Source organism: Phascolarctos cinereus, unplaced genomic scaffold (assembly GCF_003287225.1).
Source record: "Phascolarctos cinereus isolate Bilbo 61053 unplaced genomic scaffold, phaCin_HiC Scaffold_5;HRSCAF=322, whole genome shotgun sequence".
Lineage (NCBI taxonomy): Eukaryota > Metazoa > Chordata > Mammalia > Diprotodontia > Phascolarctidae > Phascolarctos > Phascolarctos cinereus.
In genome coordinates this window covers 358,868,956-358,990,851 of record NW_027555958.1, presented here as the reverse complement: position 1 = coordinate 358,990,851, position 121,896 = coordinate 358,868,956, and the positions used below count along the sequence as shown (strand labels likewise).

General features: G+C 39.6%; 2 protein-coding genes across 5 annotated transcripts; both read left to right on the top strand.

The window, feature by feature from the left end:
- Positions 1-2,966: 2,966 nt before the first annotated feature.
- On the top strand, positions 2,967-44,579 carry MTARC2 (mitochondrial amidoxime reducing component 2). 3 transcript variants are annotated; one of them, XM_020982229.2, is made up of 8 exons: positions 2,976-3,512; positions 24,313-24,486; positions 25,467-25,629; positions 26,314-26,454; positions 37,502-37,563; positions 37,648-37,719; positions 38,628-38,780; positions 43,049-44,579. In XM_020982229.2, the coding sequence occupies exons 1-7, from the start codon at positions 3,214-3,216 to the stop codon at positions 38,752-38,754; spliced, it is 1,038 nt and encodes a 345-aa protein (XP_020837888.1). In that variant the 5' UTR covers positions 2,976-3,213; the 3' UTR covers positions 38,755-38,780; positions 43,049-44,579. The 3 variants fall into 3 exon arrangements, 2 of the variants coding, with proteins under 2 accessions (XP_020837888.1, XP_020837887.1); XM_020982228.2 differs by having other exon boundaries at positions 2,977-3,512; positions 38,628-38,785; XR_013487300.1 differs by lacking the exons at positions 38,628-38,780; positions 43,049-44,579 and adding an exon at positions 29,986-30,138 and having other exon boundaries at positions 2,967-3,512; positions 37,648-37,663.
- A 13,150-nt stretch (positions 44,580-57,729) lies between these two features.
- On the top strand, positions 57,730-100,602 carry MTARC1 (mitochondrial amidoxime-reducing component 1). Of its 2 annotated transcripts, none has more exons than XM_078156302.1 (7): positions 57,730-58,243; positions 62,739-62,912; positions 70,036-70,198; positions 71,727-71,867; positions 85,670-85,731; positions 85,868-85,939; positions 93,973-94,066. In XM_078156302.1, exons 1-7 carry the CDS (start codon positions 57,927-57,929, stop codon positions 94,013-94,015), a joined length of 972 nt encoding a protein of 323 aa, XP_078012428.1. In that variant the 5' UTR covers positions 57,730-57,926; the 3' UTR covers positions 94,016-94,066. The 2 variants fall into 2 exon arrangements, with proteins under 2 accessions (XP_078012428.1, XP_020837885.1); XM_020982226.2 differs by lacking the exon at positions 93,973-94,066 and adding an exon at positions 97,864-100,602 and having other exon boundaries at positions 57,741-58,243.
- The last annotated feature ends 21,294 nt before the right edge of the window (positions 100,603-121,896 follow it).

The following is a 121,896-nucleotide window of genomic DNA, read 5'->3' as shown; positions in this document are numbered from 1 at the left end:
GTAGGGTCAGAAATTAGATTGCAAGGGGTTTGAAAAATGAGTGGAAAAAATTTATAAAGATAAATTTATTGTACATTTAAAAGGAATAGCAAGTTGTACATAACAGATTTGCAGTTTCATGTGCAATCACCTTTTTATTATTCTACTATGTTATAAGAATGCTTATTTTATTTTATAAATTAAAAATAAATAAAAATTTTAAAATGAATGGGAGAGCAATTATAGATAATGTATTTAGACTATATTTTTCTGTGTGTTTTTGAAGGAGAGATAAAAGATAACAGTTTGAGATAATGGCTGGATAAAAAAAGTTTTCTTTTTCTTCTTTAAGAGATAAAGGAGATGTGGACTGGTTTGTAGATAACCAGTAGATAAGAAGGTATTGAAGATAAAAAAGAGAGGAGGAATAGTAGAAGAACCAAACTGCCAGAAAAGATGAGAAGGGACAGGTTCAAGGTCACAGGTTGGCCTTGGAAAGGGTAAGGGAGCCTTTTTCCCAAAGACTAGAGAAAATGATATAGAAAGGCACTAAGTTCATGGGATCATAGATTTAGAACTGTAAGGGACCTTGAAGCCAGGGTCTAACTCTCTCATTTTACATTTGAGGAAACTGAGGCTCAGAGAGGAAAGAATAGACATTTATTAGGCCAGTACTATGTGCCAGGTGCTGTGCTTTTTTATAAATACTTTCTCACTTAATCCTCACAACAACCCTGTGAGGTAGTCTTATTATGATTTTCATTTTACAGTTGAGGAAGCTGAGGCAAATATGAGTAAAATGACTTGCCCAAAGTCACACAGCTATTAACTAGCTGAGGCTGGATTTGAACTTAGGTCTTCCTGACTCCAGGTGCAGCATTGCATCCTCTGAGCAACTAGCTGCCTGAGTGCCTAAATGCAGATGAACACCTACCTAATGGGATTTCAAAATAAATGATAGTTACTTATGCATAGATTTACAAATAAAGTGTGATGATTGTGTGGCTATTAAGCATGTGCTTGTCTGTTTTAGAGTCAAAAGAACTGGAATTTACTTAATGTGTATATTAATCTGGGATTGCATATTAGTCACCGTAGTTCTATATTGGTATCCAAAGAGTATAATAGTCAAAGTTCAATAAGAGTAATCATAATTTATCTAAGACTTTAATGTTTATAAAACATGTTCTTTTGTAAATTCAACGAATATCCTTACTAATTAGAGCACTAGATATGGGGTGTCCCCAAAATCTTAGTGCATTTCAAAGTTTAAGATTAAGCTTGAAAATGAATTTAACTTTTGGGACAACTTGTATAAGTCCTTTTCTTGCTCTTAGGTTCTTTGCAATCAGGCTAATAGTTTAAAGACACATAAGACAGTTTAATCTGACCTTTTATAGAAAATGCTTTCCTTTAAAAGAATTCATCTCTCTTATCTCTTTCTGTCTGTCTCTCTCTGTCTCTGTTTCCTTCTGTCTCTATCTCCCCCCAAGCCTGAAGTAGGAAATGAAGGGAATAATTCTTAGGAGGTGTATAACACAGCTTTTGCTAAATCCTGTTCTGGTTTTCTCTCACACTTTCATATTACCAAGAAGTATTGGGGGCAAAGTCCATTCTGTGTATTCCTGTTGATTAGAACACGGGCGTTTTGCCGTTAGGAGGGAGGGAGAGAAAACAGGCAATACCAGGTCTGGAAAGTTGGCTGCTTCCCATTCCAGTGTGCAATTTTCAGGCCGAATCTGAAAATTGGTTAGCCCCCAGAGACGCCATTTTAAAAAGAGAGAGAGAGAGAGAGAGAGAGAGAGAGAGAGAGAGAGAGAGAGAGAGAGAGAGAGAGAGAGAGAGAGAGAGAGAGAGAGAGAGAGAGAGAGAGATGAGAAAAAGGTGAATCTTGGTCACCTTAGTCAATATATCCTGGAAAATGGTTCCATAAAGTTCCCGTCTTTTTTGGGGGGCGTGAGGGGCCCTCTCAACACCCTCATCATTTATGTCCCTCATGTAATGTTAGAGCAGGAAGGCGTTTTTAGAGGTCATGAAGTCCATTTCCTCACTTAAAATCGAAGATACAGCTTCCTGAGAGTGGAAATGGCTTGCCCAATGTCCTACGGCTAGTATGGTAAAATCAGGGGCAGAAACCATTTCTCTTCAACCTCGGTCCGTTTTCCCTCCACTCTTCCACAGTGAAAAAGGAATAGGACTACAGATAGCAGTCAGAAGGCTTGGGTTCGAATTCATATATGACTACTTACTGTTCTGAGACCTTGAACAAATCACTTCATTCCCCAGGATTTCAGTTTCCTGAACTGTAAAAATGAGGATATTGGAATAGATGAGCTCTAAAATCTTATAATTCTCAATCTTTTAGTGATTCTAATGAATCTGAATGGAAGAGAATGAGACTGACTTTTCTGGGCAAAGAAGAATTGCGAAAGGGATTAGGGATGGGAATGGGGAGAAAGATGGGAGTGAAGACAGGAATGGAGGTGGGCGTGGGCATGGGGACTAGGACGGGGACAGATGCAATGTCGGGGGGTCATTAAGACGTACAGGGGAATGGAAAACCTCTTCGACCTCCAGGGTGGGCAAGGGGAACGGTGGTGTGTGTGTGTTTCTATTCCCAGGGAAATAGTTAGAAAAAGCACTTGACTGGGGGTTGGGGTTAGTTTGGCAGAACTTTTGCAGTTTGGATTAGAAATTTAGTACTTTTTTTTGTACTTAGAAGTCCTTTAATATCTGGGGTAATAAACTGGAACTTACTGGGCACATTTATCTCAGACTGCAAAGTAGTCAGCCTATTCCAAAATTGGCATCCAAAGAGTACAAAAGTTCAAGTTCAAGTAATGATTTATGTATCTGAGATGTTACGAAACACTTTCCATTGTAAGTTCAGTAAATATCCTTACTAATTACTAAACACTAAATACTTGGATGCCCTCCAGCACTTTTATTTCTCTTTTCATCAAAGTCTAGCTTAAGTTTGGAAAGGGATGTGTGGGGTTGTGTGTGGGGTGTGTATCTGTGTGTCACACACAGACACACCCCCACACCCCTCACTCTACTTCTACTCCCCGCCCCTCCTGAGGACGGGTGCGGAAGAGTCCCGGGGTGAAGCTCTAGCCCCTCCTCTTCCAACCTGCTGCAAGTCGGTGTCCAGTGGCTTTCTCTGATCCGTCTGTGCCGATCACCTGCAAACAGTGTCCGCTACGCACTGCCTTTGGTGGTCTAGCAGCTGCAATGGGCTCCGCGGCCTCCTCGGCTCTGATGGGCCTCGGCCTTGCGCTCCCACCCTCGGCGCCCTTCAGGGCTTCCTGGCTGTGGGCGGCCGCGCTGGGACTGGCGGCCGCCGCGGCGCTGGGAGCCGCCTCCTGGAGCACTTCAGGCCGGCGATGGCGATGGCGATGGCGGCGGCGGCTGCAGCAGGTGGGCACTGTGGCGCAGATCTGGATCTACCCTATCAAGTCCTGCAAGGGGGTGCCTGTGAACGAGGCTGAATGCACCGAGTTGGGGCTGCGCAGCGGCAACCTGAGAGACAGGTACCATCTGGCCCCTGACACTGCCCCAGTCCCGGAATTGGCAGGCAGCGTGAGGGGCCGTGGAGTACAAAGGTAGAGAGAGTTGGGGTGCGAGTACGAGGGGAAACCAGGGGCTCCTCTTACCCGGAAGAGAAAGATGGGGAAAGGCAAATAAGTAGCTTTGGTGATTTGGTACTGTGTTCTTGAGCTCTGTCGGGTTCTTCTAGGTCTTGGATTCTCGAAGCACACCTGTCAGCAGAAAAAACATCAGTGCCCATCTAGGTGCACTCTGGGGTACAGCTTCTGTCAGCCAGCAACACTCCAAGAGAGCATTATCACCATGTAATACAACTTTAGAGCTCTTAAACTTTGACCTAGTTTCCTTTCAGAAAATAGTTAATGCCTTTGGTAAAAATATGGAATGATTTCATTGTAGGACACTGGGAACTGATAGTTAAAAGACTGATCAAGATTTTCAGGGACTTCAGACCAAACTGTTATCCTCATATGGGATAGACTGCAGCTGTGGTTTTATTGATATTCTGAGTTCCCAGATGAGGGAGAACTCCCATCTATTAATGCAGATGAGACACCTGCTTTTACAACTTACAATCCTAAAGAGTCTCCTAAGAACACTGAGTGCCTTGCTCAAGGTCTCACTGTCTCACAAAGTCTCATTGGCAAATATGAGACTTGAACCCAGGTCTTCTTGGCTTCCGAAACTATCTCTTTATTGACTACATGCCAATGACTCATATTTTCATAATATTATTTTGTAACATGTAGCCTAAAGTGGAAACAGTGGATGTGTGTGTATTAAGGGTCATTGTATATACTCCCACATAGAGAAATAAAATCAGTACAGTGGTGAAACCTAGTGCAGTCTTTGGCACATAGTAGGTGTTTCTTGGTTGATGAGGAAAGGAGGCACTTAAGAGGTAAAGTGACTTGGCCAAGGTCACAAAACCAACTAGTGGCAGAGCTGGTATACTCTGAGGCGTAATTCCACCATGGGGCATTGATATATCCAGGATGATTTAACCGTAGTCCTGTATGAGATTGCAGGGTATCAGCAAATTGATCTCTCAAGGATGCTTCTCTCCCTGTGGTTATGTGATTTATTTATCTACTCTTCACTATCTAAACTGTTCATTCACTTCTCTGCTGGATGCTTCAAGGTAGATAGATATATCACACTCATATGGGTGCCCAGTCATTGGCTGAAGAGCCAATGATTAAGCTATGAAAGGTGGGCCTCTCAAGAATATACTTAATCCTCAGAGAGAGGCTATTAGTTCCAGCTGGGTCACTTTCAGTAAAACAACCACCTAAATAAGACAAAACAAGAAAACAGGAAATAACAACCAGTAGCATGGCAGGAATTTTTTCTTTCTTTTTTTAAATAAGTTTTTATTGATGTCTTTTGTTTCTTACATCATCATAGTTATCTCAAGTATCTCTCCTCTTCTTCCTCTTCCAGAGCCATCTCATATAACATATAGTATTTTTTAGAGAGGAAAAAAATAAACACAACTGATGGATATGTTGAAAAAGTCTGAAATAATGTGTGCAATATATAACATGTGTACACTTCCCACTTCCATGAACGGAGGAGTGAGTTAGGAGTGTCCTCTCATATCTCTTCATTTAAATCATGCTTAGTTTTTATAATTTTGTTAAAGTCACTTTTGATTTTTTGCTGTGTCAGTCTTTCCATTTACATTGCTGTAGTTACTGTATATATTGTTTTCTTGGCTCTTCTCACTTCACTTTGCATTAGTGCATGTAGATTTTTCTGTGTGTCTCTGTATTCATCACGCCACTTTTTACAACATAGTTATATTTCTTTACATTCATGTACCACACTTTATTTATCCATTCCCCAATTGATGGGCATCTATTTTGTCTTCAATTCTTTATTATCACAAAAAAGTGCTGCTGTAAGTATTTTGGTGTCTATAGGGACTTTCTTCCGATTAATGTCTTCCTTGGGATATAAACCTGGTAATGGAGTCTCTGGTCCAAAAAGTATAGACATCACTTTATTTACGTAGTTCCAAATTGCTTTCTACAATGGTTGTACTGTCCCACAGCTCCACCAACAATGTATTAGTGTGCCTATCCTTTCACAATCTCTCCAACATTGACTATTGCCATTTTTGGGTTATTTTTATTTTTTGCCTGTTTGCAGAGTGTGAGATGAAACCTCAGGGTTGTTTTGGTTCTTAATTTCTTTTATTATTAGTGATTTGGTGCATTATTTCATGTGGTTGTGAATATTTTGCAATTCTTTTGAGAACTGTTTGTTCATATCCTTTGACAAATATCTATTGGAAATGGCTATTAGTCTTATGCACATTTAGTAATTGTTTACATATCTTGGATACCAGACCCTTTTGGGAGAAATCTGATGCAAAGATTTTTTTCCCACTCAACTATTTCATTTCTTATCCTAGATCTGTATCCAACAACCCATTCCTTGTAACTAATAATAATATTAATAATGACAATAAGTGTAGTAGTAGTAGTAGTAGCAGCAGCAGCCCAATAATAGTGGTGGTGGTGATGGTAGTAGTAGTAGTAGTATAGTAGTAGTAGTAGTAGTAGTAGTAGTAGTAGTAGTAATAGTAGTTATAATAATGTGATGATTAAAAAGTTCAAAGGACATAGTTTCTGGTGATTTTAATCATTTTATTAATAAGGCCAGCAGGTTATTAATAAAAGAATGGTCATTTGGCAATGTCTCTTAGACCAAAGACCCCTAATGGCAGAGGGGTCACAGTTTATATGCCCTTTGAAGAGGAGGTATTTCTGAGGGGTGCCAACTCAACTTTGATTGGTTGATCAAATGGGAAGTTGGGCTATGTGACTTAGGTCACTCAAATCTTGGGCAAAGAGACATCAATTTCCATATCACTTGTCTTGATAATAACAAGAATTTACATTTTCCCAGGGCCTGTCTGAACAAACACAATGAGCAGGAATACACCCATTAGCCTACACTTAAAATTTCTTTTCCTAGATATGAAAACAGTTTTCAGATGAAGTAACTAAAGCTATCTATAGCTTTATATCTGTCTATCTATCTATCTATCTATCTATCTATCTATCTATCTATCTATCTATCTATCTACATGAAAAAAATGCTCGATTGGAGAAATGCAAATTAAAAGAATTCTGAGGTGCTACCTCGTACCTATCAGATTGCTTAATAGGACAGAAAAGGAAAATGACAAGTGGTGCAGGGGATATGGGAAAAAATGAGACATAAATACACTGTTGGTAGAGTTGTGAATGATTCAACCTTTCTGTAAAGCAATTTGGAACTATGCCCAAAGGGCATACCCTTTGACCTAGCAATACCACTACTAGGTCTGCATTCCAAAAGAAATTAAAAAAAAAAGGGAAAGGACTTATATGTACAAAAATATCTCTAGCAGCTCTTTTCTGGTGGCAAAGCATTGGAAATTGAGGGGATGCCCATCAATTAGGGAATGGCTGATCAAATTGTGATATGTTATTATGATGGAATACTATTGTGCTATAAGAAATGATGAGCAAGATGCTCTCAGAAAAACTTGGAAAGACTTATATAAGGTGATGCAAAGTGAAAGGTACTGTGTACAGAGTAACAGCAATATTGCAAGATGATCAGCTGTGAGTGATTTAGCTTTTCTCAGCAATACAATGATCCAAGACAACTCTGAAGGACTTATGATGAAAAATACTATTCATCCCAGAGAAAAAACCAATGGTGTCTTAATTATAGATTGAAGCATACTTTTTTTAAACTTTATTTTTGAGGGTTTTTTTGTCTATGTTTTCTTTCACAACATAAATATCATGGAAATGTTTTGCAAGACTGTATATGCATCATCAGAATTTCAGATGTGACTATACTGTCACATTAGTTAGGGAATATCTTTAAAGTGAGCCTTAAGTAGTTTGCATGTATTCCTACGCATGTTCTAGTTCCTGATTAAATAACATCATGAGTAAAATCAAATTTCCATTACGATCATAAGTTAGTACTCTAATAGATTTGCATCTCTGTTTCTCAACCTTGTTTATCCTTTTCTAACTTAATCTGAAAGAATGAGATACTTAGGAATTGAATCTTATACATATGCATCAATATAAAATCATTACTTGCAACAAATTAACTTGCAAATGGAATTTAGTAGGCCTTCTAAAAATCACACAAAAGATTTTGCAAAACATTTCTTCATAAAATATTTTCCTTTCTTAAAAACAGCTTGCAATTTATCCTGTTACTATAACAATCTAAATTAATTACAAGGAGTTTTTACAAGGTCCTTTCTTTGCATAATTACCAAGTTTCCTTTCACAAAAATACTTTTACAGATACTTGATTTAGACAATAACTCCTGGGGGCAGTTAGGTGGACCTAAGTTCAAATCTGGCCTCAGACACGTAACACTTACTAGCTGTGTGACCCTGGCAAGTCACTTAACCCCATTGCCTAGCAAAAACAAAACAAAACAAAACAAAAACAATAACTCCAAATAGTTTAGCTAACAATCTTAAATTTCATATGTGAGAAGCAAATAATTTTAGCTGAAACTTCCTTTTATATATAGACAAAACTTGGAAGTTTATGATTTCTTAAATTACAGAACTTCAGAATGTTACAACACATGGTCAGATAGAATGACCTAACAGCTTTTTAACCCATTCATTTTTCTCTTTTTCTCTGACAGTGTAATTCTTAATCTAACAACATCTAGATTATAAGAGAAATTGCTTTTCTAAAACATAGGTGATAACATTGTTAACCAAATCACACAATTTAGAATTGTAACAATATCCTACACATTATAATATATTTAAAAAACTTGAAACAACCCATTATCAATTTAGGTAAATATATTTCTAAATCACCTTGCACAGAGAATCTTCATCTCATCATTAATATGTTGAAACTACAACCTGAAATCACCTTATGTATTTAATTTTTTCTTTTTAGGCATTTGGGGTTAAGTGACTTGCCCAGAGTCACACAGCTAGTAAGTGTTAAATATTTGGTCTGAGGTCAAATTTGAACTCAGGCTCTTAACTTCAGGGCAGGTGTTCTATCTACTGCGCCACCCAGCTGCCCCTATATATTTTCATAATAGCCAAGATTGCAAATGAAAAATCTGCTTTCATGGTAAATATCAGTATTATTATTACTTGTGTATAGCCAAATACATTTCATGAAATGTTAACAGATTTCAAAAAGATTTTATTACATCCTTTTTTTAAAGGCCCAAGTCATATGCAACAAAATCCAGATAAAAAGTTGACATACAGCAATAACACAAATAATAAACTTCAGATGACATCAATTGCATTTTCAGATGATCACATATAGAAATTATTGATCTCATTACTTTTGGTATTTTAAAACTACTTCAAAGTTATCATATATATAGAACAATTGCATTAAATTAGAGAGATAATTAATTGAACAGTACAGGAAATATTTCCAAATTTTATGTAATAATTGCAAATCACAATAATCAATATCTTTACCATAGCCAATATTTATGTAAGGTTAAATTTAATAAGGCCTTCCTACAGGTTTATCCTGAAAGGTGGGTGGACATAATTCCTCTATAACTTTATCGGTTTTCAAATCAAGCTACAAAATTTCCATTTTCAGTCCTTTTACTTAAAAGAAAATCAAACGTCCTCACACCTTCTCAATATGCTTAAACCATTGAAGCTGGCACAAAGGCACCCAGAACAACTAACTAAAAATGGTGGAGGGTGCTTAGAGAACATGGGATTGCTGCAGATTACCCCACCCCCATCTATTCCCAAAACATTTTTTCTACCCATCATATTTTTGCTCAAACATTTAGTTCTCTTTCCTAACCTTTCAAAGCCATTACTCAGACTACCTCCACTTTCCTTTACATTCCAAACTAAAAAATATATCTCCTCACCCCACTTTCAGTCCTGCTTCTCTTCAACCTATTAGAATCTGGAGGGAGTTAGCTCCTAACAATTTACAGATCAAGAGAACCATATTTTCCCTACACCTTTCACAAACAGCTTTTATAACGTTAATGCTTATAAGACAGAAACCCTTTTTTTTCTTCCAGTTTTAAACACATTGCCGTGATATCAGATATATTATCAGGAGGGGGCGAAGACAGCCTTCTAGATTTAATTTAAACATAAAGTACAAACTCGAGCTTTGGGATCTGATTAAACCTGAATTCAAACTTTTAGCTTTTCCCTTTCTCAGCCCTTGTTACCTTGGGCTGTATACTCTAGATCCTTATCAGTAAAGGCTGCCTTATTCTCTGATCTCACCTTTCACTAACTTCTGGGAGAGTCTCCCTGCTTTTTTATTTCATTACTCATTATCTAACTTTATTCTGGTATCCCAAGTAGGTAGTGTTGGGACCCCCCCCCCCAAAAGAGTCTTAATCTCCCACCAAAAGCCTAAGTGGGAGTTCTTTCCCAATGTTTTCTCTCTAATCACAGACCTCAGAAGTTCCTTAGAAGTTGCTTTCACCACAAACTTGAAACATTTTACAAATACACACAGAGACAGAAACAGCTTGACAAAACAAAGCGCACATGAATCTAAGTTTCTTGTTGGCTTTTTAGGCTTAGTTTGTTTTAAGACAAACCAATTTAGCCTTCAGTGGATTCAGATTCCAATACAATTTATCAGTCAAAATTCAGAGTTATCACATGCTAATTTATTCTGACTGATTTCTAGCCAATTACAGAGGATATGTTTCAGAGGAGACCTTTTTTTTTTTTTTGAGATCCAGGACCCCAGAATGATTTGGAGAAAAAAGAAAACAGACTGCAACCAAAAATGGGCGGTCCAATAGATAAAGAGCAGGGATTTTGAGGATAAGTCTTATCCACCCTTCAGGGCTGGGACTTTAGGAAAAAAGGCCTATGGGTGCTGAGTCCCAGTACTGTTGGAGTGAAAAAATCTAAGTCTAAATCTGCATCATGGCATCATTAATGTGAACCCCAATTTATTTATTCTAAGAAAGAGACAAACGAAATTACGGTGCATGTATCTACAGTTTAATTTCTCTGAAACTGGCTTGATGTGCCTTGCATGGGAGTTTAGTCCAAAACTGGGCCTCCTTAAGGAGCCCAGTTCAGAACTGGCTTGGTTTGGGATTTTGGGGTACAGCCCTGTGTGCCCTTCCAAGAGTAGGTGTTCCCAAGGGGTGCCAATCAACCGTGATTGGCCAACACACTAGTGTGTGCTACAGTTACCCAAAAATAACACTCGGAGATTTTCTAGGTATAAAGTGAAAGATTTATTATGTTCTCGCGAGAAGCGGGTGTTTGCTTTGTCCGGCAGTCCCGAGTAAAACGAGGTGAGACACAAAGGTCAGAATAAAGGTTATATAGTCCTAACGCAGAGACACCCACCCACCACTGGCTGTAAATTCCCATTGGACACGAATTTCAGCTTTACAATCTAAAACGCAAAAATCTACCCCAGAAACAAGGAATCTCATTATAATACTACCAATTCTAGCTATTTTATCCTTATTTAGCATTAGCCATTACCTAATACTAATGTAACAGTACAGATCATGTGTTTTTCTAGGAACTTGAAATTTGGGCCTATTCAGGCTAGCGTAACCAACCTTGAGTTTTTAACAGTCTGCAAAACTGTTACGTTCAGTCCATCTGAGAGATCTCACACTGTTTACATTGTCTCACTCACTAGGGTCATACCAAAATGAGGTCTTGAGTACATACCTTAGATCACTCAGTCCAGAGGGGCCTATATCCTGCCATCAAAGGAAATACCACCCCTGGTCTTAGGAATCTGTCCCCACCTAAATCTGAGTAGGATAAAATCAATTCAGGCCTAGACTGGAGTTTGACCAGGATAAGAAGATTCAATGCAATCTCATTATCAGAGATGTCCTTCTGAACAATTTTGGATAGAAGACTGGCAGAATGGAACTCTGAGTCTCCAAGACACAGATTACCAAGAGAAATTATTTTTCACAATCCTTAGATGAAGCAAGCTTGAAAATTATAAGCCCATTTTGTGCAAAGATTCCCATTTACTCAGTAGGAATTCCACAACACAGAAAACTCTTACCCAGGGTTGATAAGAATTTATGAGTAGATAGGTCTAAGAATCCTTGTAGGTTTAACAAAGGAGATTTTACAAGATTTTTTCTTTGTACAATTACCAATTTTCCTTTTAAAATGCCTATGCAAATACTTGATTGAAACAATAACTCCAAATAGCTTAGTTAACAATCTCATAATTTTCATTAGTAATAGCCAAATAGTAAGATTTTTGGTGAAATTTTCTCTTAATATAGGGAAAACTCAAGTTTATAATTTCATAAACTACAATACATTAGAATATTACAATACATGGTCAGCAGGGCTGATAGAATGACCTAACAGCTTCCTAATCCATTCATTCTTTTTTTTTTTAAACAGTGTTCTGAAATAATTCACTTGGACAGTCTCCAAGTTAGAGAAAGGCACTTATTGGGGTAACATAGTCATCGGGCCTGCTCCCATGGGAGGCAGAACAATTAGACAGGTTGGGTGTCTGGTCTAAATACAGTTTGATAGGCAGAAAGAGAATGGTAGGAGGGACAAGAATGCCTCTGGAATGCCTGAAATAGGTGGCACAGTGAATGAAGCTCCAGCCTTGGAGTCAGGAGGACCTGAGTTCAAATCCAACCTAGGCACATGACACTTACTAGCTGTGTGACCCTGGGCAAGTCACTTAACCCCAATTGCCTCACCCAGAAAAAAAAATAACATGGAATGCCTGGAATATCAGGTAGTGTGGAGGTATCTTTGTTATACAGATAAGCAAGGAGAATAGGAAAGGGAGAAGGGCTGTTCTGAAATGTCACATAGTTGGGGGTACTTTGTAAAAGCACATAGGTAAGTCCAGGGTGGGGGGCTTCAATGCATAGATCACTTTGGTCACATCTTGCATCTTATCTCCTATCTCACATCCTGCTTGCTCCATCTGCCTCCACTCCTTTCTACCTCATCAATCTCATCAACTTTGGCACTGTGTGTTGATAACATCTAAAAAACCATATAAAGTTATCAAGTATGAAGCAATTATGTCCAATTAAAGAGAAATAAAAACAGCATTCAGATAGTTTTTGCCCTCTATTCTAAGCACTTTGCAATCATGTGATTCTCACAACATCCCTGGGAGGTGGGTTCTATTTATTATTCCCTTACAGAACAGTAAACTGAGGTAAATAGAACTTTCTTGGGGCCATACAGCTAATAAATTTCTTAATGCCAACAAACAAATAACTTTTCATGGTAGGTTGTAAATTACCATAATAATACTGAGAAGGAGAGAACTCTCAGACCCCATTCTTATTTCCTTCAGGATGGATTTTGGCTTAAATCAGATCAAATCTGGATTTATAATCACTAATGGTAACATTTTAATTTCTAAGGCCTAATTTCTAAATCTAAATACTCCTAGCACTTTAAAAGAAAAATGATTATTATCCATAAATTCATATACCCCCCTTTTTTAGACATGTGGTGACAATTTCCAGCTCTGAATAACCTTTTCCTCTGCTTCCTGAAGGAAGAAGCCTCTCCCTTTGAGATTTATTAGATAAATAGTTGCCCAGATAAGGAGCATTCCAGCTCCACATTCTCATCCTCCAGGGAATTTCAAGCTGCATATACTAGGAAATACATATAAAGGGTTTTGTGTGTGTGTGTGTGTGTGTGTGTGTGTGGCAATTGGGGTGAAGTGACTTGCCCAAGGTCACACAGCTAGTGAGTGTTATGTGTCTGAGGCTGGATTTGAACTCATGTCCTCCTGACTCCAGGGCCAGTGCTCTGTCCACTTCATCACCTAGCTGCCCCCAGGAATACATATAAAATTTTACAAACAGTTTAAATTCACACCTGTTGTTATCAGGTTAGCTTAAAATGCTCAAAGTTGTACTGCTGCTTTTCACCTAGGCAGAGAAACCTAGGGAATTTGACTTAATGTTGGCAGGGCATGGCCAGTTTCTCCAGACAGAAATCTTCAAGAGCTTCAGATTTACTTAAAGAGTTGAATTAAATAATAATTAAATACTTGAATAGCACAAGGAAAAATTTAAGATTTCAAATGATAATCACAAATCACAATAATCAATATCTTTATTATAATAAGGTCTTCCTACAGATTTATCCTGAAAGGTGAGTGGATGTGATTAACCAGATGTCCTAACCTTACTCTTAGATTATAGCTGGTTATAGACTGATTTCTAAAAATCTTTTCCTTTGCAACTTCTAGTTCTTAACTGAAGTCAAATCACTGCACTTTAACCACTTAAGGTTGGGATTAGATCCTGAAATCGTAAAATAATGAAGCCCCAACTCAGTTGCTAGTCTGCTACTGATTATTATTATTATTATTATTATTATTGTTATTGTTTTTTTAGGCAGTTAGGCTTAAGTGACCTGCCCAGGGTCACACAGCTAGTAAGTGTCAAATGTTCGGTCTGAGGCTGGATTTGAACTCAGGTACTCCTGACTTCAGGGCCGGTGCTCTATCCACTGCGCCGCCTAGCTGCCCCACTGATTATTATTTTTTTTTACATCAGTCTTCTAATAACTTAAATCCATAACCCAAAAGAATTAAAGAAGAATTCACATTTCTAACAATCTTTCTAATACAGTAAGTTATCAAATTAATGTTAGGCACTATCTTTAAACACATTACAAATCATATAACTGGGGTAACTTAGCTTAAAACCACACAGCTAACAAGTTTCTTGATATAGTATAATAATAATACAAAATAATAAATTTCACTTAAAATAAGACCAGAATAAATTCAGTTACACCTGGATCTATTTTCCAAATGATATCATACAGAACCTCAATTTATAATTTTAGTTATTTAGTATTATATTTTACACAAGGGCTATTTATTCTGATGGCGTATGGGCCCAAGCTGAGACCTTTGCCCCTTGCCCCAAAAAGAATTTGTCTAGGGGCCCCAGAAAACCCTTAAACTCTTTCTGGTCTCAAACTGTTACCTGAGGCTATATTCCACCCAATGGTTTTTCTTCCTATCTTCCTTTGAAAGCCCTAGTCCCACCTTTGATCTTATCCAGACCCCATTCAGACCTCTTCCTTCCAGTTCCTTTCATTATCTATTCAATCTCCCAGACATTCCAATCTGGAATTCTCCCTAAACTCCTCCCCCAGTCACCTAGATCCCAGTCCCTCCTCTAGTCACCCAAAATGACTTGAGTGTATATAAGATACACCCTGGCCCCCGTTTAAACTCTGAGACTTCCTCATGCCTGCTCGTTGTTATGGGTGTCACTAATGTTCAAATTCCTTAAGAGTCTGGCCTGTATGATTTATCTCTAACAAACTTTTTCTCTGGCTGAAAGAAGATTTGGGTCGAATTCTTTCAGGCAGAGTCTGTGTGTGTTGTGATTTTTGAGTTCCAGCACTCCTAAACCTCCAGATCTCATCAATTCCAAGCATTTCACATTATGAGATTCATTCTTTTCAAGCTAGTCCACTGCCAAAGATTTTAAAAGTGGTAGTATGTAACAGATTTTAATTATCACTTTTCAGTACCTTGTTTATCTAATTTCTCCTAACTTTATATGATTGCCTGTATTGACTTTCAAATCAAGTTACAAAATTTTTCCTTAATTAATCTTCCAAGCACATCTCAGACTCCATCTTATTCTACTGGTTTCTAATATTTCCTTTGTCTTGTCTTCCCACTCCCCATCCCCAACCCTAGCCTCCAACTCTGGCCACAATCAGAAAGGGAGAGGAGAGGGACTTTCCTTTTTCTTTTTCTCCTTATCCTTCCAATTTTTTACAAAGCATTCTAAGTTTTGTTCACAGAGGCTGGTGGGTGGGGCTGGTTGTTCTCCCTTCAGCTACTTCACAGGTTTTCTAAATCTCTCTTCCCTTGAAACAATGAGGGCAAAATGTGTTTGAAAGCCCTCTCACCAGCACAGGTTTTAAATCTACAAATCAAGTTTAAAATGTTCATTTGAGTACAGTAGCCAAGATCCTATATCTTATCTGGCCAAAATAGATATTTTTTTTTTCTGTAGCTTTTCCAGTCTCTATCAAGCCTCATCTCTCAGTTTAGGATTTTTCCAGGCTCCCTCTAAGTATTCTCATTCAAATGCTTTCACAGTCATTACTCCCCTGCCACATTTGTCCGGCTTTTCCTTTTGTCTTCCTTTCTTCAGAATATATTTCTAGTGCTTTTGGGGCTCACCAGCAATTGGTTTCATAAGCTGAATATCCATAGTACCCTGAATTTCCCAGGTGGCCCTTTACTGTGTATACAGGTTTTCTCTCCCTCATCCCCATATAGCTTCAGGGGATCTTTTTCAAGTAGATCTACCTGATGATTGTCTCCCTGTGAGAGTGAAAGTTAGAAGAAAGCTGTAGCAGGAACACTAAAAACAACATATAGACACATATGCTTACTCAGATAAAATTTGCTTACTGGTAAAAGGGAGAGTCAGATTATAGCCAGAGTCCTAACAGAGAACTCTCCTTGTGGAGAAACTGCATGTGGACTCAACTAAGGAGAGTTCCCTTAAGGATCTAGGGTTAAAGGCCCTAATCCCCTCATGGTTGCCATAACTGTGATGATTAAAAAGTTCAAGAGACATAGTTTCTGGCAATTTTAATCATTTTATTAATAAGGCCAACAGGCTATTAATAAAAGAATGGTCATTTGGCCATGTCTCTTAGACCAAAGACCCCTAATGGCAGAGAGGTCACAGTTTATATGCCCTTTGAAGAGGAGGTATTCTTGAGGGGTGCCTACTCAACTATGATTGATTAACCAAATGGGAGGTGGGCTGTGTTGGGCTATGTGACTTAGGTTACTCAAATCTTGGGCAAAGAGACATCAATTTCCATATCATCTGTCTTGATAATAAGGAGAATTTACATTTTCCCAGGGCCTGTCTGAGCAAACACAATGAGCAGGAATACACCCATTAGCCTACACTTAAAATTTCTTTTACTGTTTTATTAGATCTTGGTCTGGCTAAATCTTTAAGAGAGATTTCCCATACTGGTTGATTTCTGGATGAGGAAGTAGAAAAGGGGAAAAACTTGGTCCCAACACAATAATTAATTATGAAATATGAGAGAAATATTCATTTCTCAAAGGAGAAGGAGAAGGAAGAGGAGGAGGAGAAGAAGAAGGAAGAGGAGGAGAAGAAGAAGAAAAGAAGAGGAAGAAGAAGAAGATGATGATGATGATAATCAGGAAGTTCAGCAAAACTAAGCAACACATTAGCCAAATCTGCAATGTTCTAATTGGATGTGGACTGTTGGACTGGTCTCGAGTGGCTGTTGAGGCTTGATGCAATGAGGACACCATACTCAGTGTCTGCAGAGCCTGGCACAACACTTGGCACATAATAAGTGCTTAATAAATGCTGGTTGATTCATTGATCACAGTATATATACATATGTATGTGTGTGTGTGTGTGTGTGTGTGTGTGTGTGTGTGTATAAAACTACATTTTCTCTCCACCAGACAAGTGCCCACTGTTTTCATCAAACAACAAGCATAGCAGAATCACCATTCTCCACGTTTCTCAGTCTATTATATTACTATGATGCCATAGTCTGGTATGAAAAGTGATCTGAAAAGTCTGCCTGGAGCTCTCTCATACTTCCATCAAGGATGCCCTTCCTGTATGCCATTTCATAAGTATCTCGTAGAGATGAGAATGGTGGCATATGAGTTGGTAGTTATTGATGTCTTCTTAATTGCTTTATAAATAAACTACATTTTCTGTTTTTTCAAATCTTTATATTTTCATCTTTGAAATTCTTAAAATTGGTCTCTCAATAATTTCAAAATTGTATTGTTTCCAACACTGATTTGTCCTGTGTATATTTAGTTAGATCCAGATGCTTTTCCTGGCTTCCTCTTAAGTTCATTTTCCACTTCCTCACATAGCATATTGAGTGGTAAGGTTCTTAAAGAAGAGACAGCTTGATATAGTGAAAGAAGCATTGACCTTGAAGTCAGGAGAGACATTGTGAATTCTGCCTTTAACCCTTGCTAGTGGTGTGACTACATGCAAATATTTTAATCTCTGAGACTTTTTCCTTATTTATAAAATGAAGATAATGATATCTTTAAAATTTAGCTCACAAGACTATTTTGAGGATCAAATACAATAATAAAGTGCTTCATAAGCCCTTCATAAAGGGCAATATATAAGCCTCAGGTACTTTTTTTTTTCTTGCTTTGACAATTGGGGTTGAATGACTTACCCGGGGATACGAAGCTAGGAAGTACCTGGTGGCTGAATCTGGATTTGAACTCAGGTCCTCCTGACTCCAAAGCTGGAGCTCTATGCACTGTACCACCTAGCTGCCCCAAGCTTAGCTACTTTTAACATCTCCTTGAGAACAGGTTGCTACAAAAATCCTGCCAAATCTATTGTCCCCTCAGTTTCATCTGTAGATACTCTCTTATCTACCATTTTACAAGAAATTTCAAATCCTCCTTGAACCATGCCAAGGAATTTTGAACTGAATGAATATTGTAAGTTTATACCCCAAAATTAAAAATGACTGATAGTTCTCTTTATTTGTCCCCAAATTACTTCAAGTTTCACAGAAGATATCTTTCTTTTAGTATTTCAGAATTTGGTGAATATGTCCACATTTGTCCTATCAAAAACTTTTCAGATAATGAAAAGAAAGTTAGATTTGGATGTAGGAGACTTGGGTTTGAATTCTGGCTCCACCAATTACTTACAGTGTAACCATCAAGTCACTTAACCTATGTGAGCCTCAGATTACTTGTCTGTAAGTGAGATTACTTATACTGCCTACATCACAGGATGATGGTGATGAAAATACTTTCTAAACCCTAGAGCCAATATAAACGTGAGTTGTTATTATTGTGAATTTTGATAATGTCTTCAGAGTTTACCTTTTTTGACTGAGGAGTTGATATCTTTTTAGTTTATCCAATATCCCAACTTCCTCCCATCCCATAATTATTTGCCTTTTTCTGAATATTATATAGCTGTATTATATCTTTATTGTGGTGTGGGAAACAGAACTATCACACATAGTGTTCTGGGTACAAGGGCATCATAATTTTAAATAAAGCTAGAATAATATTTTAAATGTGAAACAATTTTTTTAAACATTTGAAACAAATGTGTTGTAAACTGATACAGATTATGACTACATTCTAGTTTCTGGTAACACGGACCTGAATAACCCCACACCATTATTTTCAAATGTAGAAGGATGGCAATAACTACTAATTTATTGGACAATAGTACTTTGTAGTGAGTGATAAAGTTTATTACTTGAGCAGAGGTGATAAACATCATTACCCATTTATTTCCTTAGGATGTGGTTGGGGCATTACAGAAATCACATCTTTTACCTTTCATCTTTATCCTTGAATGGGATTATGAAGGCAATACAAGCACATCTCTCTCTCTCTCTCTCTCTCTCTCTCTCTCTCTCTCTCTCCTCTCTCCCTCTCTCTCCTTGATCAATCTATCTATCGCTACGTATAGCTTTGTTTGCTGCTTTTTCAGCTGTAATTACAAGCATGTAACCTTTCAGCTAATCTGAGAGTTAATGACATTATGCCTATAGAGACAAAAGGGCTCTTAAGAAATTATTTTCTCCATTCCTTTTTGACCTCATATTTAAACCATTTAAGACATTTCAAGACATTCGAGACATTTCGCTGTGGAAAGAAACTTCACAGGCACTCTTGGAAAATCATTTTAGAAGGGATCATGCTTCTCTTTTCATCTCATATTTGGAAGTCTTCAGATGATAAAAAGAATATAATAAAACACATTTGTTATGAAATTGTTATATATAGAGTACTGTGCTAGGCACTAGAGAGACATAGAAAGTTTGAAAGACACTCTCTTGGGGGAAAGGAATGCACATTTATATGGCATCTACTATGTGTCAGGCAGTGTGCTAAGAGCTTTTTACAAATATTATCTCATTTGGTCCCCACAACAACCCTATGAAGTAGATATTGTTATTATCTCCAATTTGTAAGTGAGGAAACTGAGGCTGGCCCAGGGTCAAACAGTTGGTAAGTGTTTAAAGCCAGATCTAAGCTCAGGTCTTTGAACTCTAGGCCTGGTGCTCTATCCACTGTGCTACCTAGCCTAGCCTCTTGGCCTCATGTGATTTATAGTATAGTATAAGGATCACACCAACATGAATATAGTATGTGATATTATAAGATGAGTGTTTTATTGAGTTACAAAACAAGGGGCTATATCAAGTATGAGGAGAACAGTCATCATGGATGGGGAAATCTGAGAAAACTTCACAAAGGAAGTGGCATTTAATTTGGGTATTAAGGATGAGAAGAGGAGAAGAGGACATTCAGTCTAGAAGTAGTATGGCATAGTTGAAAGAACACCGGACTCATAGTCAGGTAGGATCCATTTTTTTTTTAAGTTCACATGGTTTCTCTGTTTTTAAGGTCCAAATAAATGTTATGCAAACAGGAACTCAAAGAAAAACACATTCAAATAGCATTTTTTATCATTAGTATCTCCAAGTAAATGTGTATTATCAGGTAGCATTACCAATAAATCCTCAGGAAACCCATCCATAAGAGTTTATGCTTTGTCTAGGCCAAAATTCCTTTGGAGTAGAGATTCCCACTTCATCTAAAGTTGACCTAAGTTCCTGAATGATAAATAGGCAGATTTCCTTAAGAGGCCCTGCTTTGTCATTTATAACCATTAGAATGTAAAGTATGCCAGCAAAATCATCTAACTGTCCATGCCCTCAAAGCAGCATCGATGATTTTAAGTTCTGGAACCAATCATAGCCAACTAGTATGTTCATCCTTTTCATAATTCCCAGGCATCAAGATCTGGTTCGTAGTTCTTAATTCACAGAGTTGTTTTAAGGAGCAAATGAGATGGTATTATGTGAAATGCTGTATAAAAGTCAGTTCTTACTATTGACAGCCTGAGCAAATGCATGGAAGGAGCCAGGTGGTACAATGGATAGAACATTGGACATGGAGTCAGAAATATGTGAATTCAAATCTGGCATTAATCACTTACTAGCTATGTAACCCTGGGCAAATCACTTAACCTCTGTCTGCCTCATTTTCCTCAATTGTAGAATGAGTATCATAATAGAACCTACATCCCAGGATTGTTGTGAAAGTAAAGTGAAATGATATTTATAAAATGCTTTGCAAACCTTAATGTGCTATAAATGCTAGTTATCACCATCATCATTATTGTTATTATTATAGTTGTTGTTAAGGAGACCAAAGACCACAGTGCGTGTTTGTGGGGAAGATAGCTTTCTGGTTTCACTCAAGAATAGTGTGTGGAAAGCAATAATAGATGATAATATTGGAAAGACATACTATTCTTGAGTGAAATCAGAAAGCTATCTTTCCTACAAGTGAGCACTGTGGTCTTTTGTCTCCCTCATTATGATAATTATAATAACAATAATGATGATGGTGATAACCAGCATTTATATGGAAATGAAGATACTGGTTGGCTATGACCTGGTTCTAGAAGTTAAAATCATTGATGCTGCTTTGAGGGCATGCGGGCAGTTAGATGATTTTGCTGGCATAGTACACATTCTAGGGGTTGTAAATGACAAAGATAGACCTTTTAAGGAAATCTACCCATGTTTAGGGGAAAGAGACATATTGAGTTTGAGGTGATCATGGGATATCCAAGTGGAGAAAATGTCATGTAATCAGTTAGTCAGTAGATAAACATTTATTAATTACCTACTATATGCCAGGCACTGTCCTAAGCACTGGAGTTTAAAACAGCGAATAGTTCTTACCCCTGAGGAGCTCACAATCTAATGGGGGTGGGGGAGATGATATGCAAACTCTGTACAGGATAAATAGAAAATAATCAACAAAGGAAAAGCACTAGAATTAATTGGTAAAAACTTCCTGCAGAAGAAGCTGGGACCTGAAGGAAGCCAGGGAAGCCAGGAGGTGGAGATAACAAGGGAGGACATTCCAGGAATGCAGGACAGCCAGTGAAAACACCTAGAATTAGGACCCAGAATATCTTGTTGAGAAAAGCGAGCCGGGGTAAGTGTCATTGGATCAAAGAGTATGTGAGGGTGGTGTAAAGTGCAAGAATACAGGGCCGCTAGGTGGTTCAGTGGATAGAGCACTGGCCCTGGAGTCAGGAGGACCTGAGTTCAAATCCAGCCTCAGACACATAATACTTACTAGCTGTGTGACTCTGGGAAAGTCACTTAACCCCAATTTCCTCACAAAAAAAGAGTCCTAACATGTCTTTTAGAGGGGCAGCTAGGTGGCTCAGTGGATAGTGCTCCATCTTTGGAGTCAGGAGGACCTGAGTTCAAATCTAGCCTCAGACACAAAGACCCTGGGCAAATCACTTAACCCCATTGCCCAGCAAAACAACAACAAAAAGAAGACTGGAAAGGGGTGTGTGTGTGTGTGTGTGTGTGTGTGTGTGTGTGTGTGTGTGTGTGTGTATACCTAGGTTATGAAAGACTTTGAATATCAGAGTATTTAATCTTGGAGGTGATGGGGAGCCACTGGAGTTTATTGAGTAGGGGGCAGTGTGACATGGTTGGGTGTGTGCTTTGGGAAAATCACTATGGAGGCTGAGTGGAGAATGCAGAGGAGTGGGGAGAAACCTGTGGCATGCAGACTAACCAGCAGGCTATTGCATTAATCCAGCTATGAGGAGATAAGCGCCTGCACGTAGGTAGTGATGGCCACCAGAGGAGATGGAAGAGTGAGCTTGGAGTTCAAGAGAGATCAAGGCGGTAGATTGAAGGGGAGGAATCATCTACAAAGAAGTGGTAGATGAAGCTCTGAACATGAAAGGTACTGCCAAGGGAAAGAGTGGTGAGAAGAAAGAAAAGGCTGTCAAAGACAAAGGTTTGGCAAGCACCTACATGCTAGAGAATGAGCATCTTCTGAAGACTCATCTGATGATTGTTTTTGTTTTTAAACAATTTATTAATTTTTAGTTTTCAACATTCACTTCCATCAGATTTTAAGTTTTAAAATTTCTCCTCCTCCCTCTCCTACCCCCTCCCCAAGATGGCATGCAATCTGATATAGGCTGTACTTATACATTCATATTAAGCATATTTTTCCCATTAGTCACGATGTAAAGAAGAATCAGAACCAATGGGAGGAACCATGAGAAAGAAGAATCAAAACAAACAACAAAAGAAAATGGGAGTATGATGGTTACTTTGTAACACACACACACACACACACACACACACACACACACACAGAGTCCCCTGTTCAACTGCCCATTTACACCATATTCTGTGCAGTGCATGAGTAGAGCTCTCTACCAACCTTGTGCTAGTAAAGCTTTACTTCTTAAGCAAGGTCTAGGTAGTGAGGGATTTCAGGATACTGAATAAGCACATGAATGATTCATGATGAGGAGTCAAGTACATTTAGCAGAACAGAATTTGAATCACAGATTTAAGGGACCTTAGAGGCTGTCTAGTCCAAGGTCATACAAGTAGTAAGGGATGGAGTCAACATTTGAATTCAGGTACTATGACTCCAGATCCAGTGTGCTTCTCACTCCATCACAGTTCCACCTCAGAGACTGTTTTGTGGACCCTTGGATACAGAAGCCTGGGATCCTTACCTAAGAGATTCATTTTATGTGGCAGTAATCCTATGTAATCCCGAATGTTCCCATCTCATTCCAGGTCAAAGGATTCTAGCAGAATCCTTTCCCCACTCTTATTTAGAGTTTAATGTATGTAGTTGGGAGTTGGGGGATGGGGTCAGGGAGAAGAAGGTGGAGGGGGTGGAGCTTCTGATGAATGAGGTCCCTCAAGCTCACTAAATAAACTACCTTATGGAGGAGGCAGAGAGCTGTCCTGGAGAGGGAGCCAGTTAGACCTGGGTTCAAGTACCCAGATGACACCTACTGGCTGTGTGAAACTGTGGAAGTCACTTCTCAATGCTGCAGGCAGCTCTTCAACACTATGTAACAGAAAAGTTTCTGATCTATTGTTAGAGGGAATTTTCTTACCTGAGAGTTTTTTATACCTCTAAAATAACAGATCCTTTCCCTCTGTAGACTGTATCATATTTCATGAGGTACAATCTCCAGTCTAAGTCGTTTTTTTTCCTCCCTCTTGGCATCTGAAAAATTGATGATTTTCCTGGACTGTATCTAGTGGGAACACATCTCTCATAACTGATAATAATAGCTAGCAATTTTATCGCTATTTAGCCAGCACCTTAAGATTCATGAAGCATTTTATACACGTTTTCTCATTTGTGATCCTCACAACAATCTTGTGAGCTAAGTGCTATTATTATTATCCCTATTTTACAGATGAGGAATCTGAGGCCAAGAGTAGTTAAATGATTTCAGGGACACAAAACTAGTAAGTGGCTGAGGCAGGATTTGAGCTCAGATCTATTCCTAGCTCAAACTCCAATACTCTGTCCACCTCCCAATGTCATAGAATCATAGATTTAAGGCTGGAAAAGACCTTAGAGCTCATCATTTTACAGATGAGAGATTAAGTGGCTTTCTCAGAGTCCCATAACTATGTCAGAAGTGGGATTCATACCCAGGTTTTCTTGGCTCCAGGTCCAGATCCAAGAGGTCTCCAGGGAACGCAGCCAATCTCTAGAAACCATTGTTGGGCCTCATGGCATTTCACTGCTGTTGACACTTCCAGTATTTTCACAGTGAAAGAAGAGGATATCAGAGAACCAGTAAGGATGGAATAGCAACTTTTCCCTTCTCTTTCTCTGTAGGTTTTGGCTAGTGATTAAGGAAGATGGTCACATGGTCACTGCAAGGCAGGAGCCTCGCCTGGTGCTGATCAGCATAACGTGGGACAATGACCAAATGACCCTCAGTGCTCCAGATATGAACGATCTGGTTGTACCTAGAACGCTATCCTCTGCCAATGCTATTCGGGACTGCAGGTGCTCTGCCACAGTGAAGTGGGGGGTGGGGTTGGGAGGAGAAAGGTTCCACTCTTCACTTTTTGGGATATGAACTCATTTTCCTTTTCCAGAGTTTCTCAAAGCTTTACTTCAGTGGTAGGATTTGTCCAAACCAAAAAAGAAGGCATATACATTGAAATTAATAAAGGATTTAAAAGAACACAAGCGTATATGCATCTGGAAAAAAAGGGGGAAAATAAAGAATAAGTAGAGAGGTATAGAGCTTTGAATTCTAGGCTTCAGGATATATCCTGGGAAAATTGTCTGACTATCCAGTGCTTTCCATTGTGAGTCAGAATAATAATTGGAAAGAATGTTGACTCTGGAGTCTGTTCAAAGAAATATCGGAAACAGAAGCAGGATAGAATAAGGGGCTTTTGGAAATATCCCTTCAGGCATAAGAAGCTTTCAGAGCCTAGATGCAAGCAGTTTTTTCTTCCTGCCCTGGTTAGGACTGAGATCATCCTAGGACTGAGATCATCCTAGCTCTGAGCCTGGCACAGGAGTGAGAGCAAGGGAACTCTATCCCACCCTTACAACAAGATGTGTGAGTTGAAGAATAAAAAATTGTCAAATGTAATTCCAAGATTTTTGTTCTGAGTAGTGGGTGCTGGCATCAGAGGAGATGATTCTGACCAGAGAGGCTGAGTAAATATCTCATGATACCAAGCCACCATATATAATGACTCTGAAGCTCCTGAGTTCAGTTACAAATTGCAAAGGGCACAGGGTACACTGCAAGGGTTGGGTGGACTTCTGGGATAGTCAAGTCCTGACAAAAGTTTTGGTCAGGCTGTTCATAGCAGAAGGGAAGTTGGATGGTATTTTTGGATGGAAAGTTTCATTTTTTTTATGTTGACAGTTCCTCTAAGCATTGGCCCCTTTTTTATATTGACAATCCCCCTAAGCACTGACCCTCTAACCACTAATCCCCATTTTCTCTTGTAACCCTCCCCCAGGATATTTGGCGCTGACATTCAGGGTAGAGACTGCGGAGATGAAGTAGCACAGTGGATCACCAGCTTCTTAAAAACAGAAACATTTCGACTGGTTCAGTTTGAGACCCACATGGCACCAAGAAAGTCAAAAGAAATTTTCCATCCGTCTGTTCAGAATTATGAGGTGAGATGAGGGTGTGGTTTTCCCTTGCCCCTGCCTCTTCTAACAGCTTTTTTGAGGGGAGATGGTAGAGAAAGAGGTCAACTTTTCTTTTCTCCTGTGTCCATTACTTGACTTAATTAGGTCCATGAAAGATGACCACTGAATCCAGGCAAAGTAGAGCTAGAGGGTTTCAGACACAAAATTATTTAGTGGTGAAGGGGCTGAAACGTGTTTCTACCCTACATTTTGTTTTCTTGCTCATTTTTTCTCATGCTTACCCCCCCTTTTCCGTGTCCCTACTTTATCCACAGAGAAGTTGCTTCTGCCCTGTAGCCCAGATAGAGCTCCAAGACACTGTTTCCTCTAACATTTTGAAGTTCGAGCAGAGGAGATGGTCATGGCTCATAAATGCATGACTGTGCTATATGAACAACAAACTGGAGAATGGGCGTATAGAAATAGTTCAGTGTTGGGATCCAAAAAATTTTCAGCAAAATTCATCTGACAAAGTAGTGACCACATTTTCCCTCTTGATCACCTACTTCTCTGCAATGAGCTGTTTCTGCTTCTCAGTGTGTTTTCCTTGCCAAATAAGCCCCTAGAGATTTCTCTCAGAGGGACTCCCCAAGTGTTGTGGGTGCAGCTGAAGTAAAAGACCACCCTAGGGCTTCCCCTGATGGTCATTGTGATATATTCCTATGGCAGGTGGCTTACCCTGACTGCTCTCCCATCATGATGATCTCAGAAGCTTCCCTGTCAGATCTTAATACCAGGCTTGAGAAGAAACTGAAAATGGAACAATTTAGGCCAAATATCATGGTGACTGGTTGCAGTGCTTTTGAGGAGGTAAGCTGTAAACTTGACTTATTTTTTTGAGAGGCAATTGAGTTTAAGTGACTTGCCCAGGGTCACACTAGCTTGTCTTGTCTGAGATTGGATTTGAACTCAGGTCCTCCTGATGCCAGGGCCAGTGCTTTCTCCACTGCACCACCTAGCTGCCCCGAAATTTTTTTTTTTTGTGGTGAGGCAATGAGGGTTAAGTGCCTTGCCTAGGGTCACACAGATAGTAAGTGTCAAGTGTCTGAGGCCAGATTTTTAAAAAAATTTTATTTTTGTGAATTAATTTATTTTGATTTATAAACAGTCACTCCCAAAAGCTTTTGAATTTTAAATTTTTTCCCCCTCTTCCCCACCTCCCTCCCCAAGACAGTGCACAATCTGATAGAGGCTCTACATATACATTCCTATTAAACATATTTTCACATTAGTCATATTGTAAGGAAAAATTAGAACCAATAGGAGGAACCACCAGAAAGAGGAAACAAAACACAAGAGAAGCAAAAAAATAGCAAATAGTATGCATTGATCTGCATTCAAACTCCATAATTGTTTCTTTGGATGTGAATAGCATTTTCCATCATGAGGCCTTTGGAGATGTCTGAGATCCTTGTATTGCTGAGAAGGGTTAAGTCTGTCAATATTAGTTATCACACAACATGGCTGGTACTGTGTACAATGTTCTCCTGGTTCTGCTCACTTTACTCAGACCATACAAGTCTTTTCAGATTTTTCTGAAGTCTGCCTGTTCATCATTTCTTATAGCACAATAGTTTTCCATTACATTCATATACCACAACTTGTTCAGTCATTCCCCAATTGTTGGGCATCCTCTCAATTTCCAATTCTTTGCCACCACAAAAAGAGCTGCTATAAATATTTTTGTATATGTGGGTCCTTTTCTCATTTGTATGATTCCTTTGGGATATAGCCCTAGAAGTGCTATTGCTGGGTCAAAGGGTATGCACATTTTTACAGCCCTGTGGGCATAGTTCCAAATTGCTCTCCAAAATGGAAAAATGGTTGGATCATTTCACAACTCCACCAACAATGCATTAGTGTTCCAATTTTCCCACATCTTCTCCAACATTTATCATTTTCCTGTTTTGTCATGTTGGCCAATCTGATAGGTGTGATGTGGTACCTCAGAGCTGTTTTGATTTGCATTTCTCTAATCAATAGTGATTTAGAGAATTTTTTCATATGACTGTAGATGTCTTTAATTGAGGACAAATTTAAACTCAGGTCCTCCTGACTCCAGGGCCAGTGCTTTATCCACTGTGCCACCTAGTTACCCTACTGCGAACTTCATTTGTAACATCTCTCTTAGAGTTGTCTCACAACAGATTGTTTTTTAGAGTTAAATATTAAACCAGTATAAAAATATTAAGTGCCATCCTTTGTGTTAAGCAGTATAAAGAACCTAAAAAGAAAGACTCTCTTAGTTGAGTTAATGATCTTGATTTAGGTGTGCCTGGAAGAGTTACCTCCGAGGGTAGACATTTTTAATATCCTTATACACATACGCTGCCCCACTTCTCTTTGTCTTTCTGTCTCTGTCTCTGTGTGTGTCTCTCTCTCTCACACACACACAATCACACAATCATACACATGTTTCTCTCTTTGCTGGAACAAAATGCTTCCTCATATGTTTTGTAGATGTCCTTATGGATTAGCCTTTTCAAAGGGCCAAATGTAATGTATTGATAATAATGAGTGCAAAACCAGGGCTTTCCAGCATATAGTAATGTTTCTTGCTGTTGCCCATGTTCAGACCTAAATCACCTTGTCATTTGCTCTTTCGTTGTATAGCACTCAGGGTCCCTTTCATATGAGGCTCCCCTACCCCCAGAGCCTGGATCCTTCAGTTTTAAGGTACCTCATAGGTCATAATTCACTTGAAATCAGATCCTGCAAGCACTCACTGATATGTTCTTGTTCTTCTTGTTGTTTTAACTAGAACAGCTAGACAGAATTTAAAGCAAAATATATTTAATTAGACAAACTAGCAAAATAAATAACAAGAAAGATTTCATATCCTCCTCCTACCACATAGGGGTATACTCTCCCACGGGTACTACACCAGCAGTAGGAGAGGGGGCATGTTCAGGGAACATGTACAGAGGGCCATACAAGTAACGAATACACGTGAGCAGAAATATGTATGTCCAGTGGCAATGCTTACCCTGGCCCTGTGGGACTCTATAGATGCCCTCTGGTGATGTCATTATGCTGCTCTCTGCTAGGCATTTCCACTAAGTTGCTCTCCTGACTGGATGTCTCTGATGGGCTCCCTCCTGTCATTAGCTGGGCTTCATTTGGCTCTTTTGCTGAGCTGCTGTGGCAGGTGCTAGGACCCAGCTCCAAAGAGCTCATATTCCTGCCAGCTATAAAAAGACTTTAGAAATTTAAGTCTGTCCATTTGAATTGACTTCTCTGCTGTCTTTAGTTCAGAGTCTCTCAGCGTAATTCTTTTTTGAGTTATGGTCAGAAAATTCCATCCCCTGCTCCTAGCAAATCATTCCTAGCTGTGCTGGGAAGAGAAAAGAGAAAAGGTTGGTGACCTTCATCCAATTCCCTTCCTCTTGCCCTCTGAGGAACAAAATCCCTGCCCTACAGTTGTTTTCATGAACATTTATTTTGTCTGCTCAGGTAGAATCTGAGAGACAATATGCAGCAGTAGATAGAGAGCCACCCTTCAAGCCAGGGAGACCTCAGTTCAAGTCTTTCTTCTGACACATTGTAGCTGTGGTAACCCTGCACAAGTCATTTAACTTTAACTTCTTAGCAACTCTCCAAGCCTATAAATTGTAGAGAAGACACTATGTTGCATTGGTGGAGGGAGTTTCCTCACCTGAGAGTTAGTTTCCTGTATCAGTAAAAGTCACAGGTTCGGTCCCTAATCTCTAACAAGCTCCTAGACAGCAGGGGCTGTGCTTTCTTCTTTCTTTTATGTTGTTCCATCTTACACAGTTGAAAAACACTCAATAATGTTGGTTGAACATTAAATGAAATAAATGCTCAATGTGCATTAATCCACTCAACAGTCATTTATCCCTGGGCTAGGCACTGGAGCAGTTAGAAAGTTTAAATACGGTCCCTGACTTCACATAGCTTTCCATTTGGTGGTGGGCTGAGCTACAAACATGGGTGACTGCAGTATATGGTACTTTTGTTCCCATTCTTATGGTTTTGCGCAGTCCCTGGAATGCACTCCCTCCTTACCTCTGCCTCTTAGACTTTTTCAGGACTCATCCCAAGTGCCGCCTCCTCTCCTAAAAAGGCTTTTGCTATGACATAGGTTGATATTGCTTTCTCCCATCTCAAATGACTTTGAACTTATTTGCTCTGTCTGTTTACTTGTTAGATGTAAGTTCCTTGAGTGCTGGGACTATTTTCATTCACGGCACGGTGCCTTACAAATTTGTTGTTGCTCAGTTGTTTTTCAAGGCATTTCTGACTCTTCCGGACCCCATTCAGGGTTTTCTTGACAAAGATACTGGAGTGGTTTGCCATTTCTTTCTCCAACTCATTTTACAGATGAGGAGACTGAGGCAAACAAGGTGAAGTGACTTGCCCAAGGTCACACAGCTAAGGAAGAGTCTGGGGCCAGATTTGAACTCAGGAAGAGGAGAATTCCTGATTGGAGGCCCAGCACTCTATCTGCTTTGTGGCCTAGCAGCCTTACACATAGTAAGTACTTAAATCAATTCTTTGAATTGAATTGAACTGTTGAAAGTCTGTAAACCTGAGATCTAGTCTAGGTTTTGTCACTAAATCATTATATGACCTTGGTTAGTCATTTGTTGTTTGGATCTCAGTTATCTCTGTAAAATGAGGTGGTTGGACCTTGTGATCTTCCCTTCCAGTTCTATTTTTGTCAGGATGGCTAAAGACCTCTTCCCATAGGAACCCTTTACTCATCAGCCCATTGTGTTTTGAAAACTTCTCTCTTTGGGAATGAAATGTTCCTGTGTTTATCTCAGCCAAAAGGCAAATTGTTCTGACATTCCTTTTAGGTTAAAAGCCTTACTTAAATGTTTGCTTAAGGGAGTGATTCTTAACGGTGATTGTGCCCCAGACTCCCTCTGGCACTCTGGTGAAACCTATTGTCCTCTTCTCAGAATACTCTTTTTTAAATGCATAAAAAGAAAACTCATAGGATTAGAAAGGAAACCAGTTATATTGAAATAAAAGTGTGATTTTTTTTCTCCTCTAAATTCATGGATCCCCTGAAATCTAACCAAAGATCCCAGGTTAAGAACTCATGGTACTTTTGGCCCAACCTGAGGGGCTGGGGTTGGGCAGGCAGCCAAGTTCTCCCTGGCTTCCGGGTTTCTTGCACTGTGTCTCTGCCTCCAACTCCACCACTGCTCCCTCTGTAACCATGACAAAACAGGCCATCTCCCTCACTGAGGACTTCCTGGCTGGTGGCATTTTATTGCTATCTCTGAGACCTCCCTGGCCCCCACTGAGATAGATGACTACATCAGGGAAAGCACACAAGTAAACAAATTACTACTAATAAGCAGTATAAAGGCACAATAGACTTTATAGTTTGAATTCCAAAGGAACAAAGTGTTTGTGGAGGAAATCTGGAGAGCCTGTAAATTTCTGACCTACTCCACCATCTTCCCAGAATGCATCTCCGCTGGCAGGGTAACTTAACAAATGTCATAAGATATTTCATCCCGCCTGGGCCCTTAACTTTGCCTTTAAGGATAAGCAATAAGCAGGTGTTTTGGGGATGCTGTGCCCACAATTTTGCAAGTATTTTGCTGGTAATCTGACCTCTGGCGCTGTGCAGATAGAGCCACTTTTCTCTGGTTTGTCTCCCTCTTGGATTTTGCAAGAACCCCCCTTGGCTGCTGCTGATACTGGGAAATTTGGCACTGAAGGAGAATGCAAAGGCCTGGGAAACATTCTGAAAATCACTGTCTGATGGAATTTGTGGCTTATGGCAAGTTTTCAATGCCTCAGAGCAAGGTTTATTATCTATAGAGCAGCCTCCTTGTGAATCTATGATACAGTAAAAGACATGCTTCCAGATGCTAAGATCATTCAGACTGTGATAAATTGGATGGTTGCACAATCAGTGACTGCGGTAGCGGTGGTGTTCTCCTTTCCCTTTGATATGGTAAGGTGCCGACTGGGCACCTGATGTCATGGGACAATTGTCATATCCCAATACTGGGACAATTGATTGCTGGAGGAAGATTGGTAAAACTTTCTTCAAAAGTACCTCATCCACTCTCTCTCTCCACGTGTATCGAAGGAGCAGACAGCCATCTCGAGAGATTGTAATAAAGGAGTACTGCAGGTAGCCAAAGGACCATCAGCACTCACTGCCCATCCTTTTCTGCCCACGAGAGGTCTGTACTGGCCACCACGTGACTGAAGTCTAGTCAAATCCTTTGTTAAACCCTTTAATCTTCATACCAGGGAGAAAGACAATGCCATCACCCACTCAGCATGAGTTCACATAGTAGGAGCCAAAACAGCTGTGCAAGGAGTTGGAGAAAATATGAATGCTTTTAAACCTAAAAATAAAAAAAAAATTAAAAAAGTACCTCATCCAGTGTTCTCAGAGGCACCAGTGATTGTGTTCTTGTCCTGTACAATGAATTGAAGAAAGTAATCTAAGTATATCCTAACCCCAAATGGTTTCATGAAGAGTTGGACATGACTGAAACAACTCAACAACAAATTTATCTTTAAAAAAACATGTCTCTTATTTGCATTTAAGCACTTAGAGAACTATTTTGCACAGCTAAATATTTGGTAGTTATGATCTGCGTTGGGTGTTCTGGTATAAAACAATAAGCACACAAAATACTCTAACAAAAGAACTCATGGTTTAGGAAACCCAGAACATTTTCATATTCCTGGCTAGAAGTAGTTACATATTCTAGTGACTTGACAAACAAGGGAAAAAGCTGTAGACTTAACCCAAACTTAAGCAGCACTTTTAGGGATCTTGGATGGGTGATAATTGTTTGTTTGTTTATTTGTTTTTTAATTATAGGTGAGTTTTACTTGTATAAATGTTCCAATTTGAACCTTAGTTACGCTTCTTTCCATAGTAGGGTAAGTTTAAAGAAAGCATTGATGCCTTTTAAATTATGAAACATTTTGTTCTTTCATATTGTAAGTGACTTTTATCTTCGTATAGAAATGTGTATGCATTTAAATGGGAAAAAAAATCCTATCCTAGTTTGATACTGCTAATGTCGTGCATTTATCCTCCCAAGTTAGGAGGCCCAGTAGTTAAGGCTTTAAGGGTAGTATTAACTTGGTCACCTGGTCCCATTGCTCAGTGATAACACTTCCCATGCCTGGTGATCCTGTTAACTATTAATGGAAAATGCTAATGCATGGCAATATTTAAGAGGCCAACTAAATAAAAACAGCAGAGTTCGGCGATGTAGGTAATTTAGCATAGGAATGACAATTCAGACTACTGGTTTTCCATGGACGATGCTCAATTTTAATTCTTCCTAGACTGTTGTGTTCAATGGTTCACAGCATATTGGGATACCAGGAAGAAAAAGAGAAATGTAAACAAATGAAAAAAGATAAATTGGTCAGGTAGGAGTAAAGAGGAATGACTATTCACATTACAAAAGGATTCCTATTATAAAAAGCTTGCTTTAAATAAATAGGTACCCCCAGGGTTTACTTAGATATCATTAAAACTTACTGTGGTTGGTTTGGCTAGAGGCATAGAAAGAAAGAGGGGTAAGGAGATTTACAAATGCAGGGTGAGGGTCCACTCCCCACCTCCATTTCTTTTTCTTTTTAAAAAAATTTAAATTTTCTTTCTTTTTCTTTCTTTTAATTTTTTCCCCCTACCTCCTATTTCTGAAGCAGCTTGTTGCCACTTAGATAGAATGCTGGAGCCAGAGTCAAGAAGACTTCAGTTTAAATCCTACCTCAGGCTCTTCCTAGCTGTGTGACCCTGGGCAAGTCACTTAATTTCTCCCGACCTCAGTTTCTTCATTCATAAAATGGGGATAATAATAATATCTACCTCCCATGGTTCTTGTAAGAGGGGGAAATGAGATAATATCTGCAAAATGCTTTACAAATCTGAAAACACTGTATAAATACTACCTATTATTATCATTCGCAAATAGAGATAAAGCATTCTTGGGAAAAACAGGTTTCAAACGGAGTGGTTTTGTCCATGAATGCATGCGTTCACTCTGCAAACTGAGGTTTACTGATATAGGCTGATTACTGAGATGACAGAGTTGGACAATGTGGTACAGTGGAAAGAATGCTAGACTAAGTCTGGCCTCAGGCTACTTTTCTGGACTAACCTCATTCTGCAGATGAAATGAACTCAGACTCTCACTTCTTCATCCTGTGTGCACCCTCTCTTTGGAGGGGGTGGAGGGACACTAGAGAACTCCCTCCTGATTCTTCACCATTTAAGGAGGGCACCTAGAGAATTCACTCATTGTTTCCCACCTCACTACTTTCCTGGACTTAAACATCTCCAGACACTCATTACTCTGCAAGATGAAATGAACTCTGAAACTCTCCCTTGCTCAGATCATGTCCTGCTTGGACTGCGGCACTCTATGCCCTGGGTTACTTTCCTCTGCCTCTTCCTCCTCCTGCCAGATTTTCTCTCTTCTTTTGATATTAGACTCTGAGCTCCTTGAGGGTAGAGACTGTCTTTAATTTTTATTTTGTGTACCCAAAAGAGCTCAGCATAGTGCTTGGCACATAGTATATGCTTAATATACGTTCTTTTATTCATTCATCCTCCTTTCCCTTTTCCTTCTTTCTCTTTCTTCCCATGCAGCTCTTCTGCCAGTTTGTTTGTTTTTAAGTAAAGTTCCATTGTCTCTGATAAACTGGTGAGTGGAGGGGTATTCCTCCATCTTCTTGACCTCCCCTTCTAGGAGAGAGATCAGCTTTCATTTTGTGCAGAGAATGACTAGTCATAGAGTGGACCTGTGCCTTCATAGATATAAGGAACTCCTGGATGAGGAAGTTCCCACTACCAATGCAGGTTGACACCACTGGCGATTCATAGACTTAAAGAATTACCTAGACCAGACCTGCACAACTTGGCAGTAGGTAGGGGCCCAAATTAAAATAAGCTAAACTTCTTGGGGCCACAGATAGGTTTTTAGCAGTTCACTTTCCAAGTAAAGGTATAATTAATGATTAAACTATTTTGCAAATAAACCATATTTTTAAAAAGTGAAATTTCAATTAATATCAGTTAATTATACTTATTACTTAAGATTTTTATTTATCATGAAATTGCTTCTTTCACACTAGAGACGGGTTGGTGATGGTTGGTTGCCATGGGTCATGTGACAAAGAGGAAAGAGTGCTCAGTGGCACCCCAAGTTACATGATGAGTACAGTATTGACTAGTAAAAGGCAGGGTAAAGCCGGACATGAACAAAACGCTTGTTACATCTTTACTTTCTTTTACATCCTCTACATTTTTTCGTGGGCTGTCTGAAATCCTTTGGTGGCTTGCAAATGGCTCTTGGGCTATATGTTATGTAGGCCTGACCTAGAGCATGGAGAGGACTAGCCCAAGGTCTCATGACTGGTAAGTTTTAGAGGCAAAATTTGAACCCAAGTCTTCTTGGCTTGTTGTTTGTTCTTCATTCTGGAAGAAGACTAATGATATCAAGAGGGTGATGTCTTGACTTGCAAGTGAATTGGATTTAAGTGAGGCAGGGCAATGCAAGGTCATCAGTTAGGCTCATCTGGAGTCATCTGAGCACAGTAGCAAGACGAACGTCAGAACAACTGGAGCCGGCCACAGATGCAGGAGCCCCCACAAGTCTACTTTCTTTAACGCTTTCACAGTTTGTTGGGAGTTTTTTTGCATCATTTCAATAGAATATAATTTTTTTTTAAAAAGACACATCTTAAATTTAATAATTTATTGTAAATTTGTGGGGTTTTTTCCGCATTGAAATTTTGATGATGCAACATTGCGTCATGCAACTATATAGCAACGTATTGTAAACATCATTACACGCACATATTCCTGATGATGCATGCTAGACTTCCCAATAATGCATGCATGACACGCTCGCCTGACAACACTTGCTTGTTAAGGCAGACTTGGCTGCTGATAGGTTATAACTTGTATTTTGTGTGTTTATTTGGAAAATAATGTAATCACTAGACTTTAACTCTGTTATACAACAGATGAAACATGAACAAACTGTTTTTCAACTGTTCTTCTTTCCCTATGCTTCCACTACCGTCTTATTTTTATTCAATGTTCCCTACTACCAGAGGCTACTACCACCCCCCTGGATCGTTCCAGCACCCCCCAGAGAGCAGTGTCACCCACTCTGGGAATCTCTGCATTATATAAGTGTTAAGGAGTAGTTTAAAAAAGCTATAAAGGGCATTTACCCCCCTCTATCTTTCACCCAGAAAAACCTGGAGCCAATTCACCCTTTCCTAAACATACACCCTTATTTCAATGAATTTATTTGCAAATGTTAAATAATGCTTCTATTGAGGAGGAACCTACAAGCCTGGCATCTGAGGCTAGAAAGAAAGCTGTCTTGAAATTTAGGCGATTTTCTGGCCTGCCATATGTTGCAAGGGCCAAATAGCATATGCAGAAAAGATTACTTATCACTGAATCATGGCTGTGAGAAACTTTTCATTGAAATTTTAGACTCTGAGGCTTTGAATTCACCACCAGAATCTTGAATTAACATAGATTTGTGGTTTCCAATTGAATTGTTGAGATCTTCATTACTTGTCAGAGAGGCATTGGATATGACCTAAGTGTTCCAACTTTTAGAAAGGTAGCCATAGGTATATTTGTAAGTGACTGCATTGCCCTCCTGTGGTGAAATGCATACTGCCTGTTTCAGCAAATTGATGTCTTGAGCTATCCTAACATGTGGCCTACATCCACTACCATAATGAAGCAAATACTATTACATCTGCTCCTGGGTGTTTGCCCAAATCGTCTTATTATCCTATTTTACAGTATTGACTTGCTTGAAATAAGTGGGACATCAGAAAATTATTTGGAAATATTTGTTTTTCAGCTGGTCCCCAACTTCAAAGTGGATTTTGGTTGCAAAACTTTGTTTATAAGTCAGTTTCTTTCCTACAAAGTTAATTTCCCTCTAGAAGCAGTGCTATAAGTGATGGCTAAGTTTCCAGACCTAATAATAGAAGCCTATGTGATTCAAAATGTTCCTACAATCATTGTGGAGATGCAGATTTATGTTTGACATAAGGAACATGTCAAACATAAATCTGTATGTTTATACACATTATAATTGGAGGCAGGTTTCCCTTCACTGGGAGTCTTCAGGTATGTCTTAGAAGGGATTCGTGTTCAGGTAAGGGTTTGATTGGATGACCTTATAGAGTCTATTGTTATTTAATCATAATCCTGAGACTTGAGCACCTCTAAAACTTCCCTTTAAAAATGTGCATCTTAGAACCCTGAACCTAATCCAAGGGCTTGAAATTCTGATCTCCTGAGAGGGGAGGGCCTTCAAGGTAGAAAAACAGTGTTCCACAGAATACTGTGGAAAGAGTCAGTGACTGGTCTAATCCCTGGGCACGGTTAATAGAAGGCTATAGCAGCCTTGGGCAGCTAGATGGCACAGTGGATAGAATGCCTGGGCCTGGAGTCAGGAAGACCCAAGTTCACATCTGGCTTCAGATATTTTCTGTGTAACTCTGAGAGAGTCACTTAACTCTGTTTGCCTCAGTTTTCTCATTTGTAAAATGAGCTGGAGAAGGAAATGGCAAACTGCTCCATTATTGTTATCAAGAAAACCCCCAAAGGGGTAATGAAGAATTAGACATGACTGAAATAACTGCACGAGAAAAATTTGGTTTCTGTGCATAGCTTGGTTAGACTATACTGCCTCCAAAAACTTCTCAGGATCATGGTCTTTATAAATGGCTTATTTTTTTTAAGGGAAGGAGGGGAGTTCTCTATATCCAGCTGTAGTTGCTGCCAACTAATAAAGAACTGATTGCAAAGCCTAATGAGGCCTTTATTGAAAAGAAAACTTATCTCTCTTAGGATACCTGGGATGAAATCCTAATTGGAAGTGTGGAAATGAACAAGATTTTGGCTTGCCCCAGGTAAGAGTTCTAACCCCAAATCAGTACTTAAAGGCAATTGGTTATTGTGCACATTTGCCTAACTCTTTCTTGGCTCTGTTGCAGATGTGTCCTGACGACAGTGGACCCAGACACTGGGATCATTAGCAGGAAAGAGCCCCTGGAAACGTTGAAGAGGTAAATCATGGCGGGAAACTGGGGGGTTGGGGGAAGGATACTTTTGATAGTCATGTATTATCATGCTGTCATTGTATTATCATGGCAGAACTAGGTTTAAACATATAGGTAGTTAGGGATTGGACTGAAAGGTCTAGAGCCCTTCAGATCTTAGAGTTTTAGATGCAATGAAGTTAGTTTTTCTACCTTGAAGGCCCAGATGTAAGTGCTGCTTCAGATCACACCCCAAGTTCCTGTAAATACCATTTCTGTTTTCATGGTTGACTGCTCTGTTCTAGAAATCCAGTGATTGATTCATTGTTAAGCTTATGAATTTGTCAGAATTCTAAGGGAATCTGGGCAGGTGGGTAGTGCAGTGGATAGAGTGTTGGGCTTGGAGTCAGGAAGACCTGAGTACAAATCCAGTCTTAGATACTTAGATACTTTGTGTTATCTAGGGCAAGTCACTTAACCCTGTTTGCCTGAGTTGCACATCTGGAGAAGGAAATGGCAAACCACTCCCATATCTTTGCCAAGAAACCCCAAATGGGGTCACAAAGAATTGTACATAACAACTGAACAACTAAGGGAATCTAGAGTAATTCCTCTTTTCATCTCTATTCCATTCAAAGTATTATGAAATTGATTTATGTAGGTAGACAGCATATTTGAACAAATAAATTAAAAACTTTTTTTTTATGGCCTCCAGGGAGGCCTCTCAACATAGATGCAGATGCAGTGCTGGTAAGTTCATATATAATAACAGGATACTCTTGGAAATGCCAGAAATAAGTCTTTCCTGCACTTTCATTCCTATCAACTTTCCAGGAGAGGTTCTAGAAGTTGTTTGCATGACTCCCTGGGCCAGCATATTTGCTTTATATTATGTTTTTTTCATTTGCATGATGATGTTTCTTTGTCCCCTTCAGCTACCGCCTCTGTGATCCAGCAGAGAAGCATATATACAAGTCAGCCCCACTCTTTGGGATGTATTTTTCAGTGGAAAAAATTGGAAGCCTAAAAGTCGGTGACCCTGTGTATCTGATGACTCAGTGATGGAAGTCCTGGGGGGTGACGAGTTGGTATGGTAAATGCAAAGCTTCCTTCCTGCACAAAATTATGATGAAATAAAAATCAAATTGACTTATGTTGGAAGATTTTCCATTTTCCTTTCCTTGGATCTCTGGAGAGTGTAGTCTCCTTGATATGATATTGGAACTTGCAGACATTTCTTTGCCCTCTTCATTCTGACAACTGTAATCTCTATTTTAGTCTCAGCTTTTCCCATTGCAACTTTCCATTAGATTATAAAAAGTTTATGTTGGGTTCCCCAGTGGAATGATGTCCATTGGTTAATATTTCTACTTCATTTCAGATGACCTTCATAATGCAGGTCATGTCTTCTCAAGAGTTATCTATTTATATTTTCTATGTCTGATAGAAAAGTCAAGGAAAGGGACTAGAATCCAAAAGCAACTGTGTGAAGTTGTTAAACCAAATTTAAATTTCATCAAAATTTTAAAAAATGCAATTTAAAGTTCGAGCATTTTCTCCCAAGGGCAGAGAACGATGCCTTTGAGTGATGGTGCAAAGAGCCCTGGATTGGAAGTTAGAGGCCTTCAGTTTAAATTCTGATTTGACTGATTCAGTCAAAGAGCCACACTTGAGGACCTAGAAGCCACAGATTCCCTACCCCTTGCCTAGGCTATGATGACATCATATGTTGCGAAAGAGACCTGTCTGAACACTCTTAGCTGAGACATTTCATCTCCTCTCAGGCAAGGAGTCTTACCCTCAAGGTTGAACAGGATCTCTTTGGGTCCTTAAAAAACATTTCCTTTCAGATAGGCTGCATTAAAATCATTCTAGGAAGAGGACTGCCTCTTATTTCATCAAATTCAGCAGGGAAGATGTTCCTCACTTTCTTCCCTCAGGATTTTGAACAGTAACTTACATTTCTTGCCAGTGTGGCATTATACTGCTACCTCTATTATTCTTATTGATATTCAATTTGATATTACTGATATCTAATTGATATTATTTATCTGGGACATCCATTTCTTAATTTATGATCCTAAGAACTAGGTGTTTGGAAGAACACCTTGTATGCTGGGTGCAAAGCATCCCACATCCAGGTGACTAAAACAGCTGACACTGGACAACTTGTGATGAATGAGTAATTCCTGCATGTCAAGACCATGGGTATGAAAGTAATGGATAATTAATCGTTCCGTGATGGCTTGATTGTCATACATTCTTTTAATCTCTGTCATCTTGTCTAGGTCTGTATATTCCTCTGCCCTTTTACAAATTCATTGATTTATTATTCACCAAATAATTGTTTGAGGGAATATTATTTGCCAGGCACCGTCACAAGGTATATGAGAGAAAAAAAACAGTGGACGAGACATTATTTTTGTCCCCGAGGAGCTTACAATAGAAAAGAAGACAAAATTGCCACAATACAACACATAAGTAGAATATGAAGGATATAGAAGGGTTAATAGCATTTGGGCTGTATCTTGAAGGATGGACAGAATTGCTGTAAAGAAAGATTGGGAAGGGGGTGTATGTTTTATAGAATGAGAGGCTGCTATGAACAGAGGTGTAGAAGCTAGAAATGATAGGGGGTGTTCAGGGAATGCGTATCTAGAACATAGAGTTCTTAGAGGGAACTAGTGGAAAATTGGCAGACAAGGGTAGTTTGGGCCAGGTTATAAGAGATCTTTGACTGCCCAACTAAGAACATGGAGTTTATTCAATGCACATAAAGGAACGGTTTGTTTTTGAGAAGAGTAGCTTGATTGATGGGTGTGATACGGTCTGACCACTTGCGTGGAAGAACTGGAGTAGGGAAGGAGGTGGAGGGTTTGTAGGAGAAATTAAAAGTAGGGGTCAGGTAGCGATTGTGGTGCTGAGGGAAACATAGAATCTCAGAATTGGAAGGGACTTCAGGTATTATCTAGTCTGACCTAGGGGCAGCTGGGTGGTTCTGTGGATAGAGTGCTGGGCCTGAAGTTGGGAAGACTCATCTTCCTGAGTTCAAATCTGGCCTCAAACACGTAGAAACTGTGTGATCCTGGGCGAGTCACTTAATCCTGTTTGCCTCAGTTTTCTCATCTGTAAAATGAGCTGGAGAAGGAAATGAATGCAAGCCAGTCCAGTATCTTTGGCAAGAAAATCTCAAATGGGGGTCACAAATAGTCAGACATGATTGAAAAAAACAACTGAACAACAGTCTGATCATAATTGATTTCAAGCAATTTAAAGTTTGAGAATTTTTCCTCGGGGCAGAAAATTGTGCCTTTGAATGGCAGTGAGATGGATTTGGAGTTAGAGGCTTAGGTCCCTTGAGGGGAGTGAAGAAGATTTAAACATGGCATAACAGAGTCAGTAAGTATGAGGAACAAATCTGGAACTATAATAGTGTTACTGGGTTGTTTTTTTTTTTGAGGGGCATTATGGTATATATAATGGAAAGAATGCTAGATCCAAGTTAAGACAGACTTGGCTTTGAGTTCCAACTCAAGCACTTAACTAAGTGACCATGTGAACCTCAGTTTCCTTAGCTGTAAAAGTTAATATAATGTAAAATTAAGTGCTTCCCTTAATCACAAGTTTGTTGGGAAGATCAAATGAGGCAATATATATAAAGAGCTTTATAAACTTTACAGACTCTATTTTCCATTCGTTCTAGTAGCTTTTTGAATTGTCCTTCATAATTTGTCTTGACTATTGTCCTATCTATACTAAATTAGTGTAAAGAGATGAATATAGAATTATTAATACAGGATTATTATTATTGTCTTGCTGAAATTAGATATTTATTAATAAATTAGAATTTATTATGCACTCTGTCAGATAGAGGCACATAGTAAATGGTTGTTAAACAAAATTGAATTAGGCCAGGAAAACACAGCTCTATTATTCTGTTCAGTAGTTATTTGGTCACAAGAAGAAAAAAGATGAATTAGAATTGCCTAGAGTTAGGAAGCCTGCCCAAACTCTTACAGATTATTAATGGAAGAGCAGGATCTGAGATTTTAAACACCTTGGGTCTCTTTTGCTGCTCAGTTATTGAGAAATATTATTGACCAAATACCGGCTGTCTGTTGGATGCTTCAGGGAACATGGAGAAAGATACTTGGCCACAAGGAAATCTGGATGGAACTTAGTTTAAACTGAAAAAATGTTACTCCTAATACAGATCTCACCTTATATTATTTTGTGATATTTCCATCGTACTCAGCAAAGGGCTTGACACACAGCAGGCATCCAATCGATGCTTTCTCGCATTTTGTGATTAAATGGACAACATCTAGAATTCAGAGGCCATTTTTTTTTCCTTTCAGTTGGAACACACGCAATTCAATCTCGGCTCCTCACTATCAACCCACACATGCAATCCTTGAAAAATCTTCTTTCTGGGGCAGCTAGGTGGCACAGTGGGTAGAGCACCGGCCCTGAAGTCAGGAGGACCTGAGTTCAAATCCGGCCTCAGACCAAACACTTGACACTTACTAGCTGTGTGACCCTGGCAAAGTCACTTAACCCCAATTGCCTAAAAGCAAATAAATAAATAAAAGAAAGAAAGAAAAATCTTCTTTCTACCTCTAAGTCATCTCTAACTCCTCTTCTCTCCTTTCATGTAGACATCACCCTACTTCAGGCCAACATCACCTCTTTACTGGGCAACTGCAGTAATTGCCTCTTCATTGGTCTTCCTACCCAAAGTCTCTCTTTGGTCCAACCTGTTCTCCACAAGGCATCAAAGTGATTTTCCCAAAGCACAAGCCTGACCATGTCATTCTCATACCTAACAAATTACGGTGGCTTCCCATTGCCTTTGGTAGCGAGTATAAACTCCTCTGTTTGGCATTTAAAGGTCTTTACAACTTGGCCCTATTTTACTTTTCCAGTCTTATTACACATTACTCCCTTTCCCAAACTCCAAGGTATAGCCAAACTGGTCTTGCTGACACTCCTTTTCTTAACTTTATGCATTCATTTTAGCTATTTCCCATGTTTGGAATGCCCATCTTCCTCCTTTGTGATTCTTGCAATACCTTTGTGACGAGCAATTCAGAACCTCTCTGGGCCTCAGTTTTCTCATCTGTAAAATGGGTTAGATTAGATGATCTCTGAAGTGATTTCCAGCTCTAGATCTATGATCCTATGAGTTAATTACACATATGATATCACAAGTAGGGAACTGCCTTACCCTTGCCCTCAAATTAAAAAAAAATTCTCATCTATTGAAGTGACATGAGGTGGGGGATGTGACCCTGGGATATTATGTCAGAGCAACCTAGAAAGTAAAATAACTGCAGTCTTTTTTTAATTCATTCAGGTTACAATACTGAAAAGCGACTGACCAGGATCTCACAGCGACATCTCTACAGACCCCATAACATAAAACGTTTTCATAGATTTGTCTTGGAAAAATTCTATAATATTTCTGACTCCCTACTGACACTTATGTTCTGTATGTTAATGTGACAAAAGGAAAAATCTGGGGTGGGATGGCTGGGGAGAGGCTGGTCTAGGAGAAGAATGGATAATAATAATAAGCTAAACTTTCTGTGGTAGTAAAGAAATGGAAACAAAGTAGATTCCCATTTATTGGGGAATAGCTAAACAAATTTTGGTACATGAATGTAATGGAATGTTAATGTGCTGTAAGAAATGATGAAGTGATGGAGACAGAGAAGCATGGAAAGATCTATATGAACTGATGCAGAGTGAAATAAACAGAAGAAAGAAAAAAAACAACACTCACAATGACTACAGTGATGCAAATGAAATTAAACAGAATTAATGTAATCAAATTAAACAGAAAGAATAAGCACAACATAATCAAAAGTGAAAAGTTGAAAATTTACAAAGAACAAACATGGCCCAAAGAACAGAAATGAGAAGACACGCCCACCTCACTCCTTTGCAGACGTGGGGATGTCCACAGGAATGGTGTGTTTCTCATGTGTTCAGACTTTTTTGATATGTTGATCAGTTTTGCTAATTTTTTCTTCTTCCTTTTTTTTTTCCTTTAAAAATATAATTTGTAATATGGAATGGCTCTCTTGGATGAGAAAAGAGGAGGAACACTGGAAGAAATTCTGGTAATTCTAGGGGGCAGCTAGGTGGCACAGTGGATAGAGTATTGGCCCTGGAGTCAGGAGGACCTGAGTTCAGATCCGGCCTCAGACACATAACGCGTACTAGCTATGTGACCCTGGGCAAATTACTTAACTCCGTTGCCTAACAAAACAAAAATTCTGGTGATGTAAAAAATTGAAGACATCAATAAAATTCGTTTTTTCAAAAATAGACTAATTAAAAATGGCATCTCTTAAAAGTAACAGAAAGAACTGAGGAAAAATTAGCAAGCCTGCTAAAGTGTAATGTTTCTGACATTCCCTATTTGAGGATAAATCGGAGTACTCAGACACTTGCTTCTTTCACATCTTCCTACTGTCTTTTTACCACTAGTAGACTCTATTTCACGAATCACTTGTTATCTTTATTTTCCTGCCATTAGGAAATAGGACTGTACTTGATATGTGAGTTTTTAATATGGAGAGACATTATTTTGGAACTTTTCTGGGACAGGAATATTTCTAACAAGAATGGAGGGCAGGAGAATAGAATTTCGATTGGAATGGAGTTATAAGGCTGGGATTGGCCTAAGGGGAGTGTATGAATGCTTTTAGAGATATTGAAAATTAGCTTAAACTAATGGACATTTCCTATTTTAGCAACATGATTAAGAATGAAATCTCCCTGAATCAGTGTGCCAATGAGATAATTTACTTCTGCTTTTATGATATTTTTATTGTAATCAATATAAATTTAAATTAAACATTCTGAAATTTTGAGGCTTATGGGCTTTTGTTCCTGGCTGTATTTGAATTTTCACCATTTATTTTTCTCCAGTCTTTATGGTTTAAGAACACAGTAACTTTCATAGAAATGGCTACCTCACTTTATTATTTTTACTTTGTGTTTCCATGTCACATTAGTGAATTAAGGAATTGAGAGTGGTAATAGGAGCTTATTCGTTTTGCCCGCTATACAAAAGCAAATGTCTTCTAAATTGGTGATTTTGTGGTAAATCAGAAAAATGAAAAACAACCCATGTGCCAAACTTACTTATATGAAACTAAATTACTAGAAGGATATTTGGGGGACAGAAGGGGGGGTCTCCAGGAAAAGGTATGGGAACATAACACTTCCAATGGGGGCTGTGTTCCACCAGGTCCTGGGGGTGGATGAGGAACGTCTCTTGTCTTTGGGTTACAGTTGATCCTTCTGGTATAGGCGCTGAATGCTGGGATGAAGGTCTGTGAAGAAAGCAGTAACTCAAGGATGGAGGCTTCTGCCATTAACTTATGTTCAGGAGAAACTTTATTTCCCCTAGTTGGGTATGATGGCTCTTCTCAGTTTTTTCTGTTCAGAAACTATAAACTCAAAGGTCAACAGACAGTGACTGGGCAGAAGCAGAAAAATACTTGATTCTCATCTTTCTCACAGCCTCAGAGTGTTGTCTTGGGATTGCCCTTAGCTGCACGTCCCTAGAGCTAAAGGAATCAGCCCTCTGCACAGAGTTTTCTATAGCCAGCTAAAGCTCCTTGGGATTTTGGACAAAGGCCTTAATTTTCAAATATGCCAGAAGATGGCAAAAGAGGCCTGGGGCAATCCATGCCTGGAAATTGGAACTGCAAGGATTGGATAGAATTTACACATGGCTTTGGAGTCAGGATGTGAGTTCAAATCCAGTCTCAGACCCAGGACATTTACTAGCTGTGTGACCCTGGGCAAGTCACTTAACCCTGATTGCCTCACCAAAAAAGCAAAAAAAAAAAAGGCACAAAATATTTATTAGGAAAAAAAAAAGAATTCACACATGGCTTCAGCTGCGTAGCTTCATCCCAAGTTGGTGGGATAGCAGCCACACCTAGAAGATATCCCCATAGGTAGAGCATGTACATACACACAGCTTTATATCAAGTGTGGTGTCCCAGGCCCTGGTCATGCCCTTTCTGCAGTAGGTGTTATTTATGACTCAGACTTCTCATGACCTCCTGTCTCCCCTCCGTACTCCAGTGCCTAATGTTTGGAGCCTGAACACACACAACAACATTGTTACCTCCACTATCATGGACTGTGGAGGTTGGGGGCACCTACCAACTGGTAATACCCCAGTCCTGTGGCTATCAAATCTGTCCTTCTTTCTCCTCTGAGTCCTGTGATTCAGAGTTCCCATTTCTTGAGATGAAAACCCCCTTCCCCATTACCTCTCTCTAATCCTGTAGACTCAACTCTACCCTTTCCCAGTCCTTTTCCTTTTGCTTTCTTTCCATTTTCCCTCCCTGGAACTCCTAACACTGACAAACTTCCTTTCATTCTAGATTTTCTTTAACGTTCTGTATTTTTGTATTTGTAGAAACTTCCTTCCTTCCAGAAGATACTGCATTCTTAGCTTCCAAAATATATTCCAGAATGCGTGCCAAAATACACTAGACCAGAAGGAGGCAGCATCCTCCTTGTTCTCTACTGTCATTTACAGGACTTTCTCATACCACAGTCATAAAACCTCCCCCTTTTCTTTTTGAGGGTCACTCTGTTGGCCTCCTTCATTGAGTTTAGATTCTTTTTTCAATGATCTAGAGGTCTCCAGGTTACTTACTTTCCATTTGCAAGGAGGCTAGTACTGGTAAATGTCTTCCTCTCAGCCCCAACCCTTGCCCTGATAAAGTATGCGTACTTACATGCCACAGTAACAGCCACGTTGTTTGATGACTAAGTGATAGACTTAGCCCTTCTCAGCAATGCAAGGATCTAAGACATCTCCAAAGGTCTCACGATGGAAAATGCTATCCACCTCCAAAGGAAGAACTATGGAGTTTGAATGCAGATCAAAGCATACTATTTGCTATTTTTTTTTCTTCTGTTGTGTTTTGTTTCCTCTTTCTGGTGGTTCCTCCTATTGGTTCTAATGCTTCCTTATAGCATCACTAATGTGAAAATACACTTAATCGGAATGTATATGTATAGCCTCTATCAGATTGCATGCTGTCTTGGGGAGGGAGGGGGCCTCACTTCCTTTCTCTTTAGTCTTAACCTTACAGAAAGCCAATTATACTTGTACACTGTTCTCCAACCTTGACCCTCCTACCCCTTTTCTTCCCACTGTTCAAACCTTGACAGTCTTCAAATGAGGACCATCTTCACCATCTCCCATTTCCCATGATACTGAATATCTTTAAAGGAAATTAGACTGCGGTGCCAACTGCATCACTACAAATTCAAGCTCCCCCCCCCCCATTAGGTCCTCATTACCATCTGACAAAATTTTAATTCTTCCTCATTGACACTCTAGATTTGTTGCAAACCTCTTCTCACCTGGAGATTTCCTGCTCACCCAGGCCTTTCCTTCCTTTCTCTTTCTTCAGCTCCTTTCAGATGGATGTTGCAGGATGTTTATCTGCCTGGGGCCCCTTGGAGCATTACTTCCCTCAGTTTTGCTGAGGCACTGGGAGAGCTGGTTGCTGTAGAATTTCGAGGCACCTGGTAGTTTTCCAAGCCGGTTTCCACTGGTTCCCCCACCCTCAGTGAGGCACTTGGGGGTCCAAGTGTTGGTGTTTGCCTGCTCCACCACCTGGGTTTCAGGATCTCCTCCAGTTATGCTAAGGTGGGACTTTCCACTAGCTTGCTGGGACCCCTCCCGTTCAGTACTGCTCCCCTTCCCCCAGGGCAAGAGGGGCCTTTCCCATTAATCCTATCCTGGGCTACTGGACTGCTGCACCCTATTGTTCTTCTGATTCAGCTATTCCTGGGTTTTTCCTGGGGTGATATTTTCTGGGCTTTCAGAGGTTAAAAAGGGAGGGTAAGAGCGATTTACTTCTTATTCCACCATCTTGACTCCCGCTAACCTCTTCTCTCCTTAAGTTCCCAATGCCACACCAAACCCTTCTCTCATCAGATATCTCCAACTTACTTTTTAAAAAAATTAATTTATTTTGATTTATCAACAATCACTTCCATATGCTTTTGAGTTTAAAATTTTTCTCCCCCTCCCTCCCCACCATCCTCCCCAAGACGGTGCACAATCTGATATAGCCTATACATATACATTCCTATTAAACATATTTTCACATTAGTGATGTCCAACTTAACATAATGACAAAATTGGGGACATCTGTTTTAAGGTCCCTCGTGTCCTGTACTCCAGACCTCACAGTCCTCTACACCCTCCCCCAACCTGTACTGCTTTATTCCCATCAATGAGGAAGGACTGATCTTTCTTCTTGTCAAAGGCGCCACTGTCAACATTCCTCCTCTCTCATGTTCAATTTCATCTTAGCTCCTGGAGCCCTGCCCACTTCCTATAAACATATTCAGATATGCCTCATCTTTTAAAAAATCCTCACTTGATTTTACTGTCCTCTCAATCATCCTATCCCCTCCTATCCCCTCCTATCATCATATATCTCTTCTCCATTTTACTACCATATTCTAGGGGAAAAAATAATCTAAATTCATTTCTTTTATTTCCTCACTACTCATTCATTCTCAGCTCTCACAATCTGGCTTCTGATCCCACCACTTGACTGATACTGTTCTCCCTCAGGTTACCAATGATCTTTTAGGTAATGAAACAGCCTTCTTTCCATCTTCGTTCTTTGTACCCTCTAGCTTCTGACACTGTTAGCCACCTGCTTCTTTCTGGATGCTTGGCCTCTCTGCTATTCCCCTCTCCTGATTCTCCTGCCCCATGTCTGAGTGTTCTTTTTCAGTTCCCCATGTTGGGTTATCAGTTATCTCCTGTCTCTTCATATGACTGTTCTCTAGAGCTCTGTCTTCAGTTTTCCTATATTTTCTTTCTACATTTCCTCCCTTTATGATCTCACTTACTCCAAGTTGTTGTTGTTCACTTGTTTCAGTTATATCCAACTTTTTGTAACTCCATTTGAGGTGTATTTGGCAAAGATGTTGGAGTGGTTTGCAATTTCATTCTCTCACTCATTTTAGAGATGAGGAAACTGAGGCAAACAGGGTGAAGTGACTTGCCCAGGGTTACACAGCTAGCAAGTGTCTGAGGCCAGATTTGAACTTAGGAAGAAGTCAATACTGTCATTTCCAAGACTTTCTCATAACACAATCATAAAACCTCCCCAACTTGATATTCTATCTCCTATCTCCATGTATTCACACAAGTTGCCCCATATCTGAAATGCATTCCTCTCAATATACCTGAAATGTAGTCTTCTCTAGTTCTTTTTATTGGAGGTTCAGCTTAAGTACTACCTCCTCCATGAAGTCTTCCCTGATTGAGCTAATGTTCTGTCTTTCCTAGTATACTTATTTTAATAAATGTTGTATTCTTTCCCTAGCCTCTGATAAAGCCAAATTTGTGGGAAGAAATGGATAAGAGTCCAACAGAATGGGCAGATATGGATCTAGTTTTAATCTGTGCGACTGGAGAGAACATTCACATCTATGAGATCATAGAGGCAGTTAAGTATTCTCCTCCGGGTATCTAACACAGTACCTTTCACAAAGTAGGCAGTTAATAACAAATGTTTTGTGAATTTGCCCAAGGTCAATATGAAGAGAATTCCATTCTATAGTCATTCTTTTTATCTCCTTTGATATTTTACTCAAACTCTACTGTTTTATTCCAGCCAAGGAGGAAGGATTGGTCTTTCTCCTTGTTAAAGTCTCCTTTGGGAAGTTGCTCCATCAATGCACCTTTATGGTATAGTGCAAAGTTTGTAGTCAGGGGACCTATGGTTCAATCATAGCCTTGTCATTTGCTACTTCTGTCATCTTGGGTAAGCCACTTAACTCCTATAGGCTTCTTTTTCTTAATTCATAGAAAGAGGGGGTTGGGCTGGATGATCTGAAGTCCCTTCCAATTCTAAATCTATGATCAAATGAAACCCTGGATCTTGAGTTCTCCCCAAATCTAAGTTCCCTGTGGGGCAGGGCCATCTGTGTCCTGGGCAACCTTTAGAAGTGATTAAATCTGAAAACCAGATTTTCAGTATCCTATGGGAAATCGAAGAATTTGGTTAGAACAAAACAGATGATGACCCTTGAATTTTCAAATTAAAAAGCTGAGGTGGGAGGAAGAGGAGGAGTAGAAACATAACAATTAGTGATATGTATGTGTATGAGTGTAAAGAAACTTTTAGTTCAGAATCATGTACACTGCTGTGCCAAGACATGAGACATTATGATATAATGGAAACGCAGCTGGATTAAGAGTCAGAGGACCTGTGCTCATTCCTAGTTCTCCTACTTCCTATCTGCATGACCTTTCGCAAGTCACAACTTCTCTAGGCCTCATTTTCTTCATCTGTAAAATGAGAGGATTAGACCAGAAGACCACAGAAATTCCTTTCTAGTTTTAAATCTATGATTTCATTTCCAGACTCATATCTACAACTATTAATCAATGTTTCTTCCTCTAGGGCTAGACTTGTCCCAGTTTACTCTTCCCTCTTATCTGCTGGTGGAAAACATTACATCATTAACTCCTTTTCTCATCCTTCCTGTTCCCTCCCCTTCCCCTTTGTATACTTCTATAGGTTTTTCCTAGAGGTTAAGGGAGAAGGTGGTGTGAAGTGGGCAGAGAGGGTGGAGAGAGTAGAACTGGGAGACAAAAGAGGTGATAATTTTAATCCTAAAAGTTCATGGATGAGAATAGAGAATGAGGAAAATTATAGGAATGTTTCAGTTATTATTCAGTAAATATTAAGGTGCTCCACCGGTGCCCTTTCTCTAGGTGCTGGGAAGTCAAACACTAAACTAAGTGTGGTGTCTATGAGAAACAGCTAAATATTCCTCTTGCTTCAGGCAAGCATTGCATTTGTACACAGTAGTGGGAACAGATTCTTTCTAGATCTTAATCAGATGCAGGCATCACAACCAGCCTAATCAGTGCTGGGCTGGGTACCAAATACCATGGTTAAAAAAGAACCAGCCCTTACCTTCTCTCTATTCTAGCCAAAATGGAACCCAATGTTGCCTAAGCTCTGCATTTCATCCCTTAACATCATGACCTTGCCTAGGCTGCCTGTTATGGAAAGCATGCCTTCCTCCCCACCCTTTTTAGAAGCCCTGTCTTCCTCAAAGACTCAGTTCATGGACTACCTCCTAATGGAAGCCTTTCCTAATGCCTCTACGTGTTAGTATTCTCTCTCATCTCAAATGATCATGTATATACTTATCTATTTACATGTTGGGGTATAGGAGTGTTCGGGGAAGACTAGTACCTCTGGTGTGAGGGCTGCTGAGCCCTTTTGAGGGCTGCTTGCCTCTTTTGGTGTCCACCTGATTCATCCAATTCTCACCTGCGGCTCCAAGAAGCTATAGTATACGCAATAGCAAGATCTGGGTAACTGTTTTGGCAGATGGGTTAAACCAGGTTGAGGATGACTGAGGGGATCTCAAACCTGTTGGTGAGCTAGAGTGGTGTCTACTTCAAGCATGGGAGGACTTCTCATGGCAGAATGGGCAAATGAGAACAATTTCTTCCAGTGGCCATGAAGGAGGCTGAAGCAGGTGTTGTGGAGCCCTTTCAGTTTGGTCAGACATGGAAAACATCAAGGTCATTCACTGTATCCTAGGCCATCACCAGCTGTCTTGACTTTTGCCTTGCCACTGGACTGTGATGACTCTGAAAGAGAGTCAGGTGGAAGACTCTGTGCAATTCTGCTTCACTTAAATCCAATTTATGCACGAGTCAAAAGACATCACCCGTACCATTTTACCCCAACATAGTGATGTCATTTTGGTCCTCTTCAAGAACAAAGGACAACCCACCAACCAATCAACCAACAGGTTGTATCCCTCTAATAACATGTAAACTCCACAAGGGGCTGTTTTTACTGTTTTGAATTTTGTCTTTGCGTTCTCAGTTCTGCATACAGTGACTTGAACACAGTAAGGATTGGATAAGGAACATTTGGGATCATAGTGTCAGGGGTGGAGTTTGGGGAGGAAATAAAACACTCATGTGAAAGAGTCTGGAGAGTCTTTCTAGAAAGGCATGATAACGTGCAATAAATGCACTTTGCTCCCTGTATTGGAGCATGCACAGACATTCTGTAACTGGTTCCAGTGCCAACCATAAGATGAAGAGGTTGACTGTTGATTGGTTGCGCAACCAGAACTGGGGTGCCCTCAGAAAAAGGTACTAGTTAACCAGCCAATTTTCTTGCCTCTTGATCTTTGCAGACTGGCTGACACAAGTGCTTGGCATATAAGGAGCTTAATAAATATTTATTGATTGGAGAAGAAGGATGAGATACTGAGGGTATAGAGGTCAGGAGAGGCCATAAACTCTTACCCAAGCTGGCATAAAGCCTGGTGGATTCTGCTGCAAATGCCATTTGATGGAGAGATCTTTGATACCTCTCCTGACCTTTCAAAGTTCACATGGTCATCACTTAGTCCAGAGGTGGGGAACCTGCAGCCTCACGGCCACATGCGGCTCTTTAGGGCCTCAAGTGCAGCCCTTTGACTGAATCCAAACTTCCCAGAACAAGTCCCTTTAATTAATAAACTTGTAAAACTTGGACTTAGTTAAAAGGTTGCACCCAAGGACCTAGAAGGCCACAGACGGCCTTGAGGCTGCAGGTTCCCTGCCCCTGAAGTCAATTCCAAATCCAGATACTCATTCAACTAAGATCAGAAAATAAGCCCTCCAAAACCAATGGTATTTCAAGGGCTCTTGCAGGGGGTAGCACTTGAGTTAATCCTCGAAAAGAGATAGGACTTAGTGGTTATCTACAATTCTCTCTGATGATCTAATACTGATGCTCAAGTCTCATCTGCCATGAAAGCTTACCTGACAATTTCAGTCTACAATGATCCCTTTCCTTCCTGAACTTTAGACTGTGAGTTCCTTGAGGGTGGGGACTGTTTTTGCCTTTCTTTGTATCCCAAGCACTTAGCAGATACTAAATAAATGCTAATTGACTTGATTGGACACTTTATGTGCTCTGAAATATTTATCGAATAATTAACAAATCTTCACCTCTATAAGGTTCAGGGAGGGTACAGCCATATAGTTCGGGTTCTAAGAATGGGAGCAGAAATGAAAGGGGATAGGGAGGAAAAAGGACAAGGGCAGGTTACTAACAATAGCAAAGAGGGGAGGAGCCAGGACTGTGGAGCGATGAGGAGCAGTGCAGGAAGGAGCTTCCACCTCCAAATTCCTCCAACAGATCTAGAAAAAGCACCAGACACACTCCTGTTGGGAAATTCAAGAAAGAGTCGTAGCGAATCATTTTTACAGGCAGGGTTGGCACAAGGAGATAGAGAAATCCATGGACACTGGGGACTAGGCATAGTGTGGAGCGCTTGGAGCAGAGCATACAGGAGCCCGGAGAGAGGCTGTAAACTGAGGCAAGAAGTGGTTCCAGACCCATACTGGGGCACCCCCCAGGCCCTTACCTGGACAGAGACAGATGTGAACTGGCACCTTTGTTGCCTATTACCTAGTGCTAGGTCACAGAACCAGGGTGGACCGATGGGGATCGGGGTGGAAATGGACCTTTGCCTCTTCCATCTTCCCCAAAGGTCGCAGGCCCTAGGTGGTATATAGAGAAGAGCAAGTTGAGGAGCCAGCAGCTGAAATCTGGTGCAGATACCAGAAGCGGGTAGGGTATCTGTCCTAGCCTCCAGCCCAATCTGACAACTCTAGAAGAATAACCAGGGCAGGAATCCCAAACCAAAGGGGAGACTGCAGTTCTGTAACTCTAAACTAGTAGAGATTCTCCATTAGATGACAGTGGCATAGTGACATCTAGAAGCAGTCTACTGCTGCTCAGATTCAAACTTAGGTTAGGAACTTGTAGAGTTTAGGCCAGGAAGCTAGTAGTCAGATTTGGCTCTGGATCAGATCACTTTGGGAGCACTGAAAAGTTTGTAGTTCCAGGGCCTAAACTGACCCTCAGATCCTGGAACAACACACATTCAATACACCAAGGAAGCAGCAGTAGGATCTTCCCTATTGAAGTATAAGACCTGACCCTAAGAGTCCAAAGCTGGAAAGTAGGCTGAAAGAATGAGCAAATAGAAAGAATCCCACCATAAAAAGCTACAAGGACACACAAAATACAAACCTAGAAGAGAATGACTCCAAAATATCTACAAGAAAAGCCTCAAAGGAAAACACAGGCTGGGCACACATTCAATGAGAATTCTCCAAAGAGATGAAGCAAGAGTTTTTTTCCTTTTTTTTTCCCTTCCTTTTTGGCAAAGCAATTGGAGTCAAATGACTTGCCCAGGGTCACACAGCTAATAGGTGTCAAGTGTCTGAGGCCAGATTTGAACTCAAGTCCTCCTGATTCCAAGGGCAGAGCTCTATCCACTGTGCCATCTACCTGCTCGAAGAGTTTTTAAAAAGAGTTAAATTGCTGGATCAAAGAAATAAAACATATACTTTTAAAAAGTTAATTTTTTTTGTCAATGAATTGAGACTGCTAAAGGAAAAAAATCAGAAAGAAAATGAAAGCTGTGGAAGAAAGAACTGGAAAAGGAATTAGCAGCTTGCCAAAAAGAAGTACAAAACCTGGACTGAGCAATAAACTCTGAAAAATAGAAAGAATCAAATAGCAGATGACTCCATGAGAGAAGAAATATTAAAACAAAGTCAAATGTCTGGAAAAAAAGAACATTCAAGCTGTCTCATTGCAAAAACAACTGATCTGGAATACAGATTGTGGAGAAAAAATTTAAGAATAATCAGACTACCTGAATGCTATAACTAAAATAAGAAGCTAGACATCATATTTCAAAAGATCTTAAAAGAAAACTGCCCAGATCTCTTAGAAACAGAGAGCAATGTAGAAATAGAAGGAATCCACTGGTTACTTCCTGAAAGAATCACCAAATGAAAACTCCTAGGAAGTATGGCCAAAATTCAGAGCTTCCAGGTCAAAGAAAAAAATGCTTCAAGCAGCCAGCAAAGAAGAATTGAAGTACTGAGGAGCCACAGTCAGGATTATGCATGATTCAGCAACTACTATTGTAAAGAAGAGGAGAGCTTGGAATACCATAGTACAGAAGACAAATATGTGTCTATGTATGTATGTATGCATATATATGCGTGCGCGTGCACACACACACACACACACACATATACATATATATGTAAAATCTTACAGCCATGAGTTACTTACCTAGCAAAATTGAATATAATCCTATAGGAGAGAAAAGGGATCTTTAAAGAAATAGAAGACTTCCAAGCATTTTTGATGAAAAGACCAGAACTTTATAGAAATTCTGAAGTTCAAATACAGCAGTTAAAAGAAAAATAAAAGTGTAAACACAAATGAACAATGATAAAGGACTAAACAAGGATAAACTGCTAGCATTCTAGATACATATATTCCCTTTGAGCCCTACATCATCAGGAGTCATAATTAGACAGAATTAGGCTGACATGATGACAGAAGATCTGGAACTAATTCTCATCTGTCTTGATTTTAAAAGAGGAATGGAAAGAGAGAGAAAGAGGAATATACTAGAGGAAGAAGGGGAAAAATTAGGAGGAAATTATCTCAAATAATCAGGATACACAAATAGACATCCTACAAGCAAGGATAAGGAGGTGGGGGGAGCTGATAACACTTGAACTTCATTCTGAATTGGTTAGGAAGGGAGAAAAATACATTTAATTCAGCAAGGAAATAGGAGAGAAAAGGAGAAAAAAAAAGGGGGATTAGAGGGAAGATAAATAAGGGAGTAGTTAAGCGGTTAACTGGATAGAGTGCTGGGCCTGAAGGCAGGAAGACTTGAATTCAAATCTGGCCTCAGAAACTTACTAGTTTTGTGACCCTGGGCAAGTTACTTAACCCTGTTTGCCTCAGTTTCCTCATCTGTAAAATGAGTTGGAGAAGGAAATGGCAAACCACTTCAGTTTTTTTGCCAAGAAAACCCCAAATGGGGTCAGGAAGAGTCAGACATGACTGAATAATAATAATAATAAATAAGGGAGGGATTAGAATTAAATAAAACAAACTTTAAGGATACACACACAAATATTTATAGTTCTTTTTGAAATAGCAAAGTTTGAGAATTTGAAAGGGTACTGGCTAAATATATTATGGTGGCATATATATCTATATATCTATATATCTATCTAGATCTACATATATATCTATATAGATATATATGTAGATCTAGATAGATATATAGATATATAGATATATATATGGTTCTTGAAGAGGACCAATGGCATCAGGAGGATGATGTCTTGACTTGTAAGTGTAAGGATTTAAGCGAGGCAGAGCTGTGCAAAGTCATCAGCCTCACTCTCTCCTCCAGAGTCATTCAGGTCCAGTGGCAAGACATAGGTCAGGAAGACTAGAGATGGCCTGGGGTGCGGTGGGCGACCTTGGCCTTTTTAAGCTAAGGTCTTCCCAGGTCTCTGTTTGTCTGAGACAATACCTATTCGGTAGTTAAAGGCTAGGTAAGAACTGAGGCAAAAGATGGTCTAGTTTACCTTCACATAAGAATCAGTCTGAGAGGGGAAGACCCTCAGAGTTTCTGGCCAGAACAGAAATAATTGCTACTTACACTCCAACATTCTGTACTATACTCATGGAAGCAGAGCAGAAAAGCATTTCTCTGTGTGTACGTGTGTGTGTGTGTATATGTGTGTGTGTGTGTGTGTGTGTGTGTGTGTTTGAACTATTGGTTCCACCTCTGCCTCTGTGACTTCCTTCTTTTTTGATAGCCTCTTCTTCTAGTCCTGCATTTCCCTTTGAATTAAACTCAGTAGCGTTAACCTGAAGCTATGAAGATACTGCAAAATTCAGGATCTACAAGGCTACCCAGAGCTGAGTACATTTCTTACATGGAAGTGTCTGATGCTTGGTTTTAAAATTCCAATTCTTGCTGGGCCTTCCCTAAACTCTCATATTTGCAAGCAATAAATATGAATTTGCCAGTAGAAACAAAGTCATTGGGACTTGAAATTCATAATGAAATGATCAACCATTGATTCCACAATACAGAACATAAATATGCTACTCAGCTCTTTTTTTTTTTGGGTGAGGCATGGGGGTTAAGTGGTTAAGTGACTTGCCCAAGGTCACACAGCTAGTAAGTGTTAAGTGTCCGAGTCTGGATTTGAACTCAGGTCCTCCTGACTCCAAAGCTGGAGCTGTATTCACTGTGCCACCTACCTGCCCCCGCTACCCACCTCTTGATGGAGAGCAGTAAATTTTTTGGAAACAGCCAACGTGGGAATTTGTTTTGCTTGACAAATGTATACTTGTTACAGGGTTTTTGCTTTTATTTTTTATTTTCTAGTGGAGATAGGTGGAAGGGCAAGAGGGGTTAGAGACAGGATGGCAAAAAGAAAATGGAAAGAAGAGATGAGATTTAAGTAGACCCTGTTCAAACAAAGGGAACAGAAGGAAGGCCAGAACATCTTTGGAAGCTTCAGACTATCCTTACACACTTAAAGAGACAAGCTGACTATACAATGTCCATAAGAAGTTTACAAAGAACTGCAGATCTGTAATGTATGATGTACACCAGAGGTGTCAAACATCTGGCCACACTTTCGGAAAGCTGTTCCAACAGGATTAAAACGTAATTGGGAAAAACTTAACAAAATAAATAATTATAATAAAACATAGATAACATTATGTTTTTGAAACTAAGCCAATATATAGCCTGCAATATATAGCTTGTGTACAGGTCGGTGGCCTCCTGTTTCTATTTGAGTTTGCCATCATTGGTGTACATGATAGAGATTTACAGTTTTATATACAGTACTTTTTCTCCCCTAAGTATATATAAATGACCATTCTCTTTGGTGTTAAGAATAGAATAAATTTTCATTTTTAAAAAGAAACTTAAAGTCAAGATGAGACATGGATGGGGAAGGGAAGGATAGATCAGGGCCGATGGGGGCCTTCACACCCTCTCTTCCCCCTCCCTGGAGAATGCCAGATATTTCTGACCCGGGGGGCAGAGTTCTGGCTGCCCAGGGCGGAAGCGCAAAGGGTGCAGGGCTCTCCCCTCCCACTCGGGGCGTCGGGCCAGGGCCCGCGCCTCCCACCGAGGCCCTGGCCGGTGGCCGAGCCTAGGGCTCCAGCTCCTGCGTGCCCCGTCGGTGCGGGGCCCCACGAGCTGCACGCGCTCTCCTCTGCTCCACGGCCGTTCGACAGCGCACATTCTTAGCCTTTCCCTCCGCAGTCATGGGCGCCGCAGCTTCGTCTGCCCTCACCGGGCTCAGCCTCCTCCAGCTCCGCCTCCGTCTTGCGCTCCCAGCCTCGGCGCAGTCCAGGGCCGCCTGGCTGTGGGCGGCCGCGCTGGGACTGGCCGCCGCGGCGGCTCTGGGGGCCGCCGCCTGGAGCACGAGGGACCGGCGGCGGCGGAGACGACAGCGGCGGCTGCAGCAGGTGGGCACAGTGGCACAGCTCTGGATCTACCCCATCAAGTCCTGCAAGGGGGTGCCTGTGAACGAGGCTGAATGCACCGAGTTGGGGCTGCGCAGCGGCAACCTGAGAGACAGGTACCGTCCCGCTCTGGGCACAACTCCAGTCCCTGGGATAGGGAGTGGGCGGGGGTGGACAGGCTCCTACATTAATGTACAAAATGCAAATATACATTTTGACCTAGTCTTCAGTTGCTGGCTGTTTTCACAGTCTCCCAATATGAGGAATTGTGGCTCACAATTACTGCCAAGTCCCCACAGCCCTTCGTGTGTCCGAATGATGGAAAATTCATATATTAAATGTTCATTGAACAGTTGGAAATGGAAAAATCATCTCAGAGCACCCTATAGGTATTGTGACACATCGGTTAGAGGACCAGCCAGACTTGGAGTCCAGAAGACCTGGGTTCAAGTTATGTCTTTCACACTCACTAGGGAGAGGGGTGACTTGGGCAAGTCCCTTAATTGCCCCTCATTGACCTAAGCAACTTTCAAAAGATCTCTTTCAGTTGTGTTGGGGATCTGCATTGTTCTATATTACTCTATGTGAGGGTGCCCCTTACATAGGGAGTTTCATGTAATGATGAATAATAAAACCAGACGAAGGCAAAAATGAACATTCAGAGACTTTGTGAAAGCAGGCCACTCTCCCTCCTCATACCCCCAGCATCCCCAGCTCAATGAAACCAATCAATCAATCTGTTGTTCAGTTATGTTGGACCCTCTATGACTCTATTTGGGATTTTCTTCCCAAACTGGAATGGTTTGCCATTTCCTTCTCCAATGCATTTTACAGATGAGGAACGGAGGCAAACAGGGCTAAAGTGACTTGCCCAGAGTCGCACACCTAATTGTCTGAGGCCAGATTTGAACTGAGGGCCTCCAGAACCACTACTCTATCCACTACACCACCTAGCTGGCCTAATCAATCAGTCAATAACCTTTTATTTAGTGTCACAGTAGACAGAGTATTGGACTTAACATTGGGAAGTGAGAATGTTATCTCAGATACTTTACTTGCTGTGTAACCTTGGCCAAGTCATTAATCTCTTTGGGCCTCATTTTCTTCATCTGTAACATAAAGAGGCTAGATTTGGCTCCCAAGGGCTCTTCCATCTGTTGTAGATGCCAGGGATGAAAAGTAATTAAAAAAAAATCAAAGTAATTCCTGACCTTGAGGAGCTTAGATTCTATTGGGGAAAGACAACTTTGATGCCACCTTCCAGGGGTCCTATTTAAGATGCTGCTGGACAGCTGCCTGCACTTTAAATCCAATTACCCTTGAAGGGAAAATGGAGTTGAGGACTGGAAAGGGCCCATTTTGGTCAATTAAGTCCATAATTAACTTCTGGGCTCCTGCATTTCATGAAACTTGGGGTAATGACAGGTTCACAGATCCAGCTTCTCTTAACCATTATTTTCAATTTCCCCTCACATTTTTGGAAGAAATAGGAAAATGGAGAGATTAGGTCTGCTCCCTTCTTCCTTCCCCTGCCCCACCCCTTCCATTCCTTTGACCAATGGAGGAATGAGAGACCGGAAAGGTGAGCAGCAAGGGGAGGAAGGACAGATCTGTTCTGGAAAATGAGATTGCAGAATTTGAATAATGATTGATTCCAGGAGGTTGGCATGATGCAAAGGAAGCAAAAGTCAGAGGACTTGGTTTCCAATCTTGATACTATAATTTTACTGCTTCTGTGATCTCCGGCAATTTAGTTCACTCCTCTCTGGGTTGCAGTTTCCTCATCTGAAAAATTAGGGGATTGGATTAAGCAATACTTAGGTTCCTTCCGGGATCCTTTGATTATATTTGCTTGTCTTGGCTATCTATCGATAAGAACCAAAACATTCAAATGACACTAGTAAATATTTTATTGGGAGAGGGAGGGTTAGGATGGAGAGAATTAGGGACAGGATTATATCCTTTGACCCTTCTGGGAATGATATGACCTGTCTTTTAGGGTTTTGAACATATTAGCCGTGTTTCTGTCACATGAGTATGATGGAAATGGTAGTGCTGCACCAATAGCTCTCTAAACAATGGATGGGGGTATTTACATCCAAATTACTTCCATATATCCTTATCAGGAAAGTGTCCCTACAAATTCCAAACGTGCAATTTGTATCTTCAGTGAAAGTGCCCTCACTCACTTTCTGCTCTCTGCTCTCCTTTCTCCAAAGCTAGGAGTCCTTGGCCTCCAATGCCCCTCAAGAATAGTTGTTGTTCAGTCTTTCAGTCGAGTCTGACTCTTCATGACACCATTTGGGGTTTTCTTGGCAGAGATATTGGAGTGGTTTGCCATTTCCTTCTCCAGCTCATTTGATAGATGAGGAAACTGAGGCAGACAGGGTTAGGTGACTTGTCCAGGGTCACACAGCTAGTAAGTGACTGAAGCCAAGTTTGAACTCAGGACTTCCTGACTCCAGGCCTGGTGCTCTATCTACTTTGCTGTTTAGCTGCCCCCTCCCCCCACAGCAGTGCTTCTTTATTTAATAGAGTAATAAAGTCACTGAATTTGCTATACAAAATAGGTAAGTGTATGGATAAGGGGCTTGAATTGTGAACTTGGCTCATTAATTTCTCATATCTGTAAACTGAATTTTTTTTTAATAAACTAATATGCCTTCTTCTGTGGTCTTTATTTAGGGAAAGGGTGGAAACTTCCAAGTAGAAACTCTTTTTATCTAGTAGATAAATCATAAGCAGTTGCTTGTGCTCTAGGACATGAAGTGAATGGCCCATAGTCAAATGGCTAGTGAGCCTTAGAGAAAGGATCTGAGCTAGGTTCTTCTAGACTCCAGGTTCAGCACATTATCTACTATTTCACACTGTAGATTATAAAGGAAAATAAACATAAGACTTCATTACAGGAAATACCCACCAAAGTTTTCTGTGAATTAAAAATATCACTTCCTTAGGTTATGCTTGAAAATGATCAGGTTTTTGTTGCTATCCTGCTTGTTGTGAAATTGAAAATTAATTTTAAATTCTATTTTGTTAAGACTTAATCAAGCTAGATTTAATATTCCCCTTCACTGTTCTTTACCCTAGTAACTTCACTCACCACCCACACTCCAGAGAAACCTGATAAACCTAAAAGGTTAAATCTCATCAATTTCAACTCTTGTACCAACTGGCATCTGCAGACTAAACCCAGTGACTGAGGATTACCGCCATCAGCTGAGAACTGATCTCATCTCCCAATGATGTAATGGGAAGGGGCTGAGATGAGCCTTATCCCACCTTTCCATTGAAATGTCTATCAGTCAGGATTATTTTACCTTTGTCTGGTAACACATATGTTGTTTGTGGTTGAGGAGGGATTTCGGAAGGAGAGGTCCAAACAATTGTAAGGTCAAGCTGATGTCAGAAGGTCTTTATTTTCTGGCCAATGAGAACAGTTAAGTTGCTCAGGCACACCTATGTAGCTCAGATACAGCTATGTTTATTTTGCTCTGTCATCCTGTCAATCACCATAAAAGACCTGCCCTCCCTCACTTGAGGTCTTTGGTTATTGAGAGACCCACTTTATTGGTTATTGCTGACCAAGCTAATGCAGGTGGCTTAGTGGATAAAGTCCTGGACATGGAGTCGGGAAGAACTGAGTTTAAATAGTGCCTCAGTCACTAACTGCATGACCCTAGACAAGTCACTTAATCTCTGTTTACCTTAATCCACTGGAGAAAAAAAATGGCAAATCACTCCAATATTTTTGCCAAGAAAACCTCATGGACAGTGTTGGTGCGCTATGGTCCCCGGGGTCAGGAAGAGTTAGATATGACTAAACAACAACAGTCTAGTTAATAAATTGATCCATGCTTGGAACTTTGTCTCTCACACCATTTTCTATCACACCATTGTTAGGTGGGTCTGAGAGCCAGAGCTGATTTCATCACTAGAGGGAACTTTCAGTGTGAAACCTCCCTCCACTAATACAAATCACATTGTTGTTCAGTCATTTCACTTGTGTCCAACTCTTTGTGATCCCCATTTAAACTGGAGCGGTTTGCTATTTCTATCTCCAGCTTATTTTATAGATGAGGAAAATGAGGCAAAGAGTTAAGTGACTTGCCCAGGGTCACACAGCTAGTAAGTGTCTGAGGCCAGATTTGAGCTTGGGAAAATGAGTCTTCCTGATTTCAGGAAGATCACACACAGATCACTTTACCTGTAACATTGTTTTAGAGTTCCCTCTGAGGAACTGAGGGCTTAAGTCCTTTCCCCATGGTTATACATCTAGTGTATGTCGAAAACAGGACATGAATACAGGTCTTTCTAATTCCCAAGAGTGGCTTTCTCCCCCATTGTTATATACTATCTCTGGATACTACTTTTGAATTTCCATAACCTCAAGCAACTCATAGTGCTTTATAGCTATGTATTCGTTTACTGTGTGATCATTGGACCTTGAAATCTAAGAGGTAAATTCAGCATTGCTATATGGTACCATATTTTTTCCCCTTCCCCTTCTCCCTTTCCTTCGAAGTCCACTAAATATAGCCTCGGGGCACTCTGCTGCTGTGCTCTGATTATCTCTGTGTGCCTCCTGTTGCTGTGTTCTGCTAACGGCAGGTTTTGGCTCGTCGTCAATGAAGAAGGGAACATGGTCACTGCTCGACAGGAGCCTCGCCTGGTGCTAATTTCCCTAACCTGTGAAAACGACTCCCTGATCCTCAGTGCAGCCTACACCCAAGACTTGATTCTGCCTGTCAAAGTACCCACCGCCAATGTGGTGAGGAAGTGCAGGTAAGGTGCGAGGTGATTTTAATATTCTTTCTTTGGGGACTTTATTTTGTATGCATTTAATAAATTAGAAACTTTAGGAAAGAGAGTTCACTGAAGAATTTTTGAAACATCTATAGTATGTAGGAGAAGAAACACAAAATAATTGCTAGATATAGGTAAAAGGTACAAAAATAACATCACAAAACAATTTCTGTAGATTCTAAAGATTTGGAAAGCTGAGGTTACTAGCTTGTTGAAGCAACATTACTTGCCCCCCCCCCCAAAAAAAAAGAATTAGTTAAGTCACAGAAGTTCCTTTGGAGCTGTATTAATGAAATTTGACCTTCAGTAATTCCTTTATACAAGAAATTTTCCTGAAACTCCTAGGAATATTATAGCCAAATTCCAGAGTTCCCAGGTCAAGGAGAAAATATTGCAAGCAGCCAGAAAGAAACAATTCAACTATTGTGGAAACACAATCAGGATGACACAAGATTTAGCAGATTTTACATTAAGGGACCGCAGGGCATGGAGTATGATATTCCAGAGGGCAAAGAAGATAGGATTACAATCAAGAATCACCTACCCAGCAAAACTGAGTATAATCCTTCAGGGGAAAAAATGGTCATTCAGTGAAATAGAGCACTTTCAAGCATTCCTGATGAAAAGACCAGAGCTGAATAGAAAATTTGACTTTCAAATACAGGACTCAAGTGGAACGTGAAGAGGTAAACAGGAAAGAGAAATCATAAGAGACTTATTAAGATTGAACTGTTTACATTCCTGCATGGAAATATAGTACTTATAACTCATGAGACCTTTGTCAGTATTAGGGTAGTTGGAGGGAAAAATTATATGTATGTGTGTGTATATAGATAGATAGATAGATAGATAGATAGATAGATAGATATAGATAGAGGGTGCAGGGTGAGTTGAAGATGAAGGGATCATATCTGGAGAATAAAATTAAGGGGTGAGAGGATTATACTAGGAGAAGGAGAAAGAGAGAGGTAGAATGGGGTAAATTATCTCACAAAAACAAAAGAAAAGCTCTTACAGTGGAGAGGAAACAGGGGAAGGGGAGAGGGAATGAAGGAATCTTATTCTCATAGAATTTGCTTAAGGAGGGAATAACATACACACTCATTTGGGTATGGAAATCTGTCCTACCCTACAGGAAAATAGAGGGGAAAGGGGACAAGAGAGCAGGGGGATGATAGAGAGGAGGGCAGATTGGGAAAGGGGTAATCAGAAGCAAATACTTCTGAGGAGGGACAGGGTCAAAAGAAAGAATAGAATAAATGGGAGGGGCAGGATAGGATTAAGGGAAATAGAGTTAGTTTTTCACAACATGTCTACTATGGAAGTGTTTTACATAACTTCACACGTATGGCCTGCATTGAGGTGCTTGCCTTTTCAATGAAGGTGGGTGGGGAGGGAGGAAGGGAGAAAATTTGGAACCCAAAGTTTTAAAAACACATGTTTTAAAAAAATGTTTTCACATGCAACTGGGAAATAAATACAGGAAATGGGGTACAGAAATCGATCCTGCCCTACAGGAAAATAGAAGGGGAAGGGGATAAGAGAAGGAGGGGGAGAGATAGAAGGGAGGGCAGACTAGGGGAAGGGGTATTTAGAATGCATGCCATCTTGGGGTTGGGGGAGGGCTGAGATGGGGTGAAAATTTGGAATTCAAAATCTTGTGGAAGTAAATGTTGAAAACTAAAAATAAATAAATTTATATTTAAAAAAAGAACAATGTAAAAAAAAAGACATTTTCCTGGTTCTACATGGTCTCATGTAAACTTTTTGGTCTGAAAGGTTAAACATTTATAAATAGCCAAATGTTAAAATCTCTGTCAGCATATAACTGCTTTGGACAAAGGTTAAGTTTGCTCTCCATGGGTGAAACCATCCTCCTATAAAGAATTTGTAACCAGAGCCCACACATAATTTCTTAAAGATTTCTAGTTAATTCAGAGAGATTCTGAGTATTCTTCATGAAGTCAGGGTCACTTCTGGCTTTTCTCCACTACTCTTTGTGTCCGTATTTGGGAATTCCAAAAGAAATATTGCTTTCTAATTATTTTTGCCCCGCAATCGTGTTTTTGCTACCAAAAAGAAGTGGAGGTGTAAGTTCCAAACTAGAATTTGATTTTTTTAGGTCAAACTTTTTTCTTTCTTTTGGTGGTGGTGGTGGTGGGGATTTTGTGGGTTTAGGATCTTGAATACAATTGATAGAGTACCTGGCTTGCGGGCAGGAAAACCTGGTTTCCCATCCTGCTTCTGATACATATTAGCATTGTGATCCCAGGCAAGTCATTTCAGCCTCAGTTTCCTCATTTGTAAAATAATATCTACCTCATAAGGTTATTGTGAGGATCACAGAATCACTGAATTGGAATGTAGGAAGGGACTTCAGTGGCCATCTTTTACCCCAAAAGGAATCCCTCCTATATAATATGCCTGACAAATGGTCAACCAGCCTCTGTTCAAGGATATCCAGTGAAGGGGAGTTCACCACCTCTCAAAGCCACTCATTCTATTATGTTGTTGCTATTCAGTCATGTCTGACTCTTTGTGACCCCATTATGGGATTTTCTTGGCAAAGATACTGGAGTGGTCTGCTGTTTCCTTCTTCCATTATGGGCCAACTCTAATTGATTTAGAAGATTTTTCCTACATTTCCTCTTTGCAACTTTTACACATGGCTTCTGGTTCTGCCTTCTAGAACCAAACAAAACAAGTGTGATCCCTCTTCCACATGCTTGAACACACTGATTATGTTCCCCCTCGGTATTGTCTTCTCCATCCTACATATACCTAGTTCCTTTAACTCGTGATCCTCAGAAGGCATGAATTCAGACTCTTTGCCATCCTGGTTTGCCCTCCTCTGGATATTCTCTGGCTTATCAATGGGCTTCTTAAACTGTGACACTAGGAAGTGAACATAGGACTGCAATTGTGGTCTGACCAGGGCTAGATATAGATACACTACACTACAGCCTCCTTATTCTTGAAGCTATGACTTTCTTAACACAGCCCAAGACTGCGTTAGCTTTTTTGGGGAGCTGCCACATAACATTGCTGATTCATATTGAGTTTGCAGTCCACTAAACCTTTCAGATTTTTTTCTCTTTTAAACGAACTATGTCTAACTGTGCCTTCCCCGAGTCAGATGATCAAATGGGAAAAGGTATATGAAGCATATGGCAAACCTTAAAACACTATATAAAGGTTAGCCGCTATTATTATTATGATTATCATCACTATCATTATGTGTTATATGTATATTGTGTATTGCATATATTATGTCCTTGATCTTTTAATTTTTTTTTTTGTCAGTAGAGTATAGATCTCTAATAACACAGCCAGGCTAGGGCAGAAGACAATAGAGATGATGGTTGTAATTGAGGTGATAGAATCTGTGTCCATTTTCTGAATTCAGTTGGCCTAGGCCTAGGTATTTTTTGTGCTCTTGGCCTTATTTGCAGACTTAGTGTCATCTGTTCCCTCTGTTTAGGGAAGTTCCATTTGTTGAAAAACTTCTCAATGATCAGCGGTGTCCAGTTGTGGTATGGAGGTAGTAATTTCCCCCATATGAGGGATATTCAAGAAGAAATTGTATGACCATTCATCAGGGATGTTGTAGTCCTGTTCTGGGATGGGTTGTACTAGATGGCCTCTGAAGATCCCCGCTTCGACTGAGATTCTGTGGTCCCCTAATTGAATCTACATCTGATTCATTCTACACTTGGGATGGGGTAAGAAGAGCCATTTCTGTTCATCAAACTTAGTTCAGTATGTGAGTATAAAAACAAGTGCCTATAGAGTGGTTACTATGGAAACTGTTGGCAAGTAGAGGGACTAGAAATTCTTATCTTCCCCCTGTCCCCCCATGCCATTGACTCAAGATAAATATAAATCCTTCTAAGGCAATTATTCGCTGTCGTCTCTACATTGCATTATCACTCCTTTTCTTAAACTACTCCAACTCCCTCCCCGGTCTCTCAAATCCTCTTTCTCCCCAAAAGGAAGCTGCCCATTAATGTTTATTAGTAGGTTGACATTTCACTGCCCAAGACAGTGATAGCTGACTTCTAAAGGCTGCCATGGTGGAGTTCAGGGGAGAGGAATGAGGGGAACTGTCGAAAGTGTGATTAGAAGGTAATTTGATATTAGACTGAACACATTGGATCTTGTACCTCCAAATGAGTATCTTTTAGATTAGTTCTTTTGGGAGGCTATGAAATGAGTGCTGTGGTGCTGTGATTATCACAAACATTCTGAGAATTCCTTCTTTGGAATGGCTTATAGTTCATTCTTTGGAATATTTGCAGTATTGGTGATTCTTTATTCCTTGGTGTGATTGTTGAGTTGTTGTGTCTGATTTTTATGACCCTGTTTAGGGTTTTCTTGGCAGAGATGCTGGAGTGGTTTGCTATTTCCTCCTCCAGCTCATTTTACAGATGAGGAAACTGAGGCAAACAGGGTTAAGTGACTTGCCCAGGGTCACACAGCCGGTAAGCATCTGAAGCCAGATTTGAACTCAGGAAGATGAGTCTTCCTGGCTCCAGGCCCAGCCCTCTGGTCACTACACCATCTCATTGCCCTAGTTCTTTGGTGGGAAGTTGTATTTTTTGAAATAGGCAAAAAAAATTATTCTTGTGAATAAAGTGTGTGTGTGTGTGTGTGTGTGTGTGTGTGTGTGTGTGTATGTAGTGGGGGTTGGGGCAGAGAGGGAAGGAGAGAGTACCTTTTATTATGCAAGCTCTTTGAGAGAAGGGATTGTTTCATTTTTTTATCTTTGTATCCCAAGTCTCTAGCACAGTGCCAGGGCCTTGGAGATGCTTGATAATGCTTGTTGGTTGACTGATGAAGTGTTTGGCACATCCAAACAAGGTGTGAATAGAGTGCTGTGAGAGATTGGTTGTGTGGTACAGTGGAAAGAGTACTGTCTCCAGTCAGAGGACTGGGGTTCTTCTCTTCTGGTCGCTTACTACCATTGCAGTCTTGGGCAAATCGCTTAGCTTGCCTTGACCTCAGTTTCCTCGTTTGTGTAATGAGGGGGTTGGACTGGGTGGCTTTTGAAGTCTCTTTGTGCATTTCACCTATGATCCTAGGACCTGGTCTAGCTCTGGAGGCAGCTTTGAAAGTGGAGTTCAAAGGTTTTAGATTCCCTTCTGTTCCTAACGTTTTTTCGGACTCCCCCGAGAAGAAAAGTTTCTCTCATGGTATACGATGTGAGGATAGGTATAATGCAAGGTAGAGTGCAATGGGGAAAGAGGGCAGATCTAGACAAAAGGGCCTAGGGAAAGTTGAGTGGGGAGAGGACACTTTTAAGTGGGTGGATCAGGGAAGGATATGGGGCAGCTAGGTAACACAGTGGATAGAGTAATTGCCCTAGAGTCAGAAGACTCATCTTCCCGAGTTCAAATCTGGCCTCGGACACTTACTAGCTGTGTGACCCTGCCAAGTCACTTAATCATGTTTGCCTCAGTTTCCTCATTTGTAAAATGGGCTGGAGAAGGAAATGGCAAGCCATGCTAGTATCTTTGTTGAGAAAACCCCAAATGAGGTCATGAAGAGTCGGACGTGACTAAAAAGGACTGAATAGCAACAGTCAGAGAAGGCTGTTCACAAAGGACTTGAGCCATGAAAGAAAAGGATAATAAAATACTGTATTTATATATCTCACATCCCTCTCTCCCTGTTTAGAGGATAGACTCCTGGAGGGCATATATTATCTGATTTTTTTTTTGTCTTTGTATCTCAAGTGCCTTGGGTGACATTTTTACTTTGGTCTGGATCTGTAACTTTACCCACCAGTGGTGTCAAATTCTAATAGAAAGGGACAGAGGCAATAAACCATACATAAGGAGCCCTTTGGACCACATATTAACATTATCTATGTTTTATTTTATTTTTGTTTATTTTGTTAACTTTTACCTGATCATATTCTAATCTGGTGCAGGCTGCAGGAGTACTATGGGCTACATGTGGCCCACAGGACCGCATGTTTGACACCTTTGCTGTAGATAATTCCCAGTCGGGAAGTTCCCTGCCTCTACTAATTCAGCGATTCAATCTCTACCTTGTACCAGACACAACTTATTAGACACTTAGGATAGAGATGAATTGAAAGTCTTTGGCCTCAAAGAGCTTATGTTCTTTTGTAAGGAGACATGTAGACAGAAGTAAATATGACACAGACACAGATTGATACAAAGCATTTTCTGGAGAGTGGCATTAGCAATTGGCAGGGGTATGGGTTGTGGTTCAGAATGGGCCTCGAGTAGAAGGTAGCACTGAAGCTAAGCACTGGAGGAGAGCAGAGATTCTGAGAGCCTCAGAGGAAGAGGGAGTGCATTTAGGCATGGGGAACAGCTGTTCCAAGGAACGGAAAGAGGAGATGGAATGCTGAGTCTGAACAACTTAAGAAAGCCCATTTGGCCAAAATGTAAAGTCCATGACGCAGAGTAGTATGCAATAAGTCTAGAAAATTAGGTCAGATCTGGATTGTGAAAGGGCTTTAAATACTAAACATAGAGTTTTTATTTTTCCCAAGAGCCACTGGAATTTTCTGAGTCAGGGAATGACATGGTCAGCCTTGAGCTTTAAGAATGTCACTGTGGCAGGTATGTGGATGGTGAATTAGAGAGAGAAGAGATGGGAGGCAGGAAGACCATAAAGGAGGCTATTATGATTGACCGGGCTAGAAGTGATGAAGGTCTGAACTAGAGAGGTGACCATGTGAATGGGGAGAAGGGGATGGATGCAAGACATGTTGTGGAGGTAGAACTGAGAATGCCCAGAGCAATTTCTGGCACATAGTAGGTACTTAATAAATACTTGTTGGTTATTAGTCAATACTTCAAATTCCTATTTTATATATTAGGAAAATGAAGCATAAAATGGTACCTGTGTAGTATGACTTGTTGTCAAAGCCAGGATTAAAACTCAGGTCTTCTGAATCCCCACTTGACCCTTCTTTGGAGTATGAAGTTACTGTTTCAGGGGCAGAGGAAGTATCTAATAGTAATAATAAAGAATACATCTTTGTTCAGTATGTCATGTCTACATTTTTAAAAGTATGTGTTCTGAGTTTCAAATTCTAACTTTTCCCTTCTGTTGCCTCCTATAGAGTTCATGGCCTTGAGATTGAGGGAAGAGATTGTGGTGATGAGGCAGCTCAATGGATTACTAGCTTTCTGAAGACTCAGCCCTATCGTCTGGTACATTTTGAGCCTCACATGCAGCCAAGAAATTCCAAACAAATACTGGATTATTTCCGGTCTATAGATAAGGTTTGATGAGAAGGATTTTCCTTTGATATGTCAATTTGTAAATTATTTTCTTCTTGGTTCCTGAGATAAATGGTGTATAATCTCCATTGGCCGTTTGGTTTAATGTTATATCCATGTTATATCCATGACAGAAGCTTGCCGGAGTAGCCACAATGCCTTTAATAGGTCAGGAAATGAGTTAAAAATACTATTTTTTGCTATATTAGCACTGATTGCTGTTTAGTATTTTGAACACCTCAAATTTTATCTTCCTTAAGCTACTGTCTTCTTATTCCTGTTAGAGCTGTGGTAATGATGTGGTTTGAAGACAAAGAAATCAGTACTATTTGATCTATGAATATTTTTGTTCTTCTGCTGTTGGATATGGTTTTAATCCAGAGGTGGAAGGTTGGAGGAAAACGAGAAGGGAAAGGGAACAAACATTCACATAGAACCTACTGTGTACCAGATACTGTGCTAAGAGCTTTACAAGTATTATTTATTTGATCTTTAACTGTCTTCCTTTCACCCCATAGTGGAATATCACTTTGATTATAAAATTCTATGGCTGTCGTTATAGTTGTGTTGAATTACAACATGTGTTTTAACAGTTGTTGACTCAAGCTGAAAAAAATTAGACTGACCCTCAAAGAAATAAGGCTGAAGGCAAATAAGAATTGTAGTAAGTAAAACTGAACTGGGGAAATACCATGTGCCTATTAATGAAGGATGAATCATCAGTGCAATGTTTTGATTGGTGGAAAGGAGGCTGGGCAATTTGCAAGTTGTTAATGTTTTTTTTTAAGTTACTCTGATAAATCTTTAAAATACTGGAGCTGGAGGTGGCCTTAAAGATGGCTTAGTGCAGAGGATTTGGGGTCTCTGAAGAGATTTCAGGGGGTCTATGACCTTGAGCGGGAAAATAATTACATCTTTATTTTTACTAATCTCCAACTGGAAGTGACGTGCATTTCCTATTTGAAAAAAAAAACCATTATTCTGATTAGTCTATAGGATCCGTCAGACTGCCAAAGGGGTCCGTGAAATAAAAACAGATGAAGAATCCTCAATCTAGTTCAGCTGCCTTAGTTTAAAGATGAAGAAATGGAAGCTCAGAGAGGCTAGCTAACTTGCCTGTAGTCACATAGCTTGTTAGTAACAGATTGGCCTCTAGATGACTGTTCTCATTCTCTTACAGGAGCTGTAGAAGTAAAGAAATAAATATACAATTTGCATTCACTTTTTTATAGCCTATTTTATAATTTTTCATTATAAATACTCATACAACACAGACATATACACACATACATACGTATCAACACTTTGAGAAATCTAATCTAAAGCCATTATTGCAGATAGATATCTTAGTTCCAGTCACTGAGTTTTAACTTGCTTGTGATAAAGGAATGTTATACAATGCGCAGTTACTTGCACACACAGGTACTTTTGTAATAATTGTAATCAAATTTGGGGCAGCTCATGTGTATGCATTTCAGACTAATCCTTTCCTTTTCTTTTCTTTTTTCTTTCCCCCTTCTTTACTGTGCAGGTCTCTTACGCTGATGCCAGCCCTTTCTTGATTCTCTCTGAGGCCTCACTGGCAGATCTTAATTCCAGGCTTGAGAAGAAGGTTAAAGCAAACAACTTCCGGCCCAATATAGTGCTTTCAGGATGCAGGGTTTATGAGGAGGTAAAGAATAGTATACATCTTACTTGCTCTCTGATTTGTGTCTTCTGGTTTTTTTGTTCCAGATCTTCCACTCTCAAGTGTTTGATTATATCATTCTGAATGATACAACTTAGTAGGGTTTTTTTTGTATATTATATAATTTGAGCCATACAACAACCTGGTGAATAGGTAAGGCAGGAGGAAGAGGTTAAAAATTTATTAAGCTTCTGTTCTGTGCTAGGCACTGTGCTAAGTGCTTTTAAAAATATTATTTTGGGGCAGCTAGGTGGTACATTGGATAGAGCACTGGCCCTGGAGTCAGGAGAACCTGAGTTCAAATCTGGTCTCAGACTTGACTCTTCCTAGCTGTGTGACCCTGGGCAAGTCACTTAACCCCAATTGCCACACCTTAAAAAAAATTTATGTATAAAATATTATTTTATATGATTCTTACAAAACTCCTGGGAGGTAGGTGCCATTATCCTCATTTTTACAGTTGAAGAAACCAAGGCAGACAGGTTAAGTGACTTGCCCAGGGTAATACAGCTAGTAAGTGTTTACGGCCAAGTCTGAATTCAGGTTTTCCTGACTCTAGGACCAGGGCTCTCTCCATTGTGATACCTACCTAAAAATACTACAGGTATCATTATCTTCATTTTACACGTGAAGAAACGAAGACTGAGTGGCTATATGACTTCTTCTTGGTCTCATAGCCACTAAATCTCAGAGACAGGATTTAAACCTAGGTTTTTCTGATTCCATGTCCAGCACTCTATTCACACCTAGCTGTATCATATATAGCTCTACACTATGAGTCTGAACCTTTAGCATCAGTAACAGAATTAGTAGTTCAAAGAACAGTATAGGCAGCTGAAGCAGGAGAAAGTTCTTGTTCAACTCCCTTGAATATAGCCTCTAGAGAAGCCAGGTGACATAGGGTAGTGTCTTGGTGGAAAGATGCTTTCTGCAATGCTGTGATGCCTCTGCCTTCCTTCCCTTGCTGTGTCCCATAAACTCTAACATTGTAAGATCATAGATTAAGATATGGAAGAGATCCCAGAGGCATCTATTCCAACCTCTCGTTTTTACAGAAAGTAAGTATAGCACAGAAAGAAGGTTGTAGTGAGGGTTCCTGGATTTAAATATTGGCTTTTCCACTTAGTATCTATCTGGCCATGGGCAAGACAAGAATCATTGTGGCATAGTGTTTAGCATGCTATCTAAAGTCAGGAAGACCTGGCTTGTAATCCTGCCTTTGACACTTAATAGCTGATTGACCATACCCACGCCAGTTGATTTTTTTTTTGAGCCTTAGTTTCCTCATCTGTAAAATGAGGAGGTTGGAAACACCTTAAATTACCTTTAAACTCTATTAGGGCGCCAAACCTCTCTGAGCCCAAATTTCCTCATCCCTAAAATAAGGATGTTTAAAATTGAACTACCACTGTGGAAGAGCTTGTTATAAGGTCTTTGCACACACTCTCTCTCTCTCTCTCTCTCTCTCTCTCCATATATATAAAAATGTATATGTATATGTATATACCTATATCAATGTGAGCTATTGTTACAGGAGCTCTAACTCTCAGCCAGCTACAAAGAAAGCAGTGTCTTCCAAAGGCAGCTTGATAGTTTAATGTGTAGTAGGGGCAGGTGTGTACATTTCAGTTTTTTTTTTCAACTAAGATAAACTCTTTTCTCAGCCCCTTTCCTGCATTACACCTGAGTTGGGATGACTCAGGATTTTTCATCATGGCAATGAAATACCTTCAACTCTGTATGGCACTGTGGTGGTGAATCAGACCTCTTATCCCATGGCATGCCACACTAGAGGTACCCCTGAGACGTGTGGGTGAAAGAGAAGGGCATTTGATGATTTTGACTGTCAGATACTGCCTTGAAGTATCAGTGCCATATCCATTGCACATTATTTTTCAATCTGTTTAGCTTCTCTGTCATCTGTGTTCTGAATGTTGTAATTTGTGGGCAAATGAAGTAGGCAGCGTTGGGGAGTAGAAAAGGAATGGATTTGGAGAAGACTTGGATTTGAATCCTGGTTTTGCTGCTTATTACCTGTGTGACCTTAATTACCTACCTGGGTCACTGTTTCCTCATCTGTAAAATGAGAAAGTTGAACCAGATGACCTCCAAAGTCCCCTCCAGTTTGAAATCTGATCCCTACGATCCCATCTTAAACTCAATCTTTTATGAGCTTTTGCTAGTAATACAGCTTCTTGCTTCAAGAGTTTCCCTGGAGAACTCTTATTAGTAGAAAGGAAAGGAGTCGTGAGGTCTAAATTTTAGTATCAGGTTTCTCAAACCCCAGTTTCCTCATTTGTAAAATGGATGTTACAGAATCTGTTTTGTTTATTCCCAGGAGAGTGTTTTGATAGGTGTTATTAGGTTATGAAAATAAAGTTCTCACTGACAGTGCCCACTACACTGTAGTCTGTTCATTCCCACCACTTTCTGGATCAGTATCTCATTAAGCACTTGATTTGTATCTTATTATCCCCCCCCCCCTTATCCAATAGTAACAATAATAATAATAATACTAACTAACCTTTATATAGTGATTTAATGTTTATACAACACTTTATATACATTATCTCCTTTGATCTTCACAACCACCCTTTGAAGTATGGTATAAAAGTTGTTATTATCTACAGTTTACAGAGGAAGAAAATGAGGCTGAGACAGGGGGAGGTGACCTGTCTATGGCCACACAGCAATTTTCAGAGGTAGGATTCAAGCCCAGTTCTCTCTGGATTCTTAGCCCAGTACTCTTTTCACCAAACCTGCTTGTTAAAGTAGCACCAGGCATAGAAATGCTAAAGAAATATGATTTCCCAGATTAGGTCAGAAGTCAAATATCATACAGTGATTACACTGAATCTGTCTCTCTCTCTCTCTCTCTATATATATATATATATATATGTATACATATGTATATATATATATATGTATATATATATATATATATATATATATATATATGTAGTGTATATAGTCTCTCTCTCCTCTCTCTCTCAAATCTTCATTGAACTATGTCATTAATTCCTAGCTACCTACACTAATAGAGGAGAGAAGAGGCCTTGATAATTCAGTTTCAAAACAGACAACTCTACTCCCTGTCAGCCCCCTACCCTCTTACTAAATCATGTGATCATAGTTCTATGATTATCTACATAATACTCAGAGACTCCTTTTCTGGGCCTTCCCCTAACCTCTTTGCTGGTCAAGTAAAAGTCCAGGCAGCCCATGGATAATTGAAAGTTCATAGTAGTGTTACCTCTGTTATTTTCCTACCGAAACTAAACTTCTTGCTTCTTCACTTTTGTACATTCTCCCTCACCCCATTTCTTGGCCTGTTAGAAATCCTTTTGTGCAAATGTTGTTAGATAATAGCTTCTTATTCATTCACACGTGGTCTAAATTAACTAGATATATGAGTGAGAGCTAACCACTGTTGTAGAACACTAATTTAAAGTTTCCTGTTTCAAGCTGAGCATTAAGACAGCACTGTGATTGAGTCATTCTTGTTTTATGTTTATAAATCAATATCACGCACCTGCACATATGCATGTGCGTGTGTGTATGTGTGTGTGTGTGTGTGTGTGTGTGTGTGTGCGCAAAGAGAACACAACTGATGTGCTTGAGACTACCTCCCTGAGTAGTCCTATTTCTAGTCTTCTGTGGGAGGTGGCGTAGTCCAGTGGAAACATTGACTCTGGGTTCAGAGGATTTGGATTCAAACCCTGTATCCTCAAATCCTGTGAGACCATAGGCAAATCATGTCATTTCCCTGACCTCAGTTTCTCCTTCTGTGAAATGAGAGGGTTAGGCCAAATGCCCGCTGAGGTCCCTTTTGCCTATAGTTCTATTGGTCTTCCTTTCACTAGCATATTTCCCTCCCCCTGCCCAAACTTGCTATATCCATTGCCTAATTACTCATTCCTTCCTTAATTCTTTGTAGTTTTGGTACCATTCCCAACATTTCATCCAAGCTGCCATTTATCAAGGATCACTAAAATTGCCTTAGTTTATGCTAAGGCCTTAGCATACATTTTCTCATTTGAATTTCATGGTGAATCTCCAAGGTATTATTATCCCCATTTTACAGATGAAGAAACTGAAGCTCAGAGAAGTGGCCTGTCCATGGCCCACACAGCTGGTAAGTGTCAGAGGCAGGATTCAAATCCAGTTCTTTCTGACTTCAAGTCTAGCATTCTGGCCACTGCACCCTTTTAACATGTCCAGTGGCCTTCAGTACTCACCTTCCTTGACTTGTCTATAGTAGTGGATTATATTTGATTGACTATTGATTTGACTGGTCCTCTTCAAGTATGGAAGATAAACAAGAACACAGCATTTGACACTGGCTTTTCCTTCCTCTCCTTCCTCACTGAAACTCCCTTTTTCTTTCTGTTCTTTGACTCTTCCTCCTTTGTCTCCTTCACCAGTTCTTCTTCTAGAGGTGCCTAGGCTTTAGGGATGGAATCAATCAACAAGCATTTATTAAACACCTGCTGTGTGCTAGGGATACAATAACAAAAATTCAATAGTCCTCACCTCTATAAAGCTCACATTTCATCAAGGTGGACAGCAAGTTGGTCAGCTCATAAACATTTATTAACTCCCAGGCATTATGCTGAGTTGTGGATATGCTTATGTAAAGTATGTACAAAGTATACACAACATAAATATAAAGCTCTTGTGTGAGTGTGTGTATGGGGAGAATGACACCGTCAGCTGGGAGGGATCAGGAAAAGCTTCTTGCTGAAAATGGCCCTTGAGCAGTTTTGAAGGAAATAAAGCTAAGAGGCAGAAGTGAAGAGTGAGTGCCTTCCAGACATATGAGATAACCATTGCACAGACACGGCTGAGACTGGAGTGACATGTGAGAGGAACAGCAACCAGGCCACTCTGGAATTGTGGGTAGGGGAATAATGCATTTATAATATGGTCAGAAATGTAGGTTGGGGTCAGGTTGTGAGGGGATTTAGAGGCCAAACAGGAGTTTGTCTTTGGTGTTTATTGGGTAGGAGAGTGAAGTGATGCCTTGGGAAAAATGCTTTAGCATCTCTGTGGAGGATAGATTAGAGTGGGGAAAGATTTGAGGCATGGAAATCAATTAGGAAGGAAGCTATTGAAATAGTCCAAGTTGAAAAGTGATGAGGGCCTGGATTGAGGTGATGGCTGGGGAAGGGAAGAGAAGGAGATGGATGCAAGAGATATTGTGGAAATAGATCTGGCAACTCATTGGATATGTGGGGTGAGAGAAAGTTCATAATCAAGGTTGGCACTGAGGTTATGGGCCTCAGTAAGTAAAGTGGGAAATAAAATGAGTGAAGAAGGGTAGTGGTTCCATTGATATGTTGAGCTTGAGAAGCCTATAGGACAAATGGTTTGAAATGTCCAGTGGGCAGATGGACATATGTGACTAGAGCTCTGGAGAAAGACTAGTCTAAAGAGATGATAATTAAACTCATAGGAACTTATGAGGTTACCAAATGAAAAGGTAAAGAAAGAAGACAAGAGAGCCCAGGACATTACCTTAGGGTAAACCCACAATTAGGGGAAGGTGGTATGGATAATAAGTCAACAAAGGAGATTGAGATGGAGGGGTCAGGATATTAAGAGGAGAGCCTAGAGAGAACAATGTCATGAAAACCAGAGATTAAAGAGTACCTAGGAGGAGAAGGTAGTTGGCAATATCAGATGCTGCCCAGAGTTTGTGAAAGATAAGGATTGAGCAAAGGCCCTCAGAACTCAAAATAAGGCGATCATTGGTAATTTGGGGGAGCATTTTCAGTTAAGTGATGAGATTGGAAGCCGTATTGCAAAGAGTTGAGAACCAAGTGAGAAGTGGAGGCAAAAAGTACAGACAACTTTTTTCAGGGTTTGGCTCTGAAAGGGGTAGAGCTATAGAATAATAGGTTGAGAAAATGATCAGGGCTAGTGAGGATTTCTTAAGGATGGAAGAGTCTTGGAAATATTTGTAGGCGTGCAGGAAAGAACCAGCAGATAGGGAGACATTAAAAATTAGAGAAGGGAAGATACAGAGTTTGCAAGACTCAGATGAGATAATGGATATAAAACACTGCAAACCTTAAAGCACTTTATAAGTGCTTTTTTATTATTTTATTTTATTAAATTATTGTTGTTGTTGTCCTCCAGTCGCTAGGCCTCCAATCTGGTGATGACTGAGACTTCACTGCCCTTCTGCTGAGCTCAAGCAAGTTTTATAGAGCAATTTAAGGGTGTCTAGGAAATGTTTACTGGGTGAAAAGTTTAATCTTCATTAATAATACTTTCTCAAATCTAGACAATTGACAAAATAATAAACCAAGCCCTGATTTGTAATAATTGCCTGATTTATCAAGTAGGTGCTATCTAAAAATTTAACACTGGGTTCTCACAAACCTTTTTGAGCTGGCTACAGCATATCCCTGGGGGAATGATTATGAATCATTCTGCCGGGGAAGATGAGAAGGGATGGAATTAAGGGTACATGCAAGAGATGCTGGCCTTAGGAAGAAGTTTCACCTCTTTATCAGAGTAGAGAGAACAGGGGATAATTTCAAGGTTTTTTTTTTTTATGTAGAGAAGAGGGAAGATGGTGCTCACAGCTCTATTTTCTTACTAAAGTATGGAAGTGAGGAGTGGTATGGGAAATTTGAGGAGAGAAAGGAATGTTTGGATCTGCCTATGAGGAGTGGTACTTAGAATCATTTGGAGAGGAGTAAAAGATTGCTTTGCTGCCATGAGATCCAAGTTGAGATTAAATAACATAAATATGCAATGGACCCACATAGCTCAGTTACATAATTTCTTCTGTTTCTACTTAGTAGTACACGAGTAAGAGCAGAACCTAATGGTTGGAATAATACACAGGAGTGGGGGTTGGTAATGCAGGAATATAATAATGCAAGGGATCCAAGAATACAAGATAAGGTCAAGTTAAAGTGGAAAACCATAAAGGTGAAAGTGAGAAGGGAGGAAAGTAAAGGGGGAGCAGGAATGATCTGGCAGAGTACTGAAGGATGGAGGGGTTGGAGGTTCCAGTAAGTATGAAGAAAAGGTCCAGGAGGGGTAGAACACAAGGAGAGAAGGAATGATAAAGGAGTTTTGAATATTTGAACATGGAATGGAACAATTGTTGGTAATGGCAAGATCATGGGTATAACTAGCCCCTCATATCAGTGATGTGGAGGGGAGCAGGTCATGGGCAGCGAGGAGGCTGAAGAACTGAGAGGTCATAGTGTTCAGTTGTGGTCCTTCATACTCAAAGAGGATTCTGTTAGGGTCAGTGTACGATGTGCCCTCACACCAGAGTACTAGTCTTCCTCAACACCTGTATACCCCTCAACATACATGTCCTCTAGCAGGAATTTGGATGGGGAGGAAATCTACAAGCCAGATATTGAACTCCTTGAGAAAGGAGGAAGAATGACTTGGTGGCCAGTAGATAAGTGACACTAAGATCTGAATTGGGTGATAAATTGGAAAGACCTTAATGATCATCTAGTCCATCTTCTTGGTTTTACAGGTGAGGAAATTGGAGGCAACAGAGATTAAATGACTTAGGAACATAGAGTCATAGATCAAGAACAGGAGGTCATGCAGTGTAAGCCCTCATTTTACAAATGAGAAACTTGAGGCACAGGGATATGAAATGAGCTCACATGGGTACTGAGTGGCAGAGCCAGAATTCAAACCCAGTTCTAGTTCAAAATCCATTATACTTTAAACTGCTCATTCTTCCTTTACTGCTCCAATGTGGGCATTGCCCAAGGTTCTACTCTTGGCTTTGCCTTCTCCTTCTATGTTCTCTACTGTTCCCATGGCTTTTAGTGCAGATAACTCCAAAATCTTTATTTCCAGCTCCCCACCAGTCACCTTACCTGATGTCCTACCAGAACCTTAAATACAACCTGATCAAACAGAACTGATCGATTTTTATGACAAGTTTGCTCCCATGTGGTAATTGATATAGCAGATCATTACTTATATGCGTGTTTATTGCTTGCATAAGAATGCAGTTAAGAGAACCATTTTATGCATTTTTTCCAACATATGACTTACAGTTAATGCACATTACCATAATTTAGAGTAGCTTTCTCTGCTCATTTTTGTATTTCTATTGATAATACATATCATTTATACTCAGTTATCCAGGTTTGACAGCTTGCCAGGGGATATTGGGTTCTCCTTCATATCTGGCTTTTATTTTTCTTTCTCATTACTATTGGCCAGCCACCTCTTCCCTCCCCCCTCCATCTAGCCAATACACAATTGCTTAATCTCTGGCTCATACTTTCACCTATTTATACTATGAATTCCTCCTGCCTCCTCCTCCCACCCCCAAACCTTTGGCTTCCCTTCTGTTGCTTTATTTAGGCACCTTCACTAAGATAATGATTTATAATAATACACTTAATTAGATTAGTGAATGAATAGTAAAAGCAGAGACATCTATTGGATGCAACATAGAATGTATCCATCAATCCTAGGTCCTATATATACCTTGCCAGGAAAAACCACATTTGGTTTGGTACCTGTTTCCCCTGGTGCTGGTGACAGCTAGGTGGCTCATTGGATAGAATGATGACCTGGAGTCAGAATGTCTCGAGTTCAAATTTGGCCTCAGACACTTACTAGGTATGTAACCCTGGGCAAGTCTTTTAACCTCTGACTCAGTTTTCTCAGTATACAATGGAAATAATACTAACACTTGCCCAGAGTTGTGAGGATTAAATGATATGACATATATAAAACATTTAGCACAATGCCTGGCATGTTGTAGTCACTTACAGAAATTCTTGTTTCCTATTTTCCTTTCCTTCCCAGTCATAGATTTCCCAGCCAAAGTCTGGGTCATGGGGCTAAAGGATTCAGTATCTGATCATAACCATCTTAGCTCCGCATGAAACTAGGGGACATGTCTAAACTCAGAATAGGTATGGTGATCTGAAACCTGGCAGGACTCTTGCTTTCTACTGATGCCTTCTCCAAGGGCATCTTGAAGTCTCTTACTATGGTCTGCTTAATCTATTAGCCTCCACACTTGAACATTTTTCTGTCCTTGAAGCCTGGATTTCATTGAAGCTTAGATGTGTCTAATCTAAGGCTACTATGAGAAACAACATGCTGCAATGGAAAGAATAGTGAATTGAGAGTCAGAGGAACTGGGTTCAAATCCTGCCTGTGATACTTACCTCCTATGTTATTTTGGACAAGTCACTTAACTTCTTTGGGGGTATTGGACTCTGTAGCCTCAAAAGTCCCTTCTAGCTCCAAACTTATGTTTCTGTGTCACTAAATTGGTTATCTAAAATGAACACTGTAATTTTTTTTTGAGAACCATTATAGGACCATAGAACTAGAAGAAACCATCATAGAAGTTATCTAGTTCAAATCCTTCATTTTACTGATGAGGAAACTGAGGCTCAGAAAAGTTTAGTGATTTGCCTGAGCTCACACAGGTACAAGAGAGCTTGTTGGCTTGAACTGGGATTAAAACTCAGGACCCATGACTCCAAGTTCAACACTCCAAGTTTATTGCTCTTTCCATTGTACCTGGTTTTGGTTCCCCATTATCTTCAAAATAAAATCCAGAATCTTTAGCCCAATAAGTCACCTGTCTTCTCACTAGCACCTTCAACTCAGCTTGATTAAAATTTAATTGTTTTTATGATGAGTTTGCCCCCATGTGGTCAAATTTATATAGCAGGGCATTGCTGAAATGCTTATTTGTTGCTTATGTAAGAATGCAGTTAATAGAATCTGTTTTCTCATTTCTCAGGTCTTTCTACAACACAGCCCTCAGGTCTCAATCTTATCTTCATGTTCTATCTTCTTCAGTGTTTTTCTACGTAAGCTATACTCCGTAGCAAAACTAGATTTATTTGTATTTTTGGTTTTTGCTATTGTTACATTTGTACACCACCCCTCCTACCTGACACTTTGCAGCTAAAATTCTTCTAGGCTTAGCTCTCATCTGCTCCCTCTTATGAGGGAACTGATTACCCAAGCAGAAGTGAAAGTAATTATTCTCTGTGCTGAGCACTGATAATTTTTTTAAAAAAAAAATTATTATTATTATTAGGCAATCGAGGTTAAGTGACTTGCCCAGGGTCACATAGCTAATAAGTGTCAAGTGTTTGGTCTGAGGCTGGATTTGAACTCAGGTCTTCCTGACTTCAGGGCCGGTGCTCTATCTACTGTGCCACCTAATTGCCCTAGGTACTCTAGGTGATGGACTACTCAAGATTAAAGGGGCTCTTTGATTCAGGAGCAATTTTTATATTAGCAGTCTCTGGTGGTGCAGGTGCTAGGAATCAAGGGACATGTAGGGGTATTGGTTTTTACAACTGAGTTGCCTATAACTCTGGGGAGGTCTCCCATCTACTATTCAAAGCCTAGGTCTTCCTTCTCACTCATTGTTTTCTCTTCTTTCTTCTCTGAATTTTTCTTAATCAGAAGTACCTCCATGAATCAGAAGTCAGGTTTTCCTCAGAGTATGCAACATTCAGCCCATGGAATCACAGGGCTGTCCTTATGAAAAACACCTAAGCTTACCTTGGCAGAGTGATCCATGAGTAAAGAAATCTGGAGGGCAAGGATTATCTTTTACCAAGAAAACCGCATGCATAGGAAGCTATAAGTAAACATTTTTGAGGGAATGAATGCATTTGTGAATGATGAGTGAGGAGCATTGGCCTTGGAATCAGAGGACCTTGGACAAATCACTTAACTCTTTTTGGCCTCAGTTTCCTAATCTGTAAAATAAAGGGAAAGACTCTTTCCAGCTCTAAATTTATGATCCAATAATTTTATTGGAGGAGAGTAGTATAGTGGATTGACAGGTGGCTTTGGAGCCCAGAAGGACCAGTTCAAGTTCCATCTGTGATATATACTGACTATGTCCCCAGACAAGTCAATCAAGTGCTCTTTAGACAACCTTCTAACACAGTAAGTTGCAAAGAAAGTGTTTACCTGAACTGATAGAATTTCTTACACCAGGTCTTCCCTGTATGAATAAAAACACAAACCCAGTCTCCATCCCTATGACTTCATTAGTTTCTTGCTGCATGCAGCCTTCAGGGTTTTTTTTGTGACCACATTGCCCCCATGTGGTAAAATCTGGGATAGAGCAGGTCTTTGCTAAATAGTTGCTGACTCCCTTGACTCTGGTATGAGAAGTCAGTGAAAGGAACAATTTTCCTGATTTTTTTCCACTACTGCAATATACCCATCATGTAGAGTGCACATTAGCTCAATTAAGGCCATGTTTTGAGAAAGTATTCTGTCTTATGGTAGGTAAGCTATGGCTTCAAACTGATAAAAGATGGGTCTATAGGAAGCCAAATACCCAGGTGAACATTTAAACCACTTGTAGAATATGGCCTTTGCCCCATCATACTTAATGTTCTCTTGTTTCAGTTGTGGCTGGTGCTTTGTGACCCCATTTGGAGTTTTCTTGGCAAAGATACTGGAGTGGTTTGCCATCTCCTTGTCCAGATCATTTTACAAATGAGGAAACTGAGGCAAACAGGATTAAGTGACTTGCTTAAAGTCACAGCCAGGGAGTATCTGAGGACAGTTTTGAATTCAGGACAATGAGTCTTCTTGACTTCAGGCCCTGATACTTTTTCTGCTGAGCCACTTAACTGCCCTCCCTGTCACACTATATGCATACGATGCCCATTGCTAATGGGCTCTGCAGTGTGCAGTTGTCCTTTGTCACCCTGTTATATTTCTGATTTCTGTTAAGCATAGTTATAATATCTTTAGTAGACTGTCCTATCTTGCCTATTCTTGCAACCTTTCAAATGATTATATCTTTCTTTTTTATTTTAATTTTTTATTGAAGCCTTTTGTTTGAACATAATTATAGCAATAGCTACCATTTATATAGTACTTTAAGGTTTATAAAACATGTTACATATATTATCTCATTTCTGAAATATCCCTTTCACTTCATTCTTTCCCCTTTCCTAGTGAGCCTTCTCTTGTAAGAAAGGCTTTTTTTAAAAAAGGGAAAAAAGCAGTTCAGCAAAACTATTGAACACATGGACGACAACTGACGTTGTGTAAGATTCCACACCCATAGCATCTAGAATGGAGAGAGGAAGGTTCATTTTCACATTTCTTCCCAGGGCCCAAGTTTTATCGTTATAATTGCATAGCTTTCAATTTCAGTTTATCATTCTTTCCATTTCCATCAATGTAGTCATTGTGTATATTGTTTTCCTGCCTCTTCTCACTTCATTCTTCATCAGTTCATGTGTTTTCCTTTCTTTGAATTCTTCATTATGTCATTTTTTTTAGCACAGTAATATTCCATTACATTTGTGAGGCACAATTTGTTCAACCATTTCCCAGTTGATGGCCATCTCATTTTTTCCCAGTTTTTTACTACCACAAAAATGCTACAATTGCTATTTTAGCACATAATAGAAACTTTCTGTCTTTGACCGTCTTGGGGTGTTTGCTTAGCCACGGGATTTCAGGGTCCAAGCCTACTAGTCTTTCAGGGCTCATCTCAAAACCATCTCTCACCATTTCTGTGGCAGTTGGTAATCCCTCTACTCCATTTGGCAAATAATGACGGACTGAGTATCTTCAAGTATCTTTTGACTGAGGTCTTTCTTAACTTTTTATGAACTTCTTCATGATCTCACATAGATTGTAAACTCTGTGAAGGAAGGAATTGTGGCTTATACTTCTTGATATCACTTTTGGTTCCTGGGATAGTTCCTTCTGAATTATAAGTGCCCAAGAAATACTTAGGCTAGTTTAAAGTGTTTTGAAATGTAGGCCTTCCTTGAACAAGTATACACAAGGCATGTCACCTATGACAATGTGTGCACAAGAAGAAGCATTCAAAAACTTTGCGGAAGATATGACTGCACAAGGAGGGGGGCTGGTCATATCATAAGAATAGTGACAATAGGTGAGTGTCCCCAAGAAACTGAAAGAACAAGGACATCTTTATTAGGAGAGCTCTCTGTGGAAAATTTGTGGGAAAAAAGACCCAGAGTCACGCAGGATGAGATGATAGCAGGGTTGGTGGAATGCCTTCATTACTGAATAGATTCATCATTTCATAGATTATTGGAGCTGGTAGGGATTTTATGAGAGCATTTAGTTCAAGATGAGGAAATTTAGGCCTAGAGAAAGCAAATAAATTGCCAAAGATCACATTGGAAACAAGCTTTATTAAGCACCTACTATGTGCCAGGTATTGTGCTAAGCACTTAACAAATATGTCATTTGATTATAGCCAGTTTGAAGGAGGTGAGTTTTGAGCTGGGTTTTGGACATACAGGAGGCGAATTAAAAGGAGAGAGAAAATGCATTTTAGCTAGGTAGGGAAGAGTGGCACATAACAAAGGCAGGGCAAGGAGAAGAAGACTATTGATGTGTTCCGTGCTCCCAGAAAAGGCAGCTTGGTAATACTTGAAAGAATTTTGAATTAAGAATCAGGAACCCTGGATCTAAGCCCTTAATTCTCTGCTTACCATCTCTGTGACCATGAGCCAATCTCTTACCTTCTCTGAGCCTCAATTTTCCCATCTGTAAAAGGGGGAAAATAATATTTGCATCCATATGGTTGTTTCAAGGACCAAATGGAGGTCCTGTATATGAGAATGCCTTGTAATGATAAAGTACTGTATAGAGGTAAGTAGTGTTTGGTGTTGGAGTCATATCCTTGTTGTGACTTCGTGCTGAATAATTAAGAAGCTATTTTTATACTGGGTGTTCAAGACAAGTACTTTAGGAATGATGGCATAATGTGAATTTGGCCTATTTCCTAGGATTCTTGGAATGAAATCCTCATTGGTGATGTGGAAATGAAAAGGATAATGGCTTGTGGCCGGTAAGTGTTCTACATCCATTGGAAGAAATAGTCATTGTCACTCATTTCCAGTTATAATCTAATGTTTGCTGTATTTTTTAAAATTTATTTTATTTTTTACCTTTAAAAAAATTTTTTTTGGCTGTATTTTGTTTAGGTGCATTTTAACAACTGTAGATCCAGACACTGGCATCATGAGCAGGAAGGAACCCCTGGAAACCTTAAGGAGGTATGGCAAAACAGAAATCCATCTGACACTTAGATTTGTGTAACCAGGACAGATACCACCTACTACTTAGCATGGCAGGATTTTAGATTTTGAATGGATCCTAGGGACTAACTAGGGTAACCCCTTAATTTTTTAGAAAGCTTAGACCCAAAGAGGTAAATAATAATATTCACATCTGACTTTTACATCTCACATGAAGTGAATTGGCCAGGGTTACTACAGGCCTGTAGTGGAACCGGGATTTAAGCCCAGGTCATTAGACCCCAAATGCAGTGTTCATAGGACCGTAGATTTAGTGATGGAAGGAACTTCAAAGGTCATCTAAGCCAGACATCTTCATTTTGAACTCAAGTGATCCCCCAGCCTCCCCCTCCCCCAAGTACTAGGGATTACAGGCAAGTACCACTATATTCTCTCCACTATTCTTAAATGTGTTGCTTTTCTTTTTCTTTTTTCTTTTTGGTGAGGCAATTGAGTGACTTGCTCAGGATCACACAGCTAGTTAGTGTTAAGTGTCTGAGGTTGGATTTGAACTCAGGTCCTCCTGACTCCAGGGCTAGTGCTCCATCCACTGTGCCACCTAGCTGTCCCTTCCACTATGCTTAAATGGAAGTAGAAAGAAATTTTGTGTAAGTGGTCTTTTGCCTAAGTGAGTACTTTGGAGTGTGTATTTTGAAAAGAATTCTCCCCATTGAGCTCCTTTGTGCTTATCTGGGCACCAAAGGGCAGTAGTCCAAATGATCATTCAAACTCCATGGGCCAAGGGAAGGGTTGAGAGGTGGGAGCACTTACCAGCATGGTGTAAGTGTTAAATGATGATAGGCATCGTGTCCCTCCTTGCCTTCCATATACCAAGAAGAATCACGGAATAGGCGTTTGGGTGTAGCCTAAAGAATGCCTGGATTTGGAGTCAGCCCAGTTTGAGTCTGCAACTAGTGAGCGGTCATTTAACCTCTTTGGGGTTCATTTTTATCATTTGCAAAATGTGGGATAGAATGGATTACATGCTAATGTCTAAGGTGCCTTCTGGGCCTAAATTCTATGTACCTATAATTTTGAGGAAGCTAGATGGCACAGTGGATAGAGTTCCAAGCCTGGAGTCAGGAAGACTTATCTTTCTGAGTTCAAATCCTGCCTCAGACACTTACTAGTTGTGTGACCTCTGGGCAAGTCACTTCACCCTGTTTGCCTCAGTTTCTTCCTCTGTAAAATGAGGATAATAAGTATGTTCCTTTCTGGGTTTTCGTGGGAACACAATGAGATAACAGTGCTTTGCAAACCTTAAAGCACTATAGAAATACTAGTGAGGTATTTTGTGTGATCTCTGTCTTCTCTCTCTCTGTCTCTCTTTCCCTCTCCAATTGGGCAATCCTGGGAGCTTAAGGCATTATCTCTAGGAGCCTGGTGAAATTCTCAGCTGTAACAAAACAAAGTCCAGAGGGTTACATTTGAATAGTAGGCAAAGCATCCTTTGTAGGAAAGGAATGAGGTGTTACAAAAACCCTTTCCAATCTCTCCAGTCTTTCCAATGCCTGCACTTAAAGAGGTGTATTGGTTTGCCCAAGGACACAGCTCATGTGTAGCACAAGTGAGATTCAGGCCCAGATCCCAGACTGCAAACTGAGGATTCTATATACTACTACTACCACCAGGACTGCTACTATTGATGCTATTTATTGTTCATTTATGTCTGACTCTTCATGGTCCCATCTGGGGTTTTCTTGGCTGACATACTGGAGTGGTTTTGCTGTTGCTTCTGCAGCTCATTTTATAGGTGAGGAAACTGAGGCAAATGGGGGTAAGTGACTTGCCCAGGGTCACACAGCCAGTAAGTATCTGAGGTCGGACTTGAACTCAGGAAGATGAGGTAGGCCCAACGCTCTACCACTGTGCCACCTAGCTGCCAAGGTCATCCACTGCAGCCTGGGCCATCATCAGGGGTCTTGATTTTTGTCTTGCCACTGGACTTGGATGGTCCGGGAAGAGAGGGAGAACTTAGTGAAACTGCTTCATTTAAATCCTTACCCCATGATGTCATTGATCCTCTTTGAAAACAAAAGACAAACTACTACTTTTACTACTACTTCTACTACTACTACTGCTGCTGCTGCTGCTACTGCTATGACTACTACTAGTATTATTGCTGCTACTACTACTATTACTATTACTACTGCTGCTGCTGCTACTGCTACTGCTACTACTATGACTATTACTAGTACTATTGCTACTACTACTATTACTATTACTACTACTGCTACTACTACAGCTGTTGCTGCTACTACTACTATTACTACTGCTGCTACTACTACAACTACTACTAGGTAACATTTATGTCACATTTACTATGTTCCAGTCACTGTGCTAAGCACTTTACAGTTATTATCTCATTTGATCCTCACAACAACCCTGGAGGTAGATGCTATTATTACCCCCGTTTTATAGATGAGGAAACGGAGGCAAACAGATTAAATGACTGTCTCAGGGTCACACAGCTAGTAAGCATCTGAGGCTGGATTTAAAGTCATATCTTCCTGACTTCAGACTTGGTGCTCTATCTATTGCACTACCTAGCTGTCCCTGTTATGTGACTCTCCTAAAGGGTCTCAGCAGCCAGGCTCCTTTAAACATAAAAGCACTGGCCCCTTCACATTTTCCTGCTGCTGGGATGCATGAATCATCCAAGTCACTTTGGGAAGTTGCTGTTGTTCCATTTAAATGCTACCTCCTCTCCTCTCAGATCCCATATGGTCTTGGACTTTAAAACAGCCACCTTTGCCCACTGGAGTGAGAAAGTTCACTTTGATGCTTGTACCTTGTGGCTCCCAGAGCCCTGCATGCAATACCTCTGCATTTTCTGCCCCTCCTCCATTTGTGAGTGTATGTTTGTTGGAGGGGGATAATTGACTCCAGGCACAAAGGTAAACACAATAAGAATGTGCAGCCAGGAGCTGATGCCCTCGTACTGATCTATTACAAGTGTTCATATATCCCAGCAATCTGGGCCTAATTGCCTCTAATGCTCTGTGAGACAGTGCAGCCAACCTAGGTGTCTCTCTCTTATCTCTTACTGAGATTTAAATTGTCATAAGTGTAATTTATATGCTCCCCCAAGACAGGTGGTCATAAATTGGGAGGGAAAAGGGCCCTGTAGGCTCACATAAATTATGGAGAAGCTAAGTCAACATTAGAGTCAGAAAATAGCCCCTCTGTTTTTGCAGCAGGGAGCCAGGCACTTCAGCCCTTCATGTCTGAGTTATTTAGGAAATGATACTTTCAGAATCTCCTATCTGAGCTGTCAAGCCTCTTTGCTTGACAATAGGAGTTGGGGTTTGCTAGCAAGTGATGTCTCGTGAGGCAAAGCATTAAGAATGCAAAAAAAAAAATAATGGCTAACTGATTTTTATATAGAGATTTTAGGTTTGCACAATGCTTTGCAGACACTATCTCACTTGATTCTCAGCCACCTTGTGTCATAGGTGCATGCAGATAGTATCATCCCCATTTCATAGATGGGGAAACAGGCTGAGAGGGGTTTAACAGCTTTCCCACAGTCACCCAGTTAGTAAATGTCGGAGGAGAGAATGGAACACAAGTGTTACCTGACTGTAAGGTGAGTGAACTCCACTAGGCCACATTGTCTCTTTGACGTTGGAGGAACTGCCCAACAGCTGTAAGATGCTGGGTGAGAAGGCATGAGGGAGCTCTTCTCAAATTGTACGATGGTGCCAGAACAACAAAGAGTGGGTGGTGTTGGATTCATGAACTAGCTGGGGTAAAAGGGCAGATAGAGCACAGACTACAGTGGAGTGCATACAGTAAGCACTTAATAGATGCTTGTTGAAGGAATGAATGATTTGGCAATAAGCCAGCCTTAGAAATACTTTCCCACATACCCACATACCTAAAGCAAGTAAAATGTGCTGGTTTGTGAGACAGCATGATGTAATGGAAAGAATATTGAATCAGGAGTCAGAAGACCTAGCTAGGTTCTAGCTTGTTACTACATGTGTGACCTTGGGCAAGTGAAAATCTCCCTGAGGCTTTGTTTCCTCATCTGTATAGTGGGAATAATAATATTACTTGGTCTACCTACTACACAGGTGTGCTATGAAGATAATGGAAGAATGTAGGTGAAAACAATGTGTAGACTAGGATGATGAAATAAAATCCTGTAATCCTAAAAGATGCATTGCTGTTGTTCAGTCATTTTTCAATTACATCCTACTTTTCATGACCCCATTTGGGATTTTCTTGGCAAAGATACTGGTTTGCCATTTCCTTCTCCAGCTCGTTTGACAGATGAAGAAACTGAAGCAAACAGGGTTAAGTGACTTGCCCAGGGTCACACAGCTAGTAAGTGTCTGAGGCCAGATTTGAACTCAGGAAGAGGAATTTTCCTGACTCCAGGCCTTGCACTCTATCCACTGTGCCACTCTGCTGCCCTTAAAAATCATTGGTGAGGTCAAAACTGGATGGTGTAGCAGCAGAATTGCTGAAGATGCTGGGAGGACCTGGAGAAGGCAAACACTGGTACATGATGGGTTGACTTTCAGCTCCTTCCCCACGACAGTGAAGCTGATCCCTAAGCCCATAGGATCATAGACTTAGAGCTGGGAGGAACTTTAGAGACCATTTGTGGCCTAAACTCTTCATCTTTATATGTGAGGAAACTGAGACCTAGAAAGGATATATGACTTGTCCAAGGTCACACAGGGAGGAACCAGGTTTTGAACTGAGATACTTGATGCTAAATGCAGTCCTCTTCCCCTCCCCTGCCCCCCATACCAGCTACTTCTGTAGGAGCTGTGGGAGAGGATACAAAGGCTTCAGCTACCTTGAGGGGTCAGTCTTAGAGCCTCCTCACTACCACACCTCAGTTTTTCTCCCCACGTGTTTGTCCAAACTGAGCTTCCCTCCCTCCAGGCACTAGTACCTTTACTGTAGGCTCTTGGGTCCTATGGGAATAACCAAGAGCTCTAAGGAAAATTTCATAGGGCTTCCTGGGAGGGTGGGGCAGCAGGAGAAATTCTCTTTAGCATTACAGAATTATACAACATTCTGTGACTATAATTTACAGAATATTTGCTGATCTTCATTGAAAGAGGGAGTTTCTCGACTATACTCTGACACCAATGAAATTACAGAGCTAGTCCAAAAAAAAAGAGTTACAGAATAGGAGTGATTACATGTTGTCAGGAGACATTAAGGGTTGAGCTGGTGTATACAGATTAACTTTTTGGCAGTGAGGAGGGAGAGGTGAAAATTTTAAGAAACTAAACTTTTTTTTTAAACAAATGACTGACTTTATTAAAAATCCAAGCTATTTCCTAACCAGTGTTCTCCACTCAGGCCTTAGAAGGGGCTGTGTAAATGACGAAGAGAAGCTGGAGAGAAGTTGCTGGTTTGTTCCTTTGTAACAAGTCAACACTGAGGACAAAACTAGAGAGAAAGTCCAAGACTTAGGGCTCTGACCATTTATCAGCAATGCCCTCCTTCCTGGAAATAGCCGGGGAGGATACTCTCCTCAACACACAGATGTAGAAACCAAAAGAACAGGGAGTGTTTACATGGTGTTTTAAGGTTTGTTTTTTTTTTTTTGGCTAGGCAATGGGGTTAAGTGACTTGCCAGGATCACACAGTGTTTTAAGGTTTACAAAGTGCTTTACAAATACTCTCTCATTTGATCCCAATAACAACCCTGGGAAGTAGGTGGTGTTATCATTCCCACTTTATAGATGAAGAATCTGAGGGAAAACAGAGGTAATGTGACTTACCCAGGATCATACAGTTAGGAAGTATCTGAGGCTGGTTTGAATTCAAGCATTCCTGTCTCCAGGTCCAGCATTCTGCCACCTAGTTAGTGAAATGATTTTTCTGGTTACTCACATAGTAACATGGAAATGTTAGGATTAGAAGTCAGGTCTCCTAGCTTGCAGTCTTAGCTCTTTTTTTTTTTTTAATCTTCAGTAAGGAGAATCAGAGATCTCAAAGCCTGCAGGATTTGACTGTCATGGTAGTCCTAAAACAGGAACTTTAAAAACAAAGGAGCTCTGCCTCTGGGTCTGGGCTTCAAAGTGACAGATGCCTAAAATATCCTTTTTAGTCATCCCACTGACAGGTGAGGCAGACCCAGAGAGACTACCAGGCCCCATAGACTGTTCAAGATCATAACAGAAATACATTGTTGGATTGTGATATTATCCCAAAACAGACTAGGTAGGCTGAGTTAATTGCTCATGGCATATGGGATTTATTCACATCAGATAGCTCTGGGGTGTATTTAGTTAGCCTTATTAAAATTTTTAGATTTGAAGACAAAAATTAGGAACAAGTTGCTGCAATATTCCTCCCTCCCTTCATTCCCCCTCCCTACCCCCTGTCTTAAAGGGTCCAGTTACAGGGTTTGAATGTTTGGTTTATTGGCCCAATCTCTATGGTGAGCTAGAGTTATTTCTATGTATAAATAATTTCCTTTAAGAAAATGGATTTGGGTTTGAGTAGAAGTGAAAACTTAAGGAGAGAATTTCATTCTTTTGGTTTCTCACCCTCCCTATACACAATATAAGCATATAAACAATGGGTTTAGAGACAATGAGGTGAAGACCTGAACTCTGCTGTGTTAGATGACAGTATATACAACACAACCACACCAATTCTTACACACCTCTTCCTGCTATTGGTTAATTTCCTTAATATTTTTCTGCCTGGGTTGTAAGGAAATCTGGAAGTATATTCTGGTGTTTCCTTTTGAATTAATGAAAATGCAAAATCTCTCATTAATTAATTAGCTCTGAGTACCCACCTTAGTTTATAGACAATTATTTTCTCATTAGCTCCCCCCTCCCCTTGTTCTCGTAGACTTAACAGTATTGCTGCTCACATAATTTATCACAATAGCAAATAACAATACAAAGACACAATTAAGTATTTATAATGTATATCCAAGGGGTAAAATTTACAGCGAGAATCACTTCTATGCTCATAAAAATCAGAGGAAAGACATATGAAATTGAATATTTTCACCAATGCTGCCAGACTAACTGCTCTGGAAATAGTCCTCTAACGATACTCATTCAGCTCTAAGGAATTCTCCATAACATTTCACTTCATAAAATGAGAGTTAAACTCTTCTCGTCCTCTCACAGTTTCTTCCCAGATGACTGTCTATGCTGGTAAACTCCCTCAATTCCAATCTCTTACATAGATAGTTAAATCCCTTTAATTTCAGTCTCTCACAAGAAGACAGCTAACTCTTGATCCTCTCATAGACTTTCACAGATGACAGTTAACTCTGTCTTTTTTTTTTCTGGGGAAATGGCAGTTTAATATCATTTTTTCTTACAATATGGACTCCTTCCATTATTGCATTTAACTGTGAATGACCTCATATTTTTACCTTTTTACCCCCTTTTAAATAGTATTTTGTTTTTTTCCCAATTACACGTAAAGACCATTTTTTTAACATTCTCCTTTTATATAAAATTTTGAGTTCCAACTATTCTCCCCCTCTCCCTTCCCTTCTCTCTCCCTAAGATGATAGACAACATGATATAGGTTATGTATGTGCAATCATGTAAAACATGTCCATATTAGTCATGTTGTGAAAGAAGCAACAGAATAAAAGGAAAAAAATGCAAAAAAGAAAGGGAAAATATTATGCTTCAATCCATATTCAGACTCCACCAATTCTTTCTCTGGATGTGAATTTTCCATCGTGAGTCTTTTGGACTTGTCTTATATTATTATATTGTTGAGAAGAGCTGAGTCAATCATAGTTGATCATCACACAAGGTTACTGTTGTTGTGTATGATGTTCTCCTGGTTCTGCTCACTTCACTTTGCATCAGTACATGTGAATCTTTCCAGGTTTTTCTGAAATACACCTGCTTGTCATTTCTTACAGCACAATAGTATTCCATTACATTCATATACCACAATTTGTTTAGCCATTCCCCAATTGAGGGGCATTCCCTCAATTTCCAATTCTTTGCCACCACAAAAACAGTTAACTATAAATATTTTTATACATGTAGGTCCTTTCTCCTTTTTTATGATCTCTTTGGGATACAGACCTAGTGGTGGTATTGCTGGATCAAAGGGTATGTACAGTTTGATTACTCTTTGGTTATAGTTCCAAGTTGTTTTCCAGAATGACTGGATCAGTTCACAACTCCACCAACAGTGCATTAGTAATCCATTTTTCTCACATCTTCTCCAACATTTATCACTTTTCTTTTCTGAAATATTAGCCAATTTGATAGATATGAGTTGTTTTAATTTGCATTTCTCTAATTAATGATGATTTAGAGCATTTCTTCATGTGACTATAGATACTTTGTTTTCTTCCTCTGAAAACTGTCTGTTCATATCTTCCAACCATTTGTCAATTGGGGAATGACTTGTATTCTTTTTAAAATTTTTTTTATTAATTTATTTTAATTTATCAATAATCACTTCCGTAGTCTTTTGAGTTTAAAATTTTTCTCCCTCTTCCTCCCTACCACCCTTCCCAAGATGACGCACAATCTGATACAGGCTATACATTTACATTCCTATTAAACATATTTTCACATTAGTGATGTTGTAAGTAAAAATTAAAACCAATAGGAGGAACCACCAGAAAAAGGAAACAAAACTCAACAGAAGAGAAAAAAAATAACAATTCAACTTTCATAGTTCTTTTTTTGGATGTGGATGGCATTTTCCATCATGAGGTTTCTGGAGATGTCTTAGATCCTTGCATTGCTGGGAAGGCTTAAGTTTATCAATATTAGTCATCTCACAATGTGGCTGTTATTGTGTACAACGTTCTCTTGGTTCTGCTCACTTCACTCAGCATCAGACCATACAAGTCTTTCCAGGTTTTTCTGAAGTCAGCCTGGTCATCATTTCTTATAGCACAATAGTATTCCATTACATTCATATACCACAACTTGCTCAGCCATTCCCCAATTGATGGGCATCCTCTCAATTTCTAATTCTTTGCCACCGTAAAAAGAACTATAAATATTTTTGTACATGTGGGTCCTTTTCCCATTTGTATGATCTCTTTGGGATACAGCCCTAGAAGTGCTATTGCTGGGTCAAAGGGTATGCACATTTTTATAGCTCTTTGGGCATAGTTCCAAATTGCTCTCGAAAATGGTTGGATCATTCCACAAGAATGACTTATATTCTTAAAACATTGATTCAGTTCTCTATGTATTTGAGAAATGAAGCCTTTATCGGATATACTTGCTGTAAAAAGTGTTTCCCAGCTTTCTGCTTTCCTTCTAATCTTGGTTGCATTGGTTTTGTTTGTGCAAAATTTTTTAAACCTAATATAATCAAAATTATCCATTTTCTATCTCATTCTTTGTTTGGTCATAAATTCTTCTCTTCTCCACAGATCCAACAGGTAAACTGTTCCTTGCTCTCTTAATTTGCTTCTGGTATCATCCTTTATGTCTAAATCATGTATCTCTTACCTCTTAAAAACACAGTAATAATAACCATAGTTTCTGCAGAAAGGGCTGTTGTGGGTGGTGTAACATTTCTACCCATAGTCAATGTTTAAATCTCTGCAACAAAACGTTCTGAGAACATCAAATTCACATCAATAGTAAATGTAACACAATGAGGAATACCATTTGATAGACTGCTTCCTTGACTGCAAAAATATATACAAAACACAATACATTTAGATGTTGCAACAGTATGTGTATAATAAGATTGGAGATAACAATATTCATGCGGACTTGTGTGGGGTGTGGTGAACTATTCTAGTCAGCAACCAAGTCAACCACTACTGTTACTTATGGGCTCATTTCCTTATTATTCTCTACATAGGTCCTAAGATAATCAAGGGGTTTATTCCCTAATTTCCGCACAAATGGAATAGAGATGCGCAATTTCTCTTAATAACCAATCAATTACTTACCAAATTTATAAATAATCAGAGAAACCTATTTTTCTCATAGGTTTTCATTCATCTTAAAATAAAATCTTATTTTCATGGCTTAGACACACATTGATGTCACTAGCTAAGAAATTTACTGACAGTGTAACAAACAATAAAAAGACATGTTTAAATATTTCAGTAATGTATCAGTTGAGAAAAATCATAGCCAGAGTTATCTCCAACAATAAACTGCAATTGCTTCATTCTCAACATACATCAGAACTATAGTTTTATCATTCAGTGCTCTCAGGGTGATAATCAAAAGCTCTCCAGATTTCTCTTCAGAATATCTTCTCCACAGAATATCTCCATCACAAGATAAGAGTTAAACTCATTTATTTCAAAATATCTCTCCATTTTTTCTCAAAGATGACGGTTAACTCAATCAGTTTTTCAGTAAAGAAGTTTTCTTAGTCCTTTCTCTCTTAGCCGTGACCGTTAACTTTCTCCTATGACAATTAAAATGTTTCTCTCCAATACTCTATTCTCTTTCTCTTATAGAGTAACAATATCAATATTTAATGAAGGGGGAAAATAACCCAATGTAACACTAGTGATAGTAATAATAATACAAAATATATACCTGTATACACATAATGTATATGTTATATAATATGTAGTATAATAAATACATACATAATTTTTTATAATTCCCAACAAAAATTTTATAAAATTGTATATTATACAAAAGCAACACTTAGCCACAAAGAAAACAGTCATTCCAGAATGTCCAGAGGGTCCATAGTACGTATCTAAGTGAACTGGTTTTAGGACTGTCCTTTGTCATAGAGGATTCAAATGATACTGGCTCTTGTCTGAGGGAAGGGAAAAGAATAAGCTTTTATATAATACCTACTTTGTGCCAGGCACTATGTTATGCATTTTTACAAATATCTCATTTAATCCTTAACAACCCTCAGAGGTAGGTACTACTACAGCTGAGGAAACTAAGACAGACAGAGGTTAAGTAACTTGCCAGAATTTTACAGCTTATAAATGTGTGAGGCTAGATTTGAACTCAGGTCCTTCTGACTCCAGGATATCAGATGGAAAGGTAAGAGTTGTGGTATAGTCTCCCATAGGGTGTCTCCCAGTGGTTTCAACCAGGTATGACCAGGAGCCTGGCATTTCAACTTTATTCCTGTGGCCTCTACCATTAGCATAGCCAGGCTACTTGACCCTCGACATCACTTTTTTTCCTCTTGTATTTCAGCCCACACAGAACCCATACATAAACTTCTTCCTCCATTTGGCTTCATGGTATAATGGAAGCCAACAAGACCAAGAGGATGTATGACATTCAAGGACATGAATTCAGCTCTTTATGTGCCTTGCACATAAGACTTGTTTAATAGATTTTGGTCAAGTTGAAAGGGGCAATGACTTGGCCAGAGCATTATGTGAGGAAAATGAATCTAGTGTGCAGGATGAATGCTTTTGGAAGATTAATCTAGTGTGCAGAATGGATTGGAACAGCAAGGGAGTGATGGTGAGGAAATTGACTTAAGTTCATGGAGACCAGTAAAAAGCTGTTGCAATGGTCCAAGTACAAGATAATAAGAGTCTGAACTGGAATGATGTCAGCAGAACTGAAAGGAAGGGATGGATCTGAGAGACACTTTGAAGGATAAATCAGCAAGACTTGGTGACTGACTGAAAATGGAGGGTGTCAAAAAAGAGAAATCAAAAATGTTTCCAAGGCTTGGTAACTTGGTGAATGATAGCACCATTAACAAAAACAGGTAAATCAGCAGAAAGAAATATGGGATTTTGAGGATGGGGAAGGTCTAGATATGGTAACATGTTGAGTCTTTAATTTATCGGTGTCCAAAGAAGAGAAAGACAGTAGCAAAAGATGGTACCTGAGAGAGGACTCGCCATTCTGTTGTGTTTTATTAACATTAAGTAGGAAGAAAATATCTGCTGTTTGGGAACCTGCTTCTACTTCACCCATGATTCATAAATGGTCTTCTTCTCTTTACAGTTATCGGCAGTGTGATCCCTCTGACCAAAAGGTGTATGGCAAGGCACCTCTCTTTGGACAGTATTATGTCCTGGAATATCCAGGAACAATCAAAGTGGGAGATCCAGTGTACCTCTTGGACCAGTGACAGCAGCATCATCTCTTTTTGTGGCAGATTGCTTTTGTATATTTGCTGGGAAATAACCCCTTTTAAGAACAGCTTTTGATGATGAATATCCTTACAATCTCTTCTGATTTAAGTGTCTCGAACTTTTCTCTCTTAGGCCTCCTTGTGACTTCTGGTGTCCCAGAGCACCAAGAGAAGAAATGAGCCATTCTTAATGCTGTTAGAACCTCTGAGAGTCACTCAAGTGATGTGATAAGACAGGCTTTTGATAATTCTTTTTTAAGTGGGAGTATTGGGGAGGGTGGATGAGGGTAGGTGATGGACAAGGAAAAGCCATCTCTTAGAGCTTTGCGTTGAGGAGAGGAGAATGAGAGGTAGAAATCTCTTCTTCTTCAGTCTACCCTCACATCACCACTACCCATAGGGAGAGAGAAAAAGGAAAGGGAAAAGGAAGACAGAAAATACTTTGGAGGATATATTTTGTTGTTATTCAGCCATGTCCAACTCTTCATGACTTCATTTGGGGTTTTCTTGGCATTGCCATTTCTTCTCCAGCTCATTTTACGGATGAGGAAACTGAGGTAAACAGGGTTAAGTGACTTGCCCAGGGTCATGTGGCTAGTAAGCATTTGAAGTCAGATTTGAACAGGAAGATGAGTCTTCCTAACTCCAGGCCCAGTCCTCTATCCACTACACCACCTAGTTTAAATACCTATTTGGGAAGAGTTGAATAACAATTAAGTCACCCTCAAAGAGACACTGAAATTCTTCCTCGTCTCCTTTAGAAAGCCAATGTGACACAATAGAGTAGTGGTCTTGTACTCAGGAAATCCTGAGTTCATATCCTGCCTCTGACACATAGCTGTGTGACCAGGGGTGAGTTAATGAACCTTTCTGAGCCTCAGTTTCCTCCTTGTAAAATGGGGATAATAATGTCCAGAGTACCTACCTCATGAGATTGTTGTGAGGCTCAAATGGGATAATATGTTAAATACTTTGGAAACCTCAAAGTGCCATGTAACTGTTCTATTAGTATTATTATCTCATTCCATGTTTGGGGCTTTTAAAAAGGTATACATTGGCTGTCCCTACACGGGCCTGGCACAATTGGCTTCTTAGATAGAGTTGGTTAGGATTTAAACGATATATCCTTGCCCTGATATATTCTGCCATCTCTGGACTAGATGACAACAGCATGACAATCAAATAAAAGTCACCAGCTATGAAATTGTCCTAAAATTCAGGACAAATTATCAAGTGTGTTTAGATGTATAATTTCAAAGCTTTAACTGCTTTTAAGTTGTATCTTGGTCAATGCCTAGAGAAGTGAGAATGTCCTAAGATTTTTGTGTATTTGATAAATAGTGAACCTTTTAGGGATGGCAGGTGAGCTCAGGATGTCTAAGGGCCTAGAAGACAGTCCGTGTGTGACTTCGGCTATTCCAACCTTGAAGAATTGACAAAAGAGAAGAGTTGCAACTCAGGATTTTCCTTTAGAGTGCTACTTGCTGTGGACGTGTTGAATTTCTATCTAACCTGCTAAAGTCGTTCTAAATCGATGTCATAAATGCATAGATAGTAAGTCTGTAACCAAATTCTACGGGCTCTTTTCTTAAGCCCACTAGTTGTGTAGCTGTGGGAAGTCTTGTCACCAGATATGCCATGTTAAAAATTTAATACTGAAAGGCTCTGGAGTCTGTGGGACAGAAATAGAAACGTGGTAATGTGATTTTAAAGTGAGCCACTACTGAAGAAACTTTTAAATGAAGCAAGAAGAGACCTTGTTACTTTGTTATAAACAGAGACATGTCTAATTTTTCTACTGCTTGAGTTAACAATTCTTAAATATGATGAAGCAGGAGAATTTCATTTGAATTTTCTCCCCTATATACCTCATTTTATCTCTTTGTAGCAAGATCCTGATAAAAATTTTAAAATATTTTAAAACCACAAATAAATGGAAATTACTTTCATTGTTAAAACTTCCACCTCCCTCCCCACCTTCCTTCAGTTTCCTGGCAAGAAGGCTAACCTTGTCGACTGTTTAAACAACAATTTGATTCAATTCATCAATCATTTATTAAATAGCTACTCTGTGCAGGACACTATGTGAGACCAGGGCCTGATAATAAAAAGACAACAATAGAACAATTCCTGCCTTCAGTGGCATTACATTCTAGGCTCAGATGAGATCATATATGTAAAGCACTTTGTAAACCTTAAAGTGCTATTACATAAAAGAAAAATGTCAAATATTATCATCACTATTAGACTCTGCCATATAATTAGATCTGTATCTCATAGGAAGTGGGCAAAAAGAGTTTTATGCTTTTTAAAGTAGGCAGTGCCTACTTTACCTGTTGTCATTTTACTGTGACTACAATAAAAAAATGTGACCAATAAAAAGTAACCAATAGGCAATGGACTTTTCAGCTCTGAAGTGGAGCTATAGGTGAGTCTGAGAGAAGTACAAGGTTGCCTGTGCTATATGTTGCTCTTGGATTTCTACACATTGGTAGTGAAGTGGAAAATTAAGGCAATTTATCCAGAAAATTTTGTTCTAGTCCTTTACTTTTGCCTGAAATGTCTAATAATTAAAACAAATGTTTTGTTTATCTGAAAAATTGTCTCCATTCCCCGTTGGATTTAGATGCATAGACAATAGGTCCGGATCTTTCTCCTTATAACAATGGGTAATAGGAATGATCATAGGTGGTATTCACATACTGACTTAAAGTTCTCAGAGCTCTTTATATGTGTTAATTCATGATCCCCATGTACTCCACAAAAGTAATTTTTACCAAGCATATCTCTAAAAGATTCTTCTAGAATTAAGAATTTTCCCACAGCAGTGTTCATGACTTTTTCCTGTGTGTAGAAGTAATTTACATCAATACCCAAGGCTAAGCAGCTGGCTATAGGGTTTGCACCCATCCTATCCATACACTCAACTGCAATCAATCCACTGGAAGAGATCCCTTTCCTAGTGTGAGGCAGATGAATGTTCCTTTTATTCTTTCCTTGATGATGTAGATAAAAGCTGTTGTTTCTAGATCTTTTAGTATGGATGCCCATAGGTGCCCCTTTGTTCAGCTAGAATCTTCCAAGGCATGGTGGTCCTATGTTAAGGCTAATGGCCTTTTCATCTAGTACCATTTTAGATGCAGATCATGTGCCATCCTATTAGTTTCCTTGTGTGACCTGTTATTATTGTTTCCTTGCTCAGGCTCAGGCCTTGGTGGTGCTTACCCTAACTAGGCTTCTGCCCAAACTTGCCCCGTTACTTTGGTCTCTAGTAACCTGTCCTAAGGACGCAGGTCACTAGACGCATGGACAATGCTTATAGTGAGGCTCTGCTGAGATTGTCGTTGTGACGGTTTGTATAAACACAATACCGATTTGTCTCAGGGCAGCTAGCTAGCTGGTGTAGTGTAGAGAGTGATAGACTTGGAGTCAAAAGGAGTTGCATTTGGATCCACTCCAGACACTCACTGACTGAGTGACTCTGGGCCAGTCACTTAGTCTCCTTCAGTCTCAGTATCCTCATCTGTAACATGAGAGATATTAACAGCACCTTTCTTACAAGGTTGCTGGAAGGTTCAAGTGAGATAATATATTTAAAGCTCTTTGCATACCTGAAGGCACTATATGAATGCTAACTATGATCATTATCATTCTCAGTGTTCTAAAGGGTGTGTGTATGAATGGATGTCTGCTTATGTTCGTGATACCTACATAGATATGTTGTGGACTGAAAAACTGGAAAACATGGCGAGGAGTTTGGGGGTAGGGGGCTGGGGCCTGAGAGGACTTTTAAAAACACTGTTCTATTTGTAGATATCTGTCCATCTTTTCAGGAGATCCGGGTATTGCTCTGAGAAGGAGTGACAATGACTAGAGGCATTAGCAGTGGAAAAAGCCCCCCTTAAATAAGAACTGGAGAAGAAAAGTCCTGACCATCAGAAAAAAAGGAAAAGAAGGGGGAAAAGTGACTTTAGGAAGCCAAACACTTCCCTTATTCAGGAAAAGAAAATGATTTTTAATGAGCAATTGTTGTGTATATTTATGAGATAAAATATTAGGCCAATTGGAAACATGGAGTAGTAACCCATACAGAAATCTAATAGATGCTTCTAAGGCGGAAGCTAAAAGAAGACTTGAAACCAAATTCTCTCCCCCCAAATCCTCAACGTTTCATGACAATATTAGACCTGTAATAATTTTAATTGATAAATTATAATTGGATCATTTAGTCCAACTCCCTAGAAACATAGGATCATAGATTTAGAACTCAGAGGGCCTTCAGAAGCCATCTATTCCAACCTCCTTGTTTTATAGATAAGGAAATTGAGAGTAAAAGAGGTTAAATCACTTGCCCCAGATAATATGGCTGGTAAGTGAGAGGGGGGGATTCAAATGCAGGTTTTCAATGCTCCAAATCCAGTATTCTATTTATTACACTGTGCCACTTTCCCTTGGTTTTAGAGAGAAGGGAACTGAGGTACTACATAGGGGAAGTGACTTCCCCAAGGTCACAGAGCATGGCTTGTTCAATTCATACTGAAATCGAGGCTGAGCTGAGGTGGAGTCAAAAGGAGCCCAAATCTCAAAGACTGTTAGAATTAGAACAAGCCTGCGAGACTACTGTGTCCAGCTGCTTCATTTTCATAGAAAATAAAACCAATGCCCATAGTTAATGTTAGAACAGAGACTAGAATCCAGGTTTCCCAAGTCCTTCTTGTAGTTACTGAGCTAGAAGACTCCCCCCACCCCAGTCTTTCTGTGGTACATACTAGCCTCTAAGCTCATCTACTCCAATAAATCAGCCTCCTTCAGGAGGAACAGGGGTCTGGGCCTGCCCCTAACCTTGTGTGTGAGGGGAAAATGGTTGGGGGAGGAGGAGGAGGAGATGAAGTAGCTGGCAAATGATCTGCATATCCATGATCCCTGCCTCCCTTCCCTCATCCCATCATTGTCATCCGTGAAAGGACGGGTTGTCATGGGCAGAGGCTACAATGAGCCTCCCTCTCCTGTGCCTCCTCACCCCTAAATCTAGCTACAGCTTGGTTCTCCCAGCTATGGCCTCCACGTTCTCTTCCCCCCACCAAGAGAACCCCCTGAAAATAAGCCAGAGCTTCAATGAGCCACTCTTCTGGTTCCTAGTGGGAGCCTGCCTCCAAAAAGCTCTGAGGATCCTGTGACATCTCCCTATGATACATTCCACCCTGCCATAAGGTTCACCCCCCCTCTTCTTCCACAGAGGAATACAAGCACTCTCAGCACCCTCTAAATTTTTACATGGGGGCAAAGTTCTTGTAGCCCTTCTGTAACACCACCTTCCCTCAGCAATCCCTATGCTGGGAGGAACTTTAGAAGTCATCACGCCCTACACCTTTACTTATATTCCTTGTCCCCCTGGCTCTGCAAACTTGGGGACCCTATTTCTCTACAGCAATATATGTTCTATAAGCCTCCTTCCCCTGCATCTCATATTTAGACTCTATGTGAAAAATGACTCTCTGGTCACCCCTAGAATCTAGGAATTGCTGCCAATGTTTTTTTTTTTAGCCGAGGACTGTTTAAAACCCATAACATTTGTTTCTTTTTCATGTTTAATGAATTGTTTAATGCCAGAGGCAGTGTCGATGTGCCATTTGTTCCAGGTACTAAACATCTACTCTCCTCCCACCCCTCCTCACCCATTCCACTTGAAGTATGGTATTAGGAATATGTACCAAAGAGATTCCTCAGATGTCCTTACAGCAGGGGATAGATATACACAGCAAAGCAAACTGAACCATCCACCTTCTCCTTGGAGTTCCTTTCCTGTGCTTGCTCCATACACTAGTCTACAGATCCATAATTGAAATTTTGGAAAAGAAGAGTCTCAGTTAATGTTACACTAGAGTCCTGCTTTTATGACTGAAAATGAGATGAAACCTGCTGCAATCATTGTTTTTGATCCATTGATAAAGAGAGAGCAGACCTTAAAGAGATCTTCTTACTATTCCCTTGCTCTAGAGAAGTCTCACAGGTTGAGATGTGAATAGGGGCAGGTGAGATGCTAGGTGTCTAAGTTTTGAGAAAGATATTAGAGGTACTGAGGCAAGTGGGGCAGTTGAATAGCCACCAGAGTTCAGTCTCTGCCAGGCACTGCCTCCACCTAACTACCTGCCTACCCACCCACCATAGCCCAAGAGAGGTGTATGTCTAGTGTAAGGGGGAGGGAGGGTATAATCTGACCCCAATGTAATGCAGTGGGCCCAGATTTTAATCAAAGATGTAAACTAAGTGCAAACAAGTCCTTAATCAATTTAGGAGGTGTGGAGTGATTTGATCATTGGATGAAAGCCCATGACATCACACAGGAAGTATTTTATGATTGATTGAAAAGAAGTAGTCATACCCTGTGGGACTGTTGTTGTTCATCCTTCCTTTCAAAAGAGGACCAATGACATTGGAGGGGGGGAGTCTTGACTTGCAATGAATTGGATATAAGTGAGGCAGAGTTGCATGAAGTCATCAGTCTTACTCTCTCTTCCTGAGTCATTGATGTGACCTGGGATGCAGTGGATGACCTTGGTGTATTCAATGCCTGATCAAACTCTAAACACTCTACAACACCTGCTTCAGCTATCTTCAAGGCTGTTGGAACAAACTGTTCTCATCCACCCAGAGCCAACAGAAATTGGGAAGTCCAGCAGTGATGCCATCAAGCTTCTAGACTTTCTAGGCTCAGGAGTACCTTGAGAAAGCAGACCCTTGTGTCTTTACTAGAGGGCAGGAAGGGGTGGGGGTGGGGGAGCATTGATGGCAAAGAAGTGAGGGAGAAGGAAGGGCAGGAAGAGAAAGAAGTGAGGGCTAAAAGAAGTGAGGACGAGAAGGGGGGAAAATGAGGGTAGGAAGGAGGGAGTTAGTACAGAGGGAATATTACACTCCCCCCAACTCCACTGGCTATGAATTGGAGAGACTAGACCAGGAAGAGAACATATACATCTGGGAGAAGAAAGAGAGAGAGAGAGAGAGAGAGAGAGAGAGAGAGAGAGAGAGAGAGAGAGAGAGAGGCATGTACCAAAGACAAACATTGTCAAAGAACTACGAGAACGTGGGGGTAGTTGGGGCAAGAGAAATGGTGACAAACTCATAAAAATCATGGGGAGTCAAATGATGCATGAAAACTATTTTTTATAAGGCTATGTCACAGAAAACATCTCAGGTGATATGGGAAGCTTCTTTTTAAAAAATTATTTTTATTGACATATTTTGTAAAACAAAAAGGTAAACCCAAAGTTGAGCAGTTTAGTGCAGTGGAAGGAGGGTTGGCTTTGGGGTCAAGGAACAGGGGTTCAATTCCTGGTTCTGCCACTTCTAACTCTGTCATCATCTTCCTGGGTCTCAGTTTCCTCATCTATCAAATGAGGGAGTTGGCCTAGGTGATCTCTAATGTCACTTACAGCTCTAAATCAATGTTCACTTTGCTTATATTTCAACTATATCCTTCTTCTCTTCCCTATCCTGAGAGCCAGTAACAAATAATATAAAATAAAAAGAAGAGGGGGGAAACAGTTTAGCAAAACTAACACACACCAACCCAGCCTGACAGTATGGTCAGTGTGATGAGTGTGGGGTTTCAAAAGCTTGCTCCAAAGGAGCATTTTGCTTAAAAATGGCAAGTGAAGCAGCCAATGTTGTGGGCCCTAGAATTTGTATATAACACATTATTTTAATGAGTGGTAACGGGAAGAATAACAGTGATGGAGAGGTAAATGTCTCACTGGCAAAAGAAGAGCAGGAGAAGCATTTGCACTGGATATTTTGACAAGTGGGGAAGAAATGTGGCATTATTTAATGAAGTCCTTAATTCTGCATTTGATGGGATTACCAGTGTAAATGGAATATTCTTTTTATTAGCATGTATGTAGCACTTTCAGGTTTACGACACAGTTTTTGCAGCTATTAAATAATTTCTTCCCTCACAACAACCCTGGGAGATAAGTGCTATTATCTCTATTTTGTAGAAGAGGAAACTGAGGCAAATAGAGGCCAAGTGACTTGCCCAGGGTCACACAGTTAATAAGTATCTGAATCTACATTTGAATTCAGGACTTCTTGACTCCAAGTTCAATGCTCTATCCATTTCACTGACTAGCTGCCTCATGTCATTTATATAATGATGGGGCAACCAAATTAAATAATAAACCACATTTGTTGATTGCTGCCTTAGGAATTCATGTTGCAAATTTCAGTTTTAGAGATGATGGCATTTCTGTAGTAGGAAGAATTTTTTTTTTACTGAAATTACAGTTTATTAACAAAGACAAATATTAAAACAGACATAATTATTTATGCTATTTTATCTGTGAGAAAAATCACAACCAGAGTTATCTCAAATACTCATTGTAACTACATGTAACTTCTCTTCACTTCTGAGAACATAGTACCAAATGATTTAGTTCATTCAGGATACCAAATAAAGTTTCTTCACAGAATCTTCATCTTCTTCACAAGATGAAGGCTACAATAGTTTCATCAGAGGAAAAAAAGATCCTTGCATCTTTCTGTCTTCAGAAGGATTTTTAGAAGAATAAAACCCCTTTGAAAGAGTTTTTTAATTCAGGGAGGAAGAATTGTGAGAGAGGAGAGCCAAAAGTAAAAAAAAAAAGTTAAAAAACTTGCAAAAGGAAAAAGAAAAAGCATCAATTAAAATTAATTTTAAATAAAAATTGATATCTTTCTTTACTTTTAAATTTAAAGTAAATTTTAAAATTAAAATTAATTATTTAAAAATTTAAACATATTATTTTTGAAAATGTTCAGAAAAGAACAGAAATTCAGAGGGAGATGCAGATAAGCAGGACAGCTTTGGAACTAATATGTTAAATTTATTACATACTTTAAAACATCGAACTGCATAGAGACTGTAATAGAAATTCACTATTTCATATATGGCCCTCTTTTTCTATTTGTATTTGGAAAAGTCTCTGCTTGTTTGTGTTTGTCAAGTCCAGAATAACTATATCTATATCTATATCTATATCTGTATATATTACAAGACCCCTTTGAACAGCAAATAAAGGATAAATGGAATACAAGCACACATGAAGGATAGTCAGCAAGTTGTAGAAAGGGGAAAATATATGCTCAGAGCAAGTCTGCAAAACATGAAGAATGTTAGAGAAATAACTAATGATACATTCAGAGCAAGAGTTTAAAAAAAGAAAGTTAGCAAAGCAAACCTATTCTCAACTTTCCCCTCTTCTCACTTTCCAGTTCTAAGCTTTTTGAAAATTTTTGTTCTGCAAATACTTATTAAAGCATTAGGGAGTCAGATGGGAAAAAAAACTAGATCATGGGCCAGAAGTCTGGGACCTTGTCTCATTAGGTCATTGAAAGTTTCCAGATCTTCCTTGTGTCTCATGAATCTTCTCCAACTGAGCTGATCTAATAATAATAGGGCAGAAACAGATTTAGAGATATTACAGATAATAACAAAATTAAACCCATAAATGGGCCTGGGGGTGAGGTAGAATGATATTCCTGTTCTTTCATTTATTTAACAAATATTTGAGCACCTACTATGTACAAGGTGCCACCCAAATTCTCCCACTTTTCCTTTCTATTTTGGTCTACTCTCTTTCCCGAATGTCTTCTCTCTCCCTCTAATTCACAGGGCCCATCTTTCCTCAGCCTCTTTCTTTTTCCTTTCCTCTCCTACTTTGCTCATCTACCTATTCATCTTTTCCTTTTTTTTTTCCAGGAGTAGGGAATGGTGGTCAGGATTGGCAAGAATTAGTGGGATTTTTAAATTTAGAGCTATGAGGGTCCTTGGAGGTTATCGAGAAAAAAATTAAGTTCCAAAGAGGTTAAAAGACTTACCTAGGCAATATGTGGCAGAGGAAGGATTTCATCCAAGGTTCTCTGACTCTAAATTCACCCCTCTTTCCCCTGTATCACACTAGTGATAGATGAAGGTCAGTATTCCAAGTCTTTTCCTTACTCCTCACTCCCAGCTAAAACTTTGACAAGAAATGATACATGACAATATCTCTTTTGGCACATGTTTTGTGAAATACTTAACTTAGATTAATGCTGGATAGCATTCTGGGTGATTAGGTGATTTGATATTAAAAGACTGAGATTCTACCAATATCTAAACAGCTGACCATGGAAGGTATGCTTGCTTTTTCAGGCTGCTGGGTTCATCCAGGTCATGAAATTCTCTTTCAAACTTGGCCCTTCCCATAAAATTGTCTTTGATTAAGCAGAGTTCAGTCAGTCAGTAAATATTTATTAAACGCTTACCACATGCCATGAACTGTGCTAAATTCTAGGGATGCAAAAAGAGGCAAGAGATAGTCTCTGTCCTCAAGGAGCTTATAATTTAATGGGGGAGATATTGATGTCAACACAAATGAAGCAGTATGGTACAGCGGAAAGAACCACAGACTTAGAATCAGGAGAGACATGGGTTTGAATTCCACCCAATGTCCCCCACTTTCAATTATTATGACTGTGAAGTCTTCATACCCTTTGCCTTCCATGGCTAATATTTATTTATTTTCACAACATCTCTGGGCCTGTTATTCACTTCTTTATCTCCAATGAAAATCCAACAGTTCTTTGCCCTTCAGTCCTCCCTTACTTTTCCATCCCAGTCTTTGCATTGGCATGAATAATTTCAGGTTTTGACAAGCTTCCAAGTCAATTTCCCCAATTCCCACCTCCTCCTTTCCTCAAAAGAATTGCTGTTTTAAGTGAAAGACCAGAGGCCAATGCCAAAGAATCATTGTCAATGTCATTTCTGATGAATATTTTTACACCTGATAAGGCTTGAGATAAAGTAGGTCTAATTGGATGGGGATGGGGGTGTTCCAGATTACTGACCCAGCAATTAAGTAAGCTCGTTAGTCTGTGAGCCTGGGACAGCTGGAGTGCTCTTCTTTTCTAGCAGCTCTGGTTAACATCAGCTGGGAAAGCTCTCAGTAAACAATCCAATGGTTGATTGTCCAGCCTTCCCATCGCTACTGCGCTCCTGAGCCCATATGACTCATTTGCAAGCCATGCCTGTCGTCTGGATGCCATAACATGGGAGAAATGATGACCGCTTCTTGGAGGTTCTTCTTGGTCAGAGTTGCCAAGACCAAAGCTGTAATGGTTTGTTATGATGACCTTTGTTATTCCATTAGGCTCAATTGCTTTAAAAAATGATGTGTGCATACTTTAGGAAAGTTTTTACCCTTTACATTGACCTGACATCATGGTTTATATTACAAAATGTATTAATGACAAAGGAGTGTTTTCATGTCCTGAGGACAAACTTTAACAACTATAATCTGCCCTGAGTCATAATAAATATAAATGTATTGGTAAAACAGATCTCATTAATGTGGCCAAGACAAATGCAAGATGATATTTTAAATCAGTTGACATCCTGGGTAATATGCTTGGAGCTTTTTGTAGAACTGAGAAATGTTGTGTGCTTTTTATTGAAGGGCCGAGAAAAATGACTCTGCTGTCTTTCTGGTTTTGAGTCAAACAGTTAGGAATGTCTCAGGGAAAATTGTTGTTTAAGACTTTTTGTACATTTGTACATTTTTTTGGGGGATGAATGATGCATTTTTCTGTCCTGAAATTATCTTGCGTTTACTAATCTCTTTAAATGTTATTACCCCACCCCCAGTAGAGTATAAATTCCTCTAGGATAGGAACTGTTTGGATTTTGGCTTTGTCTCCTCAGCACCCAGAATAGTGTTTGGTACCTTGTAGGTATTTAACAAATGTTGAATTGAATTTAATTGTATCTTAATTTATAATGACATATACTTTCCCTCATGCACTATTGTTTATAGAGGTCCTGGCAACATGATAGACTTAAGCAACATTTATTTTGAGTTATATTAAGCTTTTAAAAATACCACGTTAACATGAAGAATACAGGGAAGTATGTGAAGACGTATATGAACTGGTACAAAATAAAGCAAGCAGATCCAGGAAAACAATATACATAATGGATAGCACAATGTAAATGGGAAAAGGAAAAAAAAGAAGGAAGAAACTGACTGCTATGTAATTTTAATGACCATACATGACCCTGAAAAAAAGATGAGAAAATATATCTTTCCTCTTTGCAGAGATGAAGGATTGTGACTATAGAATAATGCATACATTGCCAGATCTAGTTAATATGTTGAGTGGTTTTTCTGGACTGCCTTTTTCTCTTTTTTCTCTTTGTTACAAGTTATGGCTCTCTAGAAAGGGGAGGGAAGAGGGGCTATTTAAAAATGAAAGTGATTAAAACTAAAATTTATCAATAAAATTTTATTTAAAAGAAAATCAGTGAAACTGTAGCACATATAATAAGCTCTGGGCTTATTCTCCCAAACCCTGATCTCATTAATCAATTGAGTCCAAGAGAGAGATTAATCCTTCTCCGCTTTCCCTCAAAATGCTCTAAGTAGTTGTGGAGTTTTCTCCAATGTGGTTTTTCATGATCCCCCATCTGGCATGTTCCTACTGATATCAAACTAATATTTATCTTATCAATACTATCTAACCAATGATTAGCACCCAATATAATTTTGATCAGTTGTTGTTTCCTCAATATCATCAGTAACCAATTAGCTTTTATAAAGGAGTATTTACTGAGAAAATATAGCAACAACAGAAGTAAAAACAGATCCCAAACTGAAGCAAGGGGATAGGTCCTTCTATTAAACATCATCACAAATTTCCAAAAGTGGACCCACCATACTCCACAGCCTTATTTCACATTATTCTACTTTATGAATTCCACTTTCTTGGATTATCAGATGCTTTCCAAACTTGATATTCTGTCTCCTTTCTCCATATATTTGCACAAGTTGACCCTATATCTGAAATACACTCCTCTCCATGTACCTGAAATGTAGTCTTCTCTAGTTCTTTTCATTGGAGGTTCAGCTTACATACTATGTCCTCCATGAAGTCTTCCCTGATTGAGCTAATGTTCTGTCCTTCCTAGTACACTTATTTTAATAAATGTTGTATTCTCTCCCTACCCTCTGACAAAGCTAAATTTATGGGAAGACATGGACAGGAGTCCAACAGAATGGGCAGATATGGATCTAGTTTTAATCTGTGTGACTGAAGAGAACATTCACATCTATGAGATCATAGATACAGTTGAGTATTTTCCTCTGGGCATCTCACAGGGTACCTTTCACAACATTATACATTAGGCAGAGCATAGTCTGCATGCTCCTTGGGGCTGTGCCCTCCCTGGCCCATCCCCCTATTGGTCCCTCTGCCATTTCTAAATCAAAAATGATCATTGGAAAAGAAAGATAATCAAGAAAGGAAGAAAGAAAGAGCCATATTATTATGTTACCTTTGGGGGATGGGGTTGGGGTTATGGATTCCCATCTTTCTGTGGGACAAGAAAGATCTAATTCCTCTTTCCTGGAAATTCTGGCACTTTTGTTCGAACAGGGGGACCACTGTGGCTCAACACTATGACTTAGATGACCCTGTCAGGGGTGGGATTAGTGGTAGAAAGAAACATTAGTACTCATGGCTTTCTTGTTTCTAAGCTTCATGAGCAGCAACGGCAGCATAAACAGTGAAAACTAGAAACTTTGGGAAACAGATGTGCTGGCAAAAGATTAAACCAGTGGATGGCAGAAGGTTAATCTAGGGTCTGATTCTGTTCTCTAATTTCCTTTCTGAAAAACTTGGACACACTTTGAGGGCTGTCTCACCAAGATTTTTGTTGATTCTTCTTTTCTTGAAGGTGCTTCCTGTTCCACATTATCATTATTATTTTGTCGAGGCAATCAGGGTTAAGTGACTTGTCCAGGGTCGCACAGCTAGTGAGTATTAAGTGTCTGAAGCTGGATTTGAACTCTGGTCCTCCTGACTCCAGGGCTGGTGCTCTATCCACTGCACCACCTAGCTGCCCCTCCATATAAATTTTTAACGCTTTCTTTAGTGTGTAAAGAAAAGATTGAAAGAGGAAATAATAGCCCTCATATGGGAAGATAGCCCTAATTATTCACCATCCTGAGAGTATATGGTTCTCAGTACTAATGGGTTTGCACTGATAATAACAATTCATATAAATTTTTTTTATTTTCATAGAGACCTGCAATTTCATTGGTGTAGAAAACTTCTAATGTGGAACCTCCCTCCCCTGATCCAGATTGGCAACTCAGCTGGAATTTAGTATCAGAAAGTTGCCTGGGACAGTGAGAGGTTGACTGACTTTTCCCTTGGTCACATGGGTACCTGTTCAAGGCAGGACTTGAACCCAGGTCTTCCTGACTCCAAACCTGGCCTTCTTTGCTATGATGCCTCCTATTCATATGGTACTTTAGAGTTTACCAAGTGCTCTCCTCACAATGACTCAGTGTGGTAGGTATTTTACATCTAGCCTGCTTTCCACTATTCCACTCTATGGCTACTGATACACCCATGTTCTCCCACAAAGACCTTCATGTCACCAAGTTAATCATTGCCAGCTAGGGTTGGGGCACAGTATTGGCTGCAAACTTGGTCTCATTAATCCCTTTTTATAAGCACCTGAACTAATACCAGATCAGAGAGGGAAGAATGTGGAAGACAGTCCAATGCAGTTGATTGGGAATGTATATTGGATTGGGAATCAAAATTCAAGTTCTTATCAAATCCTAGTTCTGCCTCTTAGGAGCTATGTGGGATATATCACAAGTCATTTGACCTGTATGGGTGTCAGGGTCTTCATTTGTATACTGATAGTGTTGGATAAGATCACTAATGGCCCTTTCAGATCTAAAAGGTATGAACTTATATTTGGAGCCCAACAAAGGGGAACTTTGGCTTGCGGAGAGTTTACTGATCAGTGTGCACGGTAAGTGAAAAATAGTAGTTCAACAAGGTCAAATCTCATACTTTTATTTTGATGAACATTTCCTTTAGAGGGGTAACAAAAAAGATGATGGTTAATGAACTGAAACTTTGTACATGCTCTGTGTAATAGCAAGCTGGGTTTCTAGAGCAAAGCTGTATTTCCCCTTCAGGGCATTTGGATTACCTCAGAGTGGTTATGGGATTCTCATCTAATGCTATTGACTCAAGACCCCATTCCAAAGTGTTCTCCCTAATGTCAATTGCCGGTTATAATTAGTATTTCCTGTATATCATTGGTTTTCACCAGTGACTGACCCTTCATGTGTCATTTAACCAATTAACATCAATTACCTTTTACAATGGAACACATTAAGAACACATATCAAGAACAGAAGTTACAACTATACCCCCTTCCCAGAACCAGGGACACACTCTCCCTATATTGCCTAGGTCTCTGAGAAGAGTGGGTTCATGCTTAAAGCAGTTGCTACAAGGCATTCACTCAACCAAGTTGTAAATACAGTGGCATAGCCAAGGTAAGAGTTATTTCCTCTTGTAGGACCTGGCATCTTGATTGTGGAGTTGAGCTATTGCTCAGCTGTGGGTTGCTTCTAGGTCTGATTTGGAAGACTGGGCTCAGCTTACCTCAGTCTCTGGCATGGACTTCCATCTCTAGACCTCTGCTCCTCGAATCCTTCAAAGCTCACAAGTTTGTAGCCATCTTCACTAGCCCTTCCCTGAAAAAACAGGAAAGTGCAAATTCAAAGAGCAGAGATGTCATGTATTCATGGGATGTATGTGTGTGTGTGTGTGTGTGTGTGTGTGTGTGTGTTGTGTGTGTGTGCTCGAGCTCGTGCCTAGGAGAAGCTCAAATTGTCCCCCTCCCTCAAGTTGTTCATTTGTATGCTTAGCTCTGATTCAGAGAACTTCTCTTCACCACATAGAAGCAAGCTTACATGGCCTCCACCTGAATATACAGCACTGCACATGATTAAAGGATGGGACTCCTATGGCCCGTTGTCCGCCTATTCCCATCCTCATGTTAGGAGATACATGACTATAAGCACAGCAGATTATTACCTCTTCATGAAGCATTTAATACAGATGTTATCTCTACTAGACAGCAAGCTCCATAAAGCTAAAAGACCATGTTGTATTTATATTTGTATCCCTCACAGTGCTCAACATTGTACTTTCAACAGAGTAACTACTTCACAAATGTTTGTGGGATGAATGAATACATATCATATATTTTTTTTAGGACAGGTCAGAACTTGGGAATGCTGGTCACCAAATTTTTATATATACATACATATATATATATATATATATATATATATACATACATATATATATATATACATATATATATATATACATATATATATATATATATATATATATATATCTCAACCTTCCAGTCCTATGTTTCTGAGGGAAAGTACTTTATATGAACTGGAAAAAAAGCATTTCAAGGCTCATTGAGAGGTTTAAAACTTTAAATCCTCCTTGAAAATAACCTGCCTCTCAGGAATCTTGGGTTCTGAAGAATTATAAGGCTTCTTCCTTGGGCTGTGGAATGGTTGTATTATTAACTATGATTACTTAAGTCTCTGAATGGAAGGATGTCATAAATCTTTAAGTATTTGTTCTGGTTTGTGACTAAGGGAAGCTGTATAATATTAAATCAGATGTTGGGATAAACATTTGAAATGGCACATTTTTTTTCCAACTTGGGGCATCATGGCATGAAGTTTCTGGGAATCTTTTACATTTTTGCAGGGCCCAAGCCTGCTTTATATTGAATTTGCTTCTCTCCAAGCATAAAGAGAAAATAAGTGACTAGCTCTGCATTTTGTACTTTGCAAGTGATTTGCCATCATGGAATTAAGGTGTTCCTTACAGTCTTCAGCACTGCCATTCTACAGGAATGGAAAAGTACTGACAGTAGGAAGTTAGAGAGGTCATAATAATTCACAATAAATGGTGTTAGAGTTAAATGAAGCCTTAGCAAGTGTGGTACAATGGAAAACATGTTGGAATTGGAATCAGAGGCCCTAGGATTAAGAAACAGCACTGCCTCTTACTCTTTGGGTGACCTAGGGGAAATCACCTGACCTTTCTATGCCTCAGTTTCCTCATCTGTCAATTAAGCATCAGATTCAGTGACCTCTAAGGTCCCTTCCAGGTCTAAATTTATGATCCTATCACATAGAATCCTAATTCTTGAAGCTTGTACACTCATTTGAGGATTGAAATTTGAAGGGAAGAAAGCCATAAATAGACCCAGAGACTTCAAGAGAGTCTGAGGTCACTGAATTCATTCCTTTGCCTTCAACCTATCCGTTACCGGAATCACTCCAAATGGGGGAGCTCCTGTCTTTTTTTTTTTTTAAAGACTTCCCAAGAATGAGATTTCATGACCTCCCTTGATAATCTCTGTCAGTGTTTGACAGCCCTGTTTGGAAATTATTCCTTACGGTTATGTTTACGTCTCTACTAGTCAGCCTTTGAGTAAGGAAGCTACTAACCCCCATTGCCAAGTCAGTAGCAATTTATGGGCAGTAGAGAAGGGGGCCCTGAACAGAGAAGACCTGTATGTATATGCTCTTCTGCTTTCCATCCCACCTAACCTCCACCTCCCACTGACCTAATAATAGGGTCAGACTTCCACAGAACAGAGTGAGAAAATTTCTAGCAGGCCAAGTTTCTAGAGTTTCAAGCCACTGCTGCTCCGTTCCTCAGTTGGAAAGTGCCAATTAGGTGCCTCTGGAGTCATCCTGTGATGTTTTTGTAGACTGAGAGAAGATCAGATAAGCATTTTGTAGAAGCTATATTTGCTTGGCCACAGTGAACCTCAGTTTTTCCATCCCAAAGTGGGCTCTATATTATGCATTCTATGAAGAGAGAAGAGATTTTAAAAGGTCTTCAGGATTTGCAATATCCTACAGGTTATTGAAAGTAAATACCTTGATTTTGATCAAAATGTTCCTTCAGCCTGGGGAGGAAGTGAGAAGAATTGAAATGGGTAGAAGACTTCCCAGAAAAGCTTTGAGATCCCCACCCCCCATTTCTTTATTGCCAAGAACCGTTTTTTTTCCTGAGGCCTTAGCAGCCTGCCCCTAGGGGGTTTTGCCTCTTTTAGCTCCTTTCTCCCCACAATGACTACATCTTGTTTATCTCATTTCACTTTTCCGCTGAACTTGGCATTCTTCCCATGGTGATGCTCCTCAGTGAGATAACACTTCCCCCAGAATCAGTCATGGTTTATGTGGCTTTTAGGGGTCAGATCCTGACAGTTATGCAGAAAAAATAGACTTCCAGATCATGGGCAAGGAGGCCTCTCAAAGGCTTATTTTTTTGATGAAGAAAAATTTAAGTCATTTCCATGAAATTCTGGTCTCCAGTTTCTTAAGGACATATCAGTAAATTGTGACTGCTTATCATAAAGTGAGGAGCCAATAGTTCAGACGTGAGGCAGGGGCACTATGGACAAGGACTGTTAGTGAATGGAAATGAATTACCAAAGCAGAGTTTTTATTTTTTTTGGCAGTTGGGGTTAAGTGACTTGCCCAGGGTCACACAGCTAGTAAGTATCAAGTGTTTGGTCTGAGGCTGGATTTGAAATCAGGTCCTCCTGACTTCAGGGCCGGTGCTCTATCCACTGTGCCACCTAGCTGCCCCCTCAAAGGAGGTTTTGAAGGCTTTGTTTAAGGGTGGTTTTGCTAGGAGGCAGGAGGATGAACTACATGGTCTCTGGTGGTCCTTTTCCACACTTCTTACCAGGAAGGTGTGAATTTCTTCACCCAACTGCAAATTCACCCCAAATGTGGGTTGTTCTTGGCCCCTGAGATATTAGTTCCTTGTCTCTTCCTTCTGGCATTTACACATGGCCAGAGTTCCAAGACATCAAATACTTTCTCCCAAACTCAGTCTTTTGGAAGAGACATGGATGGCTGTAGAGTAAATCACTCAATTTATCCATGTAAGTGAACGCTTCTGGGATAAATCCCACTCTGAAATGGTTTGGGTGGGAGAGGGGGCAAGGGGAAGGAAAAAGGGGAAGAGGTTGGAAGTCTTTCTTCTGTACAAGCTGACTCCAAGCAGGGCCTACGGGAGAGAGGCCTCTGTCAAGTCACTAGGACTTCTTGCAGTTATCACTTACGGAAATCCTGTTTGGTGGTAAGTAGAGTACCATTGCAATGCAGAGAGACAAAATGGCTGGGGGAAGGAGTTGGGGAGGGGAGGAGAGGGAGGAGCTGTAGGAACTGGTGAGAGAATGCTGATGTGGGAGGTTATTCATGAGATAGCAGCTGGGAAACCAGAGATAGAGGGGGATCCCAGTTCTTGGAGGACTAAGAGAGGAAATGGGTGAGAAAAAAAATAATGATGATAAACAAAACTTGGATTTGCTTCCTCTCTTACTGCCTTTTTGTTTTGTGTGACCTATAAATAGGGGTCACTTCTGGAAACCTCTTCTATTTCTAACTACCTGGAGGCTTATTCTGAAGCCATGCATGGTATGTCCCCTCCCAAATCCTAAGTTCCTTGCTCTGGATCCAGATGACTTTCACATGGCAGTCCAGGCAGTTTTTAGGACCTCAAACCCTTGTTGCACCCAGGTTTCAAAACCCCCAAAGTGGAGAATATCAGATGGAACACCAGCCAATAATTTTTGTGCGTGTTTAACTTTTATTTATTTTACTTATTTTTTCAATTAGCAAACATTTATATTCTCTCTATGTCTTTGTCTCTGTCTCTTTCCTCTCTCTCTCACACACACACAGACCACACACACACACACCCTTCCTTCCCCTCTCTACCAACTGGAGAAAAAAAAAAGAAAAGCAAACTCTGTATTAAATATGGATACTCAAGGAAAATAAATTCACACTTTGTCCCTGTCCAAAATATATATTATTATTCCACATCTTGAGTCTACCAGATGATAATTTCTCTAGCATGTGGAGTTTAGGAGATCTCCTAGCTCCTACCCCTGTCATTTTCAGGCTAACTTTCAAATTGAAATTCTGACATGCAGGTTGGTTTGCTCTGGAACATCTTGGACTCTGGGAAGAATGTGAGAAACTATGGTTTTATGTTTCAGTGAGATCTTGGGAACATTTAGGATCCTAGAGAATAGAAAGAAAGGATTTAGAAAGAAGAAGGAAGCATGTAGGGAGCAGAGGGAAGTGTAATGCTCAGGTTATAAGAATGACGCTTAGGAGGAGTCTGACTTCATCCCAGGGACCTTTCTCCAGTATCACTGTTTTCCCCTGTCTTGCCCATTTTCCATTCCTGCCCTGATATTTGTATATGCTAGAATTATTTTCACTTAAAATCCATGAAGGCTCCCGTTTGATCTTACTTAAATGGCTGGGCAAGCCAGAGTTTAGGAGTAGTTAGTGTTACTTCTGGATGGATAGGTTAAGCTGTGCCTTGGTATTTCTGAGCCTCAGTTCCTAAGCCTTATGATAGCATTTCCATCTCTATTTCTAGTATTTAGGCTACCATTCTCAGAATATATAATATTGGTTAAAATATGTGCCAACCTTTCCTCAGCTGCAGCCAGCCAATAATCATTTATTGTTTACTACGTGCTAGGCACTGTGCTAAGTGCTGAAGATACAGAAAGACAACCATTTCTCCTTGTGCCCTTTCCTCAAAATAGAGACTGTCTCCAGTGAGAGAAGGGATCCCCAGGAGCAGAGGGATGTTTTAGAGTAAGAGGTTCATGAGAACTGAGGGAAGTTCCAGGGTGAGAACTCCATCCCTTTGCCCACAAACCTGATATATAAAATCTGAGTATGGCCTCTTTTTAATATTATCGATTTTATGTATCAGAGATATCTGACATCCCAATTAATGTAACTAACAAGATGTTCTCTACCCTCTTTCCCTCTCCCCTTCCTCCCTCCCTCTTTTCCTTCCTTCCTTTTTCTTCCTCTTCCTTCCTTTTTCTTTCTTTCTTTCTTTCTTTCTTTCTTTCTTTCTTTCTTTCTTTCTTTCTTTCTTTCTTTCTTTCTTTCTTTCTCTCTCTCTCTCTCTCTCTCTCTCTCTCTCTCTCTCTCTCTCTCTCCCTTCCTTCCTTCCTTCCTTCTTTCCTTCTTTCCTTCCCTTTCTTCCCTTTCTTTCTTCCAATCTACCTACTCATCTACATCTATATCTAGTTATCTATCAATCATTATCAGTTTCCTCATCTTTGAAATGAGGCAGTTGATTGGAACAGCTAGGTGGTGCAGTGGATAAAGCTCTAGCCTTGGAGTCAGGAGGATCTGAGTTCAAATTTGACCGCAGACACTTAACACTTACTGGGTGTGTGACCTTGGGCAAGTCACTTAACCTCGATTGCCTCACCCCCTCCCCCCAAATGAGGCAGTTGAACTTAATGATGTATATATGTTTTTATTTTTTTAAGATCTCAATTTAGGGTATAACCTATATTCACACTGTAACAGGATTAAATATTTATATTCTGTCTAAGCACCACAGTTATGCAACTAGGTTTTGCCATGGTTCAATATTAGGAAAATTATTAGCATAGAAAAAAACCCAAACAACCCACTAGAAAGCATAGAAATAAATGGAGCTTTCCTTTAAATGATAAGTAGTATCTATCTAAAACCACCTAGCAAGCATTATCTGTAATGGAGATAAGCTAGATGCCTTCCCAGTAAGATCCAGGTGAAGCAAGAATGCCCATTATCACCGCTATTCAATATTGTACTAGAAATGCTAGCTATAACAATAAAAGAAGAACAAGAAATTTAGGGAATTGGAACAGGCAATGAAGAAACAAAAACTGATGACATCCGAATGCAGATCAAAGCATACTTTTAAAAGGTTTCTTTATTTTTCTTGGGTTTTTTGTTGTCTGCAATTTTGATAAAGTTGTTAATTGTTTCATCTACTTTTTTAGTTGATTCTCTAGGATTCTGTAAGTATACTATCATATCATCCGCAAAGAGAGATAATTTTGTTTCCTCATTGCCTATCTAGTGCTGTTGTGTGTTTTTTTTTAAACGGAAATGAGTATTTTTTTTGTCAAAAAATTTTCTGCATCTGTTGAGATAATCATATGGTTTCTGTTGGTTTTGTTATCAATGTGGTCAATTATGCTAATAGCTTTCCTAATATTGAACCATCTCTGAATTCCTGGTATAAATCCCATGTGGTAAAAGCTTATGATCTTTGTGATATATTGATCTAATCTCCTTGCTAGTATTTTATTTGAAAAATTTGCACCAATATTCATTAGGGAAATTGGCCTATAGTTTTCTTACTTTGTTTTTGCTCTTCCTGGTATCAGCATTATATTTGTGTTATAAGAGGAATTCAGTAAGACTCCTTCCTTGCCTGTTTTTCCAACTGTTTATATAATATTAGAATAAATTGTTCTTTAAATGTTTGGTAGAATTCACTTGTGAATCCATTTGGTCCTCATGATTTTTTTCTCAGGGACCTCAGTTATGGCTTGTTCAATTTCTTTTTCTAACATAGTTATATAAGTATTATATTTCTTCTGCTAATCTGGGCAATTTATATTTTGTAAATATTCATCCATTTAATGTAGACTGTTAGATTTGTTGGCATACAGTTGGGCAAAATAGCTCTAATAATTGCTTTAATTTCATCTTCATTGGTGGTGAGTTAAGTCCTTTCATTTTTGATACTGGTAATTTTCTTTTTTTCTTTTCTTTTTTTTAATTGTGGTTGATCTATTTATTGGTTTTTTCCCCATAAAATCAGTTCCTAGTTTTATTTATTACTTCAATGGTCTTCTTACCTTCATTAATCTCTCCTTTGATTTTCAGGATTTCCAATTCCAATTAAGGATTTTTAATTTGTTTTATTTTTCCTAGTTTTTTTTTGTTACATGTCCAATTCATTAATCTGCTCTTTCTGTATTTTATTGATGTAAGCATTTAGAGATATAAATTTTCCTCTAAGTACTGCTTTATCCCACAAATTTTGGTATGTTGTCTCATTGTTGTCATTCTCTTTTATGAAATTACTGATTGTTTCTATGATTTGTTCTTCGACCTACTCATTCTTTAGGATTAGATTATTTAGTTTCCAATCAATTTTAATCCAATTAATTAGATTCAATGACCCTTTATTGAAAGTAATTTTTATTGCTTTATGACCTGAAAAGTATGCATTTAGCATTTCTGCTTTTCTCCATTTGGTTGTGAGGTTTTTATGCCCTACTACATGATCAATTTTTGTGTAGATGCCATGTGCCACTAAGAATAGGGTATATTCTTTTTTATTCCCATACAGTTTTCAACAGAAGTCCATTTTGGCTAACTTTTCTGAAATTCTATTCATCTGCTTAGCTTTTTTCTTGTTTATTTTTTGGTTAAATTTATCTAGTTCTGAGAGGGGAAAGTTGAGATCCCCTACTAGTATAGTTATACTATTTATTTCTTCCTATAACTCATTTAACCTTTTCTTCAAGAATTTGGATGCTATACCATTTGGTGCATGTATGATTAGTATTGATATTGCTTCATTGTCTTTGATACCTTTTTTAAAAAACAAAATATAGTTTCCCTGTTTATCTCTTTTAATTAAATCTATTTTTGTTTTTCTTTTGTCTGAGATGATTACTACCTCTGCTTTTTTTTTTTTTAAATTTGGGCTAAAGCACAAGATTTTCCTCCATTCTCTTACTTTTATTCTATGTGTGTCTTTCTACTTCAAGTGTGTTTCTTGTAAATAACGTATTGTCAGATTTTGGTTTTTAATCCACTCTGCTATCCAATTCCATACTATAGGTGAGCTCGTACCATTCACATTTGGTTATGATTACTAACTGTATAGTTTCCTCCATCCTACTCAATGGCAGTTTTCTTGGATACTTTCTTGAAAGATGATATCTAGGTTCTTTTTTTTTTTATCATACTTTCAGGTGTTCCAAACATTCTTAAATTAACATTCTTAAATTATCTCTTCTCTATCTATTTTCTAGGTCAGTTGTTTTTCCAATGAGACAGTTCATATATTCTTCCATTTTTTTCATTTTTTGATTTTGAATATTGTTTCTTGATGTCTCATGGAGT

What these genes read in the sequence shown, in the direction of transcription:
- MTARC2 (XM_020982229.2), top strand. Translation starts at nt 3,214, where the DNA reads ATGGGCTCCGCGGCCTCCTCGGCTCTGATGGGCCTCGGCCTTGCGCTC. An exon ending in AGCGGCAACCTGAGAGACAG is followed by an intron (nt 3,513 to 24,312) that starts GTACCATCTGGC and finishes CTTTCTCTGTAG; the next exon opens with GTTTTGGCTAGTGATTAAGG. An exon ending in GTTGCAGTGCTTTTGAGGAG is followed by an intron (nt 26,455 to 37,501) that starts GTAAGCTGTAAA and finishes TATCTCTCTTAG; the next exon opens with GATACCTGGGATGAAATCCT.
- MTARC1 (XM_020982226.2), top strand. Translation starts at nt 57,927, where the DNA reads ATGGGCGCCGCAGCTTCGTCTGCCCTCACCGGGCTCAGCCTCCTCCAG. An exon ending in GATGCAGGGTTTATGAGGAG is followed by an intron (nt 71,868 to 85,669) that starts GTAAAGAATAGT and finishes CCTATTTCCTAG; the next exon opens with GATTCTTGGAATGAAATCCT. An exon ending in AGGATAATGGCTTGTGGCCG is followed by an intron (nt 85,732 to 85,867) that starts GTAAGTGTTCTA and finishes TATTTTGTTTAG; the next exon opens with GTGCATTTTAACAACTGTAG.